Genomic DNA, 144,179 nt, shown 5'->3' on the forward strand with positions numbered 1-144,179 from the left:
TTAAAAATCCATTCTCCAGATATTTGGAATTCTGGGAACCACTTTGCAAAATCCTAGTGAACATAGTCAAAGACAAAAGAAAGCAACCCCTGGATGTTCCACTTCCATCGCAACTAGCCCCATGCTGGCATATCTTGTAGACATGGCTAGCTGTTAAAGTGAAGTAACACTAAATAAATGCATGAGATAAATTCCTACTTACTGTGTACAGTCATACACTCCATGGGAAAGGGACAGAAAAGTAACCATTGCATACCATGCTGCTATGTTAGGCAGAAAAAAAACTGTCTATCTGATAGTCTCTCCAACAAGGTATAAACTGATATTGACAAAGCAAAAAAATCAAATTATCTGTCAGATAATCACTTTCTTCAACAACATAATCTAATTCATGTGCAGAGACAAGACCATTATTTTCATACACAGACTGATGAGCTGAATGAAGTTGTGCAAGATGCATCAGGACTTCAGTGTTGACACATTGTACTTCACAAAGGTTCCACATTAAGGGTGTCGTTAGATCATCAGTGATGCCCTGAGATAGGGCCCCTACTTTCTCTCCTCCAGTAGGGGGTTCAGTAGGGCTTTTTCTAGGTCAATACTGAAATATTCAGGTATTTAAATTTCTACCAAAACAATTTAGATTGTTCCATGGAAAATGTAGGTAAATGAACTTTTACATTCTTTTTATCCAAATTTTCTGTAAGAAAAATACCATTTCCAACTGCCTTGACCTACTCGGTGTGTGCCTACCTGGAGTGATGTAGGAAAGTCTTGAGTGAGGATTGCACCATGTTTGTTACCAGGAGTCAGTGGCTCAGAAGGAATGAAGCAATGACATTATAATAGCTGCCCTTAAGTTTGATGATGACCATCTAAACTATATCTGAGGAACTTGAACATACCACTGCAGCAGTGTATGTTTTAATATTAAAACAGTTGTCTGACAGTAAATATAGCCACTCCAAAAGAATATGATGACCTAAACTCCATATTGCCCACAGTCCTGAATTAAAGCTACTGATGGGTAAACTTCAAAAATGTCAGTCCAGGTTCCTATTTGGCTATGCAGATGTTTCAGTCAAATCCCATGATTTATGAGGAAGATGAGCCAGTAAGGTGGGAAGGTGAGTGGAACCCAGCATTGCTTAAAGGATCATCTCACCCTATGTCACATTTTAAGGACTGAACTGTACATAATGGGAACAATGGTAAAGGGAGGGGCAGCTTGGGAAAGAGAAGAGTGAGAGGGACTCAGAGCCCCAGCTGTGGTGGAGGGATAGAGGACAACATTCTGAGAGGGGGAACATGAGACCTGGAAATGTGGGAAGTACTCAGGGCCCCTGGCATGAGAGGGATGAATGGAAAGCAATGACATAGGAGGACAGGGAAGTGGCAGTGCACAGGGTCTTTGGCATGTAGGAATTGAGGAGGCAGTGGAAAACAGAGGGTTCAACCATGAAGGGAAAGTGAGGAGTGGCAGGGAGTCTGTGAAATAATAGGGCATGGGAGGATTGTACCCAGGAGTCATGGAGAGATGTAAGTAGCTTCTGGTCTGTGTCATTTCTTCAGTATGCAGAAACAACACCAGGCACAGCTCCTCAGTGTCCAGACTGCACAAAGGGAGAGCATATGATTAGGGCTAAGTACAGACAGTCAAAAAGCCAGAGGATGACTTGATTCGGTCTTTGCAGGTTAGTCTAAACTGCAGAGATTAAGCTGAGAAACAACTGGACAGACATTTACTTTTGGTTCAGGTAATGCAGTCACATGTCTGCAATGGCTGAGGTCAGAAGCTGGGGAGTGCTAGAGCACAGCTGTCTGACATATAGCCAGCATGGGCTGTATGTTGGCTTCCTCTTCCTGCTGCCCCTGAGGTCTCTGGGATTTGTAGTCCAGAATCACAGAAGCAGGACTCTGGAGAGTTGCTCATCACTTCCTCTTCCTGCTTCCAGGTGCTCCTTGGATTTGTAGTCCACACTCACAGCCAGTAGTAAGTTTTTAGCAGGGTAGGCCAGTTCTGTACTGAAGCGAAGTTTAACCCCCCTCCCTGGCTCCAGACCCCAGCTGGGGTTTGCCTGTGGGGGGGACAGTTCTTGTCTTCTTCCCCTGCCCCCTCAAACCCTTCTCTCCTGAGACAGACAGCACAGGCCAGCACGGGGCTGGAAAGCACACTGGGATGCTGGGGGACTGGGATTTAACTTGAAACAGGAAGTGATCTGGGACAGATGTTTCATAAACGTGTTTATGTGGACTGAACTTCTGTTCTGTTACAGGTTTAAACCAGTTTCTGATTACCTAAACTGGTTTATGTGTAACTTCTGTCCCTAACATATGGACAGTTCCATATGCGTTTGTTTCATGCAGGGGATGGGCTACAGAACAGTGCAGTCTCCTTTGGGAAGGCATGCCAGCTGTGTCACAGGAAGAAGATGCACAACCTAACTTTTTATTTAAGGGCCAAGGCTGCTACCATGCCATTTACTTCCCCCTACAAAGACAGCTTTCAACTAATTATCTCTGCAATATTTTATTTGGGTATGTCTTAGAAAGCACATTTTTCTCCCTATTGTTGTGACCTTTAGGAATAAAATATAATGTACTCTGACTGCAGTAGAACAGACTCAATTCCACCTCCTTTACAGAGAAAATATAGGTTATAGGCTCAAACATATGGATTGTGCTTAGTTATAAATAATGGAAGGTTGCAATGTGTCTGTCTAAGGGCACAAGTTTTGTACAGAAACAACCAGCATGAAATTCCACCTAATTTAAACACAGAGCACCTTTCATTTCCCTCAGCTTTCCCAGCCATTTACAGTGAAGATTCCTATTAGTTTGGGAGAGACATTATTGCATTTTCTGTAGGTACTAACATTTCCATTCAGTGTAACCTTTTGCAATCAGATGGGCCAAGTAGAAAATTTGTGGTAATCTGGGGTAGTTGGACTGATGAGACATGTAACCGGAAGATGTAGGGCCAGATCTTCCCTGGCTATAAATCATTGTAATTCCACTGACTTTGTCTGTCTCTGTTAATTTACACCACTGGGGGTTCTAGCCCTTCATATAGAGACTGAATATATTTCTAGCAATCCTGCGAGATATAAAGCCTATGAGACATTCAAGTTATGCAGAGGCATGGCACCCCAAAGGAACCTGTGTTTATTTTACATGCTTTTGCATTGAAAATGCAAATTGAAAAAAAAATCCTATGCTACTTTTGGGCAACGAGTACTGTGATTTTTAACTAGACTTCCCTGTCAAATTAATTTCAGGAATATATATTCCTTCATTAATTATCACGGTTTAGGTAAATGTCATACTTTTCTTTATCTGCATGCTTAACAGGGCCCTGACCTTTTCAGCAAGTTTTCTATTGAATTGTTTCCTTGCATAGAAGTATTAGAGTCATGCATCACTTTTCATTAGAAATACCTCGGCAATTTGCCTGACCCTCATGCCAGCTGCGAGAATAGATTAAAATTCCCAAGCTGTGAACGACAATAGCAGAACCTATACTTATCTGCTTCTGAAGCAAAGTGTCTGCTTGAAGAGCAGCCCCTTCCTAACTTAAAGGACTAGCTTTAGGTGCAGGCAGTAAAAAAAACCTGATAGTTGCCTGACAATCAAACTGGGGAGTTTCCAAGCAGTGGAGTGGGGAATGTAAAAAGCCCTAACAGGTGAATGCACAATGCGAGTCATCCTGCTCAAGTGGTTGCAAGTGCAGGGTAGGGTAACAATGAGACCGGTTGTGTTTTAAATAAAGTCAGTGGCTTAAATCCTGGCTATTGAAGCCAATGGAAAAATGCTAACCAACTTCCCCAAGGCAAGGGTTTTATGAAAGCTCCTCTTTTGGTTCTTGGTTCTCATCACACGCCCTTGGCCAACTTCAATGTCTAAGCAGGTGAAGTGCAAGTCAAAGTAGGGAGGTAATATTACCTCTGTGGACAGCCTTAGTGAGGCCCTTGCTGGAACATTGTGCCCATAGTTGGTGTCTTCCCTTCATGAAGGATGTTAAAAATGGACCAATGTTCATTCAAAAGCTACAGGACTTATGCCAGGTCTCACTGTTTTAGAGGGGGCCTAAGGATTGCAAACTATTTAAAGGTGAAGTTACACGTTACACTTAGACCATACTAAGGGCACTTAAAGCATGAATGTCCACTAGTTAAAGCTTGTTAACTCATGCTAAGTGCCCTCTGAGCATCTCAAAATTACACCACTTCAGGCAAAAGTTAACTCTGAACCATACTACCTAGCTCATGTTCAGGTAACTTTTGTCTGCTCCATGGAGTTAAAATGAACAATTTGCAGTCTTTTAGCACCTCAGGATACACCAGTCCCAGCCCCCCTCGGCCCACTCTGAGCAGGGGTAGAGCCCCAGTGCCCTGACTCCTAACCATACTCCTGCACGCCAGCTCTCTAGTGGCAAATCAAAGAGAGCTGTTCAGGCAAGAAAGAGTATTAACCCTTTATATATGACTACTCAGAGCACATTCTAACTATAACATGGCTTAAAATTTAAAAAATTTAGGATGTTCTAAGTATAATGTATAACTTCACCCTAACTATCAGGGGGCTGAAGTGTAGAAAACTAGATGCATACTGGCTCCTACTGCATGATGTTGTTGTTGTTGTTGTTGCTGTTATATTGCCATTGTTGTTTGTGTCAGTAGCTCTGCAGTAGTTCCTATTGTGCTAGGTTTTAAACAAATACAGAACAATCTAAGGGCCAATTTTCAAAAGATCTGAGTCCCTTTCTTTTCAGTGGTAGGTGAGTATCAAAATCTGCTTTCTGGCTTCCCTTTGGGAGAGCTTTTCTACAGTTTGGCACTCATCAGTGCCCCTTCCCATCAAGGGATTTGGGTATTGGTGAGTTGTTCTTTCTGTTTAGTAGGAACCTTGATTAAAAATGAAGCCTTTTTACACAAATATATAGACAACATGCTCTTTCCAAGAGATATAATTCATTTTTATTGCCATATTTTTGAAACCCTGCAATCAACTGATTACTTTTGCTACATATATATTAAAAAAGAAAAGCATAAGCTTGACAATAATGAGCTTATGCAGATATTTATTTATCCCTTTGCTAGGAACACCACAAAAAGCATGCTTGCTTTCTTTTAAATGTCAACTTTTACTGAGCAATCCATTCTTATGTTTCAATGAGTTACAAAAGAACTACAGTGAAATGTTAAGCAAGCCCAGCAACCCTGACAGCTGCCTGTATTTTTATTGTTGTTGTTGCATTTGCAAACTAAACTCTTCATTAATAGGTTAAATGAGCCAAAAATGTGCTAGTAATTAAATCTGTCTAACCCAACAATCCCTTAAAGGCTAAGGCTAAGTACAGATATTCAAGAAGCCCAAGGTAGAAGTGCTCTAAGTTTTGAGCTTTATTTTAAGTGTTCATGGTTAAGTCATGACCAAAGAGCACATATGTTAGCGCTTTAATGGGGCAGGGATTGGAGCCTGCACTGGCCAAGCTAGCAGGTAGGGGGGATTCTTCCATACCACCCAGCATGCCCTGTACCTGCTGAAGACACTTGAATGAAGCTGAATGGGCAATTGGCTTCTGGGCATAGGCCAACACATTCTGAAACTGCTGCTGGTGTGACTTGCATGTGCCTCCATGTCCCAGACTGCACACACCCTGCCATGGCATCTCACCACCTGTGCCCAAGCAGGGACATCCAAGAGCTATGGTTGGTCCCGCAGGTTGCCCTGTGTGAGTCTTGCTGGAGGCTTCAGGACACCATGGCTGCCCACGTGGACCTAATGCAGCAGCAGCTTGCCATGGCATGTGCCTTTATGCCCATGAGCCACCAGCTGGCCATCCCATGCATAGTAGGGCTGCGCGAGGATTTGGACCATGCTTCGGATACAGAGACGCTTCAGACGCTTTGGCATCCAAAGCAGCATGTCTGGATCAAAGCGCTAACTTCATTAGGCTTTTTGAAGCAGTTTGAAGCTTCCAAAGTGCTTTGGAAAAGCTTCAGAGCCGCTTCGGAGATCCGGCCATTGAGTATAAGGGGGAATCAATGAAATATCTATAACTTTGTTATTTTTGTCTGATTTGGATGAAAAGTGCAAGGCTGGTAGCCTCTGCTGAGAGAATGAAGTCTGCCAAGTTTCAAGAAGATCGATGCAGGGGTTCAGGGGGAACTGCATCCCAAATGTTTTTAAGCAAAACTCATGTCACATCTATGTGTTACAACACAGGGGGGTGGAAACGGCAGGGGTGGTGACCCCTGGTGAGGCCACAAAGCCTGCCAAGTTTCAAGAAGATCAGTGCAGGGGTTTGGGTGGAACTGCACCTCAAGCTGCGGACAAGCAAAACTCATGACATGGCTGACACTGTGTGTGTTAAGGCTCAGCAGGGTGAAAGCTGCAGGGAAGGTAGCCCCTGCTGCGGTCATGCAGCCTGCCAGCTGTTGAGGAGATAGGTGCAGGGCTTCTGGGTTCTGGGGCCCTGCACCTCTGGCTGCTGGCAGGCAAAACTTGTGACATAGGTGCTTGTGCAACTGTGTCTGTCTTGGGGGGGGCGGGGAGGGAACTACTGCAGGCCTGGCTGATAAGCTACTATGTTACCACTTACCAATCAATCATGATTCACTCAGGGACCAGCTCAATACACAGTTGCTAGCTAATGTAGCCACTTAATTAGCATCAAGTAGCACCTATAAAACCAGAGACTAAGGAGAGGAAATAATCAATACAGACAATCAACTGCCTCAAGACAGATAAAGTCAGTTGCACAAGCACCCACGTCATGAGTTTTGTCTGTCAGCAGCTAGGGGTGCAGGGTCCCAGAACCCCACTGCACCTATCTCCTTGGCAGCTGGCAGGCTTTGTGGCTGTAGCAGGGGCTACCATCCCTGCAGCTTTCATCCTGCTGCACCTTAACAGACACAGTATCACCCATGTCACGTGTTTTGGTCAGCAGCTTGAGGTGCAGTTCCCCCCAAACCCCTGCACCTTTCAACTTGAAACTTGGAAGGCTTTGATCCCTCACCAGGGGCCGCCACCTCTGCAGTTTTCACCCAACTGCATTGTAACACATAGACATGACATGAGTTTTGCTTTCAAGAATTTGGGGTGCAAGCCCCTGCACCTATCTTCTTGAACCTTGGCACGCTTCATGCTCTCAGCAGAGGCTACCATCCCTACAAGTTTCATCCAAATCAGACAAAAAACAACAACGTTATAGATATTTCATTGATTCCCCATTATACCCTATGGCCGGATCACCGAGGTGGCTCTGAAGCTTCAGAGCCGCTTTGGCCGGATCAAAGCAGAAACCCAGTCCGGAGCACCAGATCGGATCTCTGGCATCTGAAGCAGCCAGATCCAAAGCCGGATCGAATAGTTGTCTACTCGCACAGGCCTAAAGCATGGCCCCCCAGTGCACCCTGTGCCCAAACATCCGGGACTGGGCCACCGACTTTCATACAGCCAATGAGGACAAGGCCCATGTCTTGTGCAGCTGGGCTGATGGAGAGTAGATGCTACATTCCTGGGGTTCCTGATTTTCATCATGAGCAATGTCATCATCCCCACAATCCTCATTGGGTACCTGACCTACCCTCTCCTGCCCTGGCTGATGAAGCCCTATCGCTTCAATCACCAGAAGGAGCACTTCAGCACTTTCAACCACCTCCAAGTGTGCTAGTGGGTTCTCAGCATGCACCTCAAGCTAAGCAAGGAGAACTGGATGAGACTGATCATCACCGCATGCAACTTCCACAACATCTGCAAGACCCGGGAGGAGGTTTTCTTGAAATTCTGGGCCAAGGAGGCATGTTGCATGATCTAAATGTGGAAGTGCAGGCACATGTGGTGCAAGGATAGGGAGAGGGCAGGTCCCCCACCAGTGGCCCTGGCCCCATACAGCAACAGGCTGTCTGGACCTACATAGCCCTGGCTGGCTACCTTCTCACCATTGTGGACCAGGAGCCTTCTCCAAATGGGTAGGGCTGGGAGCTTTGATTGCCCCTGCCCTGGCACTGGGCTATGGGTATCCTTCCTCAGGCTTCTCCGGCCCTGTGTCACATGGGAGTGCAAAGGAATGCAGTGTGAAGAAGAGACATGCCTCAGTTTACTAAAATGTTTCAGCTGCCAAACTTTTTGAGTGTTTAATAAAGAAAACCTGTTTCATAGATTCATAGATTTCACATATTTTAGGGTTGGAAGGGAACTATTAGATCACTGAGTTCAACCCCATGCCCTGGGCAGAAGAGAGTGCTGTGGTCAGCACTCTTTCCTATCCTGGCCAGCCCAGGCAATGTTGAACATTACCATAGCAGAACTTGGTTCCTTTTCCCAGTTAACAAAAACCAGCAAACCTTTGGATAAGGTGAGATGGGAGGGGTTGAGAAAGGGTCAAAAGAACCTGGAAGAGGCTGGTAGGATAGGGAGGGGAAAGGCAGGTGGGGTCAGCAGGAATGCTGCAGGGGCTGAACTCAAACATGAAACCTTGAGGGGGGCAGGGGGCATTTTCCTTGGCACCCTACTTTCAGGGGTCCAGAGTGAAGACCAGGGACTTCTCCATGTAGGATTGGACAAGTGTGTGAGCCCAGACTCCTTGCCTGTCTGAGAGAGCTGCAGGGTGGGAGGCATTGCAACAGTGGGTGTCGTGGATTCCTGGCTCTCCCACATGGAACCCATGGGCCTTCAGTACTTGCCCTTGAGACTATGTCTCTCTCTTCAAGGAACAGTTGGCCTGAGCCCAGGGGCTACCTATCTCCATCAAGGCTATGCCATTCCTCCTTGTGGGACCTAAGCTAGGAGTTGGGCCATAGGGAATGGAAGAGCTCTCCACAGGCCACCCAGCTGGTGGATGGATAAGCTGGGGCTGGTAGGCTCTTCTGCAAGAAGCTGTCCCAGTGACAGCCTGGCCTGGCAGGCTGGTGGGCTGTGCTCTCCTCACTAATCTGAGCACTCCTGCATCCCTTCAGGACTGGCCTGGAACAACTTGGGTGGGGGCAGCAGCTATGGAGCTGTTAGCAGTCAGGGGTAGTGAGTTGGGCCTGGAAGTGGGGGTGGTCCCCCAGAAAGTCCTGGCATTGGGTCTTCGGCAGCCTGGTGCTGCCCCCCTTGCCCACTGCAGCTCCCCAGAATGAGCTTCACCAGACTCCTTTCTGCTTCTTCAGACCATAGTTCCACGTCTGTCCCAACTTCCCCTTCCCACCCAGTACCTCCCAGTCAGGGTACAGTGAGGAGAATTCCCCCATGGATGTCATCTTCGGGTACCCCCTTGAGGCCACTCTTCCTGTTGCTCAGGGAAGAGTCCCTAGAATGGAGCATGGCATGCCATGGGGAGCTGGGCAGCAGCCTGTCCCACCACTCCTGTTCAGAAGGGATAGGGGGTCTTCATGGGAACCAGTGCTGGCACCAGTCAGGGGTGACATAGGTGGACCCCAAGCAATACAGGACCCTGTGGATAAACTCCGCATCCTGGCACTGCAACTCTCTTAGCTCTGCTGAAATGCAGGTTGTCTCCTCCAAACAATGGGTGGCCATCTGGAGCCCCTGTCATGCAACTCACCAGCCCATGTGTAAGCACCCCCCCAAGCCTGTCCATTTCCCTCCTGCATATCCTGCATCATTCCTAATGCTAATCATGCCAGTCATGCCAATCGTGCAGCTCCTGGTGCAGTGCACATCCTAAGTGCAGAGGCTGTGACCAGAGTGTGTAACATCTCTTTTTTACTTCATTGGCACCTCGTAGGCACGTCTCTCATGCACTCTTCAGATCTTTGGGTGACTGTCCTGGAGGCACCATCCTGGCTGCCACAAACTGGCCTTCCACACACAGATGCAGAGCCTGCAGACAAAGGAGACACAAAGCCTTTGTGTGAGGTTGCAACTGTTATTGATAAAAATGAAGTATGAAGAGAAGCATGTTGGACCCTCTCCTCACTCACCTGGGCACTCACCCAGACACACCAAGGGAGCTATGGTGAGTCCCATGTCTGAACCCTTTCCCTTCCCAGAGCCATGAGCCAAGCAGCTGCTCTTCATCCATCACAGCGGAGACTATGGGTGCCACCCATGTTGTTGGTGGACAGCACGTGAAACAAGGCAGAGGATCTCTTCCTCACCCAGGTGGCAATGAGATCCTTGATCACCCCAGGTTCCCAGCTGTGTGCCCAAGTTTGGCTGGTGGTGGAGGATGGGGTGGGTTTATCCATGATCCATGGTGCTGCCTATAGGGTCTCACTGTACATGGGTGGGTGAGGGTCTGGCTGTAAGGGGGTGGGTGAAAGGCTGGAACGCCAAATGGATTGATGGAAAGACTGGAGAACAAGCAAAGGTGTAGTTCCCAGTGCATGGCTTGCTCTCATGTCAGCAGCTTGTGGCCCCTTCTCCCATGTCACCTGGGCTCCACTGCTCAGGTCACCTCCACAATCTCAAAATTTCCAGGGCTTCCAGCAGACACCCAGTAATTCTGGCAACACCCCACACCCTGCCTGGGCTATACAGTTCAAGGATTCTCAACCTCCTCCATGGAGGCAGCTGGCCACAACCCACATGGTCCTGAAGCAGCCAAAAAAAAACATTTCAGTACACCAGGAGCCCATAGGCTGGGTACCTGCCGGCAGTGCTTGAGCCACAGAGGCCACAGGGTTGGCTCCGTACAGGCCCAATCTCAATCTTGTGGCCCCTGCCACCCAGCTTCTCCCCAGGGTGGGGGGGCATACTAGGGTCCAAATGACAGGGTGTCTGGCCCTGGAACTCTCTGGGATTATACTGTTACAAACATGGAAAAGTAGCCTCAGTCTTCTACTCTTTCACCTGGACAGATGTGTCTCAAGGAGGCCAGGGCAGAGATCACTGCTTCAGGCCACTGTGTGATTAATAGTCAGATCAGATATTTCTGCACACAAATTGTGGGATATAGCCTTCTGTAAAATGGAAGATATTGGAAAGAGTGAAGTGGCCATGTAGAATGTTATTCACTTTGACAGACTTCTTTAAAGATAGGAACACAAAGAAGCAAAGGTTGTGTCCTCGTTGGCAACTACTAGCATCTGAAAGGCCTGCATTTCTACTTGCTAAAAAGGAATATATATTGAGAACAAAATTAACAACAGAGATTGGCATCATGGTTCAGAATTGCGGGAGCCCATGCTGTCCCTTTCTGTAGCCATAGGTGGAAAATTCAACCAAAATCTGAAATGTCTCCTTTCTGTGGTGCAGTTCACAACCTGAGAGTTCTTGGTAGCAACATCAATGGAGGAGGGCGGAGTTTTAGGGGGGGTGGGGTAGAGACCCCTAAAGCCATTTCAAACATACTAGGGCTTCAGGAGGGTGTCCCTGTGTGCCTGGTGACTTCCTAAATTTTATGTAGATATCAGGGAATCTACTGAGTTCAGAAGGGAAAATCAAATCACTGCTTCTTTTGCAGGCAGCAGATTGGGAAGGCAGGGAAAGAATTCCCTCTCTTCCCATTGAAGAATGTCAGGTGTTTCCTAAGGGGAACATCATCAACACTGCATATCTACATGTGCTATTAATGAGCTTGAATTTTCTGTGCAGAAAACTCAGGTGCATTAACTGTGCCCCCACATATATCTGAACATATGTCCATTAGGAGCAAATTTGCTCCCAACAGGGGCAGTTCAGTCTAGGGCTGTTCCTGCCCTGCTCTGCCCTGCTTCAGCAACCAGGGAGAGCTCCAGGTTCCCCCAGGTTCCAGCCCCAGATTGGCAGAGGCTGTTCTCAACCTCCACCGGGTGGGGGAGAGCTGCCCTGGCTGCGGGGCAGCTGCCTCCCACCCACATGGAAATTGGGACCCATCCCAGTCTCCACAGGGCAGGAAGAAGTCTCCCAGCTTTTGAGCAGCTAACTCCCTGCTCCATGGAGATCAGGACCCATTGTCTTAGAGCAGGAACAACCATTTTTACAGCTCTGTTCAATTACAGATGTAGAGCACTTTCTGCATACTTATCATACATTAAGTGTAATGTCTGTCCCTGGCCAAAAGAAGACAACTGTTTCCCTGAGTTGTTATGAAATGCAATGTTTTCCAAGCTATGGAGACTTGGTAGCAGAGGGCTTAATCTAATCATGTTGAAGTCATCAGGGTTTAAGCGTGAAATGTAAGATGTTGTTTCAGTTGATACTGCTATTGTGTTTTTTATTATATCTGAGATATGGCTGTTTAAAACACGTCAACATGCATTTTAAAGTTTAAAAAATATATTTTGTAGATTTGTAGTCCATTACTGAGCAGCCCTCTCTATCACACAATCAAGGCTCATTTACCAAAACTGAAAATCAATGTTATTTTTAACAGCAAATTTGGTTTTTATAATTCTTTTTTTCATAATACCAACAATAAGATAACTTCCTTTAACAGGTTTCTTTTCACTGTTGATAAATTAACAGAGAAATGAAGACTGAAATGTTGTAATATTTCTAACTATCAATTTTACAGCATTGTTTTGTGAATTACTACTGATTTCAGATGGCGATTCTTAGCCCAGAATGAAACTCATTGCTGAACACAGTGTTAAATCAATTTGCATATTAATGACACCTGACAAGTCACAATTTAATTTCTAGATGTATAGCATTGAAGTGAAAGTTTTCTCTCAAAATACTTTTTGATCCAATTGTTGACGAAGGAAGTATGAAAAGGTTTTGTCTTTTACTTAATATTATCTATGCAAAGTGGTGAGAGGCTAAATCAGAATATGCTCTTATACACAAAAGATTACATTGTTAAAAAAATAGTACTGGATGCCAGCACATTTTGTTTCCTATGTAAACTGAGTTTATGTAGGCTGTTCATATAGGTCACTGACAGATGTGGAAAAAAAAACATTTAAACAATGCTTTACTAGAAAAGGAAACATGTTAGTCTGACCTGGCTCTCTAGCATCTGTTATAGGTCACGTACTTCAATGGGGCGTTTTCGCACTTTTATCTAATAGTTGATTCAGTCAGCTATTAGATAAAAGTGCCAAAAAACCTCACTCAAGCACTTGATCTATACAGACATTGGGCAAGCCAAGTCAAACTAAAGCGATGCCTCTTCTGAGCATGCACTGTGCTTAGTGCAGGGGCACACCAAGCTGAAAGTGAAGTGCCATTTTTGTTTTGTTTTTTTCACATCTGTAAGCAGCCATATAGCCAAACTCAGAGGGTCTACTCAGTTTAGAAGCAATGGACTTCTTATTTCAGTCCCATTTCCCCAGTTAGCTCCCAGTCACAGGTTCTCTTCTCCCTCACCATATTCTTTGTCCCAACCTACTCCCTGTCTTCCCTCACATCCAGTTTTCCTTCCTTTTCTGTTTGAATCAGGCACCTATGAAGTGTAACTCATTGAGCATGCAGGAGAGACAGGCTAAGGCAAGAGCAGCCACTACAGGAAGAGTCTGGCTAGAGCTGTAAAATGCATTGGAATATGCCCAGCTGCTCTATAGAGTATGGTACATGTTCAATCTGGTCATGTATAAGAGCTCTGAAGGGTTGGAATATGCTCAGTGAGGATGGCATATTGTGCGATTTTAGCTGCTGAAACAGAAGACGACTCTACCGATCATGTACATTTTGGAATGGATGCCTCCAAAAATCATTGTGTTGCAGACAAACAGAGAAACATCACTGAATTGAGTGAGTTAGAATGACCTTAACTCATTTGCCTAGTAATTGGTTGCAGGTAGCATTTCAGTGAAGGATGGGACATGTATGTCTTCCAGATGTCTTCTTTTAAATATCAACATTACTAGCTCCAACAGGACAACAATCATGAGCCAGACCTCAAGAAATGATGACAACAGTCCAAAAATAATTATTTCTTGATTATGTCTTGTGCCTTGGTCTTTCTTTTGATCCTTGAACATCCCCTAACAGAAAAGGGAGAAGAGAGCCTGAGGTCTTTCAGCTCCAACTCCCTGACCCAAACTCTCCTCTGGTTCTGGAGGTGAAGTGGAAAGAGCTTGGCCTACCTTCTGCAGTCCTGGTTAACTGATCTTCCCCAGGAGGTGGGGCAATCAGGAAGGCAGCCAGTCAGGAGTAGGTTTCCCTCTACATAGTACTGAGAATTCCCATGAGACAGGATCATCTCTTATCTTGGCCAGACTAAGTCCAAAGAGGAACTTGCAAAGGTATCTTCTTTTGAGAGCTGGGCTCATCACATTTATGGTGAAGTGTCATTCTACTCTTCATGCTCACCGTGGAGAGGAACCTGAATACATAGCTGTATCTGGCTTACTGATTTCTTTTTTTTATCAGAAAAGTTGAAAAAGTGTTACAAGGGGCCTTAACTAGGTATTTTCATTCATTCAAGTGTTTCTTTCAAGTTTGACCTTAACTCTGATTTTATGGGCAAATTTATGAGTGTTTTTTTTTCCCTATTCTTATAAGCATTTGGGGTTTTTAAGTAACAAGTAAACTATTGATATGCATCCATAAACCCATTTTAATACAGATTTTGAGTACTTTTTGTAGCGCCTATGATGGTACTTAGCAGGTCAGTAAGAACTGGAGTCAACAAGACTGGTTCAGTGTAGACATTACAAAGCAGGTGTCCTTTATTACTAAAGTTGAATGTTGACCTGGATTATTACTTCCCACCTCTTTAAAGTGGAAATTTATCTTTGTAGTAGCAGAACATAGGTAGTGCTCTCATTTCCCCTGCTTTTTCCAATGGCAGGTTATAAGGTATTCTTCATGTTTTGAGTATTGTGCCCTGTAATTGTGTGTGAAAGTTTGAAGAGGTGATTACAGGTGATTCATGTTAAAAAAATATGAATATGGTTTCCATGTCTCACTGAGGCTAGTCTTGGACCCTGTTTCAAGAATGCCTTTAAGCACATGCTTGTCTCATAAGTTTCACATAAGTACATGCTTAAGTCCCAATTGTTTTAAACAGTAGGAGTAAGTGTGGCTTATAGGTGAGTATTATTACACTGCAGTTAAACTGCAATGGGAGTGTAGTTGCTAGAGGTGTTCAGGATGGAAATTTCCAATTCCTTGGAAAATTCAGATATTTTGACTTTTTTCCCCTTGCAATAGGACAAAAAATTCAACTATCAAAAATGTTTGTGAAACAAAAATTCAGGGAAAACCCCATCATTTTGCAAATATAGACACAAAAAATACCCTATTTGATCATAGAAATGTAGGACAATAGGGGCCTTAGGAGTGAATTGAGTCTCCTGTATTCACAGCATTTAATTAACCAAAGAACCCCCAGAATCACCTCTTCAAACCTTCACAAGCAATTACAAGGCATAATACCCAAACACCAAGAATACCTTATAACCTGCTGTTGGAAAAAGCAGGGAAAATGAGGTCACCACCAATGTTCTGCTGCTACAATGGCAAAGTGCAAGTTGGCTATGCATAGAAGATCTTAGGAAAAGACCCATGAGCCACACTACAGAGTAGGGCAAAAACTATCACAGTTTATGCAAGCCTGACCTGGGGGAAAAAAATCCTTCCTGACCAGTATGACCCTTGTAAAGAATCTCTGTGTTTTTTCTATGCACTGACAGGAGCATTAGTACACCCCAAGCTTAGTTGTGGTGAGTATCCTTGAAGAGGGGGAGGGAAGAAACCCAGGAAACAGTAGCATCCATCAAAGGGAAAAAAAATCCTTCCTGATCCCAACTTGTGACCAGCAAAAGACCTGACGCATGGGATTACCAAATACCAACAGCACTGTGAAATAATTATCTCTATATCTCAATATGGGGATTGCAAATATGTGATTCCACATGTCACAAAATCTGGTTGTTGACCCAGAACTCTCCACCCACAATCTTTTCTATAAACTTCCCCAGTTCAGTCTTAAATCAGCTCAGGTTCTTTGCCCCCACCACTGTGGTTAGAGGATGATTCCAAAACTTCACTTCCCTGATTGACAGAAATCTTATAATTTCCTATATAAATTTATAGCCAGTTTGTAGCCATTTGAGCTTGCACCAGTGTTGTTTTCCATCCTAAAAAAGCTTTTTTCTTTTCCTAATATTCACTCCAGGAATGTTCTTCTAAAGGGTGATCATATCACCTCTCAATCTCTGTTTTGCTAAACTAAACAAGCTAAGTATTTTTAATCTTTTCTAAGAAAAGGTCTCCATTTCTTTCACCATCTTGGTGACCTTTCTTTGAAGTTGTTCCAAGATAAGTTGATCCTTTTTTGAACATAGGTTACCAAAACTGCACACATTATTTTAAGTGCTGTATTACCAGTGTGTCTTACCCATGGTGCTGCTAATACCTCCTGGCATCTACTGCATAAATCCTACTTAACATACCCCAGTGTGGCATTCGCTTTTTCATATCTGTATCTTACTGGTGACTCATGGTCATCCTGTGATCAAAGAGTATACCCAGTCTTTCTCAGGTGTTTCCAGTGTATGCACCCCATCTTATAACTTATTGGTTATAACCCCCATCTTATTGGTCCCTAATTTCATGACCTTGGCTTCTTACTGTTAAACTACATTCCATTTCTAATGCTCTATTCCACAAGACTGTCTAAATCTCCCAGTATGATAATATGGACCTCTTTTGCATTAGCAGTGCCTGCCAACTCAGGGTTGTCTGCAGATTTCATGAGGACAATTCTAGTTCCTCTACCAAGGTCACTGATAGAAATATTAAACAGGATGAGTCCTAAGACTGGTACCTGAGGAACACCACAAGTAGCCTGTATCTAGCCAGATACCTCACCTTCCAACTCCCTTTCATAATACGCCCTGTGTACCCCATGATTAAGGCACTGATCCCCATTCTCTCCAATTTAGCCACTAATTTCCCATGAAGCACAGCAAATCTATGATTTGATTGAAACAGAACTTTTGATTTCAGAGTGTAGATGTTTTCAACATTCAAAATGCCTTTTGTGAAAGAAACACTTCACTTAGACTTTTTTCATCAAAAAAGAAGCCTTTTTTTCTAAAACTGACATTATCTTATGAAAAGTGTGACTTGGATGAAGCCCCATAACTTACTGAAAAAAATATGTAGATTCAAAATGTTGATGAGCACTTGCAATGACCCAATAATTTTGTTTTTGGAGTCTAAAATTACCACTCTTTCCTCTGAGCAATGGGCTAACAAGATGACTGAATTACTTATTACTTTATAGACTTTGGTCTGAGTAAACAACACAGGATCAAGACTTTATCTGCTAATATGAGCTACAAAAATGCGTGGTGTAGACTCCCAGATTCCAATATAGAAAAATCCACAAACATGTGCTAAAGTGCATTGATGACTTGGGCCTCAGAGTACAAAATGAAGTGACAAATAGCAGGAGTTGTAGCGATATCCGGAGCACAGCACAAACAATGGGATTAATGAGACATTACTAAAAGCAATTAAGTATATGCATAGCATTACCAGGAGCATTATTTTTTGACATTGCCAAGAACAGAGTAGCACTCTCAAGGTACATTCAATTAGCGTCTATGATTGTAGAGAAAAACCTGTACAATGAATGGGGAAAACATTTTAATTTATTTGGCATATAGTGTGGCCAGCTCTGTTTAAAAGTAATCTAGGCTTAATTATAAATGATGTCTTTTAGACAGAAGAGCTCTACAATTATAAAAAAATTAGGTACATATTACATTTTATGTGAAAATATGAGCTCAGAAGGCAGCTCTCCCTCCATGGTGACGGAGGAGCAGCTGCACAGCTGTTCACCAGTGGAATTAGGCAAATAGATTGTGTTTATGTCAAAGGGACAGGGCCTGATATCTTGAGAAGTAAGGAAAGCGAGAGATGATTTCATTTGCTGATGTCTTTAATTACAACATGCTAAGAGACACCGTTAAGCTGTGGAATGAGTTCTCAATATTCAGCTCAATGATGCTTGTTTGAAGCTTATATCCCAAAACACATTTCTAGCACTGATTCTTTTTTCACTTTTTTTTTCTTGATTGGCCACAGTGACACATGTGCCAAGTGGAAGATTTAACATTTTTCTCTCTCAATCTGATCCTGCTAGCCTCATTTCCAGATAACACCCCCAGCTTTTAGCTTTCTGTGTGACCGTAATGTTATAACACTGCAAGTTGTCCCTCTTCTGAGTCTACAAATGGTTCAAAATGCTGCTACCTTTTGATATATTGAAAGCAGAACCCTTTCTCCTTGGTTGTTATGGGAGGTTTTTGTCCATTTAAAGCTCTTGTTTATGAAAAGCCATTGCTGCAACATCTGGTGCTCTGGTAAGATACAGAAGGGTTGGTGAGTGTGGCTGTAACAGTTTTAATTTTTCCATAGTCTAAGGCCTCCTCGCTGCATTTTCTGATCTGTGCCATATTTCTTGGAAGCTTCTGGTGGCAGTTAGTGGCTCTATGGTTTTGCACTCTGGTCCTTCTCTGAGTAACCACAGTGTAAATCAGGAGAAACTTGGTCAAAGTGAATTGGCTTGATTCTCTATCAATCTACACCTCATACAACCCTTATGGGTACTGGAACACAGCCAATAATGAATGCTTGACCCTCATTGCTCAGCAGCTCATGCAGAGTGGAACCAAGGCAAAGTGGGCAGTAGAGCTCTGACGTCATGATTTGGTGGCATTGGGCATCTCTTTTGCATTCATGTCACACAAGTGTAAATGACTGAACAACATATACTCCAAGGGAGAACCTGGCTCTTGCTGTCATGCTAGTGGGAATGGCTTACATCTGCCCTGCAGAGGCTGAATGATCATGCAAGGTAAAGGGGAATCAGAAGCCACTGAATTGCTACTGCTCTGAAACAGGACACAACAAGCTCTTGTGTTCAGTCAAGAGTCTCCTTGTCTACTGAAATGTGCCTCTTACTATGGGCCAACCCGAAGTATCTAGCTTTAGAGTAGCTTAGGAGCCAATATTTATGTTGCTTAAACATCCTGTCATAATCATACAAAACTTTACAGGGTTAAAATGGACTGTGTTAGGAACAGAGCTCAATAAAACTGATGTGCACCAGTGTTTTGCAGACATGATATGGATATAAAGTGATAGCAAAATCAAAAAGTCTGTGCCATAGCCATGGATCACATGGATCTCACAGAATTCAAAACCAAACCATAGTCCAGGTGCAGAGCTAAGCAAATGCTCATTTGCATGGATACCCTGCAGAAATGATACCTTAGAAAATCTCTTCTGGTGTTTCTGTAAGACCTGTTTATGCAAGTTGCCAGCTGTGGGGTTTCTAACAGCAAAAAACCTCTTCTAGGGTCATGTTTGGAAAGGTTCACATTGTTTACATTGAAATGTAGAATCATGGAGCTGGAAGAAACATTAAGCAGCATCTAAATCCAGCCCCCAGCACAAATGCAGGATGTGCTATTCATTCAGCAAACCTGTTCTTTGACTGCCGAGTTACAAAGATCCTGTAGTCAGATGAAAGCTGTGGTTTGAGTGCAGCTCCACAGTCCAGCTGTATCTTGCTAAAGAAAAACAGTCACTGAGTCTAGCTAATAGTAAATCAGATGTTTTCTATTACATGCCTACTATCACATATAAATACAGTTCAGTCTGCATGTCTTCCTGGCATCGGAAAATACAAGCAGTTTTCTCCAGACTGGCAGGAACTCCATAATGAAGTTTGGGAGATATCAGCACTGACATGATTGGGAGGAAGAATAATGTGATCAGGAAAATAAGTGGTTTGGAGCTGGAACAATAATAGTAGTAATAAGCACAGTAATAAGAATGTGTAGTTCATGGATTTTTTTTCATGATTGAACTCAAAGTACTTTACAAGAGAATCTAGCATCATTATCTCCATTTTACACGTTGGGAAATTGGGGAACATTGACACACCATATTTACCCCAGTGGAATCTGCCTTTACATCAATATAAAAATAGAGTGGACTCATGCTCACACAGGCCTACAGTGAAATAAGCTACAGTGGTGACTGTGTTGTGTGTCCTCACCCTAGGTCACAGAGAGGGGAAATGTCAGTGCTGGCAAGAGAATTAAGGCTTCCAGTGTTGGTCCAGGGCTCTTTGGTGGGAGACACTGTAGTTAAGGGAAACAGGAGAAAATAAAGCATCCGGGACTCTGAAAAGAGGAAGAAGGATTAGGGCAAGTGGGAGTCATGCAAGAGACAGTGTGCTCTGGGGCAGAAGGAAGGGTCCAGGTGAGCTGAACCAGTGCAAATAGAAGGATGGGAAAGTGTTAAATATGTAAAGAGGAGCTTATGGAGTCAGCAGAAACAAGCCTGGTGTGGAATTTCTGACCAGGCTACCGGAAAAGAGGCAGAATCAACCTGATTATTGGGAAAAACTTGAAAAAAACACAACCTTATTTAGCAGTGTAATTCTCTTGCAAATTTCTGTTAGAAAAGTGTGCCAAGATGCTGACTAAATCCTTTAGCATAACTAGTAGGAACAGGACTGATGGGACCTTTAGATTGTGTTGGGCTGTGAACAAGCTATATATATATGATGTTTTTGTATACTCGGCTAAATTGTATATCAGCAGGCCATCACTGATGTGCTGGTGTATGACTGCATGGGGCAGGCTATAGAAGACAGCCATGGATTAATCCCCTCATTTCACTCCAGTAATGAAGACATCCCATATTCTCCTTTTTCACTCAGGAGAAGTGCCTGGTGTAACTCTCCCTTACATCACACAGTTACAATGCATGCTGCTGTTACCAGATATGAGCAATTTAATTCTCACAGACAGCCCTGGTTAAATATAAAATGATCTAGGTAGGTTATGTTCGTGTACATTTCTCCACTGCTAAAATGTGGTCATTAAAAGTGTTCCACAGCTTTCACCGAGATGTTACTGCTATTTTGCCTAAGAATGTTTTTAAGATAAAATGCTTTATGAAAAGGCAAGTGTTTATTATACCTTACCAGAAGGTATGGATCTAAGTCATGGAAAAAAGATCATTTTAAAACAGTGGAAGTTTAGACCCACCTTTCCTGCCAAGACAATTAATTCAGGGACTAGCAGACACCAGTGGAAGTTGTACCTCTGCTGCTGGTAAGCTGGGGGTTCCTTCTATGTCCCCAGCAACCTTAGGATCACAATTCACATTACTCCTTAGGTGATTGTCATAGTACCAGCTGCTGCAGGAGGGGCAGAATTATGAGCACATTCTAACCTCCAGAGAGGTTCTGAACTATCCCCGTGTCTTTATTTCTGTTTAGATTACCTGATTCTTCTCTCACTTACTCTGGTGATGGTCAGCTCATGACATCTATAGAGTATAAATATGGTGTGGGGAGAGAATGAGGCTGTAAGCCTGTGTCTTGTTTAGGCCTCATCCAACCCCTAATAAAAGTGAAGGAGACCCCTCCCATTAACATCAATGGGATGGGAGTCAGGCACCTGGACAGGGAATCTCAGCCTTGTCTTCAGGGAGCCTTGTGCAAGAAGGCCATGCAGTGTTGCCAGTTCTCAAGTTATCTGGTGTGTCACTTAAAGATCCAGCTGTTGCTGTTAAGTAATGCCATGGGAAGCTCAACTCTATGTGCAGCAGCTGCCTGTGTGTCACACAATTAAGGGTTAATTGGGACCAAAGCAGTGAATGGGACTTGAGCTGGCCCTCAGTGGAGGAGTGTATTTTACCATTATGGATATGCTGGAGAAGGTGAAGCAGCAAATTAGAAAGAATTACAGGGTTCCTGACTATCTATCCTAAGGCTGGATGGGTTATGTAGGTTATATGTGGGTTATATGTGGGTTATATGTATGGGTTATATATGTTATGCGGGTTATATGTGGGTTACATAGTCTACTTCCCTATATATATATATATATATATATATATATATATATATATATATATATATATATACACACACACACACACACACACACTTAATCACTTTTTGTACTTACCGTATATACCAAATACCAATGTTTGTTACAAGGTAAGCAGTAGACAAGAACTTTGGACTGGATTCTTGTTATGCAGTTACGCAACCATGTGTATGTATGTGTATGTGTGTATGTATAGGTATATGTGTGTGTATATATATGTACACACATACATACATATATATATTTCATAGATTTCATAGATTTTAGGGTCGGAAGGGACCTATTAGATCACTGAGTCCGACCCCCTGCCTTGGGCAGGGAAGAGTGCTGGGGTCAGATGACCACAGCCATGTGTTTGTCCAGCTCCTCTTAAATACCTCCAAGGAAGGGGGTAGCACCACCTCCCTTGTAAGCGTATTCCATATTTTGGCAACCCTCACTGTAAAAATTTTTTTCCTGATGTTATCTAAATTTGCTCTCCTTCAGTTTGTGGCCATTGCTTCTAGATACCCCAGTGGGCACCCTGGTAAACATTGTATCCCCTATTTCCTGCTGTCCCCCCCTAATGAGTTTGTAGATGGCCACAAGATCACCTCTCAGCCTTCTCTTGTGGAGGCTGAAGAGATTCAGGTCCCTCACTTGGTCCTCATAGGGTTTTTTCTGTAGGCCTTTACTTAGATGGGTGGCCCTCCTCTGAACCCTTTCCAGGTTATCTACATCCCTCCTGAAGTGTGGCACCAAAACTGGACACAGTACTCTAGCTGTGGCCTGATCAATGCCACATAGAAGGGAAATATCACCTCCCCAGACCTGTTTTTGATGCACCTACTTATGCAAAAAAGAGCGTGGTTAGCTTTACTTATTACCTCATCACATTGGTGACTCGTGTTCATTTTGGAGTCGACTACGACTCCGAGATCCCTTTCCGCAATTGTGCCACTTAGAGTGGTACCTCCCAGGCTATAGGAGTGTTGATGATTCTTCCTCCCCAGGTGCAACACATGACACTTATCCTTGTAAAACTGCATCCTGTTCTGTTCAGTCCATTTCCCTAGCCTGTTCAGCTCAGCCTGGATTCGCTCCCTGCTGTCTAGTTTGTGTACCTCCCCCCGTAGTTTGGTGTCATCTGCAAACTTGGACAGGGTGCTTCCTACTCCCTTGTCCTAGTCCCTAATGAAGATATTGAATAGTACAGGTCCCAGGACAGAGCCTTGGGGGACTCTGCTGCCCACATTTCTTCAGGTAGAAACCGATCCGTCCACCACCACTCTCTGGGTGTGTCCCATCAGCCAATTTTCCACCCACCAGACTGTGTAATAATCTACATTGCAACTGTTTAATTTATTTATAAGAACTGGGTGTGACACTGTATCAAAGTGCTTTTTAAAATCTAAGTAAATAACACCTACCTCTGTTCCTTCATCCAAGCATTTTGTGACTTGGTCAAAAAAAGAAACCAGGTTAGTCAGGCAGGATCTGCCTGCTATGAATCCATGCTGATTGCCCCTTAACATCATTTTACCTGCTGGTTCCCCACAAATGTGATCCTTAACAATTTTCTCAAAAGTCTTGGCCAAGGATAGAGGTGAGGCTAACTGGCCTATAGTTACGTGGTTCCTCCTTCCTCCCCTTCTTGAAAATAAGGACCACATTGGTCCTTTTCCAATCCTCCAGGAAAAGGATTGTGTGTGTGTATAGATAGATAGATAGATAGATAGATAGATATAGGATATATTGGATACAAGGTTCCCTCTAAGGTGCATGCATGCGCAGCTGCACACAACTAAAAGTGTGGCCTCTCACAGCGTTTTCAAAGCTGCACACCAGGAGAGGCTGGGGCAGGAGCCTGGCATGGGCTCTGCCAGCTCCGGGGAAGTGCTCCACTCCCCCGCATCAGGGCCAGGGAGCGGAGCACTTCCACAGAGCCGGAGGAGCCTGTACCAGACCCCCGCACTAGCCTCCATCCCTGCTTTGCCTCACCTCGGGGAGGAGCCGCTGCCTGCCCCGAGTGAGTCTCCACCTTAGTATAAATACCCCACTTGCTGCCCCTCCCCTGCTGGCCTGGATTGGGCCCACTGCCACCATCCCCGCCCCCCACCCTCTGCCACCTTAGCACACCAGATCACCACTCACTGACCGCACCGCCCGCTTCCTTCTGGCTGCTCGCACTGTCTGTCCCGGTTAACCTGCTTGTCCAGCCATCATCACTGCTGCTGCTCTCTGGGCTGGGCTCAGCCCAAAGAAGAGCAACAGCCCAGCCACAGCGGCAGCAGTGACTGGGCAGGCAGATTAACCCTTCCCTGCCTGCTCCCTATAGAAAGACAGCATGGACAGTCACAAGTAAGCAGGGAAGGAGGGGGGCAGGAGGGAACCCTGGGGGCTGGAGTGGGGGGAATAGGGGAGTCCAGAATGGTGGGGGTAGGATTTTTACCTTTCAGCGCTCCAGGCCTCCGTTGACCTGAACATGTGACTATTCCAAACTAGAGCTAGCACTGACACTGATCAACTTTTTAGTAGTTACAGTGTAATGTGTAACAAGGCCCTTCTTTTCCCTGGCTGGTGTTACTTTGTATTATTTATTATGGCTTGTGTGTTGAAACAAGAAATTGTGTCCTAAAACAAGAGCCTTGGGAAGTCTTTAGCACTTTTCTTCCAGGGCTTTGTGACTATAGTAGTTGACATGTTGTTCATGGTATAGATGTTTTACACATCAGTCGTAGAGAGCAGGGAAGTTATTCAGGGGTCTATAATAATGAAGAGACATTACCTACCCATGACAACCCCATTCCAAGCACAAAACACCCTAGACCAGGCAAGGACCCTCACACAGGCACATGATTTTCATTTTATCCAATCTTACAAACCACAGTTATTAAAAAGATACCGGCAAATCTAATTTTAACATCTTTTAAAAAACTGTAATTAAAGTTTAAAATTATAAAATTATTTTGCATGTCTTTGATGATGGACTGTATTCAGTGAACTATAGTATGTAATAGCTTCAAAGGGAAAAATGGAAACACAGGCTATTTCTATGTTTTAACAAAGTCATGTTCTTCAGAATATACAGTTTTCAGTTATACACTTAATGCTAGAAGTTAAAAAAGGTGATTGCAGTTTATATCAGCAGTTCTTCTCAGTGTGTAGCTAATGGCTATTTTTTACAACATTAAATTGTAACTTTTATCTAGATTGTTGACTTACAAACAAGCCCATAATTAGAGCTGTGATTTCTGGGAATATAGCATTAATAAAATCTGACACAGAACAAAGACTAGTAGTAACAGAAACATTTTAAAGGGAAGGGCATGTATCCAATTGAAATACATATTGTATTTACTATTTAAAATCATTTGCAACAGTCACCATGTTGACATCTGGTAATTTATACATCCAACTTGACATATGCAATAACTGAAGCATATCCTATACCACTACATTATAATTGATGGAAAGTGTTTACCTTTTAATGGTACCCAACACACATCTGCATGATATTGTTAACAAGTCACGATCATATTCTGAGCAAATGACTATTTTACACAAATCCAGTGGTGTTTCACTTAGATAAAAAGGTATTGGAACGGTGCCCACCTAGCCATTCATTGGATATGTAGAAGTTGCCTGGATTTTTGTGCTATGAAATAAGGCAGTTTAGAAGTGAACCTTTTTTCCTACTACTTCAAGCTAACAAAAAAGAACATGGGAGGGGAAATCTGAAAAATAGTTCAGGAAGATAGTTCTGGGAAAATCCAGAAAATGAATTCTTTCCCTGATTTGCAGGTATGCATTATTTAGAACAGGGGTAAGCAACCTATGGTCTGTGAGGTGAGTCCAACCCTAGAAGGGGTCTAATTCAGCCCATAGAGGCTTAATCCAGCAGCAGGGGTCAGAGTCATGGAACTGTGCTGCCCCTCCACTCCACAGAGCTTCCCTCTGCTGCAGAGCATGTGAGGTTACCCCTGCTGCACTGGGGCTGAGAATCTGGCAGCCAGCTTCTCAACGGGTGGAAAAGGCAGAGACTTCCAGCCCACAGCGGTGTCTGGGTTGTAAGCTGCAGCCCACACCTGCAAACCCCTGATTTAGAGCACACAAATACCAAACTAAAGGCATGAGTATTTTCTCTAATCCCCCCATTGATTTGAGCAGCTCTGGGGCTCCTTTCCTACTTTCTGTAGGTCTACTGCTTCTGCTCAAATCAGGTCATCATCCTGTCTCAAGTTTCCCTACATCCCTCTAAGTTTTACCTGTCTTTGAAAGTTTAGATTAAGTTAAAGCATGTCACAAATCCTCTGGTGTTCAAAGCCATTGTAGATGCTCCTGAAAAATCCAAAAGCAAAGTCCAGTAGGCATAGATGGTTTCACCTCACCAAGCTATGGACCAAGGAAAGTAACTTACTGGGAAATCCCACTGCACAAGCAAAAACATTTGGCATGTTCATAATCAGAACTTCACAGCCACTGAACCATTTTCTTTCACGCTTGGTTTGATTGCTTTAAAATCTGAAAAAAACACAGTTAAACAAGAAACCAAATGCTTTCAGCTGCCATTGAGATTCTTATCAAATTATATGGGCAGAAATATATTTTACTTAGTTTTATTTTACACATGGCAAACTCAAATGGATTTTGTCTTAATGTGCCCTAAAATATTCACTCCAAAGCTGAGAGAAAATGCAAAAAGTCTGACAAGGGTGGAGATATAAAGGAAGCTGTATTTCAACCTTGACTATAGTGTTTGCAACTGCTCCTATTGTAATAACTCATCTCTTCCCAGTTATTATGCATTGGCCCTAGACTGATTAAAGCATAAGAACTCCAGCTGGGCCCATGAGGGTCACTAGAATGAGCTGTGATAAATTAACATGTTTGCATCCACCAGCTGTGATGGAATAAGAAGCTCTGTAATGTGCTGTTTACCGTAGTTATTAAAGTTGCATTTATTATTGGGGCAGAACAGAATGGAAAAAGAAGAAAAGGGAGAAGAAGAGAGTAAGAGGAAACAGAGATACACCTTAAAGAACCCTTTCATCTATAATTTCATTTTAAAAAAGACTTACACTTACTTGGACTGGCCGGGTGTGAAAAAGTACAGGTGCAGGATGTAAATGCAATTTGTCTTTGCCATCACCTATTTTCTCTCAATATCCATCTAGCTATAACTAATTGTCTTAATTACAGGGGGGGTATGTTGCAGATATTTCTGAAAACACTAGGCAGTGAAGTGAGCTTTTCATCTGTTGCGTTATATTGTGATCTTCTAACAAGCTCTCTCAGACTCGTATGCAAGATTCATCTGAGTACATACAAATTCCCTCACAATTACCAAAGCTAATTTTAAATCAGTATTTTAAGTGCAAGAAAATTCTTCTGTGAATTATTTAGAACATACACATGGTAGAGAAAAATCATTAATAACTTCTCTATGAACAAAAGAACTACCATTGTAATCGCATACTATAAACATAATTATCCAGAGATTCGCCACTCCATCTAGTTGCTCTGCTTCCATAACATGAGCCAGATAGTCAGCTAGTCCAAAGGTGCAGATGACAATTACTCCAAAGGCAGGGGAATCCTCACATGATGTAAAAGAGCATATTGAAGTCTGCATAGCCTCCCTCCACACCTTAGCAGCAGTGGTGTTACAATGAAGGCTTAGCTTTCAAAATACAACAGTACCAAGTTTCTAGGTGTTGATTCAAGGCTCCTGATTTTGAAAGTTTAAGCAGTCCTCAGGGTGCTCTGCATTATATCAGAGGCCAGGCTATACTCAGGATTGGAGAGCAGAATCAGCAGTCCCCAGCCCGCTCTGGGCCTGAGTTGGTACAATTTGGCTGAGCCCTCAGAATTGTTCTATAGCCTTGTAAGTTTAAGGGATGACATATATACGGAGTCCTCCCAATTCCCTTAGTGTTACTGGCTGTTGCTAGGTATTCAGCACTTTTCAAATCCAAGGTACTTATTCAGGTGTCTAAACATGGACTTGGGAGGCTAGCTTGAAGTTTCTATTATTAAGAAAACCCTATTCCTGAGGGGCTACATTTGCTTTCTAAACAATAAAGCTCACACCTCCAGCAAATCTAATGTGGTAATCAGGCTAAGATGGAGATATTTGGATTTTTCATGAAGGAAGATGCTGAGAATAACTTGACCATGCGCCTGTCTCTACTTCTCTTTAAGGATGTCCTGAGCCACAAAGTGAACTGAAGCAGCTCTCTGAATGCTGCAGAAGTCTTTGAGTGCCTGGGCTGGCATCTCACTAGCCTACAGGATGTTATTAGACAGCATCATTGGGGACACACACTCCCTCACAGATGCTACACAAACATTTTCATATCTAACGAGAGAGCAAAGATTTAAACCTCTCTTGCTTATTCAAAGTGTGCATTAATGGCTGAGGCAGGCACCAACCTCCTTTCTATAGCTCAGTGCCACCTGGAACAAGCAGCAACAATCACACAGTGCATCTCCTGTAGTACTATTGATGAGAGCATTGTTCTCCCTTTCACTCATGGTCTCTGATGGCGCTATTATTCATATTCAGAAAGGAATGCCACCAGAGGTCAATGCAAAAACAACCTCCCACAATAAATCTCTCCTCTCTCATGCAGCTCATCAAAGGCAGATTGAAGAACAGAAGGATTAGATGTGTTTTGTTCACTATGAGGGCCATAAGTTCAGGGAGAAAAAGTGACCCACTGGTTTGCTCAAGGTTGATGAAAGCCTGCTGTATAACACTTCCTTAGCATGCACCTCACTTGCCAAGTATGGCTGTCAGGGAAAAAGCTGATTGGGGGCTACTTTATATATTGTTAAGTTGTGGGAAGACCCCTTCAAGATTTCCTTGAAACCACATCTTGCTGGTTTCACATTTGCAGTGATATTTTAGGATTGACAATGTTTGCATCGACTGCATACCTCAGGCACTTCTGCGTGGGGATAGATAGTAAAGGCAGAGTAGCAGCCCCATTGAATTGCTGTACAGGCCATGTGTCAGGCTCAACAGGCCATGGCACTTTGGCCAGCTTTATTTAGCCTTTAATCCTTCCTCTGCAGATGTGTGGAATACTAAGCCTTGCATTTGTATGCCTGACAGCCTTAAAGTCTGAAGACTTATGTACTCTGTACAGTAAGGGATAGCGCTCAAAAGGGCCCGGCAATCAGTAGCTCCCTATTCTCCCAACTGGAGAAATATGGAGGTTGGCTTTTAATTAAATATGCTCTGGTCTTCCTCCTTTTGAAAATCTGGCTTCCAAGCCCTGTACCACTAGTCATACAACCAGGGGCTTGACCTACTCTACTTGGTAAACTTTCTCTTGCCTACTGCTGTGAGCTCCTTCCCCAACACAGGCATGTCTACATTTTAACAGTAATGCAAATGTCAGGATGAAGGTGGGATGTGGGGATTCCCACTCTAAATCATTTAGGACTGTAATTGCAAAGATCATTAAGTGCCTAATTCCCACTGAAAATCAAAAGGGGACATAAGGACTGGACAGCCTTTAAAATGTAACCATTTTGTCCCTTTGAAAATCCCATTTGTCCCCATGCCCAGAAGCAATTCAGTATGAGCAGCTAAGGGTGACACCCTATTCTTTCCTGGTCATCTGAGTCATCATGGACAGTTTTTGGTTATCTACAGGGTATTTTTCACACACACACACCCAGAAGACTTCTATTCCTGAATGTATGGTTCTGCACATGTGGATGACTGTGGAACTATGTAGTCACACAGACTGAGCATGTGCAGTAGTGCCCATAGCTCATATGCACATCCTTGTAAATGTGTAGCGTCCTTAGATGCATGAAAATGAAGTTGGCCAAAAACCATGACTATCAGATTTACACTGAAGAACCAAAATAAATGCTCTGTGTATGTCCTTCTAGTGCCAAAAGCTCAATGGTAGGGCAGTCACCTAGGATGCTGGAGGTCCTGGGTTCTGACCCTTCCCCTCACCAACAGGGCCTTTGAATCCAAATGTCCCTGACTTCCCACAACACCACTCTAACCACTAGGCCCCAGGCCAGCTGTTATTCAGATTGCTTCTTCCATGCTCCTTTTGAAAATGAGCCAGCTAACATAGTCATTGGAAAATGTAGAAGAAGGGTAGTGCAGATGGGAACCTTCCATCTCATTTGGAGCATGGGCCCCCACTAGAACCCATGTCACCTCCCCTCCTTTCCAGGCCAGCAGCCACCTCACTGAGACATACCCTCCAGCTTATTCCCTTCTTAGTCTCACATATTCCCACAATCTCCTTCTTATGGCTGCCCAGGGAACTAGTGCCAAAAGAGCACTGGCTAATGGCTAATCATGGTATGGTGGTTAGAGAGATGCAAACCAAGTCAAGGTAAGGGAAGGCATATAACCCAGGACTTCTAGTTCCTAGGTGAATGTGCTTACCACTCAGCTATTTGTATGACAAGAGGAAAGGGCTTGCTCATGCTCAGTCATGTTGTTGCTACATGTCCAGGAATAGAATTCCTCTGAGCATGTAAGTGCCAAAAATGCCACGTAGATGACAATATCTTTATCTTTGGATGGCCAGGAAGAAAACAGAATTTTCCCCTATGGCACATCCAGATGAGTGCAGATATCCAGGGGTCAAAAAAAACCTGTGGAAAAAAAGCCGGAGCAGCACATACTCAGGCAGCGCATGCTGGTGAAAAGCGGAGCCGGGCCACCCAGAGCCATGCTGCAGCTGCCAGCCAGGCTCTCTACAGCAGAATCACTGCAGCTGCAGCCCTGGGAGGCCCCCAGGCCTGCAAGTAAAGCTGCTGGGGCCAGCACAGTGCTGGCCCCAGCCTTCCCTACCGCCCCCACAGTAACTTGCAGGGGGACTCAAATGTCCACGCTCATCTGGATGCACCCCCAAGTGCCTAAATCCTGCTAACATCTATTGTGATCTAGATCAGAACTGCAGAGATGCCTAAACTCCCCCTTTAATGCCTGGATAGGCCTGATCTGTCAGGTCCTCTCGGAGCACACCTATTCACACCAGTAGCACTGAGTTCAGCACAAAGGGCAGCATCTGCAGTCTCTCTCCCTCCAGAACAGTAACAGCAACAGCAACAGCAACACCCAGCTTTCACACAATGGCTTAGTCTTTAGAGCAGCTACTCAAGAAGTGGGAAACTTAGGTGTCAAAGCTGTCCTCAAATTGTGGGACTCAGTCCCATATCACCCATTTCTCAGGAGAGTGGCCTCACCGCCAGGCAGTCAACCCCATTGTGTGAAAGTGCCCTACACCTTGTCTGGTAAAGATGGAGCAATTGGCAGCCAGTAGTGGAAAAGTCCTGGGTCAGAAGCAGAGCAAGTAAGAGGGGCCTGACCCTGTAGCTCATTGATATGGCCACTCCTCTAGTAAGAGACAGACCTGAATGGCACTCTGCTACCTGGATTTGTTCTTTCTTTTTGTTTTTAACTAATAATCGTATAAGGAAAAAATGTATGAACAATTTTAGGATCAGAACCCATGAACCGTGCTGGACTACAGCATAAGGCACCCTCTTTGCTGTTCTTGTTGTGTGGCCTCTAGACTCTTATATTCTTTTTTGCCAAGTGGTCCAGCTTCAGTAAGAGCCATAGAAAGGGATCAGACCCAGGCTGTTGTGTATACCCTTTTAGTTAAATCATTGTCCAGAAACACGGCTTTGAGTCTCCTCAGGCTGAGGAGGTCATGGAACCCAACACTCCTATTTCCTGGGTGAGTGCTCCAGTCACTGAAATCTTGTGCCAAAGGAGGCACTGACATCCCCATGCCCCACCATACCAGGCACACTAGATTTCTAGCAGATGAAGCTGTCTCTTGTGTAGGCTTGTGTTGATGCTGGAGCATTACACCTCTACATCTAGTATTTCCCATGGATTTACTGTAAGCACATTCCTGGTCAGCACTGCGGTGCTCTGGCTCACTTTTTGGTTGTGCCTAGATCTCTCCATTGACTGCACAGGGATGTATAGGTGCCTGTCCCTATTTAGACCATCCTCCCAAAGCAGGACACCATTTTTAGTTGTGCTGAATCTTGAATAGAGGCACTTACACATGCTAATCTGAATCTGGCCCTAAAGGATTAGCAGAGAAATGAAAGACCAGCTTCCGCAGGCAGGATGAATGAATGTCCCTCCAGCAACTGGAGAGACAAGGAAGTGGCAGATAAAAGAGGGTGGACCCTCAGAGTGGTGGAGGAGCAGTTGAGAGGAGACTTCATAAGCTGACACCTTCTGGGGGACAGCCCAGATAGCCAGTGAAGAGGACCACAGATGAAAAGGAGGGAAACAGAGAAAGGCAAGTTCAGAAGCAGTCTATGGAAACAGTGTGGAACTGGGATGAACTGGCTTTGCTGGCTTCATGCAGGGTCCCTGCTGGAACCCAGAGGAGCTGGCAGGACTACATTCCCTTACCAACCCCAGTGGTGGGGCACTAAAGCTGAGAGACAGCTAGGAGTTACACTAAGAGGGAAGGGACTGCTAGAGACCTAGAGGGAGTCATAGCTAAATCACCAGACATGGCATGGTGATCAGTGGTGTTAAGGAGAAAATTGAGACAGCCTCACTGCTGCTCTCCACAAAACTACATAAGGAGGCCAGTGGGCAAAGGTCAGGCTCTGACACCATATTAAATGCTTCCTAGTGAAAGCTGCCATGTGAATGTTATTTTATAAAATATATGGAGAGAGATTGTTTCAGAAACTTCCTTCCTCATGTTTCTCTCTGAGTCCCTTTCACTTCCATCTGCATTCTGTTTTTGTTTTCTCTCTCTTTTCCTCTCTCTCCTATTTCTTCTTACTCCTTTCCCCCAAGGGCTTGATCCTGTGGGGTGCTGAATGTGGCTCTGGTAAGAGGCTGCGTTCAGCCCCTTCGCATCCTGTCACAATCAACAGGAATTTTGCCTATACATGGCAACAGGAAGGGCTTCAGCATTGATTCTTTTTATTTCTTTTCTTTTTATAAAACAGCTTGAAGGGCTTGGATGCCTTTTATTGGTAAGCCACCAGAGCAGCTTTCTTAAGATGAGCAGGGGCTGTTTGAAAGCTTTTAGAGTGGCTTTTATAAAGACAACATTTGGCCGATTCTCTTCCCTGCCTCTAAGTGAAGGACCTTGAAAACATACAAGTACTCACTGGAACTACTCCTTTTTTACCTGGATTTCAGTGTCCTTTAAAGCTCAGAAGCCAACTATATAAATAGTATAACTGTAAGGCAAGAGAATCTTCTGAGCAAATGCTGGTTTTATACAATGCAGAAAGCATAAATCTGAACAGTGCAAAGTTGCCACTAAAGAAACACTCCACGTTTCTGGCACAAGCCTAAAAACAAGAATTTCCAGACTTTTGCAGAATAATTCTCTTGTGTTTCTGAGCAGTTACAACATTTGCTTTTATGACATTAACCTGAGTATCAGGCCCCTGATTTAGTTACAGAATAAAATGTTTAACAGATGCTCAAAGAGTTGATCCCTCAGGTCAGGTGAACTCTTGTGGTGGTACCTTTGGACCTGGCATGTGGTACATAGACCTAGACACAATTCAAAGTCTTTAGGTTGAATTTCACTTTCTTGGGTTCCAGCTAACCTGAAAGTGAAAAACGAGACCCATAAGATGCAAAACATGAAACGATTGAAATAGTTTATTGAAATATCAACTCAGCAATTTTCACAGTAAAGCTTTTGACACAATGCCCCATGACATTCTCTTAAGTAACCTGGAGAAAAGTGAACTAGAAGGGACCAAGATATGGTAGATCCACAGCAGGCTGAAAACAGGCACCAAGTAGCACATAATTGAATGCTGTCAAAGTGAGAAGAAGCATCTACTGAGATCCCACACCGATCAGTTCTGGGTCTGGTGCTGTTCAATATTTGTATTAATGATTTGGATGATGGAGTAGATAATGTTCTCTCTACTGGCAAATGACACAAAACTGGAGGTATAAAAGAATCATTAGAATGGAGAATTCAAATCCAAAATCATCTGTATAAATTGGTGAGCTGGGCTTTCAACAATTAAATTAAATTAGAAAAGCACATCTGTAAAGTACTTCATATAGGAAAGAAAAATGGATGCACAAGTACAACATGGCATACAGCTGGCAGCAACATTTCTAAGGAGGATATGCAGGTTTTTGTGGATCACAAAAAACAAAGCAGCAGCATGATGCTGTTGCAACTTGGCAAATGCCAACTTTGATTGTATTAACAGAAGTATTATCTTGAAGAAGAATGAAGTAATAGTACCAAAGTGCAGACCACTGGTTAGGAGTCAAGTGGATACCATGTCCAGTTTTAGGTACCACATTTTAAGAAGAATATGGACAAATTGTAGAGGACCAAAACAAGAATGGTGAAGATAATCAGAGGATTGGAAAACAAGCCATAAGAGGAAAGGACAAATGAAGTGTGTATGTGATGCTTAGGGAAAACAAGATTAAATGGGGAAAGGATTACAGTTTTCAAATATTTGGAAGGTTATCATAAAGACAGTGAACAATTGTTCTGCCTAGTCATTGAAGGTAGGACTAAAGGCAATGGTTTTAAACTACAGCAAGTCAGGTGCAGGTTAAACCTCAGGAAAAACCTCCTAAATACCAGAGTATTTCAATATTGGAAAAGACTGCCTAGAGATATTATACATTTGCCTTCATTGCACGGTTTTAAGAAGAAGCTGGATTGGCTTCATTGAGAGATAGTTTATGCACAGTGAAACCTGGTTCTGAGCAGAGAGCTGGACTAAAGGATCTCTATAGTCCTAGAATTTCCAAGATTCCATGGGTGGTTCCTAAATTATTCCATGTGGCAGGGCAAGCAAGTATATTCAGATGCATGGGATATATGTGGGACAAATGCCACTGACCACTTGATTCCTGTTAGGCAACAGCATTCTGCAAATTTCCTTTATGGCTGCATGGCTCAGAGGAGTCTGCACAAAAGAACCTGCTGCTGTCCCACCTTCACTTTCAGCAATCCTGGCTGCCACAACCATTACATCTGTATAAGTGAATAAAGTACATGGTGCATTAATAATATATTTTGCAAGTCTATCTGTCGTGTTCCATCACCTCTTTAGGCTTAGGAAAAAGGAGCAGCTCTACTGACAGTTACAAATTGGTCTTCTTGGTTCATTCATCCTTACAATATTAGTGGCTTGACCTTGATACATCTCCTAATGTCACTTCCATCTACTCCTCACTTCCTATCACTTAGATGTCTCTATTTTATCCTCTTGTATATTTCTTCTCATTTGAGTCATAAATCCTTCTCCTTGAGTCACAAGTCCAAGTTATCTGACTGTCCCATCTGATATAAAATGGCTGTGACACTGGTAGTAAAGTGTAAACTGTAGTAAATTTTCTGCCTGGGATATTTCTTCATAAAATATATCATTTTTTTTCCTATATCCATCCAGATATCCACTGTTAGAAAGGGCAGCATATAAATATTTGATTTACCATGAATCCAGCCATCACCCCAAAGTTAAAATGATATGGCTGAAGTACTGTATGTCATTGAGACTAGTAAACTTTTGTCCAGTTCATTTGAATTCTCTGCTGGAATGCATGGAATTGTATTAGGTTTAAAAAGTAGGTAAGAATGTCAAGTATATGCTACTGTAGGCACCCCACGGGTGTCATTACATGGTTTCCACTTTTAGAAGCCTTCCAGTGTTTGAACCCTCCATCCCCTCCTCTCCTTTAGTATTCTTGCCTGCTATATCTTGATGTAAGCTCAGTAGGGGAGGCTGCCCAGAGGGTAAGGAAGACTTTAAAGAAATGGGGCCTTCTCTGGTCCAGAGCTTCCTGACCCCATTCTACTTTTACTTTAGCTGAGCCTTCTAGCTCAGGGCCCACTGTTCAGGGCTGCTGGCTCCTGACTCAGCTTTGGGTCATGCTTTGTGACAACCCCAGGCTCCAAAACCCGTGATATCCACCACATTGTATATTAGTTATCCTAGATATAACCCAGTCCTTATACTCTGCCCTCTCGGCCAAACCCCGACTTTGGGGTGTCCCCAGTCACCCCTTTCACTGGCCTCCACCTCCCCTTCAGCCACAATCTAGTCCTCCAGGGAACAAGATGAAGAGCCCTAAAATGCTGTTCCCCAGGCACAGCAACATCCTACAGGGGTTCAGCTCACCCCTGTGTGGCAAGCTCCAAGCAGAAAAAGAAACAAAACAGAAAAATGCACAGGGTACTTAGCTTGCTTCCTGTGCAGGTCTGCAGCCTCTCTTCTCTTGGGCTTGTTTCTGAGTCCCCCTTGCTGCAGTCTGGTTCTATCCTTGTGCCTCCCAGGGAAGGTTTTGTCCCTGACAGCTCCTTCAGCCAGACTGCCTTTCTCTGAGGCTTGGGCTTATATATCAGGCTCTGGATCACCGGACTCTTCACTTCTGTCTCCTGAATCATCAGGCTCTGTCAGCACCTGGACTTGGTGGCTGTCTTATTTCACATCCTCAGCCTGTTGTGCAAACTATGACAGCACTCAGAAACCTGCCAACTCAGACCACATAATAAATTCAAAGGGAAAGAGCATTTGTGTGTAGAGAGAGAGGGGATTTGGGGGCAGGGGGGAGTGCCAAGCCAGGGGTACAAATGGGAAGAGATATGTCCATACCGATCAAAGTGAGGGTAGAGAATGAAGGTAGCATGGAAAGAGGGTAGGAGGTAAAAGTAGCAGGAAGACCAGACCCTAAACCACCCAGTCTCCTACCCCATTACAACTACCCAGGGTATGTATGTAAGTCTCATTCCTAATTAAATAGTTGCATGGACATCATAAAGGAAGGTTAGTCCATTATAGCTGTGGAGCTAATCCTGACCCACAGTTCAGTCTTACAGCTTTAGAAAAAAACTCTCATTCTTGAAGTAAGAGCTGCAAGATTGAGTTGACAGTATTTATAATTAAGGGAGACATAAGATTGGTATTTCACTTAGCCTATGTACTGTACGACAAATGCAAGATAAGCCAGTAGCACCCTCACCTCCTCTTCCCATGTCTCATCCATTCTTGTGAACACAGACTGCTGAAATGAAAACCACTATTCATACCTTAAGGACAATTTAGAATGAAATATACACCCTTTTATGTAACTAATTTTAGATGTGCTAACCTTGGCAGTGTCCCTCACTCTATGCTAAGTGAAGTGTTATCGAGAGATCTACGGTCTGTAGAATACATACTTAATGATGTCAAAATACTTAGCAAGTAGCCTGCAGGAATTTCTCACTACTGGATGGCAAAGTATGCCGTTCCTTATTCCAGAAAAATGTCCATTCAATTCATTGTGCCTATGGTTGTTTTTTATTTGCCATGTAACTACCAACATAATCACACCTGTGACTTCTGAATATGAAAATCATCATTTCTGAATTACCATGCTTCTGATAAGTCTGTTAAATAGATACTGTATAGCAATAAGAAAATCCAGTTGTCAGTGTCATAATTGAAAAATAAATAGTGACAGTGGGGTGAAGTAAGACCAATGAGCTATCCAGTGAGCTATCCAAAACACATAAAAGACAAGCTTGTATTTAATTTGTCTTTGAATCAAGTCTTCATTGCATCTGTAAAATAATGTTATTGCTTAGAACTCATTTATAGCATCAAGGGCCACTCTGCATTTATGGTTTTTATAGCATCCTTCCTCTGTGGATCTCAAAGCACATACAAACAATTATCCTAGTCTTGTGGGGAAAATTAGTATTGTATCCACCTTGGTGATGGTGAATACATGAAACATTTAGGGACATTAATTGCAACCATTAAGGCCACATATTGAATGAAAAGCAGAGTTAGGAACAAAATGATTGGCTGCTGGAGAAAAAATTCCTCCAAAACCCCTTTCAATGGTATTTTTTTTCTACGTGATTTTTTTCATTATCATTTTCTGCTTTCCTGAAAAAAATGGATTTTTTTTTTTACACAAAGCCAAAATCTTTTGGTGTCTAGCTAATAACCTTTTACCATGCTTAGCATGACTCTTGATTGGACTAGCACATACATACAAGTGGCTTTAGTGATGAAAAAAGACGTGTGATCTGTTTAAGACAACGCTCCCGCAGCAACAGCCAAAGGGTTGGTTCTTTCTGTTATTTTAATGTGGTTTAGCATGGAATGGATGGATGCCAATCAAGGTTAAATATGAACATTCGAGAGGTTAAATAGGGTTCAAAATGGCTGCCTGATTTAAAATTAGCTTATCCTGATGCCAAGCTTACACTTATAGACTCGGTCTCAGTGATCAGCAATCAGTCTAAACCTGTAACTGTACAGAAGTTCCATGCATACAAACCAATCTAAAAATTGCAGAATCCAGTTTAAGATAAACTTGAATCTTTGTAATATCAAACTTATTTGATTTAGGTCAAACTGGTGCATGGAACTTCTGTACACTTTCCCTGTGCAGCCCTGAGAAAACCCAGCCACTGGCTTCAGCCCTGGGGCTGCTCTTTTCACATGTTGCCCCTCTGCACTGGTCTATCTTTTCCCCACCCCAGTCCAGCTAGTCTTCTCAGCCCCCATCCCACAATCCGCTCTATGTGCAGCCACTTCTACCAGTATTTGCCACTTCTGGAAGTGAGCAAGTAAGTCCCAGTGCAGGCAGGGGTGAGAGGGGATAGGGATGTAGGTTCACTGGGTGAGGGGCCATGGAGGCTAAAAGTAGTTTCTGATCCCCCCAGCCCCACCTCCCATGGATCCTGCTAGACAGTCTCAGACCTCAGCAAAACCCTGTGGGTAGTGTCTTCCCTCATACCCCATCTGCAGGTCATGCCTGTCCCCCCCACCCCACCCACAGGTCATGCTTGCTCCCCCACCTCACCCACTAGTCACACCTGCCCCCTATGCCACCTGCAATCATGCTTGCCCCCCTACTCCACCCGTGGGTCACACATGCCCTCCCTACCTCATCCACAGGTTGTGCCTGCCCCCCTACCCAACCCACAGGTCACACCTGCCCACCTGCCCCCCCTACCCCTCCCAAATCATGCCTGCCCTCCTACTCCATCCACAGGTCAGGCCTCACCCTGCACCCTACCCACGGGTCACACCTGCCCCCCCAACCCCTCCTGGTGGGCCCCCAATCCCCTCCAGCCTTCTGGATGCCCAATCCCCTGCTAGCAACGCCCCCCCCCCATCCTGACTTACCTGATATGGGACAGCCATTTTGAAGCAATGTAGCTACCCCTTAATGCCACCAAATGTCTAAACTTAGCCCAAATGGTAAAATATGAGACTTGTTTCTCAACAGTAATGATAAACCAAACGAGAGGCAAAGTGTCTTTTTTTATTTAGTGTCATCTCATATATCATTCACTCCTGTAGCTCTACATGCCATAACCTACTATTGTGTTTAGATCTTGTGTTTTCTCATATGATCATAGAATCATGTAAGTGAAAGCAGTTCCGTAAGGGAGGTAACATTTTATGTCATGATCTATAAAGTCAGTTCTCTCTACTAAGAGTCCTTCCTTCTGTTCAAGGAAGAAAGATTGCTAAAAGCAAGCAGTATAAACATTCAGAAGCACCAACACACAAACACACACACACAATATTAAGAATAATGTTCTATAATAATAAGATAATAATAAAAATATGGGTAACTCTTGCTTTATGATAAACTAAAATATGTAAGGTACAGCTGCTGACACAGAGCTGGAGTACACAGACTGCACCTTAAATGTCCTGAGCTGGTGTCAGAGAAGATAAAGAAATTGTTTCTTTAGGGAGAAGACTGGGAGTAGCAGCTGTCTGTACTGTGTGGGTATGTCTACATGTGCATTAGATTTGGGAGCAGTTTACTGGTGAGTAACTGGCGAGTAAACTGGCGAGTAAATGTTCCCGGGCAGTCGTCAACACATGAAGGGAAATGGGAGCAGATTTGCTGCTAATGGTAACAAACTGTTCTTGCTTCCTGGGACCCTGCAATGGGCCCCTGCCACCACCAGGGTGAAGTCACTTCTTGCCTGCTCTGTATATGACTCTACAGTGTAAGTAAAGCCATCTCTGTTTTTCTAATTGATATGTGTCTTGTCTGTGCCTAATTCTGCTCCGGTGATAGAGAGTACCCATTTGCCTGTCACGGGATCGCAGCTGCACCCCCAGCTAGCATCCCCGAGGACTCCCAATCCTCAATTCCCCCTCAGCCCCCACATGGCGTCACGAACAGGATCCTGGTCCAGACTGGTGACAGGATCAGCGGGATCGGGATTAGGATCAATAGGATTGGAGTCAGGATTTGGGGAAGGTCTAATGGAGCAGGAGCTAGTGAGAAGTTGCCCCTGGCGTAGCGGGAGATGCCACGTGGCCAGCTCCGAGGAACTAGGCGCCCACATCGCGTATCACCAGGTGGGCGGAGTGGGTGAAAGGTTTATCCATGGCTACCTTTCACTGAAGGAAAAAGGAGAAGAGGCATCGGAAGTATGGGAGGCACATCTGCACCCCAAGGCATTCGGGTGTGTGATGGACAGCGAGGTAGTCCAGTTCAGGCCCCGGGAGAGAGGGAACACCGCACCCCTTGCCAGATGGGAATCTGGTGACGTGAACCCGGCTCTCAGCCAAGAGTTTGCTTGCTGCGTGCAGCTCGCACGGGAGGGTGAAGAGCCGACGACGGCTAACTGGTTCAGCCCCCCGCTGGATGCTTGTGTATCCCCGAGAGATAGAAAAGAGAGCGTGCTGGATGTGTTGTTCCGCGCTCTGACAACTTTGCTGCAGAAGAATGCAGACCTGGAAGCCTGACTGCTTGCGGCCGTTCCGGCAGCACGAGAAGCGGCAGAGGAGAGAAGCCCCGAGTCGACGCCACTCCAAGATGGCGCCGAGGAAGAAGCGAGCTGCCTGGAACCAGAAGAGAAGGGAGGAGCTTCGGGAGAATCAGTGGGAACCCATTCGGCGACCCCGCCCACCGACGCGATGTCGCTTCCAGCAGCCCCGCCTCCTTTCCACGGGGAGGGGGCAGTGAGCGGAGGACATCCGCCTCTCTCCACGGATTCAGCAGCAGCCTCGACAGTGGCTACGTGTTCTGCAGCAGCAAGCAGCCGAGTGAGGGAGACAATCCACACTACCCATCACACTAGAACCTGAACTGAGCTACAGGAACTGTGCAAAGAGTCGAGGATCAAACCTGATGACACCTTGGCTGTATGGTTAGGACATCTGGTCGTGGAGTTTGGATCCGACCTGCTTGATCTGGAGGAGGCTAGTTTCTTCACTCGACAAGCCTCGTGGAGTGGAGGACACGCCACCGATATAGATTGGCTGACGTATAACACTCACTGGCCTGTTCCGCTCCCAGCACTCGTCGCGGGTCAAGTGGATCACAAGCCCCACATCTGGCACGAGGGTTGTCCGGCGAGGATCAGTGCAAAGCAGATCCTACTGGCGGTGATAGGAAGCTCGTATGATTCCTTGAACCCCAGGGAGCACGCGCTGGGACTGACACCGACCCAGCAGTAGAGACCATGGCCACATCACCACCTACAAAACCCTGGAACTGTTCCAGTGACTTTTGACAGCATAGAGGCTTGTGTTGAGGTGTATGGAGGGAGGAACGCCACCGTCCTTCAAGCCCTCTTCAACCCGTTAGCCGGCCAACCAGCCTGCAACCTTCTGCGACAGCTTCCACGATTGCAAGTGCTCATGAAGTCAGACACAGGGACTTCGAATGACCCAGAGCGAGTGTGGCAACCGCCGCAGAGGACAAAAGAGGAGAAGATTATGTTTGGTTTCCTGTTGCACCACTCCAGACTCATGAAGCGACAGCTGCGGATCCTGGGAGACGAGGGTCAATGGCAGTTGGCCCATGAGCTGGGTTTTCAGTGTCTGAAGGATCCAGACGGTGACTCCGAAGCGTCCTCATTGTGTTAGGACAAGACCACACAGGGTCCGTGTGTGGATCGTCATTTGTGACGGTGCATCTAGGGTTGTACAGGAGCCATCTGGAGCTGAGTCGAGTTCGAGCACCTATGTCATGTGCTTGAAGGAGAGTGGGGAACCGAGAGAAAAGATCTGATTACCTCTCCATATGGATAGTGTTGTATAGGTTGATTAACAGTGTCTAAGAATTCTTTTTTCTACAGTGTTTACCCGAGGTTCGAGATACGTGTCAGAAGCGGATCCAGAAAGAGAAAGAGAGACGCAGAGGTCGTCTGACGTGTGACTCTGCCATGACACCTCTTGAACTCCTCACGATTGAACTTTTTGTGACCAATGTATTGATGTGTATGTGTGTTGGTTACTATTTGGTTCAATCCGTAGAGGACAAACTACTGTCGTTGTATACTTTTGTACATAGCCAGTTATCTTTAGAAAGGAGCGATAATCTGGATGGCGTGCACGTACTTCAAGTCCCAGCTGTGTCTTCGGCAAGGGGACATGTCAGAGCTGATTTGGATCAGTGCCTCGACACAGTGGAACTTTCCAGCACAAGGCACGGTAAGGCAGGGGAATTCTCGACATGGTGAAGAGTTCCGGTGGGGATAGAGTTCCCGCCGAAGAAATGCAGATTTACATAACAGGATTGGCCGATGTTAAATTATTCCCACGTGGCGGCTGGCAATTGGCTCACTATTCGTATAAAAGGTTAGGGGCATTTCCGCCCTAGTTGAAGAACTCCACGATTCCTCCTGGCGTGGAACTCTGGCAGCTTGATCACCTGCCAATGACTCCCCATCGGTGAAGCCTTGCGACGTATCCTCCGTGTTGCACGCCTGAGTTAGACCCGAGCTACCCGGTCTACAAGAGCTCCTCGATTAGCGACTAGAAATTAGAATTGTTGCAACTACAATAGAAGTGTGAAGTCACTTCTTGCCTGCGCTGTATACGACTCTACAGTGTAAGTAAAGCCATCTCTGTTTTTCCAATTGATACATGTCTCATCTGTGCCTAATTCCGCTCCGGTGATAGAGAGTACCCATCTGCCCGTCACGGGATTGCAGCCGCAACCCCAGCTAGCATTCCCGAGGACTCCCAATCCTCGTTTCCCCCTTGGCCCCCACATGCCCCACCAGTGGATCAGGGCAGGGGGCTGGGACCTGCTCCACCCCTGCAGCTCTTTCCAAGCCCCATGCCTTGATCACCTGATTGGGGCGCAGGGCTTGGACCTGTCCCTGACTGGGACGGTTCCCAGGCCCAGCTCCATGATCACAGAGCAGGGGCTGGAGATCCTATTCCCTGCTCAGCTCCATGATCATGGAGCTGGGTGGGGAACAGGCTGTGGAGTATGTGCCCAGCTCAGCTCCATGAGTGCAGAACCAGATGGGAAAAAGGGTGGGGAGCTTGATCCCTGCTTAGCTCCTCAAGCACAGACCTGGGTGGGGAAGAAGCTTCCCAACTTCTTCCCCACCCAGCTCCGCACTCATGGAGCTGAGTTGGGAACAGGCTTTCCAAACTGTTCCCCACCCAGCTCCATGATCACAGAGCTGGGCGTTCAACAAGCTCCCCAACCCCCACCAGCAAGGAGCTCCCAGCACTGGCTTCATGACCACAGGATCGGCATGGAGAGACCTTTACCTCCCAGAGCCAGCTCCGCAGTCATGCAGCCAGCACTCGGAGATCCTTATCTCCTAGCCTGAGCTCCATAGTCGTGGGGCTCAGGCTGGGAAATAAAGATCTCCCAGTGCCAGACCCATGACTGCAGAGCTGGCACTGGGAGATAAGGATCTCCCAGTCTGAGCCCTGTGACTGTGGAGTTGGCACTGAGAGATAAGGATCCCCCAGCCCCACAATCACGATCTCAGAGCGGGGGGCTTGGAGTTCCCTGCTGCCAGGGCAGGGGCAGATGCTCCTTGCCGAGGCTCCACTGGTATAGCCCACCCCAGCAGCAGGCGGCTCCCAGGGGCAAGGAACAATCTCCCAACCCCTGGTGGCTGGCTGATTGGAAGCAGATTTGCTCCCCATCAGGTGTCTACATGAGCGCTACTGTGCAGTTAGTAATCACAAGTAAATTTGCTTCTTGCACTTGCAGATAGCAAATTTACTCATGATTAATGAGGTTTACTGCGCAGTAGCATCTCATTTGGATCCACCCTGTATAGCCAATAATTTTGCCTAAAGAGTAATAATATAGGGAAGCCCCAGGTTCTAGTTCAAAAATGGAGATTAAGTCACTTGTCTACGGCATATTAATAGGGCCTTCACATAGAGTTATACCAAAAGGCTCCTTAATCTATGAAAAAGAAGCTAAAAATATATCACCTAGAAAATTTAGCCAGAGAAACTCAAATGAGAAATCAAGTTCATTTTTTAACAGTGAGATGGATTAGCCAATAAAAAAGATTGCCAAGGGAGCTATGGATTCCTCATCTCTTGATGCCTTTGAAAGAGGACTGGGTAACTTTCTGTAAGAAAGGCTTTAAGCAAACACAAGTTACTGGGATCAGCGCAAAAGCAATTAGGAGAAATTTTCTGGTCTGTGTTACATTAAAGATCAGATTAAATTATCATTATGGATTCTGTTTTGGCGCTAAACTGTGATTTTTTTTTTATTCATAACCAGGCACATGATTTCCATGGGTGATTCCACCGGAGTGAGTTTTTGGTTGGGGGTTTTTTAGCATTTTCTTGTACTGTATAATGGAACACCAATGTTAGGTAAAGTATTCCTCTGCAGGTAAAGTACTTTGGAAAATGGAGCTCAGCCTGATTGGTAATTTGGTAAATCAATTAATGAATAAATTATATGCTTAGAGAATGGTAAGTAAACTCATAACCTTGAAATTTAACCCTTTAGACCGTCCAAATAATACAAAAAGGCCTCAGATCTCATTGGGAGTTTAGAGTTTTATGAACAAGCTGGTCTTGAGATATAAAATTTAAAATCACGCATAATCTCAGATTTTCAAACTGACAAATACATGAACTCTGCATTCAGTTACTCATGAGCTATAAGAACATGCAAAAGACATTGCAAATAAGGGGTAAAACAGATGACTGGCAAAAGACAAGTTAGTTGTAACCTCAGCTAGTGCATGATTTTCACAAGTTTCTGAAGTTCCAAGCCTGATCATTTTATAGATTCATAGATGTTAGGGTGGGAAGGGACCTCAGTAGGTCATCGAGTCCAACCCCCTGCCCTGGGCAGGAAAGAGCGCTGGGGTCAGATGACCCTAGGTAGGTGCTTGTCCAGTCTCCTCTTGAAGACCCACAAGGAAGGGGAGAGCACCACCTCCCTTGGAAGCCCATTCCAGATTCTGGCAACCCTTACTGTGAAGAAGTTCTTTCTAATGTCCAACTTAAATCTCTCTCTCAATTTGTGACCATTGTTCCTAGTTACTCCAGGGGGTGCCCTAGTAAATAGAGCATCTCCTATTCTCTGCTGCCCTCCCCTGATGAATTTATAGGCAACCACAAGATCACCTCTCAGCCTTTTCTTGCAAAGGCTGAAGAGATCTAGGTCCCTCAGTCTCTAACGTTATAGGGGAACATATCAAAAGCCTTGCTAAATTCAAGGTATATCACATCCACTGATCTCCCCGCATCCACAGAGCCAGTCATCTCATCATAGAAGGCAATCAGGTTGGTCAGGTAGGACTAGCTCTTGGTGAATCCATGCTGACTGTTGCCTCCTGTTGCTTGTGCTTTCTCCAGCTAACTGCTTCCCCAGTACCTCAGGGCTTTCATCTTTATCCTCTGGTGGATCCTGTCTCTTCCTAGCAATCATTCTTATTGAAACAATGCCCCATGGTTGAAGAAGCCGAAGCCCTGCTGTTGACACCTCCTGTGCAGCCATTGTGCATTGATCTTCAGGATTCATCCACTTGCCTGGCCTCTTCCCTTTGACTGAAAGGATTGAGAATACTAACTGAGCCCCTGTCCCCTTCACCCTTGCATCCAGAGCCCTGTAGTCATTTTTGATCTGCTCAGGGTCCTCCCTGGATGAGCAGCATGGACTAGGAGTCAGAGGGCCAAATTGGTCTTGGTAATCCTTCTGTGATGTCTCAGATCTTGGCTCCAGACAAGCAGCAGACCTCAGCAGACCTCCTAAGACAAAGGTCAGGCTGAAAGATGGATGTCTAATCCAAGATCCAAATACAAGAAGTATATGTAAACTGGATTTTAAGTTTTAAAAACTGAAAACCTAAATATATACTTCTTAGTTCTTCTTGGTCTGTGACCTGATTTTGAAAAGGGTCGAGCACCTGTTGGCTTACAGTCGAGGTAGAGGTGGGATCTGCAGCCCCAAAAGTTGTGTTATATCAATCATGCTTACTGCTTCTTGTGAGCTTCCTTCATGCAAATCCTAGGAAAGTTGAGTATGAGGAAAGAGAAGCAACATTGGAGGTTAGAGATTAAATAATCAGAATTGTTAGTGTGTATTTTAATAGGATGATTTATTATGAAAAGCAATAGTCTTTTTTACAGTGAAGATTGCATTTTAGTTGCATTATAAGCCCAACATATTTTTTATTTTCTTATGTAAAATGTTAATAACTTTTTTTAATTAGATTTTAATCACAAGAATGTCAGTCCAGTGCACTAAATTTGACTAAGGCACCAGTCCAGAACAGGACTTATGGCTATAATGTCAGCAAAGCACATACACCCAGACTTATTTTTAAGCATGCAAAAGGTTCCTTTGACTTTAAAATTAAATATGTGGCTAAGTGATTAGCTAGTATGGTATCTAAATGAATCAAGTACATAAAGTCAATACTAAATGAATTAGAGTAATAAATAAATAATACATTGAAGTTTTATCTCTTGCCTTTTCTTATTTTCGTATTAACTTGTTTCTTTTCTTCCTAAGTTTACGTAATGTTACAATTATTAGCACTGTTTAGTATTTATATGGGAGTAGTGCATAGCTCTTCTCATAGGTTAAAACTGCACTATGTCAATCACTGTACAAGCATATTGTTCTTTACATGCTCTTATGATCTTACGGTAAAGGCAAGGCAGTGCAACTGCATGCACACCTACTAGTTTTGGCAGACCTACAACTCCACCTGGGCATAGGGTCTGATGTCAGGAATTCCCTCAGAACTGGGAGCCAAGTTCACCAATATGCTTCAGACCTGATCCTAAGCCCAGAAAAGTCAATAGTAGCTTTTTCCATTGACTCCAAGTAGCTTTATAACAGGCTCTTGAAGCTTAGGGATTTTATATTGGCCACATTTATTTTCAGATCCTTAAAACTTTCAGGATGCAACTGCTTAGAAACCTATAAGTTAAAAAGAAATTACTGTTTAGTATAATGAGCAATAGCATATTCATGTTGATGAGCTATGAAATATTTGGCAAAAGCCACATTTGAAATAGGAAAATATTGAGCGTATATATTGAGTTAGTGAATGATAGAATTTATCTGTCCAGTCTCTTTTATGCTCTTATATTTTGGTTAGTGTTACATTTTTTTCAACAACCCCCCCCCCCCAATTTAAATGCCATGCTTTTTTTACAGTGTTCCTAAAAATCCAAACATAAAACTGCATTCAAATACAGTGTCTTACAAAACTGATTAAAAAAATTAACATGAAATTGCTAAGTAATACCCAAATTAACACAAATCAGAGTTCATTACATGGCATTAGGAGCCAATTTATTGCAATCATTATGCCTGCTGTTACACAGAACCATATGCCAACTCCAGAAATAACAAGCATTCTGAATCAGGGTCACTGCCGTCATATTTGCATATGAAATACATTAATTGATCTCCTGTGAACATTAAAATTAAACCCACACTTTTTTGTTGTTGAATAGCCTCTGAAAATTTTGTTTTGGATTTTTTTTTTCTTTTTTCTTTTTTTTTTTTTTTTGGTGTTTTATTGAGATGAAAATTGTAATGTGCATGTAGTGTGTATAACAGCAGGAGAAACCAGGGGGCAGTCTGCAAAGCTGTGCTGACTTAATTTGGACTACAACTCCCAGAAACCCCCAAGGGCTGGGGGGGAGAAGGAAGAGGAAGTTTGAGGCTGGAGTAAGGGCAAGAGAGAGCAGTGTGCATGTGGCACCTAGTCAGTTCTATGCAGAGGAGTGCACAATGGAGCTGGAGATGGGGGCCTTCAGGGATCCTTTGAACCCAGATGCTGGTCCTGACTGTAGCCATGCAGCTTGAAAAGATCTGCAGAGTTGGTATAAGAGGCTAGTATTGCTGTAAGACAATTAGCTATAAAGGCCTTCCCACAAGTCAGCCCTGAAATACAGGGCCTGCTGGTCCATGACAGGTTCATCTGCAAAGTCTTCAGTGGGGAGAAGTACATCCAGTGTCAGTTAGGGAAGCCTCATAGTCTGGATGATGCCATGAGGCTAGCTGCAGAGATGGAAGCGGAGAGAAAACTGGAGGCCCTAGATATCCAAGATGCTGAGACAAGGGTGCATGTGCATGCAAGGGAGGAGAAGTCAGGAGCACATACCCCAGCTCTGGAGTCATCAGCCTTGCAAATAGCGATGGAAACATTGAGAGAAATCTGAGGTGAACTGGACCAGCTCTGGAAGAGTATGAAAACCCAGCCCCAGAGCAGATGTGTAACAGCTGAAGAGTTTTGCTTGGCTGCAAACTGAGTAGATGAGCTATGTCTAAGGACTTTGCAGAGAAGGGCAGCAAAAAGTTTGCAGACAGTGCACAGCTTTCCAAACAGAGGGTATGCTGTGCACAATGCATGCTTTTTACTGGTGCATTTGAACTGCGGCCTGAGCCCCCCTCACAAACCCCAGACTGATTGGCAACTATGGAGCCATAAAAAGCAGAGGGAGGGAAAAGTAGCTGGAGAGAAAAGTTGCAGGAGAGTTACACCAGCCTTGAGAGAGTGGGGCAGAGACTCAGCTCCTTCTTCCCCCCAGGCAGAGAGAATGGAGCTGAGGCTTGTTGGGGAGCAGACTTCAGGACAGAGGAGAGCCTGAATCATCCCAGGAGAAGCTGATTCCCCACCCAGGTCTGAGCTGTGCAATCAGGGACACAGGTACCCAAGGAAAGAGTGTCCAGGGGCTGGTAAGCTAGCTGGGAGCTGGGAGAAGCTGCCTGGTCAGGGACCTGCAGAGGGAAGCCCTCTGTTTGGGCTGGAAAGGCTTGTACTACAGGGACAGAGACCTGAAGAGGGAATCCCCTGTCTGCATGTGGAGGTGCTGGCAGACAGCCCAGAAAGGGAGCAGGCTGTGAGAATCCCAAATCTGCATGGGTATGTGAGGGGACACTTAACCCCTAGTGTTTGCAGGAGGTGTATTTTTTCAGAAGGAAACTAAAGAAAAGAAGCCTATTACCTGCAAAAGGGGCGGGAGGACTGTTTTAAAGTGTTATAACCAGCTGAATAGGTGAATGTAATCATTGAGGTTGTTTGATGCAAGTGGGACCACCCAGCATGGTGGAATTATTCATCTATTGTTGCACTTCTAAATCCTATTCAAAGTGTTGGCTTTATTATTAACTATTGATATTACATACATGCATACAGTTTCTTCTGATTAATCATTTCTTTTCTGTATATAGCTGTATATAATAAAGAAACCCATTTTTTATTGGACTTAAAGTAAATTCTTGGGCAGTGAGATTGAGGGACACACGTCTCCAAGGGACACTTCAGTCAGCAGACCTGCCTGAGAGGGTTCCCAGGGCTACTAGCACCCTGAGGATCCAGAATCTGGCATATCACCCAGCCTAGCGTGTCAGTGAGGGTTACACATGCAAGGGGAGATCCTCCTGAACTACAGCAGCTGAAATGTCGTCAGGAGAAAGCTGATGGATGCTGGCACTGTGGCAGCTGTGATCACTTCCAGAGGAATGCCCAGAGAGGTGAGAAGTGGAGAAGGGCCCATCTACAGCTAGCAGATGCAACAAAATGAGATGGTGATTGTTGGTGTCTCAGGGTTGGATTACTACTTGGAGGGAAAGCTAGGAGAAGTTTCTTGCCAGTCCCTCCTAGATTCAGGTGCCCAGGTATGTACATAGCTGACTATGGGAGCAAGACACAACAGATGCAGAAAGAAGCCTTCAAGCCTGTAGGCTAGTGGCCAAGGCAGCCAGTGGAGAAGCACTACCAGTTCTGGGAGAATGGAGTACAACCATCACCTTCCAAGGCCTACAGATGCCATATACAATTCTCATAGCAAAGGATGCCAATCAAGATGCCCTGTTAAGCACTGACCTCCAAAAAAAATTATCAGGTCACTATGCATGTTGTATATTGTTCATGTTCCTCTCTGGGGAGGCATATTCCCTTGTATGCCACAGATGACCAAGTGAGGGCATATGAAGTGGTAGTGGAGAAGAAGCTAACAATACCACCTAGAAGTGAGATGATTATCACCAGCAAACTGAAGAGATGGTGCCATGAAGAAGAGGAAGGCTTATTTGAACCTAAATTCACTGATGTATTGGGATTTCTAGTGGGAACTGCAATGGGTAAAGAGCCATAGGGGTGAAATTCCTGTGCGTGTTGTTAACACATCAACAGGTCATATAATGGGTCATATGTTGGGGCTAACAGAGACCTGGTGGGATTCATCCCATGACTGGGCGGTACATATTGAGGGCTATAGATTGTACAGAAAGGACAGGTCGGGGAAGAAAGGGGGGGGGGTTGCACTTTATGTCAGTGAGCAATATACATCAACCCTCATCAAGACAGAATCCGAGGCTGAGGAAGTAGAAGGATTGTGGGTTAGGCTACATGGGGGGCAAGGAGAAAGGGATTTGGTGGTAGGGGTCTGTTACAGACCCCCACACCAAGGGGAAGAAATAGATGCGGGGCTCCTGAGGCAACTCTCGGAGACCATAAAAGCTAAAGAGGCGGTAGTCATGGGGGACCTAAACTACCCGGACATCTGCTGGGAGACGCAGACAGCAAGGTCCCATCGCTCACGCAGGTTTCTAACTTGTGTACAGGACCTCCACCTGACACAGGAGGTGCATGGTCCCACTAGGGGGAATGCCATACTGGATCTGGTATTGGCAACGGGAGATGACATGATAGGGGACCTCCAAATCGGTAGTTATCTGGGAGACAGTGATCACCTTATGATAGAATTCAACATAAGACGGCGAGTGGGTAAGGTAACTAGTAGGGTGAAAGTGCTAGACTTTAGGAAAGCTGATCTCATTGCACTCAGGCGACTAGTCAAGGAAGCACTGCAGAGTAGGAGTTTTGATGGGATGGGTGCCCAAGAAGGGTGGCTGTGCCTAAAGGAAACGATCCTTTGGGCACAAAGCAAGACGATCCCCGAGCGAGGCAAAAGAGGGAAAGGGGCCAGGAGGCTTCCATGGCTGACCAGAGAAATCCAGGGCAGCCTAAGGGCCAAAAGGGGAGCACATAAAAAGTGGAAACAGGGTGAGATCACTAAAGATGAATATACCTCCTCTGCTTGTGCTTGTAGGGAGGCAGTTAGGCGGGCCAAAGCTACCATGGAGCTGAGGATGGCAACCCAAGTAAAGGACAACAAGAAATTGTTTTTTAGATACATAGGGAGTAAAAGGAAGGCCCAGGGAGGAATAGGACCCCTGCTAAATGGGCAGAAGCAATTGGTGACAGATAGAGGGGACAAGGCTGAACTCCTCAACGAGTTCTTTGCCTCAGTGTTCCTAAGCGAGGGGCACGACAAGTCTCTCACTGGGGTTGTAGAGAGGCAGCAGCAAGGCGCCAGACTTCCATGCATAGATCCTGAGGTGGTGCAGAGTCACTTGGAAGAACTGGATGCCTTTAAGTCGGCAGGCCCGGATGGGCTCCATCCCAGGGTGCTGAAGGCACTGGCCGACGTCATTGCAGAGCCACTGGCAGGAATATTCGAATGCTCGTGGCGCACAGGCCAAGTCCCGGAGGACTGGAAAAGGGCTAACGTGGTCCCCATTTTCAAAAAGGGGAGGAAGGAGGACCCGGGCAACTATAGGCCAGTCAGTCTCACCTCCATCCTTGGTAAAGTATTTGAAAAAATTATCAAGGCTCACATTTGTGAGAGCCCGGCAGGACAAATTATGCTGAGGGGAAACCAGCATGGGTTTGTGGCGGGCAGATCGTGCCTGACCAACCTAGTCTCTTTCTATGACCAGGTTACGAAACGCCTGGACACAGGAGGAGGGGTGGATGTCGTATACCTGGACTTCAGGAAGGGCTTCGATACGGTATCCCACCCCATACTGGTGAACAAATTAAGAGGCTGTGATGTGGATGACTGCACAGTCCGGTGGGTGGCGAATTGGCTAGAGGGTCGCACCCAAAGAGTCGTGGTAGATGGGTCGGTCTCGACCTGGAAGGGTGTGGGCAGTGGGGTCCCGCAGGGTTCGGTCCTTGGACCGATACTCTTTAATGTCTTCATCAGCGACTTGGACGTGGGAGTGAAATGTACTCTGTCCAAGTTTGCAAATGACACAAAGCTATGGGGAGAAGTGGACACGCCGGAGGGCAGGGAACAGCTGCAGGCAGACCTGGATAGGTTGGACAAGTGGGCAGAAAACAACAGGATGCAGTTCAACAAGGAGAAATGCAAAGTGCTGCACCTAGGGAGGAAAAATGTCCAGCACACCTACAGCCTAGGGAATGACCTGCTGGGTGGCACGGAGGTGGAAAGGGATCTTGGAGTCCTAGTGGACTCCAAGTTGAACATGAGCCGGCAGTGTGACGAAGCCATCAGAAAAGCCAATGGCACTTTATCGTGCATCAGCAGATGCATGACAAATAGGTCCAGGGAGGTGATACTTCCCCTCTATAGGGCGTTGGTCAGACCGCAGTTGGAGTACTGCGTGCAATTCTGGGCGCCACACTTCAAGAAGGATGCGGATAACCTGGAGAGGGTACAGCGAAGGGCAACTCGTATGGTCAAGGGCCTGCAGACCAAGCCCTACGAGGAGAGACTAGAGAAACTGGACCTTTTCAGCCTCCGCAAGAGAAGGTTGAGAGGCGACCTTGTGGCTGCCTATAAGTTCATCACGGGGGCACAGAAGGGAATTGGTGAGGATTTATTCACCAAGGCGCCCCCGGGGGTTACAAGAAACAATGGCCACAAGCTAGCAGAGAGCAGATTCAGACTGGACATTAGGAAGAACTTCTTCACAGTTCGAGTGGCCAAGGTCTGGAACGGGCTCCCAAGGGAGGTGGTGCTCTCCCCTACCCTGGGGGTCTTCAAGAGGAGGTTAGACGAGTATCTAGCTGGGGTCATTTAGACCCAGCACTCTTTCCTGCTTATGCAGGGGGTCGGACTTGATGATCTATTGAGGTCCCTTCCGACCCTAACATCTATGAATCTATGAATCTATGAAACCTCCAAATCGAATCATCTACCAAAGCTTTGCACAGTCCTAGAGTTTACAATTAATATGGACTACAACTCCCAGAAACCCCCAGGAGCTGGGGGGCAAGGAAAAAAGGAAGAGGAAGCTTGAGGTTGGAGTAAAGGGAAGAGAGCAGCATATATGTGGAACCTGGTCAGCCTTGGACAGAGGAGCGTGCAGTGGAGATCTCACTGGCGGAGTCAGCCAGGACTGTGGACTGAAAGAGCTGAACTCAGACTTGGGGGCAGTTTCAGGCTTCTCTTTGAGCACTGTAAGAACTAACAGCTGGTTTGGGGACACTTCTGGAGGTATCGGGGGAAATTAATGTACTGGGTATATGTTACCACAGTGTTGATGTTTCTTTACCTTTTACCTGTTCCTCCCTTTGGCCCATTGGCTTGTGATACGAACCCCTATCATTTTGTATATAAAGGTAGGAACTCCCCTTGCTTCTTGTCCCAGTTTCTGGGGTTGCAGAGTTGGCACAGTATTTATTCCTAAGTAATTCACTCCAATTAGTGACCTACAACAATAATTAAAGTCCTAATCATCCATTCAGCAGAAGATACCACCTCCATTCTGACGTTTCCTTCCCCTTGGGAGTTTTGATAGTCTGTTAATGGTTGATCTATGAAGATTAAAGTTTCTGGGCCTGTGGATAGGTAGTGTCAGACAGACAAAAGACAGAAATCCAGAGAACTTTGTGTGCACATAACAGAGTAAATGCTATCAGTGGTAACCTTTAAGTGATATCAGAGAGCTGTCATAATTTCCACAGGTAGCAAGACCTATAGCATTAACTGTCCACATACTTTGCTGTGCAGGAACAGAGAAGCAGAAACTGCACTTTGGTAAAAAAGAAAACAAGTTTCATTAGAATTGTTTCTCAGGGGAAAATGGGCTTGAACTGTTGTTTCCAGTGCATTCAAATTGACAGCATTATGGAGCTGATGGAGGAAAATTGTCCCTCTGATATTGCAAAAGTACTGTGTTTGAACAGAAGGGGAGGCAGAAGAGCCATGAGGGTTATGGACTGGCAACTTGGCCACCACATGGTAGTGGGATGGCCTCATGAGCGTGCATGGTGGATCAGTGAGACAGACAAATGAAGGCAAGGATGAAAGCAGAAAGGAAGAAGGAGGGAGGGAAGGAGAGAGTGAAAGATGAAGAATAGAAGCAGAGAAGGAGAGAGACCACAGTTACATTTATTCCTGTCCCCATTTCACTTCACCTTTGGCTGATTATGTGTGTGGAGCCATTAAAGGAAGGGGAAGGTACCTTACTGGCCTCCCCATCTGAGAAGGAAGGGTGCCTCTGCATGCTAATGCAACCACTTCTTCCTATCATTCCATTCAGGGAACTCCTCCGGGACTAGCAGACAGAGCACCAGGAAAATCGAGCCAAGCCAAAAGTGTGTGTGGGGGTGGAGTGGAGATGTCTGAGGAGGGGTGAGCTGCCTGTTCAAAGGTACCACAGCTCCTAAGGAAGTATTGATACCAAGGAGAGTGGGGCTGGCCCTTCATGGTTTTAAGACTTCCTTTGATGCACATTCTGAGATCCTCCTGAGTTCACAGGCCTCATCGTTCTTGTCATGCCGCAGCTGAGTTGAAAATCAGCCTCTGATCAGACCCTGTAGAACTTCCTAGGCCAGCTGTGGCCATCCCACAGCCGCTTTTGAGGGATGCTCTGATCTGATCATACATTTCATACATGTTCTTCTTATCTTCCTGAAAGCTAGATAGAAAGATGGAAAATGCATAGTAGAAACGCACTGTTTTCCTCCATTACCCTACTTCCATGAGGGGTGATTGTTAAGCACTGAATGCATACAATTCCTGTTGATTCAGAAGAAAATGAGTGCTTAGCACCTCTAAAAATCAGAACCCAAGCCTTGATATCAAGTGAAGAAGGTAATAACTCTCTTGGTGGCAGTGACATTTTATTTAAACCGCCTCCATCCATAACAACAAAATGAGAAGCAAATTAGAAATAAGGAGCTTGAACAAATAAAATTACTATTACAGAGTGACTAAAACAGACCTGCCATGACATCTGTCACCACCTCTGGTCTTGCCAATGCAGCTCATATGAAAACATTTCTCTCTAGACTGGAAGCAAGATGGAGTAACCAACAATTTAAGAGCTAGGTATTATTAACCTTCAGCACGTTTAGTAGCATAAGTTACATACAGTTAAGAAATCATGTGAATTAAGTAACCCCTGGCTGCCAAACACTATTGTGCACTTGTTTCCAATATATTTAGCTAATGATTTCCTGGTCTTGTTCTTTCTTTTATGGCTTGAGTGTTCCCTCTTAACACAAGGGGTCCTACAAGCTCCTATTGGGATCAGGGTCCTATTATGCTAGGGCCTGTGTGACATAATTGACCAGTCCTGGCCCACAGAGCACATGCTGTTGACAGGAGAGACAAAGCAACTATGATTACTCCTAATTTAGAGGATTGAAAACAGTAAGATTAAGGGTATATCTACAATGTGACCTATAGTGATTGGGGTGGGAGTGCAAAAATAACCATGGCTGCAGATTGTGTTTGGCTGTGTTGCTATCACTGCAGCAGCCACTGCTGCCCTGCGCATCGCCACATCCCCAGGCTTGAAATGGCTGTGCTACACCTCTGACTGTGGCAGCAAACCTCTCAGGCACTCTACCAAACAAATGAGTCCTGCCTATCTGCTGTTGCACAGTCCATGTCACCTGTGGAAATGGACTGGGTGAGCATGCCCTGAGGATTGCCTCCAGCTCCATGTTCAAGACTGGGTTTCCACCATGTTTAAGGACAGTAGCTTGGGGACATGTGGTACCCTCGCCACCATTCTGGGATTGACACAAACAGAGAAGGGGGACTGGGTTTATTTTATCAGCACTAAAAACTGAGCTCTTTGCCACCATGTTGACATTTCACTCAAGAGTTGCACAAAGCCAGAGACAGAGACCAGGAACTTCCTGAATACCAGTTAAATGAACTAACCGTACAACTATCCTTCCTTAGTGTGAGTTCTGCCATATGTTCCCTCTTCTTTCAGGAGGGTCTCTGCCTCTGTGGCTTTTCTGGCTGGCTAGTTCTTTCCCAGCTTTCCCCTTGCCCTGTAGGTGAGGGTGGCAACTGGTGAATAATAAGCACTGATACCCATTTGTGTAATATCTGGTATGTTGGGAGAGCATCACCTATTGTAGGAAAGTAGATGGGTATTACCTGCATACATATAAAAGAGCTTTTAATTCCATATCATGCCTTTTTTAGGCGCATAATCCAAGCCATAATCTGTACTTTATACTAAAAAGTGATAAAGGTGTCTTGTGATCTTAAATCTTGAGCTAAAATTGAGGTATTTTTAAAACACAGAACCTTTACTCCCATACATTTTTGACAGGCTTGGGTTTATTACCATTGTGTTAGAGCTTCCTATAAAGATTCAGACATTTTAGTAGCCCCCAGGAAAGAAAATGGAAAGATGTGGCAATTTGACAATGTTTTGCCTGGGTCTTAACTGGAGATGTTATTCAATGGGCGGAAGAACCAGGCATTTGGAGATGATTGTTTTGTTCTGCTATAATGAAAGGGATCACATTGACCTATGTTAGCAAAGCTGGCTATAGATACTGTGGCAACATTTCTCATCCTATTTAAAAAACTGTTAATAAAGGTCCCAGAGAGATGCTAATTTATATATTTATGAAGGAGCTGTTTAACTTAGCAGGTGATTAATTTTGTCTTGCTTTTACTAACCAGGTGATTATAATACAGTAGTTATTTTACATTCATTTTTTATGTCCTTACTTTCCTCCTGGCAGGGGGGGCATGGTTGTTTTCCATTGCTTGTTACCTGGATGGAATGATGGTTTGATCATTCATTACCATTGGTACAAACCCTGTAACTTACTGTATTAATGCCAGGAAAAGACACTAAAGTTTTCACATTACACTTTATTACTCACATTGTGCTAATGAATTTCAGGTGATGGAAAGTGGAAATTGCAGGAATCTCAGGAACACGACATTGTTAGCCAGTCAATCATTCATTGGTCTTAAAAAGGAAAAAATACTGCCCAGAACTCCTGCTTGCCCTTCCCTGTTGCATGATTATACAAGGTTTGTCTGTGGTAAAACTGGTGCAGTTTGCCTTCACTTGGAATTGAAAGACAACCCATGCATTCTCTAACCCATCATGGATTTTCCTAGATTCATAGATAGATAGGGTCTGGAAGGGAAGTTGCAGATCATCAGGTCCAGTCCCCCAGCTGTAAGCAGGAAGACAACTGGGATTAAATGACCCCAGCGAGGGGACTATCCAGTCTCCTCTTGAAAACCTCCAGGGTAGGTGACTGCTCCACCTCTGGAGGGAGTTTATTCCACAGTCTGGAGACCCTGACTGTGAAGGAGGTTTTCCTCGAATTAAGCTTGAAGTGGCCTTCCAGGGGTTTGTATCCATTAGTCCTGGTCTTCTCCGGGGGTGCCTAGTGAACAGTTGTTTATTGAGATCCTGATGCACTCCTCTGATATAGCGGTAAGCTGCTATCAATTCCTCTCTCAATCTCGCTTCTTTAGGCTAAAGAGGCCCAGGTCCTTCAGCCTTTTCTCATATGGCTTGCCTTGCAAGTCCCTGATCATGTGGGTGGCTCTTTTCTGGACCCTCTCAAGTTTTTCCACATCCTTATTGAAGTGCGGTGCCCAGAACTGGATGCAGTACTCCATCTGTGGTCTTACCAGTGCTGAGTACAGTGGGAGTATCACTTCCTTAGTTTTACACAAGATGTATCGGTTGATGCATGCCAGCATGTTGTTTGCCCTGCTGACCACCACATTGCACTGACAGCTCATATTCATGCGATGGTCAATCATTACCCCTAGGTCCCTTTCAGCTGTGGTGCAAGTCAAGCTGTCACCACCGAGCCTGTATGTATGTTGAGGGTTGTTTGCCCCAAGTTGGAGCACCTTACACTTGGAAGTGTTAAACTTCATCTGGTTCTGGTCTGCGCAACTCTTGAGTCTGTCCAGGTCTGCCTGTATCTGCAACCTATCTTCTGCCATGACCACACTTCCCAATAACTTGGTGTCATCCACGAACTTGGCCAGTGAGCTTTTCACTCCCCCATCCAAATCACTAAGACACCTTCCATATTACTACTAAGGATAGGGTAAGGAAAATGGGTCTTTACAAACACATCAGACTTTCCCTTCCAGTGGAGCTGGGAGCAGGAAGACTTGAGATTTCAAAAGCACTTGGTTTTGGCTTAACCACTCCACAGTATAAAGTACTAGAGCTCTGTATATCATGGCACGTGGTCATGGAATCGTGGAGCATCTCCCTTCTCTTTCCATAGTCTGCTTGGGTGAGGGTTTAGGCAGAAGTTCCAGCACTCTGCTTTAGGACTGGCTCCAGAATTTGATTTATATATGTGTGTCTGGAAAGGATATCAAGAGTTTATCATTTCCAACCCACTGCTTTGCAACAGAATCAATATTCCCAGACCATACCTCACAGATATTTGCCTCACCTGTTCATAACAACCTCCAATGTAAAAGATTCCCAGGTAGCTTATTTCATGCTTTCACACCAACCAACAGATAAAGAGTTTTTCCTCATATCCAACCAAAATCTTCATTGCTGTGGATTAACCTGCTTATTTTTCTTGTCTGTCCCACACTGGCTGTGGAGAACAGCTGATCATTTCCCCTTTAATAACAACATTTTACATGTTGGATGACAGTTATAACATTTGCAGATGACAGACTGGATGTATTTGTATTGGTTATAGTATTCAGTTACTGGCCTGAGAGGTCATAAAGGGAAGTTGCAGTAGGTTAGTCATCAGAGGGTGTGTCTACACATGCATTTGATCTGGAATCAGTTTATATTCAAGTAAACTACTTGTGAGTAAACTCCACCAGGCAGGTGTCTACACATGCAGGGTCTTGAGAGCAGATGTAATGTAATGCTCATTGCAGAAATCTGCTCCTACCATCCCTGGTGTTGCACTGGCCCCCTGTAGCAGCCAGGGGGAGCTCTAGGCTCCCTCTGGGTGCTAGCTCAGGGGCTGGCGGGGAGCACCCAGCCAGGAGACAGCTGTTTCCTGGCCAGGGATGGGACATTATTCCCTGCCCCAAGAGTAGCTGAGGCAGGGACAGTGTCCACCTGCCCTGGCTGCAGGTTGCTCCTGGTCCCAGTTCCCTAGTGGGGAGAAGAGGACTTGGAAAGAGCAGCAGGTGAGGGGCAGGTCCCAACCCCCTACCCCGATCTGCTGGTGGGGCAGCTAACAGCGAGCCTTCAGCTGGGCAGGGATTCCTTGCCCAGCCGGGGGTTCACTGCTAGCTGCCCCACTGGTGGATGGGGCTGGGGGCTGGGACCTGCCTCTACCCTGCAGCTCTTTCCAAGCTCTGCACTTCAATTGCCTGATTGGGGCACAGGGCTGGGACTAACCAGGACAGTTCCCAGCCCCCACTCCATGAAGCTGGTGCTTGGAGACAAAGATCTCCCAGTGCCAGCCCTGCGACCATGGAGCTGGTGCTGAGAGATAAGGATCTCCCAGCACCAGCCCTACAACAATGGAGCCGGGACTGGGAGCTCCCTGCTGCCACAGCAGGGGGACATTGTCCCCACTCCCTGGCAACAGGAAGCTCCTAGGGGCAGAGAGCAATTTCTCACCCCCTGCTGCCTGGCTGACCAGGAGCTCATTTGCTTCCGGCCTGGAGTCTACACATGCACTACTGCACAGTTACTAATCTCAAGTAAATTTACTACTTGCATTTGCAGGTAGCAAATTTACTCTCAATTAGAGCCAATTACTGCACAGTACTGTCTGCACATGTAGATGCAGATGCTTACTGCACAGTAATTAGCTCTACTGTGCAGTAAAGTGTCTCATGTAGACGTACCCAGGGAGGGGCAAGAACCTAACAGTGGGAGCTGATAGGTTGACAGAAGAGCATACGAGCAAGTTGATTGGTTCACTGCACTGAATAAACAATGTGTAGTTTGGGGAGCACTATCAGTTTAAGATCAGGATGGCTGAGTGATTATGACATCAAAAATTGTCTGGACTGATCCTGTTGTTTGGACCAGGTCAGTACTCGTGACTGTTCTGTCAGACTGTGATGAAAGTAGATGTCCAGTCCAACTGACTGCTGTAACTTGGATAATTTGAGCATGGTAAGTTTGAGTTTTTATATTGCTGCATTAACATCTGTGTTTTGGGGGGTTTGACCTCTGAACTGGGGGACATTAACACTGTTCCTGAATTCAGTATTTTATCTCATTATTTATAACATCAGGAATTTTCCAGCACTTTGACCAGTCCTCTCTATTTCTAGACTATGCAAAACCAGGTTCTTCAGCTTTTCGTCATAGGTCATGTTTTCTAGACCACACATCCTTTTTTATTGTTCTGGACCCTCTAGAATTGATTTTGTGAAAATGTGGTGCCCAAAACTGTACAAGAACCTCTGACCTAAGTGGAATAATCACCTTCTGTGTCTAATACATGGCACACCTTTTAATACATCCTAGAATTAAATTTGCCTTTTTTGCAAGTGTCAAGTTGTAGACTTTCATTGACTTTATTGTTCACAGGACCCCCTCCAAATTTCTTTACCAGCACACTTCTGCCTACCCCATTGTTCCCTAATTTTGCATATTTGCATTGCTTGCTCCTTCTTACATGTAACACTTTGCACTTGCCTTTATTGATTTTCACCTGGTTGAATTTGGGTCATCACTTCTATTTGTCAAATCTTTCTGAATTCTGATTTTGTTTTCCAGAGTGCTTTCAACCCATCGTAGCTGGGTCTCATTCACAATTTTTGATAAGTTTATTCTCTCTTCCTGTTGTTAATGCAAATAATTAATTGAACTAGGTCACAATAGACCCTTATAGAACCCCACTTGAGATGACCTCCAAGTTAAATGAAGAAACAATAATTACTTATTTTTTAAAATAATATTTCAACCAGCTATGCATGGTGATTATATCTAGACTACATTCCCTTAGTTTGTTTATAAGAAAGTTCGATGAGATTGTGTCAAAAGACTTACTAAAGTCAAGATATATGACATCTAGTACTTTGCCCACCTGGTAGGCCAGATACCTAGTCAAAGAAGAAAATTAAATTGCATCAACAATAAAATGCAAAGAAGCTGCTATATGCAATGAAAGCTATAATTATCTTACATACCAACTCAGGTTATATATTCAATGGATGGTACCTGCATCCTGTTCTTCCCACTCAGATCCTCAATGACACTTGGCTTGTTTAGAAGGACTGTCACTGACACAATATTAATTTCTCTCTCAAGTTTTGGTTGACAGTTTGATTCCTGAAAATATTTGTAGCTGTTTCAGAAAGTAAAGCAGGGCATTTGTTTTATAGTTTCAGAGATTTATCCTTCTTACTTGGTACTCATCAAATATTTTCTGTGGCAGCTCGAAATATGTCTTCTAAAATTGCATTCTCTTATCAAATGACATTCATCTAGGGTTGGAACTTACCCTGAGGTGAGGAATAAATTGAAACCAGCAGTGTTTAACATGGCACACAGAGCAAGAGTCTGCACCAAATTAATACTAAATCCATTTGTGACATTATTTGTGCTGTTTGGAACTGTGAATAGTTTTGTTTGCATTTAACTTGGAAACAGCCCCTGCAGTTCAATATTTAATATTGTCTGATTCTAAAAAGCACAAAAAGAATTATTTTTAAGAAAAAAGGAAAGAAAAACATTTGGGGACTCAGAGGTTGTATAAAGATAACGAAATGGAAAGCAGTTTTTTGCGTTTGTGGCCCGCCTGAGTCTCAACATTTTAATTTAATGAAATAAAGACCTCAATCTGATCGACTGTTTAAGTGCTTTGCAAAATAACTAATAAAGAACAGAACTATTATGTCTCATAGCTTCTCTCAAGGGTGATGGGTTCTACAGCCAGAAGGAGCTATGATGAATTAATTCAGTGACAATAGAAAGTGACATACATCTATAGTTTAAGTGTTTGGCTGTTAGATGTCTCCACAATGTATGAAAAGTTCCACGAGAGGATCGCATAGTAACCAAGGGCACAGCCATCTTGCATCCATCCTTACTTCAGTATTCAACAATCTTTGGTGTGTCACTCCTCAACGGACTCCTCTGGGGGTACAATTATCCCCATTTTATATTTGCAGACTAAGGCCCAGAGAGACCGAAGGCCTGGATACAATTTCTAGTGATTTCAATTTCAGTGGGATATCTGAATAAATTTACAGATCTGGGCCTATATGATTTGCCAAAGGTCTGATTTGACAAAACAAACTAACCAACCACCCCATCATACAACAATAGTTGGGTGGCTCATTACATGTTACGTGCCCCCTCTGCTGACCTTTCTAAATTTCACAAATAACTTCTCTTTATTCCACATGTTCATTGACCTCTCTCATGTCTGATATACCATTTTCATGTATATAATGGGCCTAGACAAAAGCAGGTTTTCTAACCGGGCTTGGGCTTGGGCTGTTTCTAACCTCCTCCTTCCCCAGACTTAGTCACTGCTGCCTCCTTTAGCTTGGGATTCTGCCTCTGCTAAAAGGACACTGGAGCAGACTTGAGTGAACTGATTGTGCATTCTTACATAAATTAGTTGGACTCACGGTATGCAAGGCAGTGGGTGAGCATCTTCTAGAAACCTAGGGAGTAGCTGTGTTACATGTTAGTCCCAATCCTCTTTCCATATTCCACCCTGGCTACAGATTTCTGTTTCACTGGCAAATGAGAAAATCTTCAACTTTTAGTCTTAGGTCTGTAGTGTTGTCACTGGTGGACAGACTAATTATTTGTTAGGCAGAAGGCAGGGCAGGGTGGCACCTTATAGATAGGGACCTACCAAATTTGAGGCAGCTGCCGGCTGATTTCATGGGCAGAATGTGGGGTCTGGCAGCCATTTCATGGACAAAGCGTGGCAGGTCCCCCCGCCTCCCCCACGCACACGCACACACACTTCTGATTGGCCGAAGGGCCCCATTGGTCCTGCTCCTCGACACTGATTGCCTGCGAGGACTGCCTGTCATACAGCACCACCAGTTGCCACTGATTGGCTGTGAGGGCTGTACATTATGGAGCCCCACCTCTTGCTACCAATTGGTGGACAGCAGCAGGACCACATGACAGGCAGCCATTGCAGCTAATCAGCGGCAAGGGGCAGTGGTGGCAGCCATCTTGCTGGTAGCCCTTAAATTGAACAACTCCCCTCCTCCCCCAGCCGTGGGCTGCTGCACTGCTCTGAAGACTACCAGCTCCCTCTGGGGAGCCAGCATTTTATTTTTAGTGCCTTTTTTCCCCCTGCAGATTTCACAGATTTTGGTAGGTCCCTACTTATAGTCTAACTAATTCAGAGACGTATAAGCTTGAATACAAAACTGCAGACCAAGAAATCACCCACAGGCTGGATTGCATTAAGTCTAATAGGGCACGTCTACACATGCATTTGATCCGGGATCAGTTTATTTGTGAGTAAACTACTCGTGAGTAAATGCTTATGGACAGGTGTCATGCAGGGAGGTGGGATCAGATTTGCTGCTAACTGCTCCCACTTCCCGAGGCCCTGTAATGGGCCCCTGCCACCACCAAGGGGAGCTCTAGGCTCCCACTTCATGCTAGCCCAGGGGCTGTCAGGGAGCCCCGGAACCAGGAGACAGCTGTCACTTGGCTGGGGCTCAGACATTGCACCATGCTCCCAGGGGCTGCCTGCTGCTATGGTGGAGACAATGTCCCTGCCCTGGTAGCTGGGAGCTCATGGCTTGGCTCCCCAATGGGGGGCAAGGGACTTTGAAAGAGGTGGCAGGGAAGGAGCAGGTCCCAGCCCCCTGCCCCATCCAGAGCTGCTAGCTGCCCCATCAGTGAATCAGGCAGGGGGCTGGGACCTATGCCACCCCTGTAGCTCTTTCCAAGCCCTGTGCCTTGATCACCTGATCAGGGATGGGACCTGCCCCTGAAGGGGACAGTTCCCAGCCCCTGCTCCACAATTGCAGGGCAGGGACTGGAGAGCCCATTCCCTGCTTAGGTCTGTGATCATGGAGATGGGCAGGGAACAGGCTGGGGAGCTACGTCTCCCAGCCCCCGCTCCCCAATTGTGATTTCGGAGCAGGGGACAGGGGGACATAGTACCCACCCAGGCTCCAGTGGCAGAGCCTGCCCCATCAGCTGGCAGCTGCCAGGGGCACCATCCCCCTGGTTTTCAGCTGACCATGAGCAGATTTGCTCCCAGTGAGGCATCTACATAAGTGCTACTGTGCCATTACGAATTGCAAGTAAATTTGCTACTTGCATTTGCAGGTAGCAAATTTACTCACAATTAGCAAGGTTTACTGCACAGTGAGCTTATGCTTGTGTAGATGCACATGCTTTCTGCACAGTAAACTATGTTACTTCTCAGTAAAGCATCTTGTGTAGACCTGTCCACAAAACCTGGTTTCTTATTCCATTACCTGGACTAGCTACTATAACTCATATGGGTTAACTGCTTTGTTCAACCCTTTCTATCTTGTCAACCCAAGTATACTTCTCTCAGAAGTGCCCCCTGCTTTCCTTCCCCTTTGTATTTAAATTATTTAATTCCTTTTAATTTAATACACCTGTTTTCTGCAACTCCGTTCATAGTATCTGACAGGGTACGCTGTTGCCTGGAAAAGCTCATGCCTCTCTGAATGAGCTAGACTCTAAGCTGCCATCATAGGTGTAGGAAGAAAATATCACTGGGGGGGATTGAGTGTGCACGTGCACAAGCACACATGCATATGCATCCCCCCAACAACTAAGTCTGTTGTGGGGAAGAGGTGTGCAGAGGCAGATTGAAGCTTCCACAGTGAGGGAGGGAATGGGGCAGAGAAAGGTGCTGGGGTGAATGGGGCCCTGGGGCAGGGGTGGGTCATGGGTGGCTTGGAGACCGGGAGGCTTATTCAGGGGCATGGGGTTGTTCCTGCTGCTGCATGCACCCCTGGGACAGCCACAGGGGCACATGTCCCCCGATCTGTGTGTGGGGTGCAAGCAACTGCTGCTGCAGGTTGTGCTCTGCACCCCACTGCTGGTGCTCTGGCAGCTGCACAATGCCATGTGCCTCCTGTGCGCTGGGTGCACTGCCTGCCCAGTGGTGGGAGGCACATGACATCATGTGGCTGCCAGGGCACCAGCAGCAGGGAGTGGACCACAGCCTGCAGCAGCAGCCAGCTGTGCCCTGCACACAGCACAGATCAGGGGGAGGCATGTATCCTTTGTGCCTGCCCCAGGGGTGCGGGCAGCAGTGGGAGCCCCCTGACTGCCCTTGTACGAGCTGCCCGGTCAGCGAGCATCCCACGATTTGCCCCGGAGCCCCATTCACCCCCCCTCATGAGGGCCTCGATCTGCTCCCCCATGCCCCTTCCCACCCCCGTGCCTCTTCTTGTCCACAAATTTACTTCCTCAGCTGGGCACTGCTCCACATACAGCCAGGCCAGGCAGAGTTCCCAGCCGCCTGCAGGCTCTGGCTGCTTGTCTCTGTCTGCACACCCCCAGCCCCTACCCTCCCCCCCCCCACCCCTGCAGCTGTCTGGAGCCTGCACCTGGACTGTCTGCATTTCAGGGGACTAAGCTCCCTTAGCCTTGGCCTTCTGCCACCTATGGCTGCCCCCCTGCCCTGCCTTCTGCCTGGCTTAACACTAACAGAAACTACCTGTGTCCCCTTTACCCTGCCACCTTGCCAGCCATGCTTCCCTGATATTTTTTGGAAGGCTTTCTGCATCACATGAGGAAAAAGGAAGCCAGTGAGCAACTCTTTCCCTTCCGTGTAGCTGGGTAGGAATGGGGCACTACAGAGCAGAACCACCCTAGAAAGTGATGTGAGTATGAGAAAGGTGTGTTTCTGGTTACGTTCTCCCACAGCAAAGGGGGAGAGGTAAAAGAAATCACTGATTCACCCTTCATTCCTTGCTGTTCTCAGGGTGCAGCACAGCTGTGCCTGGTCCCCTACTCAGATTGAAAGGTGCCAATCCTTCACCATTATAGTAAGAGTAGCTGCAATCCACCAATCTCTGTTGTGCCCGCCTCGTTCCGAATATTTATTCACGTGCCGCCTTGGCGCAGGTGCCTGGTGACAGGTGCAGGGAGGCTTCATGCAATCTCTGACAGGGGCCCCAATCACCCCGGGGAGGACCCCAGAACTAGTTTGCCACAACCTTGTGTGTATCTTCAGTGGTGGGGTCTTCCGTTGGTGGTCCCTGGAGACTGGTTGTTCATCCTGACAGATATTCATGAGGCTCCTCCCACTACACCCCTTCCATACTCCAGCCTCCAGTGGGCCACCTGATCTTGATGCAGCTTGCCCTCCAGTCTTGATGATTCTTACCTGTTGTATGCTTTCTAGTATCAGGTCTTCTCCTTCCTCTTTAGTGGACTATGGGCCTATTGGGTGTTCCTCTCTCCTACGGGTCTCTCCCGCTCGGTACTGGCTGCCTGTCGACTCTTGTGAGCGGCCGTTGTTATTCAGTTGTCACTCGGACCTCTCTGTGCCGGGTTACCAACAAAAAATAAAACAACAAAACAAAGTAGAAGAGAAAAGAGGAATATGCACAAGCCAGAAGGAAATGAAAAGGAAGGACACAAAGAAACAAAAAGACTGGTAAAATAAAAAAGGAGATCAGGCTGAACAGTCTCATTATTCTGTCTGCCCTAGAGCCTGTGCCTGGCCACGTCCCCTGATACTACCCCACTCTCTACCTCGGTTGAGAGCTTCCTCCACTTCTCTCTGGGTCAATTTCTCTCCCATGACCCGGTCTGTGAATGCCCGGTGTGGGGAGCTTCCTTTGTCTCCGGTGCTTCCCTCTGCTGTTCCTTGAGCGGGGTCTCCTGCCACATGCCAGTGTTGCCCATGACCGGTGTGGAGGCTTTTTCCAGCTGCTGCTGCCTGGGGCATCCCTGTCCAATCAGAACTTCCCTTTTCTTGCCCGCACTGCCTGCTGCCAGTGTGGAAAGCCTCTGCAGCCTCCGCTGCCTCTCCCACTCTCCTTTGCTCCCAGCTGGTGCCGGTTTTATCCCAGCCAGCCGGCGATCATTTGTGATGTCACCTGCTGGCTCCAGCTGTATATAAGTGCAGCTGACGAACCGCATGGGTTTCTCCCATCGGCATTGTTCATCTGCAGTCCGGAGTCCTAAAGTGGGTAAGTATCCCTTGATTTTGGGGTTTCTCCTCTAGGGGTGCATAGCCCTGGGCCCGTGCTTGTACCCCTGGGACATCTGTCTTATAACTCTTACTTTTTTGAGAAATATACTTGGAATAAATTCTTAATAATCTAAAGAGTGGAGGTTGGAGGGGAAAGCAGAAGTTTTATCTAAGGCTCCATGTTTGGTGTTTTGTAGGCAAGGGAAAAGGAGAACAGTGGAAAATGACATTTGAAATCTGATCTTCTGATTGCAAAATAGAAAGGAATGGATTAAATTATTCTCAGGCACAATCAATTTCATGTCACCTGATCTTAATGTAGCAATAGCTACTTGCGTGAACTTCAGACTTCTTCCCCCTTGCCTTCCCTCTGTGAGATTGCTATCTTACCATGTGGCTCCTGCTGTAACATTTGGAGGGATTACCAGCAAGATACAACCATTTCTTAAATATTTAACAGACTACCAAAGGCAGCAAGACAGACTGTAATCATATGCCTCTGAGGAAAAAAAGTTAGAGACAGAAAATACCAGGTATTTTCAGTAATCACAATTGCAGTTGTTTGCCCATATCTCTCACTGTACCAAAATGTGGAGTTGTGCAAAATGCTATGGTCTAGATCAGAGTTTCTCAACCCATGGGTCACGACGCAAAAGTGGGTCACAAAAATATATGAAAGGGTCACAAACAAACTTTAGAAATGAGTTCTCCTTTAAAAGAGAAAAATGTGGGAAACCATGGCTTTTCTGTTGTAGGCTGTCCAAGTTCCAGCCTACAAGGGGCTGCTTGGACCCCCTCTGCCCCACACACACACTTCTGTTCCACATACCCGCCATCTGCCCCACACACTGGGGGGGGTAGGGACAGGGGGCAGCGGGTCAGGAGTGTGGAGTGCTGGGTGGAGACTGGCCATTGATGTTTACAAAAGGGACCCGGTACAAAAACGGTGGAGAACCACCGGTCTAGATCCACACAGAGATGTAGGTGACACAGTGCTTGGTACTGTGTGACAGCTGAAAAGTGTGCCTGTGTGATAAAGGTGCTTGATAAAGGCTCTATGAAGATTATACCAAGTGTTTTTTTGTATTTTTTTAGATATTAAGCTATATGTTATTGCTAAAAGCCTAATTAAAGTTTAAGATGTAATGATGCCTTGTATAAAGTAAGGCCTAGTAAATTTAGCAAAGCCTAGAAGTAGTAAGGCCCTGTGGCGCAGTTCAAATTACCTTATCAAAGGAATTGCAAGGCTTGTACTGCTAATTGATCAGTCTAAGGACAGCTGAAGTAAAAGGAATCTGAGTGGTCGTACGTTATCAGTATCATTCAGAAGCTTTAAATTGGCTGGAATATCTGGAAACCATTCAGAAGGAAGACACTACAGCTCTGTAAAAAGGATTAGTTAGCTGTTGCCTGGATCAGTGGGCCCATGGACCTCGAGGAGCCCAAGGACTGCATTCCAGGGTCCTTCCCGGTACCCTTAGGACAGCGCTGTTCGGGGACGCCTGCCTTCTCTGAACTTTGTGGAAAAAGAAGCTTGCTGTGTATCAGGCATCAGAGGGGACTGCCAATAAGTTGACGACGCGAATTGCTTTTGTTTGTCATTGTTTGTTTTGTTACTATGCGTAGTCGTGTTTTTGTTAAGTCAGTAATCCTTTCTTACCTTTCTACCCCCGACCATACTCTCAATCCCCGAACTGACTGCAGGTGGCTGGGACAGTACTGCAACACCTAGAGTTTGGATAGTTGGTGCTTGGAGTTGAATCCGGAACCAGGATAGGCCTCTAAGGTCTTTATGGAGTGCATAGGAGAGCAGGGCATCTTCGAGTGGACAGCCAGGACCCAGAGCAGGGAGCTGCCTTAGGCTGGCCAACAGGAAATGCTGAGGCTAAGAGTGTATCTTAACTATCTCACCTACTGGAATGTAGGGCTAGGCAGAGACGTTCAAAAGCCTGAGGTTGAATTGATCTACGTTATATGGTTTTCTGCAAGCAGCGTAGTTTTGATTGGTAGCAAACAGAACACGCATTGGCCCTTTAGTGGAGGAACGTAAATCTAGACTAGGTTCCACCATTTTTAAACCAGTCTATGTATGCTGAACGTCTGTTTGTTATGGGTACAGACAGGATTCTGATCACTTAAAAGTATTAAAATGTAACGTCTGTACCTGGTCTAGGTGCCTGACTCATGCCTGCAAACTGGAACCCTTTCTGGAGAAGGGACTAATCTAAAGCATAGCTGGAGGACAAGAAGTTTGTGGTAGTACCACTGCTGATCTTTTATAGTTTGTCCTGGAAGTTAGAGCATGCGCACAGGAAGTGGGAGGCAAGGATCAATTCCCTTCTTTCCTTCTACTGTTAAGGAATGATTTCAAGATTCATTGGGCCAGGGAAAGAGGTTACAAAAAAGAAGCAGGACTTGGTACCCTAGTGATTAGGGGCATCCGCCCATGAGCAGGGAGATCTGGGTTCTATCTAGTTCCTCTTCAAGGAACATTTTACATTGAATACTCCCTGCGGTACTATCGGCAGCACTGTCTTAAATAACCATGGTGGCTTCCACTGTAGTTTAGGTGGAGCCTGGCCTGTCAGTGTGGGTTCTAGATGCTAAAAATATGCCTCCTAGATTGAGCCCCTCACAGGAGAGGAACACTTTGGGTATGGAGCAGTGGGCTGGGAGCTGAGCTGCTTGACCCTGTCAAAACTGAGGTGCCTGTGCAAAAAGCATAGGTTTAGTCACTTGGGAACTGTTATAATGAAAAGGGAGGTGGCCTGCAGAGTTCTGGTGCTGCTAGGGACAGATGTCAATGGAGCAAAAGTTTTTAGGGTTCATAACTTTGGATTTTTGACCCTCAATTCCTGATGGATGTCTTTGGCTTTTTATGAATTTTTAAAAATCCCTTCCTATCAAATAGCAATAATGTAATATATCAATCCATTGGAAAATAATGTGTGACTTTTCCTCAAAATCCCATTATGTCAAAACCAGAAATTTTGTCAGAAATGATTCAGTTCAACTGAAGTTTTTATCAGAATGGTTTCCCCAGGTCTAGGAGACAGTGAGCTATCCATCCCAGAGTATCTTGTACCTGACTGAGTAGTGCATTTGCTTTTAAAGGCAAAACATCACAAAACATTTAAAAGCCCAACTTTAGGGCATGTGGCAATCACGTGAGTTCCCTCCCTGCCAGGCTGCAGGCTATCCTGTCAGTGTCATGAAATTTCAAAAAGTTTTTCTTCCAGTGAAGCATGAAAACAAATGGCAAAACCTCAAAGTTTTCCAAAAAAACAGAATTTTTGTTTTCTAGCCAGACCTAGCTGCATTGTTAATATACCGTGAGATATGAGTATTAGTACAATAAACATTAGAATACATTTAAAAAGCAATCTAAGTGACTGACTACATTAGTGTGAACTTATTTTAACATCCTTTCAGTTTAAGTGAAAGAGCATGGTATCATTCTCCACTGAGGTCTGCAAAGGTAAATGTAAAGGAAATAATGGCAGTTTTGTATAATAGAATTGCAGCAAAGTGTTCCAGAGGGAGGAAATATTTTGTTTTCACTGTTACTTATAAAAATTGTAACAGACAGACTTTTAAAAAATGGTCAAATCTGTGCTTTTTCTTCTTGGACTTTGATGCTAGCATCAAGCCTGCAGCATCTTTTTAAAGGGGCTTATAATGGAAATAGTGTGAGGTCGTTAACTGCAACAGATCAAGTGATTGCTGCCACAATGCAGCCCAGCATGGGAAGGTAACATCAGTTTAACAGAGTAAAAGAAAGTGCGAACTGTTCCCAGAAGCCATTACATTAGGGAAGTTTATCTCAGCCAGGTAATTCACATAAGTCAGGTGCTGAATTGAATTTACTACTGAGGAAGCAGCAGCATTCACAGTGCTATTTGTGTGTTTCATATCTAAGCTGCTGTATTATGCTCCAAGATAAAAAGCCATCTTTCTTTTCTGCAGAGGACAGATTAGACATTAACAGTCAGAAGCAATTGTTTCCCCCACCTAGCATCACCTCTCACCTGATCCTTGGCACTTACTGGGAAAAGCAGCAAATCTACATCTCTATCCCCAGATTGGCTTATGTTGCAGGGTGGAATGAAAAACAGGGGATGGAGCATCTTTAGGAATTGAGGGTGTCTATACACGTGGTCTGAGGTCGGGGGGCGGCGCTTTAATTAGAGCATCTCTAATTAAAGCACCCACAGTGTCACAGGTATTCAGCATCCTGTTTTAAAATGGTGGTGGGAGCGCTATAACTAAAACTCGATAATTGAGCGTTAGTTAAACACCCCTGCCACCATTTTAAAACACTGGGATGCTGAATACGAGTGATGTCAGGCTGCTCAAACCCTCTAATTAGCACATACCAGCAGACTGATTAATTGAGTCTGCTCCAACCTGTGCTGATTAGCACAGGTAATAACAGAGCTCTGTCACATGGATAGGTGTCCTAAGCCATTTATACATGTACCTTTGTCTGCTCTGACATGCTGGAAATCCAGTGCTCCAGAGTAGACTCGATTAATCGAATCTGCAGAGCACGCGAGCTGATACTGTTGCATGCATTTCTATAAAAGGCAAAATGGTATAAACAGTAAAATGTGCGCAGAAAATGGTGGTGGTGTGCTTTTGAACTAAAACACTTTTGATGTGTTTTAGTTCAAAAGTGCACCGCCACCATTTTCTCAGCACTGACGCACATTTCACCATTTATATACAAATGTATGCATCACAGCAACTGGCACTTTTAAAAGCACCCAGCGCTGTGGCACATGCATGTGTACAAATGCCCTGAGTGTCCTATGAGCACACAGTGATGGCTGTGAGGGCTTGGGGCACTTCAATAGAAACTAGTGGCATTGTTCTGTGTTGGTATGGTGCACAAAGCACTATGGGAATAAAAAAGTAATGTGCAAATGGACCAAATACTACCCTTTTTAAGAGGGTGCAGTGGGCTCTCCTTAAGTCAGAACTTTGAGTGCCAGCCAGAGTGGAAAGAAGTGCAATGGTAACCCTACCATGCTGCACTTTTAGGCATGTTTGTCTCCTGTGGCACTACTGCAAATGTTCAAAACTTGGACTGCAATGTCCCTGCTTTGAACTGCCTATAAAAGGGAAGTGAGAGTGCAGCCTTTGTGGTCAACACCATTCCTGCAGATAAGGCTCCCTCCTCCCCTCTCCCCATTTGGGGAATGGGATTAGCATTCGTTATCTTCCTACTGGGTGTAGGCACAATCCCCTACTGCAAGCCTGTTCTCAGGCTGAAATTTTTGTCATTGTTTTCTTATGATGATGCCAAACTGCATCAAGGTGTGGTCCTGTCCAAAAGGACCATGAAGCTGACAGAAATGATGATAATCTTAGTCAGCTTTTGGACATCAGAAGTCATGGAATTGTCTCCTGCAAGTGCCCTGTCAAACCTGACTTTCAGTTGAAACCACTTCTAGTTGGGAGATGATACCATTATTCAGGTTTGATTATTCCTCTGATCCTTGGAATCCAGGAGTGTTTATACATGTGCTCTGGGAGGTGGGGACATTAATTAAAGGAGCTCTAAGAGCTACACTAATTAAAGTGCCTGGAACATCACATGTATCAGCATCTCCACACTGAAAAACAGCAGGGGTGCTTTAACTAAAGCTTATTGAACAAGCTTTAGTTAAAGTGCTCCCACTGCTATTTTTCGTCATGGGGATGCTGATACCCATGGCACAAGAGTCTGCTGGAGCGTGGTAATTACCACACTCTAGCAGACACAATAATCAAGTCTGCTGGAGCGTGGTAATTACAGTGCATCAGAGCAGTCTCACTGCATATGTATATGTGCCCCAGGTTTTAGTTAATCCCCTCTGTAATAGCATGTTAGTAAGGCACATTAGACACTGACAGGGGAAAACATAGGTTCATGCCACACAGTCAGGTGATGTAAAATGTTTGATAAGTTCAGTGCTCCCAATAGACTGACATGACCCAGGCAGCACTACTTGGGAAAAAATGGTTTCTAGTTAGTATACTAAGACTATGTGGGATTCTTCCCCTAGCCACTGTGAACACTGCAAAATCTTGGCAAGTCCCTTAAAATTTCTGTGCTTCCATTCCCTGCATGCAAAAGCTGATGATACATCCCACTCCTGCCCCTGTCTTACTGTCAGGCATGGCTCCAGCTCCATTCCTCCCAGGGCATGGAGCACATGGGGCTGGAGCTGCACTGCAGTGTTATGTAGCCAAGGAAGAGCCACACTTCCATGTGCTCACTGCCCCAGGAAAAAATGGAGCTGGAACCACATCTGACAATGAGAGATGCGGGGGAAGGAGAAAAAAGACCATGGGAAGCGAGTGGGTGGGGGAAAGAGGGAAGAGGCTGTAGGGGGTAGCGACAGAAGGGGCTGTGGGAAGCAAGGGGGTGGGGGAAAGAGGGAAGAGGCTGTGGGGGGTAGCGACAGAAGGGGCTGTGGGAGGACAGAGGTTGTGAGGAGCAGGCAGGAGGGCAGCAGCTGTGGAGAGGGCAGAGGCTGCAGAGACCAGGCACAGGGGAGTATGTGGCAGGGGGTGCAGACACTGCCAGGTGGGGGGCAGGTAGGCTTCAGGGGAAAGAAGTGTGGCCACATGCCCTCAGCTGTTGCTTTCCCTGCTGTAGCAGTGGGAGGCGGGGATGAACCTCTGATAATTAGATTTTGTACTTGAAAAATTATAACATTTATAAATTTTCCAAGCACAGCATCTAATTATTGGGGGTCATCTTAAATTCGAAGTTGTCTTGGATTCAGATTAATATGATAGATTATATACTTGCTAGGGAAGGGAATCTGTCCTAACAGCATGTCTGATGTACAGGGACTAGCACAGGGGGTGCAGATACCAACTGGGGCCACTAGGAGGTGCTCCAGCCTACCAATAACAAGATTGAAAGCTCCCTCAGTTCTTGTCATTTGATTTTTCTAATTGCCAGTGGTGACTGTAGGGAGGGTTAATGCTACATTAATCATTGTTTGCTTTCTTCCCACATGTATCCAAACAATTGTCATTCACTTAAATGAATAAGAGTGAAGAGAAGGAGGAGGGAATTCAAAGACTGATGTGGGGAATGAATTGGTTTTAGTCATTCAACAGTATCGTAATTGGTATCTGGGACACAGCTGCAATTGCCACATAATAGCCATCAGTGTCATGTGTAGGCAGATGGTCTCAATGTTTTGGAGTGGAGATAACACTGAATTTTAACAAGTGACAAAAGGATTGGCATGGTGCAAACAGAACACTGCTGTACTTGGCTGGCAGCCAGCACTGTGCCATTTGTTGCCCTACCTCCACTGCTCCTGAAGCTTCCATGAGCATTCCCTGCAGCCTAAGCTATGCCAGTACCTTGAGTTAAAAAAAGCCAAAAGACATCAGAGAGACCTGTAAAATGTATGTGCCTTAGTCCTGCTGTAGCTTTGTGTTTATTGGTTTGTTTTTCAATGTAATAGAATCATCAGTCTCAGCCCGTCTAAAAGAACAGCTTTGCACTCCTATTACAGGGGGCATCTTTGCTAACGCTGTGCTCAAACAGTCTAACGGAAATGTTCTGTGGATTAATGTGTGGGTTTAAACATCTGATTAGGCTCCCTGAACTGTAAAAATGAAGAGTGATCTATTTAGATTTGGTTCTAGCTACAAATGTGGCATGATGGCTGGTCACTTTGCACATTATGGAAGGTGGACTGTATCTGCCCTGCAGTGCTCCAATGCCCAGCTTCTTTTGTCAATCGGACCTTAAGGTCTTTATGTCACCATTCCTATGCGTGAGGTGGAAAGTAAGTTTCTTGGTTCCTGTGTGTATTCAGGTTCAGGGGGAAACCCCTCATAAAGGAACCCAGAAGCCATGATTCTGTGAAACCAATAAGAACCTGAATAAAATGTGTAAGCATTTATAGGGTGCCATGTGGAAAATCAACTGAAGCATCTTGCTGTGGCTTTGCAGGTATAAGTTTGACTGTGCTCTGGATTCATGTCAAAAGTTTCTCCCAGCTGACCCAGCTGCAAATGATAGCTAGTCATTCAGCTGTTGGAGTCAAAGGCAGCCAGACTTGATGCTGCCTACATCAATCCGTTTTCTTCTATAGAAACAAATTGGAGAGCCTTAGCCACGCTCTCCTGATGGGCCATTTGGTGCAGGCAGGCTTTTGACTTTGCATCACAGTGGTGGCTATATGCTGTTTTTGTTTCTCAAAGGGTACATCTACACATGTGCTTTAATGTGCAGTAGCCTATTTTACTGTGCATTAAAGTGGTGTAAGGTGGCATAAAAAATGTGTGATTATGCTTATGCACAGTAAAATAGGCTATTGTGGATTGTCACCTAAAGAGTAAGCATTTGCACTGCTGTGCATTAGCACAGCCTAATGCATATTCATTTAGTACCTCGCATTGGAGGTACTAAATGCGCATTAGGAAAAGCATATTAATGCACATGTAGACACACCCAGAGTTTTCAGCATTAGTCCACTACAAGACAAAAACCATGCTTATTTGCATCTTGATCACTCTTAGTCCTCAGAATCCTTTCAGTTTTCCAATTCTAGAATCCATGCAACTGGACTTCGCCCAGCAACTGTCAATTACCATCTTATTCCCTTCACTCTACGGGACTTATACAGCTTCATTACTGCAGGATCTGAGTGCATCACAATCTGTAATGCAGCTACACATGGGTACCTGAGGCAAAGAGAAAGCAGTTACATAACTAAGGGTCAGTGTGAGAGGCACCATCCCCAGACCCTGACTTAGAAGTCCACTCTGCTGCCTGCATCCACTCTGCTGCCTCTGCCAGGCCAGCTGCTGATCCATTTTCTGCCATTGTCCAGGGCACAAAACTTCTAATTAGGCCTCTACAAGGAAGTGAACCCAAGGACAGGGCCCTAACCACTGGAACACCTTTCCCTCATTCAACACTGCTGAGTGCAGTAAGATTGCAGTGCTCTGTTAACAAATTGTCACATTCCAGAACAGAGCTGATCACCTGAGACTGGTGAGTGAAACAATATCTTGTTGATACAGATAGGTCTAAAATGAAATGTCAGATTGTAATGCCACAGGCTTCTGCATGGGCTATAAAAGCCCATAGAGGACCTAGGCATACTTGGATTGCTTGCAAAATTATATTGGTGTCCATTCCACTGTGCCTTCCCCACTACTGGTACCTGAGGTAGCTGGATTACAGGTAGCATAGGTACAACAACACATGCAGCAATTCCACCTTCTTTGGCTGTATAAACTCAGGCTGAATTCCCAGAGGAGTTGGAAGAATGCACTTCTGAATACTATTCCTGTGTCTTGGCTCAGGCTGATACAACACCTTTGTCAACTTCTGAAGGCCAGATGTTGCACTGATAGAAATTGTTTTTATTTAGAACTGAAAAAAGGGGGATACGACCGGAGGGGATGGGGGACACAGCTGAACACAGAGTGGCGGCAGCTGCCATGTGCAAGCTTCCCCCACCCCCTGCATCTGGCTGGGTGGGCGGTGCCTGCATGGCAGCATGGGATGGTGCGTGGTGGCACTCCATCACCACCCACCCGTGCATACCCCCTAGGGCTTTCTCAAGTAGCCCCGGGGGTAAACGTACCACCAGTTGACAACCCCTGAATTAATACATTAGATAATACCATCAAAGCCTTTCCACAATACCCCATTAAGGAATACCTTACAGACCCCATGAGGTCTTGAAAGCCATTGAGTAAGTGAAAAACAACAAAGGTCCTACTGGAGTACCATCTGACATTTATAAGCATGATGGAAAAAAGCTTTGTCACCAGCTATATGGCATTATTCTGAAAATCTGGAAACATGAACAGATTCCCAGTGACTTGAGAGATTCCAGACTTGTAACCATATTCAAGAAAGAAGATAGACTGAATTGCAGCTATTACTATAACATTGCACTCCTGCCCATAGCTGTGAAGATCCTCTCCTGCATTCTCCTCAACAGACTCACTCTCCTTGCTAAGGAGATTCTGCCTGAGTTCCAGTGTGATTTAAGACCATTTAGAGGTACACTAGACACAATCTTTGTTGGTAAACAGCTGCAAGAGAGGGGCCGTGAGGAAAACACAGAGGTCTTTACATGGCCTTCATTGACCTGAGTAAGGCCTTTGATTCGGCGAACAGAGAGGCCCTATGGAGGAACCTAATGAGATTTGAATGGCTGCCAAAATTTATTAACCATCATCAGACTTCTTCATAACAACATGATAGCAAGTGTCCTAAGCATGGCGTAGAAATGGACCTCTTCACCATGAGAACTGGAGTCAAGCAAGGATGCATGATTGCACCAATACTTTTCCCCATTTATATCTGCTATTCCACATCTCATTGCTGGTAGACTTCCATTTGGAGTCAGCATCCAGTATCACATGGACAAGGATCTCCTTAACATCAACTGGTTATGTTCCAAATTGAAGATAACCAGTATCTCCATTACTAATCTCCAGTACATTGACGATTATGTCATGCATGTTCACTCACTTGAAGAACCTCCAGGTCACTCTTGACTGCTTTTGTGAAGTGTATGCAATGCTTGAACTTGCTGTTAACTTCACAAAAACCAAGATCCTTCAGCCTACTCTAAACCACCCAGCTGCTCACCCACATATTACAATCAGAGGGCAATCCTTGCAACTATGAAACTATGAATGTTGAGCATTTACCCTACCTGGGTAGCCACCTTTCCCAGAAAGTAAACATAGATGATGCTATTCAACACCGAATAAAATCTGCTAGTACTACCTTTGAATGTCTCCAAAATCGTGTTTTTGATGATCATGATGTCAGGACTCAAACCAACTTCTCATTTACCAGGTCATTGTCATCCCTAACCTGTTGTATGGGTGTGAAATCTGGATAATACATTGGAAACACCTGAAAGCCTTAGAATGTTCCCATCAGCAGTCTTCGTAAAATCCTCCATATCAGCTGGAAGGACAGAAGAATCAGTGCCAAAGTTATGGTTCAAGCAAAGACCACCAGCATTAGAGCCATGCTTATATGGCTTCAGCTCTATTGGACAAGACATGTCAAAATGTTGCCTGACAACTGGCTCCTGAAACAGCTTCTACACTCCCAGCTCACCAATGGTCACCTCTCTAAAGGTGAGCAAAAAATGGGATTCAGGCACACCTTGAAGGCTAATCTGAAGAAATGCAATATTAACATCAATGTTAAGTCAATATTAACTTGAGCACTGAATTGTCCTCAATAGTGTCTTGAAGTATGGCAAGGCATCAACTATTTTGAGCGGGCTCACCTCACTACAGAGGTGAATAGGCAAAAGCAACAAAAGGGAAAGTGCTGTGACTCAACATCACTCGGATCCTCTACTTCCTTCTGCAACTGTATGGCTTGTCAATGCAGTCAAACAGACTGCATGGCTTCTTCAGTCACCTCTGGGCTTACCAATGACTTCCCTATCTTCTGCAAGACTGTCATCCTTGTATCCAGGGATTGCCAAGGACAACAATATTAGACCCGGATTCTGCTTTCACAGACACTGCTGTAAATCAGGAATAACTTCACTATGGTGTAGAAAACAGCCCATGGTTTGCATCATGGTAAGTGTGATGGTAATCAGGCCCTGAACCTTATATGAAACAGAAAATATTGAAACTAGTGACATGAGTTCAAAAATAAAAGGCAAAGGAGACAAGAACTTTCCTACAGAGACAACTTGTAATGAAAGGGGTGCCATCTGAAGCTGTTTCATAGGGACTAGGTTCCTTTATCTCCAATTCTGAGCCTGCCTAATTACATCAGTGGGAAGCTCAATCTCTTGTAGAGATTAAACATTTTCTAATGAAGAAATTCCTTTTGGTTGGTGAGTTTCTTCCCTCCCTACCATATACCCATTGCTGCCGAAGTTTAAAAAAAAGAATCATTACAGCAAAACAAAAATTTATGCCAGACGGGGAACAGGGAGGTGGAATTTCAAAACAAGTGCTCTGTGACAGCACTCCTCATTATCTGGAAGTACAGATTCTTGGGGCTTGCGAGGGTGAGTGCTTTAATTAGTGCTAGCCCTTACAAAGGTGGCACAACTCTTGCAAAATTGAATGAGCTTTAGAGCTAAAGCTGCTAGCAGCATATGCAACAAGTGCATTAGATGAAATTCTGGGAAAGTTCAAGATATTTCTTTCATAGAAGAAGGCTGGAGCAAGTTTACCGTTATTCCAAAAAACACTGTATTTACTCTGGGGATTGAAAAGCCCAAAACAAAATGTCCAAAGTACACTTCTATGTTTTGATGTTGATTCTTTCTCACTATGGAGCCAAGGCTGTAATGATCTCACAAAAACCCTGAACATTATTTTGATTTAGAACTTTTAAAAAATAAGGTAATTTATTTGGATGCCTAATAAGGGCAGCTGTCCCCTCTTTATTTTAAGGCGACAAGTTTGAAAATGTATAAAATGTGGATAGAGATTATCCATGTGAGCAGTTTATTATGATTTTTGGATTAAATGGATTATATCGTCTGTATAATGTTTTAACAATCTTCAAGGAACCCACAACACGTTCCCTTCTAATAAGCGGAAGGATTTCTTCATGCAGGAGCAATATTGTCTCCACAAAGGAAGTATCTGGTTGTAAGGCATAAGTGGCAGCTTCCTATTACATCCTTGGTTATGAATACAAGCATACTGTTTTGGTCATCAGGTCTGGAGATGCCATATTCCCCAGTTACAAACTCTAGCCTTGATTGTAAAAACATATGTTGCATACTGTCCTGTTCTTAACAGAGACCTCTAGGCACTACCAGGATAATTAATGTTTTGTCTGTATTTAGATCATTATGCATCTATCTTGCATTTGCTGCTTATTTTAGAGTTGTACTTTGTTATGTTTTTTGAGAGAATGCCAAACAATTTAGTGGTTCTTCAACTCAGAAGGGACTTCTTGTAATGGAGGTTGGATTAAAACAGAACTTTAAATAAATTCTGATTTAATTACTTCTGACTGATCTCTAGTTTAAACATTAAGAAAAAAGGAAATCACTCTAGTTTGATAAAGTCTTGTGAAAAACACCGATAGCAAAACAAGTTACTTGTCTGGATTTCTCAACCTTTGAATGTTAATTTCCTCATAAGACTAAACATTTATTTAACAATTACTTAAGGTTAATGGCAGCTAGTTCTATCAATAATAATTTGCAGCAAAAAACAAATACAAGCAAAAGAGGCCTTAAATGATTAACTAGATTTATGGAACTGCTCTGCTAACATCGATGCAATATGAATAAACAAAACCAATATGAATAATTCGGTACAAAAGTGGTTCTGCATTCACAGAATCATAATTATGAGCATAACGATGGAGAAATCTTTGCTTCCCCTTTTAATTATATAAATCCTCTGGAACATTAATGCTTTAAGATGCTTTGGCTTCCCAGTTCTATCCTGTGCTGAAATCCTTTCAAAGATACAGGTTCAGATGCAGTGCTGTTTTCCCAGAATGAAAGTAAGTAGATATTTGTATTTAGAATGAATGTCAACAGGTCATTTGTATTTTTCACTGTGATTTCTTTATAAGATGTGTGTCTGTTAAACCCAATGATCTAATCATCTGAGATGGCCTTGTTCTCCCCATCATAAAATCAATTATATTTAGACTATAAGCTCTTCTGTGCGGGGACTCTCTCATTCAGATGGACAGCATGTGTCTCACTTCAAAACTGGCCTGAAGCGAGAGAAGTGTGTAGACCTCCTGCCAACTATTTCCATGGGGATAAACCTTATTCTTTCTGTCTCATGCAGAGCCAGACGCATTGTTAATGTATAATAAATAAAACAAGGTAAAATTCAAAAAGGCATCTAAAGAATGTTCTGGAGCATTAGGAGCCTTAGCCCTCATGGATTCACAAAGGGTAATCACGCTTGACCAACTTGGTTTCCTTCTATGGTAAGTCTCTGAATGGGGGAAGAGCAGTGGATGTGACATACCTTGATTTTAGCAAGACTTGTGACTGTCTCCCATGACATTCTCATTAATAAGTTAAAGAATACAAGCTAGAGAAAAGTAGTGTAAGGTAAATACATAACTGGTTGGATCATTGTACTCAATAAGTAGTCATCAGGGGCTATTTGGGAAGAAGTATCAAGTTGAGTTCTCCAGGGGTCTGTCCTAGGTCTAGTCTTGTTTGAAATCATTAATTATTTGGATGATGAGAATGAGTGCATGTTAACCTATCTGCACATGACACCAAGTTGAATGGGGTTGCAGACATGCTGGAGGGTAGGGACTGGATCCAGTATGGCTTGGATAAACTGGAGAAATGGTCTGAACTGAATGGGATAAAATTCAATAAGGAGAAGTACAAAGTCCTGCTCTTAGAATGTAATAATTGCATGAATAAATAGAGGTTGGGGAAGGATTGGCTAGACCATAGTATTGCAGAGAAGAACCTGGTGTTACAGGAGACCATACGCTGAATATGATGAGCCAATGGCATGCTCTTATTGCAGAAAAAGCCAACAGCATACTGGATTGTATGAACAAGAATGTCTCTTGCAAATCAAGGGAAGTGATTCTTCCTCTCTATTCAGCAGTAGTGAGGCCTCACCTGGAGTACTGTGTCTAGTTCTGGGCTCCACACTTCAAAAAAGATGCGGACAAATTTGGAAAAGTCCAGCACAGAGCAACAAAAATGATTAGAGGCCTGGGAAACATGATTTATGTGGAACGGCTGAAAGAACTAGGGATATTTAATCTGGGGAGGAGAAGACGGGGGTAGGGACATTCAAATACCTGAAGGTCAATTATAAAGAGGATGGAGCTAGCCTTTTTTCTGTGGCTGTAGGAGACAGAACTAAGAGCAAAGGCTTCAAACTGCAGCAGGGGAAATTTAGATTAGAGATTAGGAAAAACTTTCTAACAATGAGGGTGGTTAAGCATTGGAAGAGAGAAATTAGCTAGAGAAATAGAATCTCCATGCTTGGAAATTTTCAAGAGTGGGGTAGAGAGACACTTGACTGGGATGGTTTAGTCAGAGGTGAACTTGCTCAGAGCAGGGGACAGGACTAGATGACCTCATGAGTCTCTTATAGCCCAACTTTTGTATGGTCCTATAGAGCTTGGCTAAATCTTTCCAAACTGTTGCATTTCTTTTGACATAGCTAATCAGTCTTTCCCAATGAATACCTCAACCCTCTTTACATACACTACCCACTCCATACCCTACTTCTCTGGGAATGCTTCTCCTTCAGGAAATGATTCATTGTGTGACTAAGTTCCCTCAGAGCACACTGCAAAGTTCTAACTTCATACTCGACTCCACCAGGTTGGCACTACTGTGGGAGTCAGAACTGGACCGTTGATCTTAGACCTTTGATAAGCAGTAGGTGGTTAGGGCCAGTTCCTCAGCTTGTGTAAACTGTCAAGGCTCAATGGAAGTCAAAGGGACTCTAAAAATCGGTGCAATCAGAGTACCTAGCTCCAAGATACTCCCATCTCAGAAAGGCAGGGAAATGAGCTAAGATAACTATTACTGAGCCTCCAAAAAGATCTCCTCTCAGTCAGCAGGATCTCGAAATGAGAACTCTGCTTTTAATACAGCTAAAGGGCAACTTGTTAAATATTTACAGAGACACCCACTAGAACAGCTGAAACTCCATAAAGCCATCTGTGTAGCCATTTGAAGTGATTAAAGAGGTCCTGTGTCCAGTCATAACCACTACAGATGTTACAAAAGCAATTGTGAAGTTACTGAAACAAGCAAGAGCAGCAAGGATTAGGAGCATTTCTTAACTGTATTCATTACAAGACACTTATCCATTCTTCACTGCCACCACCTAGTGGCTTTTCACGGGAAACGAGGGCACAACTGCTTTTGACACTTCCAAAAACCCCACCCTTTAAAAACTACAGGGTTTCTTCTATTTAGCTATACCCTCCATTGCCTTCAATGGGAACAGAATTAGATGAAAAAGAGGCATGTGCTAACAATCCCACCTGGTGTAGTTTGGGGATATCAGGTTTTGTATTCTCCTAATTTTAAGAAAAAGTGCATTAAAATAGTAAGGCAAACCTCCATGATTAGCAACTCTTATAAGGTCCTCTATATTGTCTTGGTAATTGCACAGTAACTTGTATTAATGCAAACGCATTCTGGACTGATGATTGTGTACTCAACATGCGTTGCCAATGCACAAAAGTAGAGTGTGACTAATTATTTTGGTTGGCATTGATAGGGAAGCTAAAGGTCAGGTTTCAAAGATACCAGACTAGAAAAGTCTCACTCATTCTTCAGTGAATCTCGCTTAGTTTTTGCTTTCATCTCCAGCAAATTTAGTCAAAAGACAAAAGCCAGGCAAAGTGCATTTCAATAGATAATTTAACATCTCACTCATACGTTTTTCATATCTCACTCATTAAAGTGGCAGAGACTTGGCACATCTATGATCTCACATTTCAAAATATGGAAACCACTCAGCAGTTTGATTAGTGGGTGATATTAGAGAAGCATTGTAAAACACATCAATTAAACTAAATTACATTTCACAAAATCTGTTTCAGTACCTCCACTTTGATTCTGAATTTAAAAAGAGTCATTCTTCCATTAGAAACAGCTGAAAAAAATTGGCAAATAGATTGCTCACTATGTACATTTTGCAGAAAATTTAATTAAAGATGACAGCATCCAAATAATAATAGCTCATGATTCTGCATATTAATGAGATAGATCAGGCAATTTTTGCTCTTCTTCCAGTATGTTTGTGCTGTGGAACAGAACTGTTCCCCTTCCCCTGGTGAGAATGCCAAAGGTTCTACTCAGCAGATAGGTTGGTGCCTTATCTCTTTCCTTTTGGAAGAAAGACAGAATGCTAATGGAAGGGCAAGCATGGCCCTTCATTGTGGCATTCATTCCTGCACCTATACATTCAGATCCAAAATTGTCATATGACATTTGGGAATGCTAGGAACCATCTGTATTACTAAGCTTGTGGATTTGTAGTGGGCTGACATCTTATTGCTGACTGCTTCTGTGCAATTACATGAGTGGAAGAGGACACTCCCTAGAGTGTTTGTATGAAATGTGTTCTTCAGTTGGCCATGTAACTAGTGCCTGAGATGGACTCCAGGGGCTGAAAAGAGAATGCCAAATATCTTCCATTTTTACACCTCCATAAATATCCAGTTTTCTATGATAGCTCAGGTCCAGATCCACAAAGGGACTTAAATGTTGCCAGCTCCTTGAGTGGAATTTGCAGCCCAAAAGCAAGGGCACATATACACATACAGAGGGACTGCTCCGGCATGTTTGAATTACAATGCGTTGGAGCAGATTCATTTAATCATCATCACTAGCAGCTGTGAGTCCTATTCCTAGGTACCCAGCTATCTTCATACAATGCATAGGAAACATAGGCACTTAAGACGTTTATAGATGCACTCTGGGAGGTGGAGGCACTTTAATTAGAGTGGCTCCAAGAGCTGCTCCTGTTAAAGTGCCTGGAGTGTCATGTGTATCAGCATCCCTGCATTGAAAAATGGCAGCGGGGGTGTTTGAACTCAAGCTGGTTCAATGAGCTTTAGGTAAAGCACCCCCACCACCATTTTTCAGCATGGGCACACTGATTCACTTGACATTTCAGGTGCTTTAACTGGAGTGGCTCTTGGAGCCACTCTGATTAAACCCTCCCCCACTCCCTCCCCCCTGCCTCCCAGAGCATGTCTAAAAATGTCAAATGTCCTAAGTGCCTAGGACTGTGCAAAACAGCACCGTTTCATTTTGACTTCCATTTTGCCGTGTCGAAGAGACAGTGTTTTGTTTTGCTGTTTCGAAGCACTGTTCCATTTTGTTTTGTCAAAACAAACGCTGTTTTGACGCGTTTCGACGTTTCACCCATAAGCTATAATGGGAAATCACAAAAATGCCTATAACTTTGTCATTTCTTGCCTGATTTAGACGAGGAATGCAGGGTTGGTAGCCCCTTCTGAGGGCATGAAGCCTAGCAAATTTCAAGGAGATAGGTGCAGGGGTTTCTGGGAAACTGCACCTCAAATGTTCAAAACAAAACTCATATCGCTTGCTGGCAGCAGCAGCGTGTTATCATCTGGGCGCCTACGCCCCCCGAGAGGGCTATGGGGCTGTGCCAGACTCCTTCCAGGGAGCATTGGCCCATGGATCTGTGTGTGGGATTATAGCAGGCTGCTGCTTCTGGTTAGGGCCAGGGCCAGCACCCGAGTCTGTTCAGTGCAGCTCGCACTGACCTCTGGGCAGACTCGAGTGCTGGTGCTGGCCCCAGCCAGAAGTGGCAGCCTGCTGTCATCCCACACACAGATCCAGGGGCCCACCCCACCCCCTGGGAGGAGTCTGGCACAGCACCGCAGCCCTCCAAGGGGTCACGGTCCCCCAGATCTGCACATGGGGTTTGAGCAGGTTGCTGCTGCCGGCTGGGGAAATAACCCAGAGCCTCCGCCATCACCAGCTGGCACTGGCAACCTGCTGTCATCCTGCATCATCCGGGGGCCCACACCCCCCAAGAAGAGCTGTGGAAGAGATTGGGGAACTGGGGAATCCAACCAGGAACTGAACATTCCCCCAGCTCCCAGTTTGATTCCCCCAACTCTTTGATTGCTTTCTCTCTGATCATTTCCCCAGCTCTTCCTGAGGGGCTTCGACCCCTGGATCTGTGTGCTGGGTTTCAGCAGGATGCTGTTGCAGGCCGGAGCTAGTAGCAGCACCACAGTCTTCCTGGTGCTCAGCGCGGGCTGTGCCGAGTGGCTGCCGCTGACCCCAGCCTGCAGTGGCAACCTGCTGAAAGCCTGCATGCAGATCGGGGGCCCATGCCCCCCGGGAATTGCTGAGGAAATGATCAGAGAGCTGGGGAATAGAACCAGGAGCTAGATGTCAGTTTCAGAGCAGTCCTTCCCCCACCCCCCCGCTTCCTCTCTTTACTTTCTGTTTAGCTGCAAGCAAGCCTGGCTTCGATTCTTGAAACATTTTAAAACTCTCAAAATGTTTTGAGTGCCCTCATTTCATTTTGAAGCTGTTTCAAAGCCTTTCGTTTAGTTTTGATTTTGCTGTTTCAAGCTCAAAACGCGTCGAAACAGCTTCAATATGAAACACCCTTCGGGCACAGAGGGAGACGATCCCAATGCGGGGAAAAAGGGGGAAAGGGGCCAAGAGGCTTCCTTGGCTGACCAGAGAAATCCAGAGCAGTCTACGGGCTAAAAGCGGGGCATATAAAAAGTGGAAATGGGGAGAGATTACTAAAGAGGAGTATACCTCCTCTGCTCGCGCTTGTAGGGAGGCAGTTAGACTGGCCAAAGCTACCATGGAGCTGAGGATGGCATCCCAAGTAAAGGATAACAAGAAATTGTTTTTCAGCTATATAGGGAGTAAAAGGAAGGCCCAGGGCAGAATAGGACCCCTACTAAATGAGCTGAAGCAATTGGTGACAGACAGGGGGGACAAGGCTGAACTCCTCAATGAGTTCTTTGCCTCAGTGTTCCTAAGCGAGGGGCACGACAAGTCTCTCACTGGGATTGTAGAGAGGCAGCAGCAAGACGCCAGACTACCAAGCGTAGACCCTGAGATGGTGCACAGGCACTTGGAGGAACTGGATGCGTTTAAGTAGGCAGGCCCGGATGAGCTCCATCCGAGGGTACTGAAGGCACTGGCTGACGTCATTGCGCAGCCACTGGCGGGAATATTTGAATGCTCATGGTGCATGGGCCAGGTCCCAGTGCCAATGTGGTCCCCATTTTCAAGAAGGGGAGAAAGGAGGACCCAGGCAACTATAGGCCAGTCAGTCTCACCTCCATCCTAGGCAGAGTCTTTGAAAAAATTATCAAGGCTCACATTTGCGAGAGGCCGGGAGGAAAAATTATGCTGAGGGGAAACCAGCACGGGTTTTTAGCAGGTAGATCATGCCTGACTAATCTAGTCTCTTTCTATGACCAGGTTACAAAACACTTGGATGCAGGAGTAGGGGTTGATGTTGTTTACTTAGACTTCAGGAAGGCCTTCGATACGGTATCCCACCCCATACTGGTGAACACCCAGTGAACAAGTTAAGAGGCTGTGACTTAGATGACTACATAGTCTGGTGGGTGGCGAATTGTCTAGAGGGTCGTACCCAGACAGTTGTAGTGGATGGGTCGGTATCGACCTGGAAGGGTGTGGGCAGTGGGGTCCCGCAGGGCTCGGTCCTTGGACCGATACTCTTCAATGTCTTCACCAGTGACTTGGACGAGGGAGTGAAATGTACTCTGTCCAAGTTTGCAGATGACACAAAACTGTGGGGAGAAGTGGACACACCGGAAAGCAGGGAACAACTACAAGCAGACCTGGACAAGTTGGACAAGTGGGCAGAAAACAACACAATGCAATTCAACAAGGAGAAATGCAAAGTGCTTCACCTAGGGAGGAAAAATGTCCAACATACCTACTGCCTAGGAAATTACCTGCTTGGAGGCACAGAAGTGGAAAGGGATCTTGGAGTCCTAGTGGACTCCAAGATGAACATGAGTCGTCAGTGTGATGAAGTTATCAGAAAAGCTAATGGCACTTTATCGTGCATCAGCAGATGGATGACGAACAGAACCAAGGAGGTGATACTTCCCCTCTATCAGGTGCTGGTCAGACCAGAATACTGTGTGCAATTTTGGGCGCCGCACTTCAAGAGGGATGTGGATAACCTGGTGAGGGTCCAGAGAAGGGCCACATGTATGGTTAAGGGCTTGTAGGCCAAGCCCTATGAGGAGAGACTAGGGCACCTGGACCTCTTCAGCCTCCGCAAGAGAAGGCTGAGAGGTGACCTTGTGGCTGCCTATAAGTTCATCATGGGGGCACAGAAGGGAATTGGTGAGGCTTTACTCACCAAGGCGCCCCTGGGGGTTACAAGAAATAATGGCCATAAGGTAGCAGAGAGCAGATTTAGACTGGACATTAGGAAGAACTTCTTCAGTTACAGTGGCCAAGTTCTGGAATGGGCTCCCAAGGGAGGTGGTGATCTCCCCTATCCTGGGGGTCTTCAAGAGGAGGTTAGATAGGCATCTAGCTGGGGTCATCTAGACCCAGCACTCTTTCCTGCCTATGCAGGGGGTCGGACTCGATGATCTATTGAGGTCCCTTCCGACCCTGGCATCTATGAATCTATGAATCACCCATCAAAATTTCTCGCAGCCCTATTGCCTATGTTCCCTATGCAATGCATGAAGATAGGTAGGTACCTAGGAACAGGATTCACAGCTGCTAGCAGACAGAGCTGAGGTACAGTTACATCAGCCGAGAGAGAGAAATGTGTGCCTCTGCAGATGGCATCGCCAACAGGGCTTTGGCTTCTTCATAGAGTGCAGTTCCATGAAGGGCTGCTGGGCAGAGGTGGGGTTCACCTGATGGAAAGGGGCAAGAATATCTTTGTGAACAGGCTTGCTAATCTAGTGAGAGGAGCTTTAAACTAGGTTCAACGGGGGATAGAGAAAAAGCTCAGAAGTAAGTAAAGAGCCAGGTGATCTGGATAAAAACAAGTGAGAGAAGACATGGGTAGCCTTGACAATGTTCTCAGACAGAAATTATTGTAATTGGCTAGTTATTTAAGGCAGCAGTCAGCAACATTTTTGTGGAGGCAAGCTGGAATGACCTGGCTCAGGTCCTATGCAGGCTGGCAGTAGGACTTGGCCACGGTTGCTGCTTCTCTCTGCCACCTGGCTGAGGCATGGCAAAGCTCCACATCACCACAGTACAGCACAGGCAAAGCCCCCCATTGCTGAAACCACCTGCTGCCACCACCACCACCAAATGCCACCAAAACCCCCCAGGTCTATGGTCCAGATCCAGTGGCTTTGTGGACTAGATCTGGCCGGTGGGCTATAGGTAACCAACCCCTGATTTAAGGTGTGTGCACACTAATGCAAGAATCACAGGAATAAGCAGGAAGAATTGGAAGTCCTAATGCAATCATGGAAGTATGATGTAATTCAAATATCTGAAGAGAGGTTAAAAAGAGGATGGTGATTGGGGACAGGAAAAGGAGCAAGGGAAAATGTTGGTTGCATATTAGAATTTTCTAAGTCAGATGGACGTTAAGCTTGGGAACAGGTTACCTAAAGAGACTGGCATCTTCATCACTGGAATTTTTAAGAGCAAGTTAGGCAAAACCTTGGTCATGGAGATTTAGACAAGAATGATCCTGGCTGAAGCAGGGGTTTGGACTAGATGACCAATAAAGTGCCTTCCAACCTTTTTATTCTATAAGTCTATGAAAGGAGTGCATCTGATAGCCATACTGATTCTCTAGGTATATTAGTTACCAAAACCCATAAAAATACTAATGCACTGTGGTTACATGGACTTTTTGGTCACCAGAGAGAGAGAGTTCTTAAGACGTTCTTGTCCAAAAAGCACAGGTTTGTACCAGTAACGAAAATGTCCATATTATTAGATCTTATGATATTTGTGGGGAAATAGCTAGAAGTGGGCCCACACAAGTTATAGCCACTAACCAAACTGGGAACTGACAAGAAGGGACAATGAATAAAAAACACCCTGCAGTTAGGCTTCTAAGTCTATACGTAAGGGCTTAAAATGATTTAAGAACCTCATTTTAGGTCCCCATTTAAAAAACAAACAAACAAATAAACACCTTGGCCCTTAATATTAGTAGCCTGGTTTTCAGAGATGATCACTAGCTTATACAAGTCCTGCTGATGTACGTGGTACCTCTAGTTGCTCAGTGCTCTAAACATGAATCTGCTTTTGTCTAATTTGTACTTGGAGCATCTCTGCACTGTCCCCAACTGGGGAAGGGGATGTCCAAGTGATCTAGAGCATGCCCACTCCATGCTTCCTACACCTCAGAAGTGGTGCAATTTGTCTTCCTTGGCACAGTATCAGATGTGCACCATGAAGCATGCACACTTATTAGAATGTGCCAGTGTTTGTTCTAAGGTGACTACATTATATCAGTTTTAAGGGTGTGGTGTGAATGGAGCAGACCCATTGTGCTTCACTGAACCACTCCCCAATGCAGAACTGAAGAAATGTAACGTTTTTGGTCTCAGGACATACTTAGCACATGTTTTACTTAGATTGTAGTAAGCATTACTGAGCACATCTACATGAAACGCTATATCAAGCTACAGCTACATAGCGCATCACTACGGTGACATAGCATCGGCAGGCATGAACCGTGATATTGACACTACTGTGCAGTAGCAGTCAGCTACTGGGTGCATCTACACATTCATTAATGCGCCTTAGACCAACACGGCTACAACCTACACCCCTTAGACACTGCACATTTAATTTAGTACTTCCTTAATAAAGTACCTAGCGTTATTGTGCAGTAGTGCCAGCAAACCATAATTTAGTGATGCTTACTGTGCATTAGCTTAATAACACTGTGCAGTAGACTATTAGCACGGTTTTTGCCATGACATGCTACTGTGCAGTGTTATTAGGCTGATGCGCAGTAAGTGTCTCGTGTAGAGATGCCCACTGTGCAGTAGCTCGTTGCTACTGTACAGTAGGGTCGGAAACAACCTGTGTGCTCCTGGGACTGTGCAGTAATGCAGCTACTGTGCAGTCGTTAGTACTTGCTAAAGCACGTACTAAATGACTGTGCAGTAACAACTGCACAGTCAGGCTCACATGTAGATGTGCCCACTGTGCCTTATAAAACAATGAAAAAATTTAGCCCTGCAAAAGGCAAGCAGAAAATGAAAATCCAGCCCATAATACTGAAGTCATTTCACATACCAACTTTTTTTCATGAGACAAATGTCTGCCCAGTATGCCATTGCTCCATGTTGTGGCACCTTCTGATAAGGATCAAGCATGTAATGTGCAGCATGTAAAGAATATGTACAAGTTTCTGTAGAATCTTTTGTCATTTCTGCCTTTCTGATCTTGCACAAGGTACTTGATGCTCATATAACCTGTCAGGATGGAGGTTGGTGTGGACTTTGTGGAGGAAGGGGTCAGAAGGCATATTAAATATACTAAATGTCTTCCTAGTATGGGAGGGGCCTGTTGTGCCTGTAGTTTGTATCCTCCCCACCTGCCATGTTGGTCTTAAATAAAACAAGGACTGTCTAAAATCAGCAATCTAGCTCAAATGTACAATGACTACAACCTGCCCTCAGGGTTTGTTTATTTTAATCAGTATGAGCAGTAGCCCTCTCTTGCTGTCCGCTTAGAAAAGCATCTTGCAGTTATTTCTTTCACCACAGATATCTAACACGGTGGGTTGCCTAAACAGGACAGATGGAGCTTGTCTAAGGATGTGTTTCATCAGCCTTGTCCTTGGCAGCCCTCCCATAAACATCAGAGAACAGCAATCTGATGTTCTGTGTTTTTGTAAAAATGAATGGATATTGAATAATAAAAAGGAAGTATTGACATGTTTATATGGGGAAAATGAATAATCAGACTTAATAACCACGAGGTTTTTCTGACACCATCAAACCTATCCATCAACCAGGTGACTGGAGGTGTCAGGAAATTATGGACTTGAAATGCAACATTAAGCAACAAGGTTCTCATAAAAAGAAGCCAAAAAAGATATGATTACCAATACTGGTTATGAATAAAGTCCTGTCTTTACTACAAAGCTTCTAATCTATGTGATGCTACACTGTAATCTTACAGTTGAAGTTACCATAAAGTTCTAAAACCAAGTACAATCTCCCTTTACAGAACCTTGATTGTAAAAAAAGATTCCTCTTGGCTTGCCAGATGAAAAAGATTGCCCTAGTAGTAAAGACACTTTGATTCTGGCATATGCAGAGAAGTGGGTAGAGAGACTGGACAGTCGCAATGACAAAGACACCTTACTCACCGCCATTTTAAGTGGGCCAGATCATTATCTCCTCCTGTCTCTTCATCACTATTATGTTTTCTACTTTGATGAGTGAGCCAAAGACATTGGAAAGTCTCCATGGAGTTCAATGAGCTATGGATCCAGGGTGATTAAGGGAAGTATAATGTTGGAAAATGAGTTCTATATCACTTAAAGGAACCCTCTCCAGTTAATGTTGTCCTAAGAAGGAAATTGTGTCTATTTCATCTAGAGCCAGATGCACAGCTTAATGTAGCTGCTAGGAAGATTTCCATTGACTTCTCTGGGTTTGGGATAAGAGACAGTGGGTGCGTCCACATGTGCATTAATGTGCTTTTCCAAATGCACATTAAATTTAGTATCTCCAATGTGAGGGAGGTACTAAATAGATGTGCATTAGGCTGCCTTGATGCACGGTACCGAAATCACACATTTTTAAAGAGATGCTTAATGCACAGTAGCCTATTTTACTGTGCATTAATATAATTGCATATTTTTACGTGAGGTTTTAATGTGCAGTAAAATAGGTTACTGTGCTTCAAAGAATATGCATAGAATGCCCAGTGTGACATATATATGATGGGTATAAGAGGCTTCCATGGGGACACAATCACCATTTTTTTTCCTAAGAAATATGTTCTGAATACCTTGGGAGAAGAAGTAATAAGTGTTGCTACTTGAGTCCTAATTGTTGTTGCTGTATGCCTCTGCCTGCATGCACACTGATAGTCCAGCTGGGCCTTTACAGATATTCTCAAAAGCAATGGCTCTGCCAACCCATGTGGGTGACATTCTCTCTTATTAATTTTGTACTGAGGTGTCCTGTACTATACAGTTGTCTTATAGGTCTGGTTGTGTCCAGTGTGAAAGAGTACATTTGGAAGGCTTTCACTGCTAGCCTAAGTGATACTGTTTACATGGCAAGGAGTGAGAAATTGGGACTTTGTCATGGAAGAAAATGCAAAAGCCTCTGGTTTAGCTGAAATCAGAGCTTTCCAACTGCTAGCCTGCAGGTCACATATGACCTCTGAGATGTTAATGTGCAGTCTGTAGGCCCCTGCATCCTCCTCTCTCACTGCCATGTGATGTGGGCTACATGCCAATGGTGCTGTTTACATGATGGGTGGCAGAGAACTGCATGCTAACATCACTCTCCAAGGGGGCTGGGACAACAGGTTGTCATCATTTCCTTAGGAGTTGGGGACCATGTGCCACCAGTTCAGCCTGCATGGTGGAGGAAGACACCAAGGAGGCTGACCCCAAAACACTTGTGGCCTGCACAGTGTGTGGTTTGGGAGCCTAATGCCAGCACTGTATGTGGCCCCTGGCTATCCTGAAATTGGACAGCCCTGACTTAAATTATAGAAATGATCCTGGAATGGTATAGACCAGATCCCCAACCTGTATTAGTCTGGCACAATTCCTGTGATTTGTATGAAGATTTACACCAGCTCAGGACTTAACTCACAATATCTTAATTAATATTAAGTAGCTTGTCATGGGATATCATAGACAAAGCCAGAGTTCCATTGTAACAATCTAAAGTACTTCAGAAGCATTTAAAAAACAAGTTAACCCTGTCTCCCCTCACAGTCCACTGCGTTAGCTCTACAGACTCAGATTTGTAAAACTCTTGAAAGCCACTTACCCAGTAGCATCCTGGACAGACATACTTTTTTCAAACACAACCTGCATGTCACTCTTTTTATACTTGTTTGCATTGGGGCCCCACTTGCACACTCAGGTAGTTAAATTATATTTTTACTCATTTTAAGGACCACTTACATTGCCTGAATTGTATAAAAATGTGCATGGGGATACAGCCTTCAAGGGCTGAAGCCCCAGCTGTAAGTAGACAGCAGTTCATAGGCAGACTGGCTGGAAGGCTAGCAGTCAGCTTATAAGTGCATGAGGATGGAGCCACAAAATGGGTTAAAAGCTCCAGGAGCAGAGTGCAAAGGGTGAGAGGGAAGGTTGTCGTCTTGAGGGAGAAGCACAGAACTTGCTTTGCCCTCTTAGGTTTGAGGAAATACTATGGATTTTGGTTACCTGCCTGTTTTTGTTGCTGTTTTGCATACTTGTTTGTTTACTGTTTGCTTTATTTCTGTAGGGATAAAATTGCCCCCATGAAAAATAAACTGTTTGGAGAACCAAAACACAGAGCTGGCTGGCCTTGAGAAAGGAGCTGGATGAGTGACCTGCTTACAAAGGACCTTAGCAGAAATTAGTTAGACCTAGCGGACATGTCCACACATGCAAGCACGTGCACTTGCAGCAGCTCAAATAGAAGTGGTGCAAATTTGAGCCAGGGCTTTTTGCCTCAGTGCACGTGCTCGGACATGCACTGTTGTGGAGCAAATTGTGCCACTTGGGGTAAACTAACCATGCCTGGCCCAGACCTGCAGCCGGGGTGAGCTAGAGCCCGGGGCTGGCACCTGTGCTGTCCCCAGCAGTATAAAAAGCTGCCCTGTTCTGGCCCCAGCAGTACAAAAACCTGCCCTGGCCAGCAGCTCAGGGTTACTTGACCTCAAGAGCTTTTGGGGCCCAAGCAATTGGTATCTGGGGACACTAGCCCCTTCTGTCAGCTAGACTGCTGAGGCAGCATCCCAAATTCACTTTTTACAATTCCCCAAAATCCACATTCTTTCACAATTAGAACAAAAGAGAGTGAAAAAGGGGGATTGATCAGATGGGCAATGTTTTATTGTTATATTTACAATGTTAAAGAAATTTGGAAGCCTATCAGTGTCTCTAGCATCATAATAAAATGAATCCTAAATATCTATGTTTTAATGCTTGCTTTGGGTTTCTTTATCACACGGTGGGTGTGTGATGGGGGGATGTGGGGTTTGCAGGAGGGGGTGGGAAGTGGGATGGGGGGATATGAGTCACTGTGTCAGTAGTGTTGCACAAACGGCTAGTTTTGTGCCCCTGGAGGCTTGTCCAATCCACCCCAGGAGAGAGTCACACATACAGGCTAGGTCCAATTTCAGATTTATTGTTTGCAAACAAACCGACCCAGGAGTTGAGCCACTCAAATCAGGGTCGACGACAAACTGGGTCTGAAACTTCTTTTTATAGCCAAGGTAAACAATAGATTTCAACGTATCGTGTAATTATTGGCAGACTTAGCATTACGTCTTGCATCGTATGTGTAGCAGTTACGTGTTTTATGACGGTTTACATATATGTCTCATTTACATCTTAAATCCCCTCCCAGGGGCAGTTCTTAAGCCCCTTGCGGTCATCCTTCGGTCAGGGTCTGGTCTCTCCACCTCAGCATCTTCCCTGCCTCTCTTCTCTTATCTCTCATAAGGAGTTATTTATTGCATCTGTTCCTGGCTCTGTCTGAAGAAGCTTTTGTGCTACTTGTAAATCTATCATTAGCATATATGCCTTAGCAAAAGCAATTGTGATAATATGCAAAAGCAATTATAAAACCAGGAAAATATAAATTATGCTATATTTTTACCACAATTATCCCCCCTCAAGATGCTCTCTAACTCTAATTTTAATAATTTTCAGCTATGGCTAACTTCTGATAACACACAAACATCTCTCGGTTGACGACCGACTGTACCGTTCGTCTCACGAGAGCCATGATGCAGGGTATAATACAGGGAATCAAACAAAGTATCAACATTAGCAGACAAAAGATTAAGAACGCTCCCCTTAATCATCCAAAATTAGGGAGCCAGGATGTAAACCAATCAAAATTCCACCCGTTCCATGTTTGGACTGGGACATGTGCTACCTCCTCCATTTCATCCGCTAAGGCCTTTATCAATTCACCATTATCATCAATTTCAACACAACAGTTTGATAAATTCAACTTCCTGCACACCCCTCCCTCACTTGCAAGTAAGTAGGCAAGAGCTAAGCGGTTTTGCAGTACCATAGTACGTAGTTGAGTGAGCTGGTTACCAATCAGACGCAGGGCTGCGGTAGTTTTATTGGTAGTAATTTCTACTACGGCCTGGAGTCTAATAATTCGATTTGTCAAATATGTGGGCTCTCTCCCAACCACGTTTGGCTCCCAAGTTGTTGGACCATAGTACTGAATGATTCTCTCTGCTGGCCACTCATCATTTTTTCACTTTTGGCCTCCCCCTGCTGCAATGCCCTCAAAAGAAACATCAGTATTGCGTTTGGCTCAATGAGTTTTGGGTTGTGTTATCCAAACACCCAGAATTAAAGCCCCCAAATAACAAGTCCCAGCCCAATTGGCGGGAAGCTGCCTATATGCCCATCGCCCACAAATCCACCATAGCCCACAGGCTTCATTTGTGATGGTGGAACGAGAGTTCATTAAAGTTAAAGTTAGTGAGCTTCTTTTTGTTGAACTCCCATTCACCTTGGTACCATTTCGATAGTGGGTACAATTAATGCCCCAAACTGAAATCCACTCCTTACTCAATAGGCAGCTACAATTGTCAAAATTGTTATGTGAGACATTTGCGCATGTCCATGCACCCTCCCAGGGGGCGATTTCCTTAGAAATCCATGTTTCCTTGCACCTTGACTGTCCCACTTTAAATCCACTTCCGTGTTGGGAAATGCAAATAGATCCAGTAACTTTTGCCACCATAATTCTCCCAGAACCAGTATATCGCAAAGAGAAATTCCGGTTAAAACCCCAATCTGAGACTATACCAGTTCTATTGAGGGGAATAGGCAAGAAAGGGACTCCCTCATCACTAGAAACAGGAGTAAGCGCACACAAAAGACAACTTTGGTTAGTTAGAGCCCGAGCTGAGTCTTTAAGAAGGGCCACCCATGAATTTCCCACCCATGTATTTGTAGGTGTGCCTTTAGGTTTCCATATATTATTGACAGGTTGAAGGCTTGAAGGCCAATCTTTGAGAATTGCAGACCAGATTTCTGGGTCTGGCTTTACACACAGCGGTGTTGTATCGCCGGATCGAATTATAATTTCTCGACGCGGGCAGCACCGGGAAATGGGGTGCAGGAGGGCACTAAGTACTGTAGACTTTGAAAGTTTGTAGTTAGCCTTAGTGAGGGTTCCACCCCCGTTTTGGGGACACTTACAACAGGTGGGCATAATAGCTGGGTTTGATATACCTAAAAGGGATAAGAGCTTCAACAAATAGACTAGGGTCCACATCTTTGCAAGTGTAACTTTAAATCTTCAGCAGGTTCACTTTTCCATTTGTTGGCTTCTTGTTCCCGGGTGTTATCAGCTTCCGGAGTGACCACACACTGGGAGTTGGAGTCCTCCTGATGAAAAGGCTTCACTCTCGAGCAATGGGTCCACTTATCGCTGTTTGATAAGCAAACAGCTGTGTGTGTAGTCAGCAGCACCTGGTAGGGTCCCTCCCACCTTTCCGCGAGGGGATTCTTTCTCCACTTCTGTACCAGGACCTGGTCACGCGGTTTAAAGTTGTGGATCGGTGCATCAAGCGGGAGGCTCTGGAAGGGTGCAGCAAACCTGTGTAGGGAAGACAAAACAGACTGCAAGGCGATAACATGTTCCCAAATTTCAGATTTCCCCAAATCCACAGTAACCTGTTCCCTCCACCCCGCTGGCAAGACTCTGGGAGGCATACCAAACATTAATTCAAAAGGTGACAATTTAATCCCTCTACGTGGTGTGCTACGAATACGAGTTAAAGCCAGTGGGAGTGCCTGCGGCCATTTCAAATGAGTCTCAATACAGATTTTTGTTAGCATAGCCTTCAGTGTTCTATTCATGCGCTCCACTTGACCTGAACTCTGGGGTCTCCATGGAGCATGGAGTTTCCATGTGATATCTAAAGCTTTGGACACTTCCTGTACTATTTTCCCCACAAAATGACTTCCTTGATCTGACTCAATGGATTCAGGCAACAGAAATCGGGGTATTATCTCGTGGAGTAGTACTCGTGTCACTGTGGATGCGGTAGCTGTTCTTGTGGGGTACGCTTCCACCCATCCAGTTAGTTGATCAACCAATACTAGCAGATAACGGTAACGACCAGACTTTGGAAGTTCAGCCAAGTCAATCTGCCAAGCTTGTCCAGGATAATGGGCCCACGGTCTTCCTCCCATGGGGGCTGGTGGTTTTGTAGATTTTGGGTTTACCTTTTGACAGGTCGGGCACTGAGAGACCACTCTCTGGGCTTCCAAATAAAGTCCTGGAGCCACCATTTGACGAGTTAACAAGTCTCCCATCGCATTGCCTCCCATGTGAGTGGTATAATGTAGCCGGTGGAGTATCTCTCCCAATAAGCATCAAGGTATTAATACTTTCCCTCCGGGTACAATCCACCATCCCTGAGGGTTCTTAATAGCCTTGAGCTCTGCGGCTAGCTTATCTGATCCTGGGCCATACTTTGCTTTACAATCTTCTAAGTAAAAGGGCACCTCATGGGCCGAGCCCTGAAACACTGCCTCTCCTCCCATCTGTGCTGCCTCTTTGGCTGCTACGTCAGCCTTCGCATTTCCTTTTCTCTGGCGCTCGTCTGCAGCCTTGCCATGGGCTTTAACATGCACCACAGCCACCTCTTTCAGTAGCTGGAGGGCTTCCAATAGCATTACAATCTGTGGCCCATTTGCAATCTTTTGTCCAGAGGCCATGATGAACCCACGTTCTTTCCTCAACAATCCGTGGGCATGTACAGTGGCAAAGGCATAGCGCGAATCTGTAAAAATGTTCACTCTTTTGTCTTTTCCTAATACCAATGCACATGTCAGGGCAGTGAGCTCCGCTGCCTGTGCTGACCAGTTTGCAGGTAGTTTTTCTTTCCAGTTAAGGTTACCACAGCACACCCCGTATACCGCACGCCATGTATTACACTACTTGAACCATCTATGAAGAACTCCTCCTCTGGGTTCTCAAGTGGGTCGTCTGTCAAGTCAGGACAAATTAGTACTGTCTGAGTCAATACCTCTAAGCAATCATGGCACGGAGGTCCCAGTTCTGGCATCAGGGTGGCTGGGTTCAAAGCAGTGGTGTGCTTGAAGGTGAGGCCTGGATTAGATAGGAGAAAGATTTCATATCTGGATTGTCTGGAGGGGTTTAAAAATTTCCCTCCCTCTCCTCTGAGGATCTGGGGAACCCCATGGGGTGTATGTATTTCCATATCCGCTCCCATAACAATCTTTTGGGCCTCTTCCACAAGAGTAGCTGTGGCAGCGACAGCCCTTAAACATGCAGGCCATCCCTTCACTACCGGGTCTAGGACCTTGGAGTAGTAGCCCACGGGCTTCCAAGTTGGGCCTACTGGTTGAGTTAAGACCCCTGAGGCCACCCCTTTATTCTCATGCACATACAGTCTATAGGGCTTGCGCCCATTTGGAATCATCAGCACTGGGGGTTGCAAGAGGGCAGCTTTCAATAACTCAAATGCATGTTGGTTTTCCTTAGTCCATTTCCAATTTGTGAGACCCTCTTTTGTGAGGGACTCATATAGGGGTTTGGCTTTTCCCCCATAATCAGGAATCCACAGTCTACAAAACCCGGTTAGGCCCAGGAAAGCTCGCAGCTCTTTGGGATTTTGGGGGGCAGGCATATCCTGTATTGCTTGAATTCGATCCCTACTCAAAGTCCGAGCCCCCTCCTCAATCTCATAACCCAAAAAGGTGACTTTTGGCTGACAAATTTGAGCCTTTTCCCATGACACCTTATACCCTTTCTTTCCCAGGGTATTCAGCAAGGATTCTGTTGCTCTTTTTCCCGTCTGCACATCAGGGCTTGCTATCAATAAATCATCAACATACTGCAGCAGCACCACCTCAGGGTGTCTCTCTTTCCAGTGCTCCAAGTCTTTTTGCAATGCTGTTCCAAAGATATGGGGAGATGAGACAAATCCCCGGGGCAACACTGTCCATAACAATTGAGTCTTATGATACGTGTCCGGGTCTTCCCATTCAAAGGCAAACAATTTCTGACTATCTTTATGTAGCGGGATAGAGAAGAAAGCATCTTTAAATCTAACACAGAAAACACCTTGGCATCTGCTGGAACTTGGGTTAGAATGGTGTGTAGATTTGGGACCATAGGATAATTCACTAAAACCTTTTTGTTTACAGCTCTCAAGTCTTGCACTAACCTGAAGGAGGCACCATCTGCTTTGGGCACACCCAGGATCGGGGTGTTAAAGGGGGATGATCCCTCTATTAACCACCCATACTGCTTGAATTTTTCAATCAGTGGCTTCAAACCTGCGTGGGTGGATTTCTTCAGAGAATACTGTCTCACACACACAGGACCCTCTCCCTCCTTTAGAGGAATCTTGACTGGATTTACGTATTTTGCCCGGGCAGGAGTTCCATCTGCCCACACACATGAATCAACATTCTCTAAAATCTCAATTCCTTTGGCTTCTGACACAATCTCAACTGCCCTGAGGGCCATTTGGTAATTTGAACCCTGCTTCACGGGTAGCTGCATCACAATTTGATCCTCACGGAAGAACATTTCAGCTTGGAGTTTTGTTAGTAGATCTCGCCCCAAGAGAGCTACGGGACAGGCAGGGGAAACTATAAAAGCATGCTCTAACATATTATTCCCAATTTTTGTGAGGAGGGGCTTGCATACAGGCAATCTAGTTCGTCTTCCTTCTATACCTTCTACAGTCACATGCTTTCCGCTTTCTTTAGCTAGAAGAGGTTTTACTGGAAGCATAGAAAAGGTAGCTCCAGTATCTACTAGAGCCTCATAGTCTCTGCCACCTACCCTTATTTTCACCATGGGATCCTTCCGAGCACTCGCCCGTAGGGTGGTGGTCTTGGACCCTGGTCTCCTTCAGCTAGTATCTTCCCCTGAAGATTCCGCTCGCATCTGGCGGCCCCCCTGCTGAGTTTCCCTCTGTTTGTCTTTCAGCTTAGGGCAATCCCTCTTCCAGTGACCTTTCTCTCGGCAATATGCACATTCGTCAGGCTTAGGTCGGCCTTTTCCAGTCTTCTGCCCCCCCTCAGGTTTCTCCTTTCATCCCCTGCCAATGTTTGCGCTTTTGCCCAAGGCAGCTGCTAGCATTGCCATCTGTTTTTGTCCACGCTTTTCCTTTCTCCTCTCTGCCACCTGATCACGATTCCCATAAACTTTATATGCAATCTCTACAAGTTCTGAAAGCGGTTTACACGCTGCCCCCTCAGTCTTTTGCAACTTCTTCCTTATATCTGGGGCTGCCTGCCCAATAAGCATCAGATTCACCATGCGCTGATTTTCTTGGGCCTCAGGGTTCAAGTCACTAAATTTCTTAAAGGCATCAAACAAACGTTCCAGGAAAACCGAGGGAGATTCATCCTTCCCCTGGCGGACTTAATACAATTTAGAGAGATTAGTTACCCGTGGCACTGCCTTGCCCAGAGCTTCCACTATAATTTCTAAATAATCATGATTACGCTGTCTCCCGTCCGCTGAACTGTTATTCCAATCAGGGCTCTCAATGGGGCATATGTTCCGTATATTTCCTCCCACTCCTTCTAGGCGCTCTTCGGCTATTCGATCTGCTGTTCCCAGCACTAAGCGCCTTTCCTCTGAGGTCAGAAGGGTATGCAACATCATCTGAACATCAGCCCAGGTGGGGCGGTGAGTCTGCCCTACTGACCGAAACAAGTTTTGCATTTTCTCGGGATCCTCTCTGAAAGAGGGATTCTGATTTTTCCAATTGAACAAATCTGACGTATTGAAAGGCACATAAACAAAGGAGGTGTCCCTTTCCCCTATCAATATCTCTCTCATGGGACACTGATAGTTGGGGGCCGGGTTACGGGATGAACGAGGGGGTCTATTTGGTACCCATCCATTCAAGAGGGGCGAACACCATGCTGGGGACCAGTGGCCTGGTAGCCAGGGCTGAGCCGGGTCGGGTCCTTGCGGGGGTGAGTCACCTTTCCCTTCACGTTCATATGGGGGTGACGATTCTGGGGTGCTCTTTGAGTCTCCTTTTTCCAGAGCACTAGGGCCAGATTCTTGTGATGGTGATGGTTTCTGATCTCCGGTGCTTGCACTGGCCGGTGACCGGGCTTCGTTCCTGTGCCTTAGTCCCTGAGCCAGATCTCCCTCACTACCAGAATCAGAGAGGACTCGGGGCTTTCTCCCAGCGTCTTTTGCCAATAACATCTTACACATTTTTCCTTTACACTTCTGAATCCATGGGGGAATGGGATTCATCACAGCACTCACCCAGCAATCTATATACGGATACTGATCCCAATGACCGTCCCTTGTTATCACACCTAACACTGCATTAACCAACTTCACATCAAAAGAACCGACATCCGGCCACCCCACTTCAAACGACGGCCATTCCAATTGACAGAAAGTAATCAATCTGTCCTTTGACATCTCTATTCCGTAATTTCCTTTGAACTTACTAAAGTTCCTTAGCATGCATCCTAATGGGGTTGCAGAGCTTTCTTCCCAGGAGCTACCCGAACCCATTGTGTCAACCAATATACAAAATCACTCAGATCCCTGTCCACTGGGTCACGAGGTTCCAGCTGAGCCCCCTTGCGTTCGACGCTACCTTGTCAGGCAGAATCGGGGCGGCTAGACTCAGCTTTTAGTCCCAGACCTGGTCAGCAGCTCATGTTTCTAAATGAACAAAGTCCCCGGGGCTAATGTTCAGACTTATATACTGAACGTTCCAAAATTCCAAATTCCCCGAAAGACTATTCAAATGACACAAGGAAAGCGAATACTCACACCTGCCAACACCCTGGCGCCGTCTCTTCGGACCCTGCTCAGCCTGGGTGACTCATTCAGTGGAGAGCCTTTTAACCTCCCGGGTGTCCCGACTCACGTTCCCAGTGACCGTGACAGACTCCAAAATCAGTCTGGTGCGCACTTCACAGACACCTTCACCGCTTCTGTCGTTGACCCCGGGGTAGGCCAAGAGCCTCTCCTGGCTGGCTCGCCAAAGTGTTGCACAAACGGCTAGTTTCGTGTCCCTGGAGACTTGTCCAATCCACCCCAGGAGAGAGTCACACACACAGGCTAGGTCCAATTTCAGATTTATTGTTTGCAAACAGACCGACCCAGGAGTTGAGCCACTCAAATCAGGGTCGACGACAAACTGGGTCTGAAACTTCTTTTTATAGCCAAGGTAAACAATAGATTTCAACGTATCGTGTAATTATTGGCAGACTTAGCATTATGTCTTGCATCGTATGTCTAGCAGTTACATGTTCTATGACGGTTTACATACATGTCTCATTTACATCTTAAATCCCCTCCCAGGGGCAGTTCTTAAGCCCCTTGCGGTCATCCTTCGGTCAGGGTCTGGTCTCTCCACCTCAGCATCTTCCCTGCCTCTCTTCTCTTATCTCTCGTAAGGAGTTATTTATTGCATCTGTTCCTGGCTCTGTCTGCAGAAGTTTTTGTGCTACTCGTAAATCTATCATTAGCATATATGCCTTAGCAAAAGCAATTGTGATAATATGCAAAAGCAATTATAAAAGCAGGAAAATATAGATTATGCTATATTTTTACCACAGTAGGTGTGGGGGAACAGTGGGTGTGGGAGCTACTTAGGAGGGGTGGTTCCCCTGCATGAACACTGCATGTCCTCGGCAGCTGGTGGGGCATGGCGGCGCTGGCAGCGGTGGGAGCGTGGTGGCAGTGGTAAGTGGGGAGATTCTGCAGATGCCACCGGCACTAGCGGCACCGGGGGGAGGGGTGGTGAGTAGCAAACACCCACAGACACCACCGGCAATGACAGCGGTGGCCAGTGGCAATCACTGACTGCCCGCAGACACCACTGACGGTGGGGGGTGACAAGCAGCAACCGCCTACAGGCACCACTGACAGTGTCAGCAGCACCTTTTTTGAGGGAGTGCACCCCCTGTGCATCGCCAATGGTCCCCTGCCCCTGGCAGGGCAGAGCACCCCCGCCACAGCACATGAAGTACCCTGCCTGCAGGATCTCAGGCCCCCCCAGGGGCAACAGCTCCCCCCCCCCACACTGGTCTCCAGCCCCCTGCTCATTCCCCTGCTCTTCTCCAGCTTTCTCCAGCCTCCCCACTCCTCCAGCCCCCCAAACCCCCTGCTTACCTGGCAAAAGCTGGGTCTGGGTCCCTGCAGCTTGCACCGCTGCCTGAGCTCTGGAGGACTGAGCCTCCGGTTGCCTCCAGTCCCAGACCATGCCCTGACCCAGCTTTTTCCCCCAGGTTTTTTTTTTTTTGACCCCTGGATATCTAGGGGTCTCATTTTCTCCACGTGCTACAGGTTTGCAGCGCAGGGAACATTTTTTTCATTCCTGCACATCACAAAGGGGTTTGAGACAGGGCAAGGGACATGTGTCCACTCGTCTGGATGCACCCAGTGTGTTCATCATGAAACAAATAAAAAGTAATAGGCCCGATGACCATACAATTCTAATCAGAAGTGTTGAAAAGGCATTATAATTTTATTTTTTTTTAAACCATGTTGAAATCGACATTCTGACATTTTGCTTTCACTGGGTGTATCTACACATGTAATTAGCACATAGCAATAAACTCTGGCACAGTTCATGGTGGAGTCAGCTGCTCCCAGATGGAACATCTTCATGTGTGCCTGGGACCGCAGAAATTTGAGCTGGGGCAGAGCCGACCCAGGCTGGCAGGAGGCCACTCACAGGGGATGGGACCACGGCAGCCAAGTGCCAAGCCTGGCCCTGCTGTGCTGTGAGCAGTACTGCTGAGTGCCAAGCCCAGCCCCATCCCTTAAGAGCGGTGCTTGGCTTGGTGCTCAGCTGGTGTTGCTGGGCATGGCAGTGCCGCTCACAGCAGAAGGGACTGTTCTTGGTGCTCAGCTGGCACAGCACAGGCAGTACCGCTCATGAGGGATGGGGCCACACCTGCCAAGTGCTGAGCCTGGCCCTGACTCCAGCCCTTACGAGTTGCACTGGGCTCAGCGCTTAGCTGGCGCACCCCCAACCCCTGCAAGAAGCGCTGCTTGGGCCACACCAGCCAAATGCCGAGCCTAGCCCCATCCTTTATGAGCAGTGTTGCCGAGCCCAGCCGCACCAGCCAAGCACTGAGCCTGACACTGCTTGCAGGGGATGGTGATACGGTGTATAAATATCCAAATCCAAATGTTGCAAAATTTCTCCTATGTTATCCTGTGGCTGATAAGCTGAGATATAGTGGGGGAATACTATCCTGATTAAGGACTCATCTATACCAAGCTGGACAGTGTGAGGGAGTACTACCATGGAAGCATACCTGTACACTTCTTTCTGCTCCATGAGTGTTGCATGCCAAAAAATGTCACATAACCACTTTCTGACACTCACCCAGTGCCACACGTAATCTTGGGCATGCTCATGAGAGTGTTGCTCTAATGGAATTACAGGATCACAGAGGAAAGGGACCTTTGGAAACTCATCTGACTTAACTCCTACTCAAGGTAGGATCACCTCTGTCTAAACCACCCTGACCAAATGTCCAACTAACCTGTTCATAGAAAACTTCCAGTGATGAAGATTTTTTCAGTCTTTCTAGGTAAACTTTTCTGTGGTTAAATGCTCTTCTAGTTCTTCCTAATATACAACCTGTACTTCCGTTGTTGAAATGTAACACTGCTATCTTTGTCCTACAGGCACAGAAAGTAGTTGCTATCATCTTTATAACACCCTACTTGTGTTTGAAGCTATGTTAGATTTTCTTAGTACATTAAGGGTACATCTACAAGAGATGCTGTGTTGCCATTGTGATGAGCTACGGTGATGTAGCTCATTGCTATGGTGACATAGCGTCAGCAGGCACGAACCGTGACACTGATGCTACTGAGCAGTCATTGCTACTGTGCAGTAGGGTCAGAAACAACCCATGTGCTGCCAGGACTCTGCAATAATGGAGGTTATTGCGTAGTCATTTAGTACTTGCTAGATGTGCCCTAAGAGTGCGGAGTGGGAGAGAGTAAGCTGGGTGTGTTTTTTAACATGGTGCTCCTAAACACCATCCAACCTGGCATAGATATGCACAAAAAGAAAAAGAAATCATTTCAGCTGGACAGCCTGGGGTTGGTCATCCTCCCACACAAGCATCCTCTGTTCTAGCAGGGAGGAGGCAGTATGGTATAATACACACAGGATTTATATTAATTCTCTATTCCTCTTCTGTTAAATTAATCAGGATGAAAAAGATTTCTGTGTCAAGAGAGAAAATGGAAAGCAGTGGCAGTTTAAAGCATAAATCTCAGTGTGGTTAGACAATGAAAATGCTTACTCTTTGTCTTATTGTAGGACCTAAGGAAGATCAGCATGTGTTGTGTTAGATACTGTACATACACAGACAGTATCTGCCTCAAGGTGCTTACAGTCTGAAATGAAAAAATAAACAAAATGTAGATAAGGTCTAGAAAAGGGAAGTGGTTCACCAAAGTTATGCAGCAGCTCGGTGGCATAGCAAAGAGTAGTGTGTGGCTAGGTACAGACATTTAGAAAGCCAGAGATGGAGTTGATCTGAGTTACACAGTTTGCTGTAAGTGGCATGGTTTAGGTTGGTAGTGAACAGAACACACATTCACCATTTGGTGGCAGGGTGAGGAGGGAGCAAATCTTAGACCGGGTTTAACCATTTTTAAACCAGTTTGTGTGTGCTGAATTGCTGTCCTGTTATGGGTATAAATTGGTTTTGTGTGTTGAACTTCTGTTCTGTTACTGGTACAGACAGGTTTCCGATCATTTACGTAAAAGTATAATATCTGTACCAGGCCTCTGGGTCCCCTGGATTCTAGCACAGGCCTTTCTTCCCTGGAGATACAGGGAGGAGAGAACAATGGGACTAAGTCATCATCGTGAATTCTGATCAGATGATGGCGATGTCAAGCTATGAGGTGTAAGGGACAACATCTCACGCTTTTGTGACTATTGTCACACATATATAGTGAGGATGTTGTCAAAGGTTCCTAAGTCCCCTTTTCAAAAGGCTTTAAGGGCTATTTGTAAATGCATTTGAGCATGTGAGGATGCTAGTAGATGTGCTTATGTATGGGTCTTCTGGTACTGAAATACCCCTAAATACCAGAGCCTAAGTGCTTGGATTCATTTTGCAAGTAGGGCTTACAATCCTAAATCTCTTGGTACTTTTGAAAATTTTGCCTTGAGGTGATAATGCTTTTCTCACCAAAAAAGGAGACATTTTACATGCCCAGAGGTGAATCCTTGGCTTTGGTCATTGAAGAGAATGTTATCACCTTCTTAGGCACACAGGAAAGGGAAGAGCCAGTGCCCTGCTGTTCAGTGAAAGGCAAGTGTCAAGAGTCTGGATGGAAACCAAGACATAGTCAGGGCAAGTTTATCATTCTGGACAGGGCTCGCACCACCTGTGGGGAGGTGGAGGATTTCTGCTTGTCACAGAGAACACTAAACAATAGATTCAAGGTATGCAGTGTATGGCAGACTGATAAAGGAACTTACTCCATTATATAATTTACCACTGGAACAAGTTACCATGGGTTGTGGAAGGATTCTCCATAAAGATGGGAAGTATTTCCCCCCACCCCTTCCCCCAAAAGCTGTACTCTGACTCAAACAGTTGTTAGTTCAGGACAACCCTGTGGTCTCTGTCATGCAGGAGGTCAAACTGCATGGTCACAATGGCCTCTTTTGGCTTCTTAAGCTTGGAATCGCTGAATAATTGAGCACATCCTGGTTCAAAGGTCATTGCCTTTGGGAAAGCTATTAATGGCTCAGCCCATCTGCCTGAAAGCTTATTTCCCCTATGATAAGGATTGCTTGCTGTCAGTGAAATAATAGCATTGGTAAAAGCATTCCCATTTAGCCCTTGCTAACTAATATGTGCAATTGTTCTCTGATCAGATTTGTGAGCTTGCTGCATTTAAAGGAGATTAGTTGGAGGGGAAATAAATGAGGAATTCAGAACATTGAAGGACCTGCTGATCAATCTTCCCTTTTACTTTGTCCCATATTGTGAGACTAAAGGGAAGCTTGATGGAAATGAAGAGCAGCACATTTAGAACTAAATAAAAGTGAAGTCCTGTTTTTTTTCCCATTGCATAGATAACCTGTGGAATTCATTACTGCAGGAAGCCATAGAGACAACAGCTGTGACTAGATTGGAAAAGGAAATAGATCATTGTATGCCTGTTTGTCTATTAATAAAGCACAGAATATTGCTTCTGAAGCAAAGGAAATGGTGAGTGAAGGTTTCTGTCATTAAGGCTAGCACTTCAAGGCACAAGATGCTTGTTTTTTGTGGTCAGAAAGGAAACTGCTTGTATAATATTCACCACTGTACAGGTACCAAGATATGACATGGTTTGCCATTCTGTGAACATACAAACTAGTTATATTGAGTTAAAAGTGGGGAAGGAATTTACCATAAATCAACTGCTCTGTATTACTGTATTAATGGTTGTGTGCTCATTCCTAACCCCTTCTAGCTTGCTCTAAAATAGGCTCAAACCCATGAAAAAGTTAATTCATGATTTCTAGCTTATTGTAAGTCACCCCACATTTCAACTCAGCATAATTTGTTCTTCTGTCCATGCATTTTATGAGCTTCAAGAGGCTTTTACTTTCCCATTAGTATGAAGTCCAGGCCATTAATAGAGGAACCATGCTATGCTATGTTCTGACCTGATGTAGTGAACCCAACTGCACGCTCCTATGAAACAGAAACAGAACCATATGCCTTTTCCCATAAATAGGGCTGAAAATTTCCTGGAAGCCAAAAGATCTTAGGTGCCCTTCTCCCTTTGAATTTCAATGGCACTTGTTGGTCTTACTCCTGTAGGTGCTTATGACAATCACATTATAAAACAATGGCACAAACTTCTACAGCCATCTGAAGCAGCTGCATAACAAAGCTGCCATTTTATTCATCATCTTTAGGTTAACTAAGGTTAAATTCATCAGCATTTTAGTGTTTTGAAGTGGGGGCCCCAAAGATTTCAATTACTGCTTTTGCAGGGAAAAAACCAGAAACTAAAACTTCCAGGACAATGCAGTATGAGTTTTCTTTTCTTCCCCTTCTCTGTTTTGCTCTTTCCTCCCTTTCCTCGTTTTTCTAACAATCAGTCTTTTCTCTAACTTGCCTCCTATTGTCTATTTTGTTGTTTCTCTCGGATGAGCTCCCATTAGTTAATTGATGTTAATTTTATAAAGATGTTTAAAATAAGCTTTTTATTCCTGAATAGCAAAACAGGGATACACGCTGCTCATTATTATTTGACCATACAAATGATAACCATACAAACTTACTGTATGATGGGTGGAGAGGACAGACCTGAAGAGGAAAACATATTTTATAATATATTAGAGAAGAAAGGCTTTACTGTAAGTATTTAAGTACCTGACTTTGGAATGATAAGGTGTTTTTCATTTGTGTTTATATCCTGGTTCATATCTCATTTCTACACACGTATTGTAATTTCTTTCCATATACAGTAAGAATTCATTTTTTCCCATATCTCATGGAAAACTGATAGCTACTTGGAAATCTCAAGTTTGGCAATATCCTAGCAATGCATTAATATAATCTGTTTTAACCCAGGTAAAATAATATATATGATCACAGCTAATACAGAAAGTAGCAGTTTCCTTTCCAGAACAGGATGTAGAGCTCCACATTGCACGGAATTTTTTAAATCTAGCATAGCAGTCAATAAAGCACAGAACATAGTTAAAGAATCAAGCCTTGTTTTAAAGAAAGCATATGTATAGAAGAGCTACCTCTCTTTTTTTCCTTGGTGCTAATATAAACCATACAAAACAATGATGGCAACAATATTTTCCAGTTATTAAAGAAACTGCAAAAGATTAAAAGGTAGATTTTCTTCCCTGTTTCCTTAACAAATACATGAACTATTAGGCATACCCCCACTCTTTGACAGTCACAAAGCTGCCTTTGTAATGCCAAAATTTGTTTTGTACTCTGCATAACATGCTTGAAGAAATTTCCAAAAGCACCTAAGTGAGGCTGGTTGAAGAATTTGCAACAAAAATGCTTCCTACTGGAAAATGAGATTTTTGTCAAAATCAAAATTCTCAAAAGAAAAATAGTCTTTGTGGCAAAAATGCTGTGATATTCCTTTGGGGAGAACTAAAATGAAAAATTTTATTTCGGTTTTACATTTCCGTTTCATGTCACATTTAATTTACTTTTAAGTCAGAAAGGTTGACTTGAATTTTTTTGTTTCACAATGTCAGAGTACTTAATTCTGTGCATCATAATATCTTTTTGTCCCATTTTGGGAGTTGACATATTAGCATCTTCCATGGCATAAAATTTCTGTTTTCTGACCGGCTTCTATGCCACACAAAATTCATAAATTTCATAGACATTAGTGCTAGATAGGACCTCAGAAGATCATCAAGTCCAGCCCCCTGCCCCAGGGGCAGGAAATCAGCTAGGGTCAAAGGATCCCAGCAAGATAAATGTCCAAACGTATCTTAAAGGAGTCTAGAGTAGGTGTTTGTACCACCTCTGGTGGCAGTCTGTTCCAGGCCTTGGAGGCTTGGACAGTAAAGAAGTTCTTCTTTATGTCCAGCCTGAAACAGTCTTGGAGTTTGTGACCATTTGACGTTGTTGTCCCTTGGGGTGCTCTGGTGAACAGATGTTCCCCCAGATCCTGACCCCTTATATACTTATAGGCAGCCATATATACGCCCTATATACCCCCTTATATACTTATAGGTCCCCCCTGAGTCTGCGCTTTTCCAGGCTGAAGAGTCCCACAGCTCTCAGCCTCTCATCATAAGGTCTGTTCTCCTGCCCTCTGATCATGCGCGTGGCTCTCCTCTGGACTCTCTCAAGCTTCTCCACATCCTTTTTACATTGTGAAGCCTAAAATTGGATGCAGTACTCCAGCCTCACCAAGGCTGCGGCCTCACCAAGGCTGAGTACAATGGAAGGATGACATCCTGGGATTTGCTTGAGAAGCATCTATGGATGCAAGTCAGAGCCCAGCTGTGAGTGGTTAGCTGGGAGATCAGAGGCCAAGGGGTGAAAGAGCAAGAAGTGTAAGCTGGGAAGGAATGTTTTGTGCCCAAGAGTCCATCTGGAACCAAGAAGTCCTTGCTATTAAGAAGGGCCAGAGCTACAGGAGCTTCTCCTGGCACCTAGAGAAAGATCAAGGTTTTGCTTTTCTTGTTTATTTGTTTGTTTGGGGCAAAAACTATTGTTTATATTGAAAGGACTGGCTGAGGGGCTTCCAGGGGCTGGCAAGGTTTTACAGGACACTTTTGAAAATCCCAAAGAGTGTTTCCCAGTGTTACATAAACTTTTGAAATTGTTCCCGTTCCATCCTCCAAGGCTTCTTATTCTGTATGTATTTGTCTTGGTAACACATCTGCTTCTCTCTGTTCTTAGTACTAGGTGAGGATTTCTGGAAGTCATGATTTGTTTCTTTAGTAACAGAGAGGATGTACTTTTTTCAGAAAAAAAGTTGAGTTAGCATGGAAGGAGACAGGTAATTTAGTTAGGAAATAATTTGCTGATGGATGAAGAAAGGTTTAGTGAACTGGAATGAACCAGCACTTGTCCATCAGTTCCGTATGAAGAATTGATGTAATCTCCCGCAGCAAGCCTTGAACTTCGGTATAGCATATAGAATTGAATTACCTTTGTATTGACATCTAAGACCACAAAGGGAAAATTACTTCTCTAAGATGCCTCTGAATCATCACTTCTTGCTGCTTCTAATATCTATCCTTTTTTGAGGGTTTCCTTCGACTGGCAGACAAAACACAGAAAGCCATCTGGATTTAATAATACTTGTTAAACACAAATTAAAGAAACTGACAGAATGGGTTGCTAAGTGATTCAGTCAGGTGAAAACAGTAACAAGTGTTTTATTTCAATTAAATATCTTAAGGTGCTTTCAAATCATGCACTAGATTCCATTTGGAAGGAGTCAGTTTAAAGTATCTCAGTGCTGGCTAGCCCTCAGCAAAGCACCTGCATGCTTTCAAAAATCCATCTACATACCTAAATGCTTTTGAAAACCTGTCCTTTAGACCCTTTGCCCATTAATTATCTTCTAGAGCTTAGTATAATTAAGATGACTCCTAATAGTGACATTTGAGAAGGTTTAAGAAATTCAGTGAAACAAACTTGGTGCAGCTCGAACACCGTAAAAATTGTAGAATAATTAGGAAAGATTAAATTATTAATAGTATTTTATTAGTAAATGCCTACTTGGATTTAGTTGTATATTACATTTCATAAACTTTCTGTTATTAAAAAGCACAATTTAACTATTATTTAACATTAATATTATATCTCGCTAGGTCACCAAAGCAGAGTAATACATTGGTTCCAACTTTCTTGGTCTTGTAGTTGCTTGCAGTGCATGTCTGTGAGGTTTAGAATGTGATTTGGTAATGTCCTTGCATTCTTTGATAGGAAATCCTGGGGCACTATTGAAATGACATGTTTCTCTGTGGAAGAGAAGATTCATAAACTCTTACCTATTTGGGCTACTGTTGTGTGCTAGTATAGTGTAAGAACTAATATAAGAACATATATGCAGAAATTATGCTGAATCAATTTGATTTCCTTCTTAAGAGTAACTGATTTGGTAGATAAGGGAAATGCAGTGGACATAAAATCCCTGGACTTCAGTAAGGCTTTTGACACAGTCCCACACGCCATCCTCATATTCCACCAAGAAAAGTGTGGGCCAGATTCATACATCTTTGGATGAACAGCCATAAACAAAGAGTACTAATCAATGGATCTCTGTCATACTGCCAGAAGGTCTTATTAGGGTTCCACAGAGATCTGTCCTGGTTCCAGTGCTCTTTGACATTGTCATTACTAACTTGGATGCAGGAATGGTGAACATACTACATATTATATTTATTATGCAATGGATGTGCAATATAACTATGGCACCTTAAAAGATCTAACCAGCTATAAAATTATTGCTTGAAAATGTGTAATAACTTTATAGTTAGTTACTACCCAGGCCTAATTTGCATATGTAGGCAGTCCCTGGCAGCTAGGAGACCACAGCTGCTGCAGTCTCCCACCACTGGGGTGCAGCCAGGACTGAGGGTCCTCTTAGCTGCAGGACTTTCAGCCCCAGGTATGCACAGCTGGGGCTGAGAATCCCATCCTTGCTGCACATGCGGTACATCTGGGACTGAGAGTCCTACAGCTGAAAGTACTCTTGGCCCTAGCAACACCTAGTAGCTGTGGATGCTGGGTCCCAGCAGTGCCCCATGGCTGCCAGAATCCAGAGTTCGCAGCAGCAGGACTCTGGGTCCCAGCAGCCATCGGGCACTCCTGTGATCTCGCAGTCCCAGGGGTGCATTGCGTCACATGCTGGGAGATTGCAGCAGCTGCAGTCTCTCAGGAGCAGGGGTGTATGGGGTGCCATCAGCAGAGGGGGTCCTAGTTGTGCGAGCCTGCTTCTTGCCAATGCAGGGGGACCCTAGGATCAGCCTCCCCCTGTACCAGCAATAAGGTGCAATGGGATCTAATGTGCAATCCCACAATCATTCAACAAGTGCAGTTCTGGCAGGAGGTGCAATTGTATGGATCATGCATTAGATCCTATCATGCCTTTACCTGCATTTGTAGAGGAAACCTAATTGAATTTGCAAGTGACTGTAATGTTTGCCAGTTTTATACACCTTGAGAAGATAGGATCTTCAAAGTAACCTGATCTAGCACTGGGGATGGGAAGTCAGCCCAGCTGGGCTGACTTCCTATCCCCTGCCAGATCTTGTGCTGGGGATGGGAAGTCAGCTCAGCTAGATTGACTTCTCATCCCCAGCGCTATGGTCGTAACATTTTGACTAGCCTTGTTTTGTTTTGAGGCTGTTTCAACATCCTTTGTTTTGCTTCGATTTTGCTGTTTCAACCTTGAAATTAGTCCAAACAGTGTCAATATGAAGTGGCCAGTGAAATTTCGCACAGCCCTCATGGGCAGTACACAATAGGATGCAGTAAAACAAGGACAAATGCAGAGTGCTGCACCTAGGGCGCAAAAATATCCAGCACACCTACTGGCTGGGAAGTGACTCTCTTAGCAGCAGAGAAGCAGAAAGGGATCTTGGAGTCATCATGGACTCGAAGATGAAGATGAGTCGTCAGTGTGATGAAATCATCAGCAAAACTAACCGCACTTTATCATGCATCAGCAGATGCATGACAAATAGATCCAAGGAGGTAATACTTCCCCTCTATGCGGCATTAGTCAAACCGCACTTGGAGTACTGCGTCCAGTTTTGGTCGCCATTCTTCAAGAAGGATGTTGATAGACTCAAGAGGATCCAGAGGAGGGCTGCTCGTATGGTTAGGGGCTTACAGGACAAGCCCTATAAGGAGAGGCTGAGGGACTTGGACCTCTTCAGCCTCCGCAAAAGAAGGCTGAGAGGTGATCTTGTGGTCGCCTACAAATTCATTAAGGGGATGCAGCAAGAGATCGGAGATGCTCTGTTCACCAGGGCGCCTCTTGGGGTAACAAGGAACAATGGTCACAAACTGACAGAGAGCAGATTTAAGCTAGATATCAGGAAAAACTTCTTCATGGTAAGGGTGGCTAAAATTTGGAATGGGCTTCCAAGGGAGGTCGTGCTCTCCCCTACCTTGGAGGTCTTTAAGCAAGGGCTGGATAGGCATCTGGCTGGGGTCATCTGACCCCAGCACTCTTTCCTGCCCAGGTCAGGGGGTCGGACTCGATGATCTGTTGAGGTCCCTTCCGACCCTAGCATCTATGAATCTATGCTTACCTGGACAAGCTGAATATTTCTTCTAACATTCACCCATCCTTTTATTTCCCCAAAGGTCCCAAACCTATTAGGTGACTGTTAATAGAGAAGCTTATTGTATATCTGTATGCAGATGCATGCATCTGCATAAAGTTGAGAAAGAATGTGCCTCCCTTCAGCATTGCTCAACAGTACACTACAGTGCACACTTCAGTTGGTAAATTTCTTTTGCTTGCCAGCATTGCTCAACAAGACTTTATCCTTTTTATTCTTTTCCTCTTAAACCATCATCCACATCTCCCCTGCACTTAAAATAGAGGTAATTTTAAAAGAAAAGGGGGTTCCATTCCATTGAGTGATTATCCACAGATAGACTTTATGGTTTTCTTTAACCAATTTTATCCAGATATTGTACATAGATTACGTCTATCCATCCTTAAAGTACACAAGTGAAGCATGAGCCTTAAGGTAAAAGTGATTTTATTATAATATGAAAGGAAACTGAAATAAAGAGGCAAGGCTACCACTCTGTTTTTGAAAATAAAATAAAATGGCATAAAAAATATTTCAATGCTACCCCTCTCTCTTGAATGCCCAGAGCCCTTTTCATGGTTATGAGAACACAACTTTCAACTACAAAAGCAGCAAGTGTGTTAATTTTGCAGATGATTTTAACCATTGCCACCAGATACTAAAAAATAAAAATCTGAACATTTCCTATTGTGCTAGCAAAAGGTGATTCATTTGAAAAACTATATTGTTCCTTGTTATCCAAGACCAGTTCATTCTCTGAAGCTAATGCACAGCATGTCTGTGTGGAAGATTCACACAATGCCATTATAAAGCTATCCAAGTCCATGACTCATTTTCTAATTCATTCTGTGAATACACATAGAATATTTCATCAAATCTTTAAAAAAAACAACCTAGTACAGGGGCAAACACATAATGGAACATATTGTATTCCCAATGTTCTACTACTGTAGGCAGAGTGCTCAACCCAGAGGCCAGAACAAAACACTCTGCTGCCTATTCTAGAAGACCTGCTCAGCAGAAGTATTGAATAAAGGAGTGCAACTTTTTTTTATGTGTTATAAATCCTCTAGACCTAATTCAGTGTTTCAGGTTTGCACAAAAAAAATGTGAATCAGGCAGGTTTAAGTTTCACTGAGATGACTGAAAAGAGTTGAGTGCTTTTGAAGATCTATCTCTTGACCACATTTTTTGAGCCTGCCCTTTCCACTAAATTTGATGTGAAATGCTTTTCTTTTCTTTGGTATGTATCCATCTCTACTGGCTGGAACGTCATCAGTACATTGAGATCAGGATCCAGTGCTAACTGAAGTCAGTAGAAAGCTTCCTCTTGATTCCAGTGGTATTTAACTGTGGGTGTAAAGATGACCACTAACTTGAGGCTCTAAATGGGAGTCGAAAATGGTAGTGTAGTGAACACTAGAGCTAGTCTTGTGCATGATACAACTTGTCCTCACATGTGCAAGAATGATGTCATTTTTGGTCAACATCTTGGAGAAATGGCTGTTTTAAAGTTCTCTGTAATGGTCTGAAGTATACCCATATATCCTAAATACTGAAGGTGTATAGAGAGTGATTATATTTGTGTATTTAAAAGGCTGTTTGGACCCTGGGCCTTAATCACTGTGGTGGTGGCTTTTTGCCTTTGACAAAAATTTCTCAAAGGTCAGCTTCCCCTATTGAAAGAACTGCCACATCATTTGGTTGTACAAGGCACAGTTTCCATAGTGCTTGTGTGGCTTCCAGCTTATACAAACACAGTAGGAGAGACCTAATAAAATGGGTTCTTAAGTATGTGTGACTAGTACTAATTCCATTTCTAAGTAGAAGATATAATTATTTCATTTTGCAAGCTTGAATTCCCTGCCTGTTAGAAATAGTTCCTCCTAGCTGATTATCTACCAAAAACCCCCCAAAAAACAACCCCCCCCCCAAAAATAAAGAAAGAAACAGAGTGGCCTTTCATGCAAAAGAAACCCCACGTGTGCTCAGAAATGGACAGCAGCTTGTGGCTGCTGTAGCTGACAGAGGGCGTGTCTACACGTACTATTAACGTGATTAAATAAACTCTGGAACAGTTGTGCCTGCTCCATTTATATCAATGAAGTTGTGTTGGTTTACACCAGCTGGGGATCTATTTCATCTGCTTTTCCTCCCATTCTTTTCTGTCCAGCTTATTTACACTGTAAAGTCTTTAGGATAGAGCTGTCTCCTGGTATGCATTTTTATGTGTACAGTGCTTCAGTGGAGCTATTTGAGTATACCCCACCTGAAGATCTGATCCAGTGAGAGTGCTCTGAACCTTGCAAAAGGCCAGATGCAGCAAGATATCGAGAACCTCCTGTGCATGAGATACTGCAGGAATTCATCCTGTCACCGGGCACCCCGGTGCTCTGCTCCTAGAGAGGAGGAACTGCCAGGGAGAGAGCGAGCCCTGGCATGTCATAACGAGCCCAGCTGAGGGTTGCCAGGGTAACGCGCGCAGCTGTGGGTTGCTGAAGCAACTAAGCGGAGCCAGCTGCCTGTAGGGGGCAGGGCCTGGCCCTTATAAAGCCCAGGGCTGAGGCCAGGCTGGCAGTTCTCTGCCAGCAGCCAGAGGCAGGAGCTCATGGGGCTAACAGCAAATACCGTTCAAGCGGAGGTAAGCCATGATGTTAAGTTATAGCCAGGCGGCTTTGGGTTGTGTTTTGAGTTACAGCTGGGAGGCTTGAAGTTGTGTTTGTGATATTACAACCGGAGGTTTGGGTGAGGCTGTAGGGGTTGGAGGAGGCCTCAGTGGGGACTCACAAGGGAGTGTGAGGCCCCAGCGCCAGTGAGGGCGCAGTCTAGCGCCAGGAGGGCGCATGATTCTCACTGCGCCAGTGCAGGCGCAACTGGCGGCAAGGAGCGCAACCAGTGGGTTGCGGACGGGGAATAGAGACCCCGGGTTATGTGCGGGGTATGTAGACCCCAGCCCCAGAGAGAGGGGCGATTTTTATCAGGGAGCCCGAGGTGGGCACGGCGAGCCCCAAAGAGGGGGAGCGCCCTATTAGGGAGCCCAGGACGGGCGCAGCAGATGCCAGCAAGGGCATCACTTGCGGGGTGCATAGACCCCAGCCCTGGAGCGGGGCCATATTGAGGAGCCCAGAACGGGCGGGGCGGACCTGGTAATAGGCCTGCACTGCAGGGAAACCCAGGACAGGGGCAGGGTGCCGCGGTGGACCCCAACGGAAGGGGTTAGTGGCACAGCGTCCCAGAGAAGGGCAAGGTGCTGCGGTTGCCTCCGAGAGGACGGGGAGTAGCAGCGCGGTGAGCCCGTATCAGAGAGGGTAGTAGTGTGGTGGGCCCAAAAGACCGGTGGCCAGAGAGGAAGTCCCAGAGTGGACGAGAGTCCCAGTGAGAGGCTGGGCACTAGAGAGAGCCCAGAGTGGGCTAGACTATAGAGGAGGCCCGGGAAGCGGGCGTGTTGACACACCAACGTCTATTGCATCTGCGAGGCTTGGGGCGTGGTATTAGCGGCTGGTAGGAGCCATGCATAGCCCATAAGGCTAGGGTGTACGGGGAACACCCACCATAGTGGGAGACCCCCAGGGGGTCCAGGAACACATGGGGACAGAGGTCCCGAGTAGCCGTGCCCAGGGAGTCATAGGCAGCCTCCCAACTATATATACAAACATCAAAGAGGTGGCGGGCGAGAATAAGAGGGTGCCTTGGGCCGGCCTTGACACGGAGCGAGGGACCTCGAGGAGATCACGGCCCTCCAAGAGGACCCCGCCGTGACGCATCCCATATCACATGACCATGGAGATCTGACATACTTCCAAACTGCATTGCATGTCCCATTCTAAAATCTTTAGTATGTAGTGAAATAGAAATGTCCATCTTCCCAGTGCATTTATAGAAGGCAAGTGTTATCAAGAAAATACTGTTGTTGTCCTGTTGGAGGGGAAGGAGTCTTTTAACAAAGCCTCAGAAGCAATGGGAGAACTTGTGATAGCTCTTAAGGGGATTAACTTGGTTCGAGTGCTTTGTGTCTCTCTTCCAGGAACCAGTAGAAAAGAGACTAGTTAGTGACTGCTCAGTGTCTGATTTCTGCTGTCTTAGTGCAGAGATAGAATAGGACACATTCATATCACTACTTGCACTACAAACCCAAAGGGAAATATAATTCTGAATATAAGTCATCCTCAGTAATGAAAACTCCTCTCCAGCTACTTAAAATGTCTACTGTAGCTCATTGTCTTAAGCTGTTAGCAGGGCACCAGAATGAAATTGTGATTTCTTCTCTGTTCTCTAAAGACTTTCTCCTTTTGCAAAAGGCTACAGAAGTTTTCAGTCTTATCCTACCAAAGAAAAAAATAATTTTGGCCCAGAGATGACATCAATGCAGTTATAATTCAAAATATAGCATGCAGCTCTAAAAAGATCCTTTAGATGGAAACCATTTTGGAAGTCATCCATCCATAAGGTAGCCCCGACACACCTTTCAAAATAGTCATTTAATGAGATGGTGTGAGTCTTACCCCATGGCCACTTGGGGCAGGCAAGGCCTCCCCCTCCTGAACTGCTCTTCTATTCTGACTCAATCCCCATCAACCTGCAGAGTCATGCTGGGTGATGGAAGTATGCCCCTACACATGTACTATTTTCTATTGAGCAGCAGTTACCCTTGCAGAGCTATTGTTCCAGGCTCTTTGGAGACTCCATAGACAGCATTTCATGGGTTGCACTCGGATCATGCTTTCAAGCTTTTCTTTATAACCACGAAGGCTAAGAGAGATAACTGTGTTGATATGGAAGTTCAGGTCTCAAGGTTGTCACAAGGCTCCAGGAGCTTGGAGCATTGTCCATGGTCTCATTCCAGCAGAACTTGTGAATGTTGGGACTTCTTACATCTGCCAATCAAGGGACCATACCTTATAGTGGCTACTTTATAGTGGTTTCATAAAAGTGAACTGGCCCATTTGGAAGCAGAAAGAACTCTTGATAGTGTCATGCTGTGGACTGTGCAGACTAGATCATTAGGTGAAAAGGAGATTTCTCTTGTCCTCAGTTTATTCTTCCTTGTCCATAAGACTGATTGCATGGTATATTTGAGGCCATGAAAATGGGGCATAAGTGGTACATGAATATTAAAGGTAAATAACATATGGAAAACTCCAGGATATGCTTGTGAGAGTACAGAGCTAATTACGGTTCTTGTTAATTCTTCATTGCAGGACATGTTTGGAGAACGAGTCACTTGCTACCTCCAGAGCAAAGCTGAGAGACAAGGGAAACCGTATCGTTTTCTTCCTTTCACCTCTTATCCCAAAGAAAGAAAAGGCAGAAACTCTCATCTTCTGCTAGTGGGACCACTGGTTGTCAGTTACTGGAATTGCAAAAGCTAGGGAGGAAATACTCTACTGGGAAGATTTCCTAAAAGAATCCAACAAAGTAAAACATGCCTAGATGATGGTTTAATCTTAGCTGGGGGTTTCACTGAGCTTCTGAATAACGACAACAAAAATCGCATTAGATGCCAAAGTAGAATGTGCAATATTTGCTATCTAAAAATATCCCTTAAGAGGATGTCAGCGAAGTGCAAAATAAAGTGACAGTATCAAATTTTGCAGGAAAGGCAAGAAATAATTCAATGCATTTCTTTTGTATGGTAATCTGACAGATTTATCCATGTTGTTGAGTGGTGTTTGTGTTTTGTTCTTTACTCTCCTGACTTGTGAAGGTCAGAAACTTAACTAGACTTTACTAATACTTAATCTTGGATATCTGGTGCCAGACCTTATCCTCTTCATTCTGCAAGCTTAGTACCAATGTGCCAGAAGGCAGTAGTAGAGAAATGGCTTATTCAGCCATGTGTAGGGACAGTTCCTTGGTGTAGGGGAATTGCCTTGTGACATAGCACAGGACTGGTTGGTGGAGGGTCCACACCAAGGATACTGCAGAAATGGGACCTACAATTTTGTAAAGCACTCAAATTTTTCAGAGAACTTCTGTATCTCAATTTCCACCATTTCATTTCAAGGAGCAATCTTGCCTTTTGATTTACAGTAGCCTTGAGATTTGTCAAAATGGCTTGTTTTCACATTGAAAAATATAATGTTCCAGATTTAAACTGTAATTTTTAAACCACCTCTTTGGGGGACTTGGCTAAATTTTTCTCAGAAATAATCTTATTTTCGTAAACAGAGATTCTTCTACAAAATCTTCTGAAATCTAACCTGTTTATCAACAAAATTGCCCTGTTAGTGAATTGCTGATTAAGTGCAAAAGACTTTGTACTCTGAGCTGCAACTGCCTTGGTTAAAACTTTAACAGAACTTCTGTTTCTCAATAACAAGCTCTCATTATCTCTTCTTTCTTTCTCAACCTTTAATTCAACTATTCAGAGAGCTATTTTACCCATGAAAAAGAAAATGAATAAAAAGGCTCCAATTTTAAAGCAAATATATTCAGTTTTCACGTTTTCATTTTATTTGAAAGGGAAAACCTAGACATCTTTTAATTTTTATTTTTTTAAAAACACAAACTCCTTGAAAACTTTCATTTTGTTGAAGATGCCCTTTTCCAAAAAAAGTTTAAAAAAATAAATCACAATTTCCTGGATAGAGCATAGGATTTTGTGTCAGGAAAGAGGAGTTCTGTACTCTGCCAGAAACTTCCTGTGTGGCCATTGTTTAATCCTGTTTACTGTACCCCTGCCAAGAAGAGGACTAGTTCACTGGTTTCCTCTCTCATGTGACACTTGGATGATATGTGTGAGACTTGGATGATATGATTTCAGTTGTCATTTCCATATTCCTCGTGTAACCTTGAGCAAGCCCTTTAAGCACAGACCTTCAGTGGTGCATACACACTTGGTTTTCGTCAAAATCAGTGGTAGTCGGGTACCTTAAATACCTTTGAGGATCTGGATTTCAGTGTCCCTCTGTATCCATTTACAATTAAGCTGAAAGCACTTCCTTACAGCACAGGAACTTTGTATGAAGTGCTACCACCAAAGAAGAGAGAAAACTCCCATCATGGTTAATGGGAGTAGGCCAATGCCAAGCATTTTTAAATATTCCAGACATAATGCATACCTACTCTTAAAGTATCTGATTGTCAACAGATGAAAAGTGCTCTGTATTTTTAAACTAACTCCTTTTAATTTTTTTTTATATAAACCCAGCTAAAAGACCTTTTTGAAAAGTAACCTAGAAAGTGTTTCAACATGAGGAAGCCCTCATTTCAAGACAAAGGTGCCTTTTAGAAAAGAATATACATGCTCTTGCAGTCCATCCTAACGATAAATCCATTCCAAGTGCTGATTGTTTGGAGACAGGCTTCTCTGTGGGGAGATTGCTATGCTCCTTGAGTGGAGTTTGTACAGCTCTTGGCCAGTGGAGGAGCCTACAGATGTAGATCTTCTGATAAGAGGACATAGCTCGTGCAAGAATGTGCAGATTAAGTAGGGTTAGTGGCCTCTTTGAAACATTAGCTGTTCAGATTTGGTATCAGTGAGGCAGTTGCAATAATTGGATGCAGGTCAAGAAACATGATGAAGTTAAAATGAGCTTTTGGCAGACGTCAACAGTCACTTCACCAAGACTCAAATTTTAGGCTGTGAAAAGGCTCAGCAAAGAAAGACCATACCGGGCTTTGAATTTCTGCTTGATGGGATTTACAGGATGTAGAGGTATTTGAGTGTGATCTTCAGCCTCAGCCTAGGGAGCAAACCGCAATTCTGAAAAATCTGTTTTTTCATCAGGTAGATTGAGAGGGAGAGACATGCTCAGCTGGATCTGTTTCAAAACTAGAAATAAATCAGATTGTTCTCTGAGAATTGTACACAGTATGGCAATTGCACGCTTTATATTTTTGGACAACAAGTTTAATCAAGGGAAACTTACAGCTGTAAATAAGACTTCAGGAAAACTGTAACAACTTGCTATTTTAAAAGACTTGGAAGATGACGTGGTTTGTTTGTTTTTTCTAAAGCAAAAGATTGTAAAATGGGACAAATGCAGTAAAGGCTCTGCAAATAATCTTTGCCCTGATTGATCAAATCCTCAAGGTTGTGTTCTTATTTAAACCCAGGGCAGTTGAATTGGGAATAAGTTGCTGAAGGGGCCACTTTCTGGAGGTGAGGCGTGGGGAACAATGTGAACTGCTGGTGGACTAATCAACTCCCAGTCCTGCTGTAGTGGGAAGAAGAAATGTAACCTGAAGTGCTTCAGAGTTGCTCTTATACCATCACTTCTGATATGGTTCAGGCTGATTTGTAGTGGTACAGAACCAGGACTTATCTGTCCCTTCACTCTTAAGGCACTTGAAGTGCTACAAACATTACATCTATCCATGCTCAGAGTTAATTCTCAGCCACAATTGGATAGGTTATGTCATGTTCCATTTGTTACAGATTATATATATACTTCTGTATTTATAATAGCTTAGCTAGTGTGACTTTATGGGACAATGTGAAATCTGGGCAACTCTGCCCTCCCCCCCTCCCCCCCCCCCCGCCGCTCATATAAGCTTCAAGAAGTCAATGGCTGGTTAGTGGCCCATTGTTCTTTACTTCACAGATGTTAACAATCATCTATGAAGTAACAATTAGTGTTAATGGTCATTCCAATAATCAAGCTAACCAATTTTAGGGCAATTTTGGCATCTGCTAGGGCTTCCTCTTTCCCTGCTCCATCCTGAGCCTGGGATGCTTGTTTAATTTTCACCTGCCAGCCATGGATGGCCTCCAAAATCAGGGACTGTCCTGGCCAAACCAGGACATATGGTTACCCTAAGTTTAAGGGCCCTGCTACATCTTCAAATTAAAGCCAGATAGAAACCAGCTATAGAGTTGTTACTTATTTTCAATCACTAACTTTATATTTGGTTGGCTCTTTTTATAGCTAGATAGTCAAATTATATGAGGTCTTCCAATAAATGAATAGTATGGAGCAGGGCTGTCCAACAGTGGCCTGCAGCTGGCATGTAGCCTTTAAGGGGCTAACATGCAGCCTGCAGGCTCCTGCCTCATTGATTTTGATGCAACAGCAGCTGAGGTCTCTTCTTTCCCCACCCTCCCCAGCTTTCGCTTCCTGCCCCCACTCCTGGGCTAGGGGCAGACATTATATATAAATTGGCTTTAAGTGATCAGAAACTGGTTTAAACCTGTAACAGAACAGATGTTCAGTGCACATAAACCAGTTTGACAATGGCTGAAACTGGCTTAAGATAAACCTGGTTGAATGTAGTATCAGACTTAAGTGATTTGTCTCAAACCATTTTATACAATGTCTGTCCCAGACCCCTTGATGGGTTAAGGTAAACCAGACACCCCCAGCATCCTCTCTAAGCTGGGTGGATCTGTCTGCTCCACAGCAGGGCTTGCCCCTCCCCTCTGCTCCCTGGCTGCAGCTCAGCAGAGAATTGCAGGCACAGCAGCATTTGCCTGGCTTCTCTCTGCTAAGCAAGGATTATTCCGCACCTCCCCTCTGCCTTACACAAACACCTCAGCATTAGCTAGTAGATCGCATGCTGGATACGGTCTGTGCTGTGGGAGATGACCAAAGCAGACAGGCTTTTTGGAGCTAATCAACATGTAGCTTAATGTCCTTCCTTGGAAAAGCTGTTTAAGAAGAGCTGTTTGCTCCCCACCCTTCCCCCTCACCACTCCCTGCTAAGCAGGAATCCCCCCTCCTCTTTGCCTTGCAGAGAGGTGCCTGTGTATTAGCTAGCAGACCACATGCTGGCTACCCTCAGTGCTGAATCAACAGGTGGAATCAACAGATAGCTGGTAATGTTCCTCTGTTGTTTTCTTAATGGGGTGATAAACACTGTTATCAATTCCCTGCTGGGCTAATCAGAGCGTCCTGCCGGAGCCTGGCCATGCCTCGTCTCAGCTCAGTGCTGTTCAAGGGAAGGGTGGGTTGCTCTGGGTCCCAGGGACACAGAATCAGGCAAGGGGGAAGCCTTGTTCAGAGGCAGACTCCAGACAGGAGTAAAAGAAAAAAAACCCATACCTATTGCAGGAGCCTGGAGGAGAAAAGAGGTGCGCCTTGGAAAACCACTTGAGCACTTTCTCAGTCGTGCCCATCTCCAGCTGGGGCCGGGTGACATCACAAAGAGGTGTCACCCAGTGAAGATAAAAATCGGCTCTGAAAGCACGGGAAGAGGAAATGCTGAGGGCTGGAGGAGCAGCGGAGAACCACTGGGTGGAGCGCATCCAGCCACTGCAGTTGGCAGTGGCGGCGGCAGCAGGAGCTGCGAAGGAATCCCGCACCGGGGAAACCGGTGGGGATTGAAGGAGCTGGCAGGGAGGCCAGCAGCGGCAACAGGAGCTGCAAGGGATCCCTGTGCCAGGGAAGACCAGTGGGGACCGAAGGAGCCAGCAGGGAGGCCTGCAAGTGTGGTGGCAGCAGGAGCTGTGAGGGATCCCCGTGCCGGGAAAGACCAGCGGGGATCAAAGGAGCTGGCGGAGAGGTCAGCAGCGGTGACAGTGAGAGCCAGTGTGGGAGCTCCTATCAGAGGCGATGGGTGCTGTAACTCCAGGGCAGAGGCGGGTCCTGGAGGGGAGGAGAGAGGCCCCAGCTGGGGTGGATACGCGGGCCTCGACCCAGAGGACGCACTAGCTTAGGGGCATTAGGGGCTAGGGAAGCACAGGATTCTCCCCGTGGTTGCTCCTCTTCTTTTTTTTCCTCCCTTTGTCTCATTTCCCTTGTAGTCATGTTGTTAGTTTCCATTTTTGTCACTTTGGGTTGTCTCTGGGGCATGGGGTTTTGTGGTGGTGAGGGTATCGTTTGGGTTTTCCTTTTTCGGGCTGCTCTATTTTAGTTCCCTGTCTAGAGCAGGTTAGTGGAGCCCTCTGTACCAGGTTGGGGTAGCAGGGACCCCATTCAAAGATGGGGAAGAAACCACGTAAGAACACGGTGACAGCCAACGACATCAGCCATAGAAAGCGCAAGGTATCAAAAGGGACTATCCCAAAGGCTGAGTGTCACCAGACCCTCCGGGTCTGGCCAGAGCCCGAGGTGCCCGGCCATGAGGGAAGACACATAGGGACCAGGGAAGCCATCAACAGAGGATAGCCGCAAAAGATCCTGAGGCTCGTCTTATAGGTTGGGGTATGGCCAGGGTGTAGGGGAGGTTGGAGCCCCATGGACATCTGCTGGGATGTGTGACAACTCTGGAGACATTCTCAAAGGGGAACTCCCCTTCACTGAAGGACCATCCAAAGTCATGGCGGGCAAGTTTGGGGGACACTCCAAAGGTAATCGAGGTACCCTCTGGGGTCTACATGAGGTTCCTTGGCGAGCAAGGTCAGCTGCTCAGGCAAAGGCAGTGTGGGAGCGAACCATCGAGCGAAGACAGGCACACTCTGGCACCCCCGGCTTCTAGCCTGAGCCACTGCATGCATGTGCCTGCATGTTTGGGATGTCCGTACAGTTACAAAGTGATTTAACCTAGCCAGGTTAGACTAACCTGCAAATTCAGGCTTAGGCTTTTTTAATGTCTGTTCCAAGCCCTGGGGGCTGGGCAGCACAGTGGGTGGAGGACAGGGTGTTCCTGTTAAGGGCAGTGGGGGAAGGGACTGGGCTCCTCACACTTCATATGCAGCAGGAAAGAGCTGGGCTGCCTGTGCTCTGTGCAGTGGCAGAGGGAAGAGCTGCCTATGCAGAGTGTGCAGCAGGGAAGCCATGGTGCCTGAGCTGCATGTGCAGTGGCTGAGGGGCCCAGGCTGTTCATGCTGGGTGTGAATGAAGCTGCCTGTGTTGCATGTAGTAGCAGATTGGGGAGCCAGGAACTAGTGAGCTTGTGCATGCAGTGGGGGATGGAGGGGGAGGAGCTGCCCTGGTGACATCAAGCCTCCTGGTCTGTGGCTCACATAGCCTGTGGCCCCCAGCTGCCAAAAAGTTTGACAGTTGGACAGCCCTGCTGCATGGCTAGTATAAATTATTTGGCTCCTAGGGAAATTTAGGGCAGAAAGTGATACTGCTTCCCATGTATTTGATATAGTTTTGTGAGACAAAAGAGGAGATATCGTTACTGTCTCTGCTAATGAGCAGCACTGGTGTTGCCCTGGGGGGTCAGGCGAACTCTCAGGATCTCAATATTGCACTGTTAGACAGGAGTGTGTGACAAAATTGCACATATACAAACACACAAATCAGTTAGGTGCATACACACGCACACTATCAGCTCAGGCACATACACATTCAAACCAGCCTAGGCACACGCATACCTATCACCAGTTCAAGCACATACACTATACACCCCAAATGTTAGACACAGATCACTAATTTGTATATCATGCACACAATGCCATACACACACACACACACACACTCTCTCTCTCTCTCTCTCTCTCTCTCTCTCTCTCACACTAGCAATTCAGATACACACACGTTCAAAATAACTAGTTGAGGTTCATGCACACCTATCACCAGTTTAAGCCCATACACGCTACACACCAAATTTAGACAGAATCAGTTATCAGTTACCAACACCTGGACATCCAATACGCATACATGGATTACTAATTCATATACCACACACACGCACAATGATGTCTATATATGTATATGTATGTGTATTCACTAATTTACACACATACCACCCACCTACATATACACACAGGTGAGGTCCTAAGTGGGGTGTTGTGATGTGTATGTATGTATGTGCTTGGTGTACTTGGGATACCTGGGGAAAGGTTAAGGTAAGAAAGTAGAAGTGTAGGGAGTAAAAGTTACTGGAAATGAAAGTCACCAGGACTGGGATTAGAACTGGTAGACTAGAGGGGCCTGGGCTGAAGAACTGAGGCTCGGGGGTAGCTTTAGGTTAATTGATTTTAATTGGTTAAAAGACAACGTCCAAAGCCTGCAGAACAGGGAAGCATACTGGACTGGAGCCAGAGCTACAGGTGAGCTGAAAAGGTAGGTGGGGAGAGGGGAAAATGGGACTAAGGGAAAGTGTGGTGTTAAGGAGGGGCTCTGGGTGTGGGGAGCCAGAGGATGGCTCCGGGGCAGCTAGAGAAATTGCAGGGAGTGGCAGTAGGTGCTGGGAGCTGGAGAAAGGCTCCAGCTGCTGGAGAAAAGTGCAGAACAGCTAAGAGGAGCTGGGAAGCGGCAGGAGCGGGGCAGGATTACAGAAGGTGCAGGGGAAGCCTGAGAACAGAGAGACAGCAGAAAATCACAGGAAAAGCAGCAGGTGGCAGGGCAGCAGGAAAGTAGAGAAAGGCAGCAGAAAGTCATAGGGAAAAGGCAGTAGGAGCAGGGGAGGCTGAGAGGTGGCAGAAAAGGGAAGATGGAATTGGGAGGAGATTGGGAAACTAGCAGAGGGGGTGGGGACTGGAGCTGAGAGAGAGAGAGAATGAGGCTGTAATTTAAGATAGGGAAGGGACTGGGATTCAGTAAAACATGACCCAGCTCGGGGTTGCAAATGACAGTGGTTTTATTGAACAGGGGAGATGGTGACACAATGTCTAATTGGTTCCCTTGCACCCACCCACCCACACAATGGCAGCAGGGGTTAGAAAGGCTTGGTGCAGGGGCTGAAGTCCACTGAAGTCCAGGAGGGGAGAGAGAGACAGAGAGAGAGAGTCCAAATTGTAGGAGGAGGTGTGCAGGTAATATCTACTTATCCAGGCTGGAAAGGGGTCCTTGTCCAGTAGCTGTTGTCCAGAGGGGGGTCGCCAGCAGGCCCTCTGGGTGGATAGGTGGTGTGGCATGGTGCTGGTCCAGATGGGGAGGGCGTCCCACTGGGTCTGTCTTCACCGCCCCTTTTTATAGGGGCAGACCTTGTGTGACCGTAGTGACAGGAGGCATGCCCAGGCAAGGGTCAGCCCCTGGCGTACTGAGCATGTGTGCCCCAAGCAGGGGTGTGCAGTTTCGGGTGTCTGTAATGGTGAGAGTTGCTGGTTTTGTAGGGTCTTTTGTTTTTCAAATGCTGGTTTGGTCTCTGTTCCTGGGTGAGGTCTGTGGTTCGTGGATGAATCAACATGAGGTGATGGCCCAGTTATTACAGGCCATTCAGTAGAGACCTGCTACCATTGTATTTTAATCATTCCCAATCATTCTCATTCATCCAGGAACCAATTTACATGGGAGGGGCATGTGACTCATACAGTTGCAACATGGGATGCCCAGGCAGAGGACAGAAGATGGAGGCTTGACATATAAAATGGAAACTTGACATGACTTTGGTTCACTTACAAACACAGGCCTAAACCATACAATACCATGTGAAACAATAAAAATCAGTACGAAAATGATAATAATACAATATACAACAGTAAGAATCAATACAAACCTAATAATAATACAATATAAAACAGTGGATATCCAAAACCAAAACCTTGCTGCTAAAATAAAAATGTTTAAAGCTTATCCTAAGTCTGAGCTCACTTATACTTATCTATAGGGAATAGAGAGAGAGGAAAAAGGTCAGAAATGGTTGGGGAAGGGGAGGGAATGCATTTTAAAATAAATACCAAAAAAAAGAAAAAACGGGGTTTTGCTGCACTGGTAGTTGGGACACCCTTTACATTAGATTCAGCAGCCTATGAATCATGCTGCAAGGTGTTTCTAAACCACAAATGGTGCATGATGTCCTGTGTGGTTTCTGATTTTTAACAAGAAAATAAAGCTGAGGTATGGTGAAAATGTGACCAGGAGTGAAGCATTTGAGACAAGGAAGAGAGAGGAGAGCTTTTGCCATGGGGTTTCAACAAAGAGTCATATATATGAATGTCCAGCTTTTCACAGTTACTTGTGTGTTTCCAGGTGCCACCTTCATTCAGATTTCCCATTATCCTAAAGATGCTCTTTTAAATCAAAGCTGAAACATTTCTTAACAAAATTGTAGTCACCTTAACTCTGGAACTCTTGCCACAACTGTGTAGCAAATTTCTGAACAAGAAGGGACTGTACATATTTATTCGGGTTAAACTGCAAAGATGAATTCTTCCATTTGTAAACTATAAGCATGTGCGAATGTGGCTGACCTTAAACACCTCTGATTTTCTGGGGGTGGTTTGCTGCTGTGTAATTGTGTGAGCCACTGGCAGTTTTTGCTGGCACATCATTCTCAATGAGCTGGAAACAGAATCAGCAGAGCTCACTGGGCTCAGAAGACCTGGAGAGGGCTCCCTAGCTGCTTGTAAGAACTGGCTGAAGGAAGCATATTTTTAATGAGGAACTCGCTAAGACCAGTCCCAAACCATCCTTTCCCCCAAAAGCAAGACAACAACAAAACTACCTCACGCAGCTCATTAATTGTAAAATCCCCTGTGTCATTATTAGCCCAGAACAGACCAAGCACACTCACAGGCTTCATATCTCTACAGACTTGCTTCAGTCTGTTTATTTGGGAGTGGTTTCAGAAGGCTCCAGCTTCTTTTGCCAAGTATAATGTGAATTTGTTAAAACTGCATCAGAGAGCCCTTGCAGGCCCTGTAGAATGGGGCTGTAAATTTCTTTATGAAGATGTGCTCAGAGACTATCCTGTTCCACAATGAAGACTCATCTTGCTCCAGTCTCTCATCCCTCTTGCTAAACACATCCTTTGTGCTCCAGTTTTGTCTTCCATTCACCTTACTGGGGTGCCTGATGTATTCTTTGCCAAATACATCCTTTGACCAGCTTCAAATTGGCTACCATCTGATGACTCCCAGAGCAATAGTTTTTTCTTCTCTGTGACTTGACTTCTCGCAGTTGGGCTTGCAGCCTCTTCCTTCTTCTGGCTCCATTTTAATCCTTTTTTTAAGACTGATTACATGGAATTTCCATCTTTATGTTCCCTTTAGAAAGAAAATTCTTTCTAGCCTAGCAGTCCTTTAACCTTAAATCCCATGCCTTCTACGAATGCTTTCCTTTCCTTGTGTTCACACAATCAATTGCTCTTTCCCCAAATTTCTCCCCCTTCCCAGGGCAACTCATATGATACTATGCTTATTGATTTGCCTATCTAGGCTAGTAAAGTGTTTGGGACAGGAAGCATGTCCTGTTCCATACCCCTGAGTTAGAGCCCTTCATTCACCCACAGTCTCATTCACTTCAATGTACCATCTCCATAACTATGATGCATATATTCTAAATTATTATAAATGCATTAAAGTATTCTTAATTCTGATAGTACCAACAACAAGGTATCAGTTAAATTATGAAAAATAAAGTGTTGCTATTTAATAAAGATGCATAAGGTTTTAATTAAAATCATCTTTACTTATGACTTGACAGGATGCCTGTTTTATTCTGCATCTCTTTATATTCCTATCACATGAGCCACACATTTGTAGAAATACCATTTTTCCTCCAAAATAGCTGAACATGCAAATCCAGTTCACAGCCATTTTTGGTTATCTCCATAGATGTCTGGAGATATATTTTGAACACACTGCTTCACTTTGGTTCCTCTATTTTGTTGCATTTCTATGTCTATGTAGTCACTTGAGAACCTGTTTATTTGTTTTCAACAAGTTTTTATTTTGTGAAGGTGAGCAGGAAGACTTGACCTGTGTAGACTCCAAGCCAAAAGCCAAATGAGAATTCAACATACGTTGTTTTGAAAAATCCTGTTGCGGGGGTGGGTAAGCTGGCTCAGGATTTTTGAACAGCTGAGATTAGCAATGCTGTTATTGAACCAAAATGTTCTCTGTCCCTAGAGCCTAATGACTCCATGAGTGTCTTAGCATTCATTTGGGAGGAGAAAAAGTTGCCCTCATGGCAGCGAGGAAACATTGAAAAATGTGACTTGTTCTCTAGGAGGTAAAAAACTGATAGACAAATAAAAATAACAGTAAATAAAGATACAAATGAGGTATGTGGATATACATCCACTTACATTAGTCTGCTATCTGACTGGGGACGTGTAGGTCAGCAGCTCAGCCAATATCTAGTTAAGACAAGAACATGGATGTAGCAGAGTGGGCCAACATTTAGCCCAGACAGGACTGAGGAATTAATTGGCAGGATTGTGAAATCAATTGGAGGAGATGGCAGGGGTAACATCAGCCCCTTTGACTGGCAGACCACCTCTGCAATTAGTTACCTGAGGGCCCGAACTGTAGGTGACAGGTTAAAGCTCATAGAGCCATCTTCTATGCCAGCTGCGTCATGCTCATTTGAGCCTATGGGTCACTCAGCTAGGGAGAAATATCAGGTCCCCAAGATGTCATTTCTGCCAGTCCTTCACAGTGATAAGCAGGCTATAGGCATTTCAACTCCCTAACCCATTTCCCTGAACCCCTCCACTGAGCAGATGAAATGTGCATTTGGTCCCTAGATTTGTATATGATAGTTAGTGACATATCTTTTTTAAAAGTATTCATGTATTGTTTAAATTGGCAATAACTCTTATTTCTCCTGCGTAATTTTTTCTTGTAAAATATTTTCAGTAAATTTTGGAGCTTGAGAAAGAATGGTCACTGATAGACCCAGGCATCAAATGCCTAAATTTATTTCATAGGCCAAGTCCCGAAGAAACAATGGCAGAACAAACTTCTCCAAACCTTCTCACAATATCCACTATATTGTATAGGTATTTCCCTCAGTGGCCCAAAGCAAGGAGCTACTGACAGCACTGAGAAAGTCACCAAAAGGGAGAAAAAACACAAAGATGAGTCAAATTGCAGGGTCAGATTCATTTCTGATGTAATATTTGCTGCTATAAAGCAAATAGCACAAAAAGCCCAGAGGTCAGAATGACACCAAGAAAGCTCAGAGGGAGTTCAGCTGATAGCACGCAGAGAGTTAGCGTCATTATTCATTCTTATTGTTTTATTATCAAAACACACAAAGAACACCTACTCTAAGCCATGGGAATCAGAGAAATAACAACTAGTACATGAAATCAGTAAAAAGGAAAGGGATTAATAATAAAACAGAAGACTAGCTTTTTATCATCCAAATGTGCACATTCTTAAGTTTATCACTGTTTGCTCTGTTATTGGACCTGGACTGCACACATGGTTAAAGTTAAGCTCATGGATAAATGTTTGAGGGATCATAACCTGTAATATAAATTCTTGAAGTTCTTCACAATTCACAATTTTTATTTTTAAATGGTGGCTCCTGTATCTTTTGATGAAAAAATTAGGAATGGGATCAACTTTTGTACAAATAAAAGTCATCTTATGCTTGGCTAACTGTAATTGTGTTTGTTAAGAAAATATTTCTTTACTAGCAATTCCTTGGTTGAAGCAAGGGAATGTTCCAAGGCCAAAAACTGGATGGGAATCTTCTGTCAAATTTCTTCCTTTCTTCTGATTTTTTTCCCCACAAAATTTAATTTCTACCTACACCTGTACAAGATAATATGGCAAGTATGGGCAGTCTGAGCCCCAGCCTCTGGCATTCTTGGCTTCCATGATGCACAGGGGTATCCCTTGGACCAAATTTGTGTGGTGCAAAAAAACCCCACAATAGATTGGAATTTCCCCTGACATTTTCACCAAGGAATAAAATAATAAGAGATACATTTTATTTTATCCATGTGAAGAAACTCCTTCTCCTTCATCCCAAATTATGAATAGTTGCTTGCCTGTGCCACTGTTTGAAGCAGAGGTGTCAAACTTGCCGTGAGCCAGATGTGGACTATGGGGACTCCTCCCAGACCAGATCCACAGGGATAGTGGAAATGATGGGGGTCTGTGGGTGATGGCACAGGTCCGTGTTTAAACAGTGGCACAGATCTGCATTTGGACAGCAGCAGCACAGGCCCAAGATCAGCAGTGAGGGGCTGGGCAGCAGCAGGGCAAGTTAAGGGTTGTATTTGCACAGGTTTGGTGACAGCCAATGTCCATTGGGGCCTACAACCCAACTAGCCCTCTCTCCCCCAACTTCCAGTAGCCTGCAAGACTACTGTCGGGATAAATGGAATAATTCCACAGGTTGGACCTGGTTCACAGGCTAGATGTTTGATGCCCCTCATTTACAGGAAATGATACATTACATCCTAAGTTGGCAGTGCTGGAAATCGCATATTTATTTCTGGTAGCACCAAGAGTTGATCAAAAATGTTCACAATTCACAATTTTTATTATTTGTTGCTGCTGTTGTTGAAAGTAAGCATTTCAGTGAAACCATGGATTAGAAGTTTCAACAGCTGGGGTTTTTTTTAATCTAATTAGCTGAATGCTTTGAACATTTAACATTTGGTCAATAAGGGATAAAATATTCATGAAAATATTTGCAGAAACTAGTCACTTGTCAATCAAGCCTTCTGGAATTTGCAAAATGCTAGAGACTTTCCATCAAGACAAGTATAACTTTGCCAGCAGTTATATAGAGATAGGGCTTTTCTGATTAAATAGACTTTTGTCACAGGGACTTTCTCAGAAGTAATAAAAAAAATCTGGCTTTCTGTTAAGGGTATTAAAGTAAGATGCTCTGAAAATAGACCACGTAGTATCATTCTCGAGCGAGTCTTTGCATTGTCTGGTCCTAATCTTTTTCTCATTGTGTATAGATCAGATTATCTGTCTCCACTGAAAAATGAAGGATCCCTCACCAGTCTTGTAATCCAGGATGAGATTGCTCTTTCTCTTTATTCTTTTCCCTATTTTGCAGCTGTCCCATGTAACTGAGCTCACTGAAGCTTTGAAGGAACCTTCTTAGGGATGGCCCACAGTAAATTTAACCATTTAGGCCCAGATTATCCCTGTCTCCTATGTGTGGAAAGGAGAGTGTAAGGACTTTCTTCCATTCCCTTGTTCATATATGGAAAAGCAAATAACAGTGGCTACTACTGGTATTTCTGGGGGCAGAAAACATCCTAAAAGGGTTGTGGGGATGATGAGCTAAGAACCCCACTTTCCCAGCACATCAGTCAATGGGTCTGCCTAGGCAACCTGGTCCTACAGGATGCCACAGTGCCCCTCCCCACTCTCCTGAACAACGGGAGCTACAGGGAAGATACTGTCTTCTCATTGTGCGGGGCTACAAGTACCCAGGAGTTCAGTCCTTAAAAGGTTTCTGTACAGATGCACTGCCTATCCAGCAGGAATCTTCTTATTATACCCACCTCCACCTACCCACTCAGGCTGCAGAGAACTGTAGTTGAGAGACTGACATATACAAGGCAATATATATGTCAGTCTGACGTATAAAGGCAACAAGATTTAGGCCTCTCTAGTTACTAGGATCATGTTAGAGCAAGCTGAGTTTTTGTGTATCCAAACTGGTTTTCAAAGAATTGGGGTTTTTTTGACTGGGTGAGGGGAGCATCCTTTTTCCTTCATAAAATTTAAATTCCTCATTTAAAACAAAACACAACCTGGCCTGAAGCCCTAGGCCTGAAAACTGATATTCCATGAGCGACCATGGTGGCTTTTCAGGAACTGTATTTCACAGGCCTCATGATCCCATTGCTTGCTACATTCCAGGCCTCACAGCTCCTGATGAACCTACTCTCTTTACCAAGTGGAAGGAGCAGGAGTCATCAACATGGCATTTCTGAATTGAAATATTCGGGGTTTAGCTTGAGGTTTCAGATTTTGATTCAACCCCCACCCCATCCCCATCCCCATCAAAAAGTTTGTTTTCGAATGGTTGGGGGAAGAGGACATTTTCTGGCCAAGTCTAGTTGCTGCAACTTTTTTACGCAATTCTAGGGATTTTTAATAGTTCTGTTATAGCAGGGAGGGAGGTGGTGTGTGATATGGCTTGAGAAAGAGAGGTGCAGTAAGGTCACATGGCCATATTCGCAATTGAGAGGGGATATCGTATTTTAGAACTGAGAGATAGATGCCTATCAGTGTCGCAGACAGTGATGCTATCCCAGCCTGTTAATGTATATGTGTTTGTATGTGCTGTCATTGTTGTTGTTTGTTTTGTGTTTTTAATTGTCTGGGCAATATTTAATTTTGATACTTTTTCACTGCTTATTTTTCAATTCTGGTTTCTGCCTTGTGGACTTCTACTAAAGGCACCCTACATAGTGTGTTGCAAGACATGTTTAAATTGCAGTGGATTTAGAGATGTTTTACTTCTGGCATTTGTAGTTTGATCCAAGATATCTATCTTTTAACTGTAGTGGAGTAAGAAATTTACAACTTCAAAAGACTGAGTTATATTTGTAATATTCTGATGTGTTTTCAAGTGTAATAGACTGAGAAGCATTTTATCTCTAGCACTTGCCCTTTGCTCTGAGATTTGCACCTTAAAAATGGACTGAAAATTGTATTGCACTGTTACCTTTTTTCTCTCTGATAAATGGCACAAGTTTCAGCAAGCTTAGACTCTAGCCTCATTTGAGAAAGCCCTAAAAAATAATAGTACCTGGCTATCTGAGGGCAATATAAGATGAGCTGACCTCTTTCTTTCGATACACACTGAAAAAAATAGAACCAACTGGAACAGGGTATGCAGACCAGCTTTAATTGTCAGCATCCTCCAACTTTGCAGGAGCTGGAACAGGGAATGCAGACCAGCTTTAATTGTCAGCATTTTCCACCTTTGCAGGAGCTGGGAACTTGCTTATGGTTCTATAATTGTTTTTGATAGGACAATGAGCAGTATTAAATCAAGAGCCACTGAATGTCGTGATAACCCTGCTATAATAAATCAAGATACGGTAATCAATATTTCAGAAGCTGTATGTTCCAGATTAGCCTGGGAAGAGGCACTGAAGAAAGGAAAACATGGACCATACAAGGTGATAAATGACCCACATAAAGTATTTGATGTAATTCAGCCACAACAGCAGAAGTCAAGTGCATGGCAGGGATTTTCTTCTTGCTGACTCTGCATGCGCTAATGAATGTGTCTTATTCTTTTGCACAATACATAACATTCAACATTGATATGGCTGAGTGTTGTTTTTAATGGATGGGGCAATTAAAAATAACACCAAGCATTTCAGCAGTTGTGATTGGTTACATGCACTTCTGCGTCTTAATGAGAATTCTCAGACAATGCACCTTGTTTTTCCCTCTGTCTTCTAAATCTGAGTACTGGTTTGAAAACTCCCAATGAACGTAGTCGCAGATCCCATCTGAACTTCTGCCAACTGCCCTCCTTAACTTTCTGCATATGATATCACTTTCAAATTTTCCCTTGTTACAGGGTCATATTCATTTTAATGCCTCTGATATTATGCGGTAACTTGGTAAAAACGGTGCATCAGGGGAAATAATGTGGGAGCCATGTTGGAGAGTCCTTGATATCTGCAGTGTTGTATGGCCTCATGATAACTCCCATCGTGCAGGGAAGCTGAAGTCACTGCTTTCTTAGTTTTCAAAATCTCTCATACATGACACTTGCTAAATTCTTGTCAGGTCATGCTAGTCTCTACCTTGCTTCTCAAGCACTAATATCAACTACTTTAGCATCTCCTCCAAGCTCAGGGACACTCAGACAGGAAATGACTCTCCAGTGCAAATTAGACCAGCCTTACAGCTACTCTTTTTCGTATCACTTCTCCATAGCTGGAAGGAGTAGATCCAGCAGCTGTCACTGGTACCAAGGGATATCCTGGCTACACCCTTTTTCTTAGCTTCCTCCTCTTCTACTGTTTTTCACCATGAGAAGATTTCCCTAGACAGGTGGGAATCTCCCACTAGTCAGCTAAATGAGAGGTGCAACTGCTTTACATTGTTAAAGTAGGCTTAACAAGCCAAAGTATCTGGCCCAAGGGATGAGGCAATACAATCAAACCCATAAAAGGGAGTTTCTACTTGATACTGAAATGATTTGTGTGAACAGTAGACTGTTGCTTAGGCACTCTTCTCTTAAGTTCAGTGCTGCCTACTTATATGCCATTTCAAGTTGTACAGCCATTTCCTGGTTTGTTCCCTGCCATCTGTCATATGTTTTCTTCCAAATGTCATTTGCAATAGATCCATTATGTTTATTTTTTAGATGTTTAATATTACACCAGGCTTTACTTCTAAGTTGTTCTTTCTTCAGGCTGCAGTCTTTCTTACAATTTTTTCCCCATAACACACTGACCTGGTGCATCTGGCTGAGTATCAGGAAGTCTTGTGCTCCATCTTGTCTACTACAGACCACCCAACCAGGGGGAAGAGTTGGACCAGGACTTCTCCAGTCAGCTTATGGAGGCGGTTAGGGCAAGGGATGTTATTGTCATGGATGACCTAAACTACTCAGACATTTGCTGGGAGGAGCAGACAGCCAGGTCTGACCGCTCATGTAGGTTCCTGGCTTTATTAAAGGACCTTCACCTTATCCAGGAAGTGCACAGCCCCACTAGGGATAACACCTTGCTGGACCTGGTCCTGACCACGGGGGATGACCTGGTGAGGGGACTGCAGGTCCTTGACCACCTGGGCAATAGTGATCATTGCCTGCTGGATTTCATTATCCAATGCAGGGCGTCAAGGGCTCACACCAAGGCTAAAGCCCTTGACTTCAGAAGGGCCAACTTCAATGAGCTTAGGAGACTGGTGGGGGAGGCACTGAGGGCCCAGAAGGTAGAGGAAATGGGAGTCCACGAGGGATGGTCGTACCTTAAGGGGGCGATCCTCCAGGCCCAAAGGATAACAGTCCCTGAGAAAAGCAAGGGGGCTAAGAGTGCTCATTCAGGAATGCCTGAGGACTAAAAGGGGGGCGTACAACCAGTGGAAGGGAGGAACTATCACCAACAAGGAGTACTCTTCCTCAGCCCGGTAGTGTAGGAGGGCTCTTAAGAAGGCCAAGGCAGAGATGGAACTCAGGCTAACGTCCAGGATTAAGGACAACAAAAAGTCCTTTTTCAAGTACATTGGGAGCAAGAAGAGGGCACCAGGCAATGTAGGGCCGCTGCAAGATGCAAACAGTAATCTTGTGGCTATGCCAGACAAGAAAACTGATATTTTTAACAGTTTCTTTGCCTCTGTTTTTTTGAACAGGGACCAGGATATCCCTCCTACCAGAGGTAAGAATAATCTTAGGGATAACTCTGTCAGGCCTTCAGTCAGCGCAGATATAGTTAGGGATATTCTGGAAGGGCTAGACATTTTTAAATCCACAGGTCCAGATGCCCTCCACCCAAGGGTGTTGAGGGAGCTGGCGGGGTATTGCGAAGCCCTTGGCCTGGCTGTATGAGCATGTGTGGTTATCTGGCCAGGTACTGGGGGATTGGAAACTAGCTAATGTGGTCCCAATTTTCAAGAAAGAGAGGAAGGAGGACCCAAGTAACTATAGGCCTGTAAGCCTCATCTCGGTGCTTGGGAAGATCTTGGAGAGAATCATCAAGGAGCGCATCTGTGGGGGGCCAGCAGGGGAGATCATGCTCGGGGCAACCAGCATAGATTCATCAAAGGCAGGTCCTGCCAGACCAACCTGATTGCCTTTTGTAACCAAGTAATTAAATCCTTGGATGATGGTGTCGCCATGTACGTAGTCTTTCTAGACTTTAAAAAGGCCTTTGACACTGTCTCTCACCCCATCCTCATCAATAAATTAAGTGGCTGTAGTATTGATGCCTGCACAGTTGGATGGGTAAAAAATTGGCTGATGGGGCACACCCAGAGAGTAGTGGTGGATGGGTTGTACTCAACCTGGCGAGATGTGAGCAGTGGGGTACCCCAGGGCTTGGTCCTCGGGCCCGCACTGTTTAACATCTTCATCAGCGACTTGGACGAGGGGATGGAAAGCACGCTGTCCAAGTCTACTGATGACACTAAGATGTGGGGCAAGGTGGACACACGTGAAGGGAGAGAGAGGCTGCAACTAGATTTAGACAGACTACAAAAGTGGGAAGATGAGAATAAGATGGGGTCCAACGTAGACCAATGCAGGGTGCTGCACCTTGGGAGAAGGAATCCACAGCATACATACAGGCTGGGGAGTTCCCTTCTTGAAAGCACAGAGGTGGAAAGGGATCTTGGAGTCATTATTGACTCCAAGATGAACATGAGCCACCGATGCCAGACCGCAGCCAGCAAGGCCAGCCATACCTTGTCATTCATCCAAAGGTGCATCTCAAGCCAGTCCAGAGAGGTGATACTCCCCCTCTATGCAACTTTGGTCAGGCCGCAGTTGGAATACTGCATTCAGTACTGGGCGCCGCACTTCAAAAGGGATGTGGCCAGCCTGAAGAGGGTTCAAAGGAGGGCCACCCGCTTGGTGAGAGGGCAGCAGGACAGGACCTACGAGGAGAGACTGAGGGACCTGAACCTGTTCAGCCTCAGCAAAAGGAGGGTGAGGGGGGACCTGTTGGCTGCCTACAAACTCATCAGGGGAGATCAACGGCAAATAGGCAGAGCCCTTTTCTCCCCAGCACCACCTGGGGTGACAAGGAACAATGGTCATAAGCTGATGGAGAATAGGTTTAGGTTAGAGATCAGAAGGCAATATTTTACTGTTAGGGTGGCCAAAATCTGGAACCAACTTCCCAGGGAAGTGGTCCTCGCCCCTACCTTGGGCAAATTCAAAAGGCGGTTGGATGATCTCCTGTCTAGGATCTTGTGAACCCAGCATTCATTCCTGCCTGTGGCAGAGGGTCAGGCTAGATGATCTGTTCAGGTCCCTCCTGACCCTAGCTACTATGAAACTTAAATTCTGACACTAACTTGTTTGATTGTGGACATATCACTTTATTTCTCTGTGCCTTGGTTTCCCTAATTGCAAAACCGGGAAAATCTATATAAATTAAATCCCCTAATCCGGAGGCCAGATCATTACAGTCTACAAGAGAAGAAAGCAGATGGAAACAATAGTCTGAAAGCTTTTGAAGTTGGAACAGACAATGATGCTACATGGATGACTGGTGCCTCCTGAGTCTGGGGGTGCACCAGTGGGGCATGACTGGGTGGGTCAATCACCGAGCACTTCCACTGCCGACATGCCACCAGTGGAGCCAATTTGGGGGGGGGGGGGGGACACTAGCACTCTCTGCTCACTAGCCCCTCCTCCCATGCCCTTCCTATGCATCGCCTATGATGATGCATAAACCATAAAGTTAAGATGATGATGATGATGATGACAAAAGGTTATAAAAAATTAAAAAATTAATCTTCTGCAGTGAAGTGCAGGTTCAACTAGTGTTTACTGACTTGCCTGACAGACATGTTCTCAGGGTTAAACATGAAGTGACCATTCATCTTGGCTTTACAAAATAGTCTCAGTTTATGGGCTCCCAGAAACTTATTTTGAAATACTTGAAAAGTTCTGGGTTCTCATCAGTGGAAAAAAGTTTCTAATCTATGCAGAATATTTGTTAGGGATGTATTTCTATGCTGAGTAGAACAGGCCCTGGATTAGCCAGAGACAAACGGGTCAGTGGAATGAGCATTCAGAGTGTTGGTCAGTGTTTGGGATGTAGAAGGGAGTGAAATTAGCATACAAAAAAGTGTCTAGCCTTTTCTGTTACTCAGAGAGAATGTTGATGTTGCCTACCCCTTTCTCTGGATCATCACCTGACATACATGCCTAGATCCTCAACGGTACTTAGGCACCAAGTTCCTATTGAAATCCTAGGCTGGGGGGAAAGAGGGAGCAGGGGGGTGAGTGGAATAGGAAGCTGAGAGAGAACTACAAATGGGACAGGAGGAAGAATGCTGAGGCAACTGACTGGACATTTGAGATAGCTATATACTAGGAGCAAACAAGAAGAACTAGAAATCTTAATACACAACAACTAAAGCTCAGCCGTAATTGCTGTCACAGAAACTTGGTGGGACAAAATCGCAAGACTGCAATATTAGTATCTGAGGATATAACTTCTTTAGAAAGGACAGGCAAAGAATAAAGGATGGAGGCATTGCGGTGGAAAGCTAGAATGTATGTTTCTCTGTTATGAATTTAGGAAAAGACCAGGAGCAGAACTGTGAAATGTTTCTGGGTGAAGCTAAAAGGGAGAAAAATGAAGGTGATGCCTTGGTCAGAGTCTATTATAGATCGTCTAATTTGGAGGTGGAGGCTTATTTCAATAACTATCAGAAGTATCCAAAGAAGAAGACATAGTGTTTAATGGTGGGCTCCTAACTACCCAGATATCCACCCAAAAACACTACAGTCAGACCCAGACCATTCATCAAAGTCTTGGAACATGCTGGAGACAACTTGTTTTAGAAAGAAGAAGCTACTGGAGAAATCGCTATTTTAGATTTCGTCCAGATTACTATGGAAATATTAGTTGAGAAGATCAAAGTGAAAGGTAATTAAGATGAAGGTGAAAGAAAAGTACAGGAGCAGCAGAATAACCAAAATGGTCTTCAGAAAAGCAGATGTTAGAAGCAAATTTAGAGAACTAATAGTCGTCATCTCTGGGGAAGGCAATCTGAGAGTTAAAGACATGCAGGAAACTAGCAGGTGCTGAAAGATACTATATTACACACACAACAACAGACTAAGCCAATGCAAGGGAGGGAAATAAAGTGGAGTATGAGACAATCTTGGGTACATAAGGAGTTTTTCAATACCTGAAAATCATAAAGGAATCAGACAAAACAGGATAACAAAGGCACACAATGAAGGAATGAGTATAAAGGAATAGCAGAAGTGTGTAAGTATAAAATCAGAAGGGCTAAGGCACAAAATGAGTTTCAATTAGCAAGGGATGTAAAAAGCAACAAGAAAAGATTCTATAAATACATTAGAAGTCAGAAAGAGATAAAGCGAAGTAGAGGTCCATTAGTACCTGGGAAAGGAGAACAAATAAGAAGGCTAAAGTAGTCACTGCTTTCCTTGCTTCAGTAAATTGTGATTAGGTAGTTAACTCAATTATTTTTAGCAAGGAGATAGGAGTGTAAGCCAGAATACGGAAAGAACAAGTTAAAGGATATTTAGATGAGAGAGATTTGTTCAAGTTGGCAGGGCCTGATGAAATCCATCCTAGAGTGCTTAACTAGCCAAAGTAATCTCTGAAGGATTAATGATTATCTTCAAGAACTCATGGAGGACAGGGGAGGTCCCAGGGGACTAGAAAAGGGCAAGCACAGTATCTGTCCCAAAAATGGATAAATGGAGGGAATTATACACCAGACAGCCTAACTTGGATCTTGGTAAAATATTGAAACAAATTATTAAACAATCAATTTAAAAGAATCTAGAAAATAACTATGGTATAAACAGCTAATGTGGGTTTGTCAAGAAGAAGGTTCATCAAACCAATCTAGTTACCTTTTGGCTAGGGACAGAAGTTGCACATAAACCATTGTGTGATCCGAAATTGGTTTAAACCTATAACAGAACAGAAGTTCAGTGCACATGAACTGCTTTCAAAATGGCTGAAACTGGTTTAAGATAAACCTGGTTGGATTTACTATCAGACTTAACTGATTAAGGTCAAAATGATTTATGGAATTTTTGTCCCAGTTCCCTTCCCAATTCACGTTAACTCACAGTCCCTACCAGCATCCAACTGATTTGCAGCCCAGGGCTGTGCTGTCTGCTCTAGTGGAGCAGGGTTAGCCTCTCCCCCCGCTATCACAGAGCTAAGGCACTAAAGCCTTTGCTCTACGCCAGCACCTGTCAGCCCAGCAGAAAGGGGGAGGGCAAGGGAACAGACCCCCAGACTCCCCTATACCCTCATCTGTACAGGACAAGGGGAAAGAAAGCCCCAGTTGTGGGGGCTTTTTGCTCCCAAGGCAGCCAGGTTAACAGGCTTGGCACTGGCTCAGCTCTGCCCCCTCCAAGAGCAGAGGTAGGGTAGGGGGGGAAAGTACTGGATCAGCCCAGTACCAGCCCCCGCAGCCAGGATCTGCCTGGTGCAGGGGAGGCGGGGGGGAGCTCCCTCTGGCAGCTTTTCATTCCCACACAGCCCAGTTCACTGGGCTGGGATAAGCTCAACCTTGCCCTTTCCAGCCTCTGCCTGTGGGGACAGAAGGTGAGAGCACCAGCCCAGCCAAGCACTGGCTCCCCCAGCTGGAGTCTGTCCAGCACAGGGTGGTGAAAGCCCCCACCGGGGGCTTTTAGTAACCCTGCAGCCCAGCGAATGAGGTGGGGATCTGCTTCACCTCCTCCTGGTGTCTTCAGGACATAATTGAGTCTCTCAGTTCTCCGCTCCTTTGTTCTTTCCTGTCACAACCCAAAGTTGTGATTTTTTGTTTGTGTGTGTGCTTCGGCACTGCTAAATTATTTCCCGCCAATTTGTCGCTTTCTTTGCACGGTAGAGTTCTCTGCTGCTAGAGAACTCTGGTGCAACGGGGGATTTCCCGCCGGATTGCAGCTTCTTTGCAGTGTGCATCTCTTTCTTGCACCGTAGTGATACATGCTGTAAAGAAGTTCCCATGGCGGCCAGAATGGGATCGGAATCACCGCCGCGCATGGCGACGAGGGCGGGATCGGGGCCCGGCCCGCACATGGCGATGAGGATGGGATTGAGATCAGGAGAGAATGCGCACGTAACAACTCAGACGGAATTAAGAGAGAGCACGCTGGAGTTAGAATTGGTTAGGAATTGCCCTTGGCGCGATAACCAACGCCAAGTGAAAAGCTTTGAAGAATTAGAGATCCATATCGCTTACCACCAGGCGGGCGGAACGGGTGAAAGATTTGTGAGCGGCCGTTTGTCACTAAAGAGAGAAGAGGGAATCTCCGAAGACGGAACCCCAAAAGAAAGGGAAGTGTACTTGCTCCCTGCGGTGTTCGGGTGTATAATGAGATATGAGCGGGTCCTGTTTAGGCCCCTCAAAACTGTGTCCCTCGCCGAACCCAACCCAGCGGGCGAAACGAACCCGACTTTCACCC

The sequence above is a fragment of the Alligator mississippiensis genome, chromosome 2 (genome assembly GCF_030867095.1).
Source record: "Alligator mississippiensis isolate rAllMis1 chromosome 2, rAllMis1, whole genome shotgun sequence".
Taxonomy (NCBI): domain Eukaryota; kingdom Metazoa; phylum Chordata; order Crocodylia; family Alligatoridae; genus Alligator; species Alligator mississippiensis.